Source organism: Apus apus, chromosome 1 (assembly GCF_020740795.1).
Source record: "Apus apus isolate bApuApu2 chromosome 1, bApuApu2.pri.cur, whole genome shotgun sequence".
Lineage (NCBI taxonomy): Eukaryota > Metazoa > Chordata > Aves > Apodiformes > Apodidae > Apus > Apus apus.
The window spans coordinates 81013791-81150864 of NC_067282.1; the positions used below are offsets into that span (position 1 = coordinate 81013791).

At 45.3% G+C, this 137074-nt stretch overlaps 4 protein-coding genes across 7 annotated transcripts; 2 read left to right on the forward strand and 2 right to left on the reverse strand.

Moving 5' to 3' along the window:
* Positions 1-2747: 2747 nt before the first annotated feature.
* Positions 2748-22780, reverse strand: MAEL (maelstrom spermatogenic transposon silencer). 2 transcript variants are annotated; one of them, XM_051641210.1, is made up of 13 exons: positions 22615-22780; positions 21736-21822; positions 19723-19825; positions 16428-16583; positions 15874-15915; positions 15012-15139; positions 14241-14295; positions 13503-13644; positions 12223-12285; positions 11018-11150; positions 10686-10764; positions 9792-9933; positions 2748-4271 (listed from the first exon to the last, which is right to left on the reverse strand). In XM_051641210.1, exons 1-12 carry the CDS (start codon positions 22744-22746, stop codon positions 9818-9820), a joined length of 1236 nt encoding a protein of 411 aa, XP_051497170.1. In that variant the 5' UTR covers positions 22747-22780; the 3' UTR covers positions 2748-4271; positions 9792-9817. The 2 variants fall into 2 exon arrangements, with proteins under 2 accessions (XP_051497170.1, XP_051497168.1); XM_051641208.1 differs by lacking the exon at positions 2748-4271 and having other exon boundaries at positions 8137-9933.
* Positions 22781-33708: 10928 nt separating this feature from the next.
* Positions 33709-73880, forward strand: ILDR2 (immunoglobulin like domain containing receptor 2). 3 transcript variants are annotated; one of them, XM_051621790.1, is made up of 10 exons: positions 33709-34297; positions 43451-43783; positions 44868-44987; positions 53966-54022; positions 58405-58551; positions 59295-59471; positions 64490-64606; positions 66418-66628; positions 67818-68508; positions 69322-73880. In XM_051621790.1, exons 1-10 carry the CDS (start codon positions 34252-34254, stop codon positions 69355-69357), a joined length of 1935 nt encoding a protein of 644 aa, XP_051477750.1. In that variant the 5' UTR covers positions 33709-34251; the 3' UTR covers positions 69358-73880. The 3 variants fall into 3 exon arrangements, with proteins under 3 accessions (XP_051477750.1, XP_051477740.1, XP_051477758.1); XM_051621780.1 differs by lacking the exon at positions 53966-54022 and having other exon boundaries at positions 34200-34297; XM_051621798.1 differs by lacking the exon at positions 53966-54022 and having other exon boundaries at positions 34200-34297; positions 64493-64606.
* Positions 73881-83063: 9183 nt separating this feature from the next.
* LOC127393170 (zinc finger protein 239-like) lies at positions 83064-88739 on the reverse strand. Its single transcript, XM_051638023.1, has 3 exons — positions 88695-88739; positions 85343-85429; positions 83064-84886 (listed from the first exon to the last, which is right to left on the reverse strand). Exons 2-3 carry the CDS (start codon positions 85389-85391, stop codon positions 83961-83963), a joined length of 975 nt encoding a protein of 324 aa, XP_051493983.1. The 5' UTR covers positions 85392-85429; positions 88695-88739; the 3' UTR covers positions 83064-83960.
* A 30775-nt stretch (positions 88740-119514) lies between these two features.
* LOC127393164 (uncharacterized) lies at positions 119515-130479 on the forward strand. Its single transcript, XM_051638011.1, has 6 exons — positions 119515-119600; positions 120437-120715; positions 122871-123119; positions 126307-126444; positions 127065-127181; positions 129158-130479. Exons 1-6 carry the CDS (start codon positions 119540-119542, stop codon positions 129316-129318), a joined length of 1005 nt encoding a protein of 334 aa, XP_051493971.1. The 5' UTR covers positions 119515-119539; the 3' UTR covers positions 129319-130479.
* Positions 130480-137074: the final 6595 nt, after the last annotated feature.

Sequence of the window (137074 nt, forward strand, 5' to 3'; positions counted from 1 at the left end):
CTCTCCCATGGGAGGGACCCCATGGGGAAGCAGGGAGGAAGGACTGTAAGGAATCCTTCTTCCTGAGGAGGAAGGAGCAGCAGGAACCACCAGCCTGTGAACTGACTCTAACCCCATCCCCTGTCCCCCTGTGCCGCTGGGGGGAAGGAGGGAGAGAAACCGGGAACAAAGGGATTTGGGCCAGGGAAGAAGGGAGGGGTGGGATAACATATGCAAGCCCTGCTCTGTGTGTTGTCTGTGTCCTGTGTGTGTTTGATTAGTGTGAAATTAAACTATTATTTTTTCCCAAGATGAGTCTGTTTTGCCCAGGACCTTAATTGGTGAAGAACCCTCCTTGTCCTTTGTCTCGACCCAGGAGCTTCTTGTTGGGCTTTGTCCTCCCCATCCCAGAGTGTGTGTGAGGGCAGGAGTTGAGTGAGTGGCCATGGGGCTGGTTCTTTGTTGTCGTGTTGGGCCCAAACCATGACATGACTCTACCTCAGCAACCTGCAACAGGCCATTTACTCTATAATGAAGCATGAAGGAAGTAAACAAGTCCGCTCCATCAGTCTAGCAACCCAGTGAAAAGTAGGCAGGACAGAAATCCTGCATGCTATTTGAAAAATTGGCTCACCCTGCACTGTGCAAAGCAATTATAAAGGCCACTTGGATTATTCAGCTTGGAGAAGAGGGGTCTGAGGGGTGACCTCATTGCAGTCTATGGCTTCCTCATGAGGGGAAGAGATGGGGCAGGTACTGATCTCTTCACTCCTGTGGCCAATGACAGGACTCAGGGAAGTGGCAGGAAGCTGAGTCAGGGGAGGTTTAGGTTGGATATCAGGAAAAGGTTTTTCACCAGAGAGCAGTCGAGCACCACAACAAGCTCCCCAGGGAAGTGGTCACAGCACCAAGCCTGCCTGAGTTCAAGAAGCATTTGGATGATGCTCTCAGGCACATCATGTGATTCTTGGGGTGCCCTACACAGGGACAGGAGCTGGACTCAATGATCCTGATGGGTCCCTTCCAACTCAGCATATTCTATGATTCTACATTAACAAGGACTGTACCATGTTTCCCTGTTGTGTTTAAAGGTCAGAAACATTTCCCCAGTATGCTGCTTCTTCGCTTCCCAGCTTCAATTGTTTCCACTCACAGTAACATTTTTATTTGCTAATAACATTCTGAAGACAACATACCATACAGCATACTGGGGAAAAATATGTTCATTATTTGTTCCTAATATCAGCCACTTAGCTTTTAAATGTTACTCCTATTTAGGCAACTTTCCATTAAAGGAACATTGAAGGTCTACTGCATGTTGCAATCAAATAGCTATTGTTTATGAGTGATAGAGTGATGAAACAAAAGTTACATGACCTGAGAGGAGAGACAGATCACCACAATGCAGGAGAAGCATGGAGGTAAAGACAAGTCAGAATTCTGAGTCCTCTGATACACCTCGCAAGGCAAGTATTCTTGTCAACCCCCTTTTCCTATTTCACCTTCCAATTTTTTAATATATTTTTTTTTCCCTTCTTACTTCGTGGCTTTCTTCTCAGGAGAGTTCTTCTGAGCCAGCCCTGGCCGTACTGTTGCAAAGGGTTCTTCTTTCCTAGGTGCAGTACGTTTCTGCATTTCATAGGGTTCCTCCCCTCCAGCCACAAGGCCCACTCATCCCGCCTGTTTAGGTCCCTCTGCATGGCCATCCTGCCCTCGAGTGTTATCAGCTGATCTCTCCAACTCAGTGTTTTCTGAACTCCCTCATCTCCTCCTGGTCACTGTTGAAGACACTAAACAGGATTTGGGGGAGATGCCTCCAGTACCCCACATACAGTATAACCCAGATTTTTACCCATCTGTTTGTCCACTATCTAGACTGTAACATCCCAACTTAGATACAGGCATACTGTGAGAGATCATATTGAAAACCTTGCTAAAGTCAAGGTAAATGACCATTACTGCTCTCTCTTTATTCACAAACCTGTCACAGAAAACACTCAACCTGGTCAGGTATGATTAGCCTTGGCCAATCCATTCCCTTTCTTCTCCTTCACATACCAAAACTGTGTTCCAAAAGGACTCCCTCCACAGTTTTTCCAAGGAGTCCAGTGAAGCAGAGCAGTCTGGCTTCCCAGATGGTTCTTTCAGCATGTGGATGCAATATTTGCCTTCCATTGCAGTGGACTTTCCATGCTTTCTGGGATCTTTCAAAGGTGAAGGACAGCCTTAAAAAAATACCTGATAGCTTTCTTGGCATCCTCAGATGCAGTCCCTAACCCTTTCTGGCCCTATGGACTTACATGGGTCAAGATCTCCAAACTGATCCCTGACTCGATCTTCATCCACTGCCAACGTTCTCCTCTCTGAACCCTTCCTGAGTATTGAGATCTGAGAGATCTTAATAAAGACTGAAATGAAAGAAATACTAAGCACTAGGACAAGGGTGCAGCCATGAGTTTCCTGTAATGGCAAGACAGTCTCCCTAGGTCTGCCTGCATTCATGGGCTGTTCTTGCGTTTGGAAGACGCTGCTCTTAATGAACTGCCAACCTTAATGAACTCCTTTATTCTTCGGAGCTGCCCCCTCGGGATTCCACCCCTACCCATTTCCCATGTAATCCCCAAGGTCTGCTCTTGCTGCCTTCCTCACTCATCTCAGTATTTTGAGAAGTACTTCTAGTATTAGACAGACACAAAAGCTGGCACTGCCACTGCTTATTACAAGACTCAGCAGAGAGCACCATTCAGAACTGATCAGACAGACAAGAGTTAATTATCTCATAATTTTTATTGCTAGAGTAACAGCACTATTTTTCTATTTATTCATATCATCTGTTCCAGGAAAGACACTGAGGCAGTCTTATATCTGAAGAAGTTCACAGTACAATGAGCAAACCAAGATTAATTCTGGATGCGTTGGAACTAGTACTAAATTTATTATAGCTCAACATAAGGGAATTTGGAACTTCTCTCTCCTGCCTTTCACCTATTCACTTGGGAGTAAGAGGAATTATTTTAAAATTGTAATTAGAGAAGCTTGTGGGAGCTTCTAAGACAGAAGCAAGGAGAAGTGAGGGAAGAGAGTGTTAGACTAATAAAAGTGTTTGCCGATTTCTTAATTTTACTGAATCATTGCAATAGAAAATAACTGACAGTGCATTCTAGACTGAAAGTGAGGGATGATAATCCTGCAGAAGTCATCAAGAGAGAAGAAACTAGATAATAAACTTGTTATTACCTTGCCCCACTACAGTACATTTATGCTTCCAAATGGAAAGATCTTAAAGTCTTTGCATTAAGATGCATTAAGATCTATCAACCAAAAACTAAAAACTCTATTTCACAGATACATCTGAGTCACTTAACTTTTGGGGAAAGTTTGAAATTCTTGCCAGGGGAAAGGATTAGCACTTTTAAACTCAACTAACAGGTCAAAAAGCACAGTCTCTCTGTATTAATTATGCAGGTTTAAAAAATGGTATCAGGAACAGAAAACTACAGCTATTTTGCAAGGAAATCCAGACAAGGCTTCCTTGAATATGGGTTTTCAGTTACCCCACACAAATTTTTATTCAGAAGAATCTGACCTTCTGCACAACACCATCTGACTGTTGTGGCTCACAACAGAGTCCTGAAATAGAAGCAAGTTTTCTACTAGAATGAGAGCCTCACCCTAGGTAGCTGACAAAGAACACACCCAGTGGAATGAGTATCAACTATGCTGTTTGATCAAGGATCACAGCACAGCTTCCTCTGGTTTGAAATGCATTTGAACAGCAAAATCTAACACCTAATATTTGACAGACACTCCACCCAGAAAATCCCCACCAAATTACTGCCTTCCTTCTACTTTGTAAGATTTTGATGACTGACAGATTGCTAGAGATGGAATAAAGAGATTAATTTTACTTTAGACACAACAAATGCTCTCACTTAAATAGTTATAACGCAAGCTAGAAGACTCAGGAGTGAAGAGATTCCTAGGCTTCTCTTCCCACATATCTCTTACAGTCCAGCTTGTTTTCTCTCACTTGGGACGTGAGAAGGGAAGATTTGCTCATTATGTGAGAGAGCAGTCGGAATGCACAGAGCTCCATCTGGTGATGGCCAATGAGCCAGTCAGGAGCTCACAGGTCAGGAATCGAGAGCAGACATTCTAGTGGGGGTCTGCTGTGGACAGCCTTATCAAGAAGTACACGAGGCCTTCTTCAAACAACTGGGAGAAATGTGACACTCCTGATCCAAGTGATTGAGAAGTCAAGGAGGGGATGGACTCCCTGCTGGACCTCATACCTAGAAACAAGAAATAACTGGTCAAGGATGTGAAGGCTGGGGGTCAAACTTAGCTTCAGTAGCCATGAGATAGCAGAATTCAGGATCCTAAGAGGAAGGAAAAAAGCAAAAAGGAAAATTATAACCTTGGACCTCAGGAGAGCAGTGTTTGGTTTGTTCAGAGATCTACTTGGAAGAATCTTGTGGTACAAGGTCTTGAAAAAAAGAAAGGTCCAGGTGAGCTTGTTCATTTTTCAAGTATCACCTCCTCCAAGATATACAGGAAACAGGCAAAGGTGGAACAAATAGCTCCTGACAAAACCCAGACAGTAGTAGGGAGAAGTGATCTGGGTGAAATACAGAGATGCTGTGTGAGCATGCAGGTATGGGGTTAGGAAAGATAAAGCCCATCCAAAGCTAAATCCGGTGAATCTCATGAAGGTCAACAAGAAGGACTTTGTGGATGCATCTGAATGGGAATGGGGACCTGGTCACAAAGGACAAGGAGAAGGCTGAAGAACTGAATGCCTTGATCACCTTTATCTTTACTGGTTAAGATCAGCCTTCCAAAACAAATTTTAAATTAAAGACATCAAGCCCAGGTATTACTCTGTCTACAGTATATGTGTACATATTTAAGAGAACATTTCTGCTAAATCAGAATACAAGGTACTAATAAGAATATTCTTAGCTGGAAATAGTGTCAATAGGAACTTCTTCCACATACTAAGGTTCTACAGTTTAATGAAAGGAGAAGGTGGAAAAGCCAGAAGTGCACAAGTCAAATTCATAGCTTCTACTACATAGAAGCAGTGACTTCTGCTTATTCTACATGAACATGCTTTATTTTTCAGTATCACTTACATACTCTCTGAATAGAATGTAACAGAAGAAAGTGACTACAGGTTAATATACCAGTGTTGTAGACTAGATTAGCAAAGTTGTCACCACAGTCCATCTTGGTTTTATGACCCACAGACAACTGGTCTCCTAGCCAAAACCTTTATAGTAGAGAGTAGTAATGCACAATTCATGTACTTGTATAACAAGAACAAAACCACCTATTAACTTTCCAATGCATATGCAAAGCTGCAAGGACTTTCACCCATTACTGTCACAGGTCTGAGTAAGCTACACTAGAATCATAAAATCACTAAGGATGGAAGGGACCTTAAAGATCATCAAGCTCCAACTCCCCTGCCATGAGCAGGGAACCCTACCACTAGACCAGGTTGCACAAAACCTCGTCCAACCTGGCCTTAAAAACCTCCAGGGATGGGGCATCAACAACCTCCCTGGGAAACCCATTCCAGCTCCTCACCACCCTTATAGTGAAGAATTTCTTCCTAATATCTAACCTAAATCTCCCCTCTCTCAGTTTAAAACCATTACACCTTGTCCTACCACTATCTTCTCTGGTGAAAAGCCCCTCCCCAGTGGAAGGTGCTGTAAGGTCTCCCCAGAGCCTTCTCTTCTCTAGGCTGAACAGCCTCAACTCTCTCAGCCTGTCTTCATAGCAGAGGTGCTCCAGCCCTTTGATCACTTTGGTGGCCCTTCTCTGGACCCTCTCCAACAGGTCTACATCTTTCTTGTGCTGAGGGCCCCAGAACTGTACACAGTACTCTAGGTGGGGTCTCATCAGAGCAGAATAATGGGAGACTAATGGGAGAACAGAAAGTCATGTCTGATAGAATCTGTTAAATGTTTCTTTTACGTAAAGAACTCATAAGGCAGTTAAATTTGCATGGTGCCTATACACCCATAGTATTAAGTTAGTTACTTTTTACCATGGGGAGAGTACATGATTAATAGAGTAAGGAGGATGACTCGGGTAACTATAGACCTGTTAGGCATACCTCCATCCCTGGAAAGGTGATGGAATGGCTTACTCTTGGTGTCATCTCACATTGAGGAGAGGAGGGTTATCAAGAGTAGGCATCATGGATTCACCATGGGGAAGTAATGCTTGACCAATCTGATAGCCTTTTACGATGGCAAAACTAGATGGACAGATGAGAGGAGAGCAGTTGACATGGTCTACCTCGACCTCAGAAAGGCTTTTGTCAGTTTCCTTGGAGCATCCTTGCAGCCAAGCTTGAGAAGTGTGGATTGGCTGACTGGGTAGTGAGATGGACTGGGAACTGGCTGAAAGATAGAGCCCAGAGAGCTGTGGTGAGTGGGGCCGAGTCCAGCTGGCCACCTGTGACTAGTGGTGTCCCCCAGGGATCAGTACTGGGTCCAGTCCTGTTCAATACGTTTATCAGTGAGCCAGAGGAAGGGACAGAGCATACTCTCAGCAGATTTGCTGATGATACAAAACTAGGTGGATTGGCCAACATAGAAGGCTGTGCTGCCATCCAGCATGACTTGGACAGGTTGGAGCGTTGAGCAGGGAGAAACAATGAAGTTCAACAAGGACAAGTGTGGAGTACTCCATCTGGGGAAAAACAACCCCATGCACCAGTACAGGTGAGGGGTTGAGCTGCTGGAAAGCAGCTCTGGGGAAAAAGACCTAGGAATCATGGTGGACAACAGACTGACCATCAGCCAGCAATGTGCCCTCACAGCCAAGAAGGCCAATGCCACCCTGGGGAGCATTAAGAAGAATGTGGCCAGCAGGTTGAGGAAGGTTATCTTCCCCCTCTGCTCTGCTTTGGTGAAGCCTCACCTAGAGTGTGCAGTTCTGGGCTCCCCAGTTCAAGAAGGACAAGGAGCTACTGGAGAGAGTCCAGCAAAGGGCCACTAAGATGATTAAGGAACTGGAGCATCCACCCTATGAGGAAAGGCTGAGGGAGCTGGGTCTGTTTAGCTTAGAGAAAAGGAGGGGCGAATCTCATCAATGCTTACAAATATCTAAAGGGCAGCTGTCAGGAGGATGGGGTCAGACTCTCCTCAGTGGTGTTCAGTGACAGAACAAGGGGCAATGGTCACAAACTGGTGCACAGGAGGTTTATCCTAAATGTAAGAAAATACTTCTTTACTCTGAGGGTAACAGAGCACTGGAACAGGCTGCCTAGGTTGTGCAGTCTCCATCCCTGTAGACACTGAAAACCCACCTGGATGTGTTCCTGTGTAACCTGCTCTAGGGGATCCTGCTCTAGCGGGTTGGACTAGATGATCTCCAGAGGTCCTTGCAGCCCCTGACATTGTGATTCTGTGAAAGCTCCTAAGCTGCCTCACTCAAACTCTACTCAAAAGCCATTCTGCCTTTACTATGCAAGTGGCAAGAATTTTGTTCTGACTTTGACTCAACAGGTTGTGCCTTACCAGTACTATTCCTGCTTTTCAGAGTGCACTAAGGTTGCAAGTCACCAACCTTCCCTCATCTTTACTCTTCCATTAAAGGAGAGAAGCATTACTGTATTGTGTTTTTTAAGCAGAAGTTATTTTTCGAGAAATCAGTTTCAAATGCTGAAACATCTAGGAAAGCAGAGCTCCAAAATGAAAGAATTTTCTATCATGCTCCAGTAGCTGTTAAGGGTCTCCCTCAATATACACAGAATATTAAATGGGCTACATCAAGTTAAGTGTCCTCATTATACTAGATCATAGTTTTCACTGCAAAAAACATCACAGTTTGTTGGCTATTATAGTAAGTCACTTACTGCCCTAGTTAACAGCCCACTGCCAAGAGCATGTAACTAGGTCTTCTACAGCTTATGTGCTAAGTCACAGGTGATAAGGTACAGACATGCCATGGAACCCTGACTCTGGGTTAACTAACCCTAACTCGTGGAAAAGCTCTGGTTTTCTCCACTTCTGCTCACATTTTTTATCTCAGTCTTGAAGATACATAATACCTTAAGCATAGTCACAAATGCTTTTAGGTTTGTGTACTTACACTGATGTCGAATACTTTATCAATAATTCTCTTCTTTAGAAGGACTGAACCATGAAACTTTTATTGCAACACCGACCTCTGAAAATAATTCAAATATTACAGTTCCGTATGTTTTGAAATGTCAAGGCAGCAATGGATGTCAGTTAAGAAATGTACAACTCAACTCTATTCCAATGCAGAGAAGCCTTTACCACTATAACTAGACACTCTTAACACTGTTACAACATCCCAGATGCTTCATTAGTCAATCTCAGAGATTTATTGTCCCTTATCTGGTGAAAAGTAGCAGGTAGAACAACAGCCTCACAGGAAGCAAATACAGACTAATAAAAAAATAATCCGTGATATCAGCAAACTGTTACATAAGAGGCATCAAAATGGTTCTGTCATCCTGCAATACTGGAAGAAGGGCCTCAAGGGGCCACAAAGCAACCATAACAGGTTTCCAGCTAAACCGGCAACTTGAATTTATTAATAAATGTGCTGACCTCTTATTTTGGTTGGGTTTTGGGTTTTGCTTAGTCAAGTTCATTTGTTTTGGCTTTTTAATTTTTTTCCTATTATCCAAAAGCATGGACTACCTATTTTTGAGTTTAAATTCCTACATGGAATGAAATCAGTATCTTCTCACACTTAGTTGCTATGGAAATAGTACTTCACAACTGTACCTCAGTTGGAACAAAATGCAGAAACAACTCAAAAAAAAAAATAAGCTCTTATTTCTGAGAATCAGTTGCTTAAAGACATGTGGACAAAGGATGGGCTCAGACAACAAGTAACTTTCTGGGACAAGTCCAAGACTTGTACCTCCATAAAACGGAAAAGCTAACTTCCTAGAGAAACACCAGAGTCTCCCAGTTTTTAAGTGCCCTCAAATGATTATGACTGGTATCTACCCAGTGTAACAAAATTTGTGAAATTATATCTGAATATTAATACATCAGTTAGAATTTTATATTCCTTTTAAAAAAACCAAATAACCCTATAACACCTGCACTTCAGTTTGAGGGACGTGCATTATTTAAACAGAAAACTGATGCAAAGGAAAAACTTGTATCTATGTTGTACTTGTTCCTGATGTATATAGTCTGTCTCTCTAAAAGAACATTAATAGATTGACAAATTTGCCATCATATTTCTTCCAAGACATTGAATGTCTGCTTTTCAGCCTCAAATGACCACTCAAATTCTTCATGGCTGGAAATGACAGATGAAGAGCACACCTTTGAGACTATTACACCTTAAATTCCCCTAGTGCAGCCCTTGATACCTCCAATGCTCCTCCCCATCATTTTTTTGAAAGGGACCGTTAAGCACTGAAATTCTCTTTTCCACACGCAGAAGAGGGGAAGAAGGTTATTAAAGAAGAAATAAATCCCTTGTTTAAAGTCACATTGGCCACTAAATAATTATTCTAATCCAATATTCTAATATTGACTAATTGATCTTGAATTTGCACTCCATCCATTAAGAAACAGAACTAGTATGGCATGTATTTTTAAAGAGAAGACGCAACTGTAAAATCTCTTCAAAGTAAGTCTCCTGTAGATAACAGATGAGATTTTTGTCTTCTTTAAATCCAGTTAATAGTTTTATCTTTCTAACAAGAACTTCCAACTGTCAAGGGTTGCACACAAGATGAAAAACAACTCAGAGAAACTGCTGGTTATCTTAGAGAAACAAGGAAAATCAGAATTTACAGCTGTCCTGGATGTAAACAAGATTTTCAGTTGCTGAAAGACTTGGACAGATCCGATGCACTTCTCAGCAATCGAATAATTCCTCTTCCTCGCATGATACTTGTTCCAGAAAGGGAAGTCTTCACACCACGTGGAGAATCACCTATTAAATTAAATACAGTTTGCAAATCAAGTCAGCATTAAAGCTTGTGGAAGTTAATAGAATTGTTCTTCATATACTGTGTATCTGAACCTATACAATAGCTCTGACACAAATAGCCCGAGACAGGTCTTTTGTGTCCTCTATAAACACCAAGACCGTAAGATCTCATGATTTATGATTGGAACAGTTTCAGAGTTTAATTCAGCATGTATTTTAGAACTATTAATCTTGCAAACTTGATTCTGTTTCTCTGAAGATTAGACGTGAACTTCTCAGATCAACTGAGCTCACATGCCTTCTATTAAAAAAAAATAGTTTCCAAAAAGACTTTAAATGAGCAGTCTTTATAAACTGAATTACAATAGAATACTTATACCAAGTACCAGCTGAAGTGTGCACAGATAATAACTTAAGTGCAAGGAGAGTATTTAAAGATAGCCCTGTCTCAAAGCACCTAAGAATATGAGAAGATATTTTATGTACCAGACAAGTAATGGGGTATAAATTAGAGAACAACATTTATAAGAAAAACTAACTTTTGAGAGACTTTTTTAGCCGTAGATTGTGTCCAGTAAGAAAAGGGCAGCTCTACATTCACATCTTCAGAAATTCACTGGAATCCACAAGAGGGAATAAGTGCAGCCCATGCAGAGTTGCTTAAGCTTTTTCTAAGCCCAGAAATTTGAAAAAGTAGCAATTGGATTAAGTTTAAGTACCTCATTCCTTTACAAATGCAGAAGTTTCAAACTCACAATTGGAAGGGACGAATTCTTGATCCTGACTTGGAGAAGCAAAACGTCTGACACATCCAGAATCCCCAGCCTCCACTTTCTGTATGAAGATATAAACATTCAAAATAATATGTGTCTTCTAAAATGCAGTACATAAAACTATCCATAAACCCTACGAATTATGGTCAAAAAAATCACAAGAAATTACCCAGCTAGTGACTATTTTTCTTCCATCAATCTGCCCAAAATGTGTCACAAAAGACAGCACCCAAAGAGAAAACAGCTAACCTGAAATTGGAATGTTTGAGCATTTAACTAGAAATAAAATAGGATACCAGTTTAAAGAATCTTACCTGAAAACGTCTAGCATCCAGTATCACCATCTTGGTATTTGTGCTTTCACCATAATCAGAGTCTTGAAGAGGCAGGTGAGCTGCTGTCAGTGAGACTCCATACACATTAGCTAAAGATTTACTGATGCAGTAACTTGACAAAAAGAAAACAAGAGAACTTCGGCTTAGAGGGATGTAATGCTTAAGTACAGAAGCAGGGCATTTTTAGTTCTTCAACTGACAAACAAAAGCAACCACGGACTGAGATGCACAGAGGGCAGAAGGACACCACTGCAGCAGCTAGTTACCCTACATCCTTCTAAGACCACCAGCCTATTCTACAGCTACACATGAAATTACAACTGCTTTCCCACACTATCAAGCCCTGCCACTTAGAAGTGTGAAAAGCAACTTTTTTTTGCAAGACATGGCAGTACATAATAAGAATCTTTTTAATTGAAGACTACTCATAATTATCTCTCTCAAAGTGCTACTACTACTGAGATATCAAATGGCACTTCCCTGCTTCCTAACGACTTACTTCCCCTTTCCCCACACCAAAACGATTACAGAACCTTAAGTATCTAACTTATATGTAAGGCAGTATAGAAGTTTCCAAAGTAGAGATAAAACTCCAGGGGAGGTTTAGATTGGATATTAGGAAAACTTTATTTACTGAAAGAGTGGTCAAGCATTGGAACAGGCTACCCAGGGAAGTGGGTAGCCCTGAAGGTGTTCAAAGTGTAGATGTGGCACTTCGGGACAGTGTTGTAGTGGACATGGTGGTGTCAGGTTGACAGTTGGACTTGATGATCTTAAAGGTTTTTTCCAAACTTAACGATGCTATATACTAGAACATACTGAGAATTTCTCACCAAATACACATACACTAAACCTTTGAAGAAAAATTGAGTTCTAATGCAAATTCTTCTTCTCTCAGCTCTCCAACAGTAAGTAGAAATAGTGAAAGGATGACCTCAGAGTGACTGAAGTTACTACCACAGAAATTACATCTAAATGCTAAGACTTACAGCCTACTGCTAAGCCATACAAACAATAATGAATGGTACAAACAGAACATAATCCTGGGGGTGGAGGGAATACATAAAAATCAAGATCTAGAACTACAATGCTCCAGGCAGTTAGAGAACCCAGAGCCAAAACCATCAGCCTATTAACAAAATGGGAAGTCATCATCCTGCAGAGAAATCCTCAGTAATACTCACGCTATTTTCTTACAGGATGCCAGGGCACAGCAGACTATGTCATTTTCTTCATGCCACTTGCACCTACATGAAATAAAGTTCAGGCATATTTTAGAAGTATCTATCTCATTAATCAACATGAATAGCTGGTCTGGTCAGAAGGAACAGGAACAAATATTAAAGATGGTATTTCTTTTTGTCTCAGTGACCATATAGTATCTTGGAAATTTCAGAGGACCAGAATTCAATAACTAAACTTGAAGTAGTTTATGCAGACTTAAAAGACACACTTAATAGGCAACCTGCTTCGTGCTGAGATGGGGGGAAGAAAAGAGAATCCTAAGAGACAAATGGAATTTAAAGGTAACAACTTGAAGTTTCCTATTCATGTAAAACACTTCCCCTCAGTATAAGCATCTCTACTTTCCTCTCCAAATGCTTTAAAAGTACATTTTTCCATTCTTGCTGTCTCTCACTAGTGTGAAGACACTAATGGAAATGGAAAACTGCGTGACTATAAAAAGATGAAGTGACACTGATTATCCCAATGGCTCTTAAAAAGCCCATATTGTAAGCAGATTTTCAAGCATAATATTAAAAAAAACCACTACTAAAATTTAAGATCAAATTACTGGTTCTTACCTAAAATAGTAGCAAAGTATATTTATAAGTTAACTGAGTCACCACTAAATTTTCCCCTGCAACACCATAAGCTACCTAGCACTTCTTTGTACAAACATGGAAGAATCTGAAAGCAGGAAAAGCTTTACCATTCAAGACACATAGGGAAAAAAAGGGAAAAAATAAAAATCCTACCAAGTAAACAGGATTTCAGATGTGCAGTAAAAAAACATTCATTCTGGAAGAAAAACTTTAGGCACTACCTTAAAGCTTATGCTTGAGAGCTTGATTTATACCACTTACAAACATACCTCGTCCCTCATCACAGTAGCAGCATGAGGCATTTGATACACAGCAACAACCAGATACCGTCCAAATTATACTTCTAAGAGTTTCCATCTTCTCACTCCTATGAACTCCAGTTAAATACCACAATATAATTTATTCCCATGTTTACCGCTCCTTTACATCAGGCCTCAGACTCAGCATTAAAAGCCATCTATCTTTACACTTCTTTTGGGAAAGTATTTTTCATTTCCAGTGGTATTCACGATGTGACAAGAAGCATTTCTGGTTAGGCAGCCTGCAGAACGTTCTAGTCCAGCACCACACAAGCTCTATGGAGGGCACCAAGACACATCAGGTGAATACACATTTCCACAAAGAAGAATCCAGTGTACCTGGTATTACTGGAGAAATCCCACAGGAAGACATCCATTTCTCTAGACACCCAAGTCTTGGATGGCTCCTTTTGGTATTTCTTCCGGTATAGTTCTATTACCAGGTCTTCTACAGCAAGAACCTCTGGATGGCTCTCAATGCCTATGGTTCAGAGAAAACCAAGGTCAGGAGAACAAATGTGTCAGTGAATATTCAGCTGCACTCCCTTCTCTGTCAGTCCCTGCTCACTGCCTAGCCTCCTACCAGAGCATCAAAGCTCTTGTAAACCTGAACAGGTAATTCCACCAGCGGTTTTAATAAAACCTGGCTTCCAAGAAAAGTGGGTCGTCCTATATTCTCATAATTTTCTCCACTTCAGTAATTATGTATCCTACTTGTAGGCTGTCTCTCCTCAGAAGCTGTTAGTTTTCCTGTGTGCTACCATATACTCACCTTCACAGTAGCCTCACTGCCTCTAGTGCTCCTTTAATTGGCTGAGCAAGAAACAGTGGATGTTATTCTATATATGTGCTCATTAGCCAGTCAGCTGATCATGCTGCTGTTTTACTGACACCAATGGGGAGGAAAAGAGGGAGAAGCATGCAAAGCAGTTCTAGCTATCAGTACCAGCTTTATTAAACCTTTGACACCCGATGATTTTCTGACAAATACAGCTGCCCAGGATTACATAACCCTTATTTCTTGGGGAAGGAGGGAAGTGGGGGGGGGGGAGAAGCCAAAAATGATCAGTTTCCCACCTGTTACACTAGCCATTCGATTGAGACACCAGCTAATTTGGAATCTGTCGTTAGACTAGAGGAAAGAAAAATTTTAGTCACACTGACAAAGTACAGTACATAATTCTGGTATCTGCAAGACTCCTGACTACATCTGAAAAAATCAACTCCAAAGCAAAATTCAGTGTTTGTGGGACTGAACATACATGTGCTTCTTCAGAGCCCTGTATTTATGGATGCAGCCCAAAATCTTAACCCTCCCACCTTGTTAATTAGGCCCAAATTGAGTCAAAACATAATACAGCTGTCATGAAGCTTGAATGCCTCTGAATCTTAACATTCTGTTTTGATCACTGGCAAATGAAATTTGAGCAAAAATTAAGATGTATGGTATTGTCATAGGAAAGTGTCATAAAAATGTAAAAACATCCATTAGAAAAGCAGGATTGTGTGACTATTATTCAGCACAGCCAATTTAAGTCAATCTTAAAAGCCTTTAACCTAAGTCAAAACAATATCAGAGACCAAGTGAAATGTTCATCAGTAGACTAGTGCCAGAAGTGCAGGCTGAAAATAAGAAGGCAGAAAATTAGGTCTCTGGTTTATAAAAAGGTTAGCTGCTTCTAGGGGCCATTTTTTCCTGCATGGAATTGGGAAACTTTGGAATTGAGTGTCTTTTCCCACTCATTTGCACACTGATTGGGTTTTAGAGTGAGGTATCTCCTTAGTCATCCAACAGAAGTGAAATTGGAGATTTTGATTTAGAGCATCTTCCTTTGACCTTGACCATACCCTGCAGTAGAAGCAAGGCCGACCACCACTGGCTGGCCGGATAAACTCAAGGAGTTCCCGTAAGACGACTGCATAACCAGTACGTGAAAGATTAAATCCAGAGATAGGGATCTTATGAGTGGCATCACCTAGTGAAGGGTGGGGAAAAAAAAACAACCACAAGTTATGAGAAGTCCTGTTTCCTTAAATGATACAGTCCCCCCCTCCTTTCTATCTTTTTATATACGTATACGTATACACACAAAACACCTCCTGTCCAGGCAGAGTCTGTAACTGATCTATCAAAATCCTGCTTCCCTCAGCAGAAGACTGGCAGGTCCAGGCTGTGAGCAAACACACACATGCAGATACACTTATCCCTTTTAAAAGAAGGCCATTATCTAAGTATTTGACATAGAAAAACACGGGCCAAGTTTATTCCCTCTGTACATAGGGGGAGGAAGTAACCTCACAGAAACTAACTGGAATCTATAAACACTGCACAGGAGTCGCAAGGGAAATGTGGCAGGCCCAGCCAGACACAACAAGGGTATAAATACTTTAACTTTGTGATATAAGTAAAGCTGCAAAACACTTAAGGTTTAAATGCAAACTAGTATCTTTGAGTTAACTAAAATGGGAAGACAGAATACAAGTAACTGCCACTGACAAGATGCATGAAGTGCTCTGCCGTTTGTGGGTACAAGAAACATATAAAAGGCAACTGCAACAAGCTGCTCTGTCACTTCTTTCTCATTGAAATGTGATGAGTTCCCAGAAGGAAGAACTGCAGACTTGAAAAAATGTTTGGATACAGATCAGATAAGCTGAATCTAAAATAATACACCTTTGTATACCATTCTTTTTCTCCCTTGATACTCACTAGCAGCCTGGCAGTGGTACCGAAAACCACGTGGTGGTACTTCTGCAGAAGAGACAGGAGAAAAAAGAACAATCGTCATTCAACATCCTCAGTGACAGATCCTTAATTCTCAACTATACACCACAGCTTCATGTACAAAAAGAACAGCTTCATTTTTCCCTTGTGGCCTCGTACAAGTTCCACAACTATTTTTTAAAAAGTTCTTTTCAATTATATGCATTTTAAAAAACAAAGTATGTTCTATAGCATGTATGTTTGTGTCCAATTAAGAAGAACATTAATTGGCATGAGGTATAAAGCACAAACATTTTAAGATCCTGCTGGATTTGTTCTACCCTCTTTGAAACTTCATGCAGTTCTGGCGCTTAAATTTCATCTCTTCAGAAACAATCAGCACTGCTCTGATAATTTAAGAAGTCCAAACACTTCTTACAGTCAAAGAAATAAACCTCTCAACACCAGAAATCAAACACGGGCAGCAGTGACACTAGAAAGCCTCTCTCTCCCCTCAAAGCAAGACAAACTACTTCTTGTCTCCCTTCCTTAGAACTCACCTGGATCTATGAAGTGATGGAAATGATCCATTATGCCATCCTGTAGGGAGTACTTGACACATCCAATCTCACAAGGAAGGAAGCGCTGTTCACAGTGGGATGGCATCTTGCCATGGCTGTAAATGTTCAGGAAGTAGAAGATGTTTGCAATCACAGCTAAATGAAAGAAAACACCAAAAAGCTTTTTAGAAGAGCCAGCAGAGGTTACAGCAAGCCATCCTGGCTTCACCTCATCCAGTGAAAGCTTTGGTGTGCTTGATCATGTAAGTGAGTAAAGTAGGGTAACACCCAAGTAAAACACACATCACACATCTCAGTATGAGATGACAAGGTAACACATACTTATGCAAGAGTTGGGCATACCAGTAGTCCTGGTACACCTTCCATAGATGCTGCTGTGTGTAGAGATCAGAGTGGGGAGGTGGAAAAAAAATTAAAAATCAAACCCACAAGAATGTTAGAATAGGTCTCTTCACCCTTTTGAAGTTAGAAAAAATATCAGTAACTGCAAAGCAGCCTCAGAAGCTCAAGTCAGTAACTCAACAAAAGATAAATGAGCTGGTAATAATCTTCTGAGGTAAGAGGAGATGAGAAGTCTGCTAATTAACAGGATTGCTTCTCCTTCGCTAAATGAGCTCCTGAAGAAGGCCAACAAGAACATCCAAGGCAAATGTTAAGAAATAAATTTTTTGTTTACTAATTTCAAAAGTATTCAATTATGAAAAGTATTTCACAATACACTTTAGTCCTTCTCTTCATGAATGTCACATAATGCTCTTGCTGAAGTTTAACATAGCTATTTAATCTTTACAGAATCACAGAATCTTAGGGGTTGGAAGGGACCTTGAAAGATCATCTAGTCCAACCCCCCTGCCAGAGCAGGGTCACCTAGAGCACATCACACAGGAACGTGTCCAGGTGGGTTTTGAATGTCTCCAGTGAAGGAGACTCCACAACCTCTCTGGGCAGCCTGTTCCAGTGCTCTGTCACTCTCAATGTGCAAAAGTTTTTCCTCATGTTTACGTGGAACCTCCAATGCTCCAGCTTGCACCTGTTACCCCTTGTCCTGTCACTGGACATCACTGAGAAGAGTCTGGCTGCATCCACCTAGTGGGCCCAAATGAACCCCATGAGGTTCAACAAGGCCAAGTGCAGGGTCCTGCACCTGGGCCAAGGTAACCCAAGATATGAATACAGGCTGGGGGAGGTCACACCCGAGAGCAGCCCTGTGGAAAAGGACCTGGTGGTACTAGTGGATCAAAAGCTGGACATGAGCCACCAATGTGCAGTTGCAGCCCAGAAGGCCAACTCCATCCTGGGCTGTAAAGTGTGGCCAGCAGATGGAGAGAGGTGATTCTGCCCCTCTACTCTGCCCTGGTGAGACCTCACCTAGAACACTGCGTCCAGCTCTGCTGCCCCCAGCACAAGAAATATGTGGACCCGTTGGAACCTGTCCAGAGAAGGGCCATAAAAATGATCTGAGGGCTGGAGCACCTCTCTTATGAGGACAGGATGAGGGAGCTGGGGTTGTTTAGTCTGAAGAAGGTTCCAGGAGGACCTCATAGTGGCCTTCCAGTACCTGAAGGGGGCCTACAGGAAAGCTGGGAAGGGGCTTTCTACAGGGGCTTGCAGTGAGAGGACGAGGGGTAATGGTTTTAAACTGAGAGAGATTTAGGTTAGAGATCAGGTGGTGAGACACTGGAACAGGCTGCCCAGAGATGTTGTGGGGGCTCCATCCCTGGAGGTGTTCAAGGGCAGGTTGGATGGGGCTCTGAGCAGCCTGTTCTAGTGGGAGGTGTCCCCACCCATGCAGGGGAGTTGGAATTCAATGATCTTTAAGGTCCTTTCCAACTCCAAACATTCTGTGATTCTGTAACACTTTCCCTTTGCATATTTAATAAAACACTGATGAGGTCACCCCTCAGTCTCCTCCAAGCTAAAGAGACCCAGCTCCCTCAGCCTTTCCTCATAAGGGAGATGTTCCACTCCCTTAATCATCTCTGTGGCTCTGCACTGGACTCTTGCAAGCAGTTCCCTGCCCTTCCGGAACTGAGAGGCAACCCTTAAGTTCTGCCCCTCATCAAAACATGCTACTTGTTCTACTAAATAATAGATATGTATAACTGCTTCTACACAGAAATGATGCCGTATGCCAGACTTCATGGCATTTAAAACCAGTTGTCCTAAGCTTGAATGCTGGTGCTCTCTGACATGGGTCTTGAACTCTACAAGATGCAGGGCTATATCTACCTTATGAAAAAATGGATGTAGATACAGGGAACCATATAGGACTTTTACTGAGAAGTATTCAGGAGCAGCATCACAAAACGCGTCTCAGTTACCCGTTATTGTTATCACTCTCATTCAGTTTAAAGATCAATCATGTCAGCCCAAGCCACCATGATCAAACTGATCAAATCTGCATCACAATGACAGGGGAGCGTGACCTCTGGCAGGGAGGACACTAACACATTTTATTACACATTTTATTACACATTTTATGGAGCTACTGTTTCCTGTCCCTCCATAACCATCACAACATGAAAATACTTCAAGAGACTAGTTAGGTAAAAGGCCTGAGGTGAAACCTAACCACACAGGACACACAGCTTGTACTAACTGGCTGCTTGACTTATCTTCTAAGTGTTCATTAATCATTTTTCAGAATAATGTAATATTCATGGGAAAAAGATTACGGATGTGTTCATTACACAATTCTAACAAAAACATCCTTTTGAAAAGGGAGTACAGATAAGAAAGGTTTAGTTTTCAATGGTTCTTCAATAAGGAAGCTAGCCAGGATGTTATAGAACCACTAACAAAATACATATTCCCTCTTTTATTCTCCCAGAGGTCAGGTCATAGTTTTATTTAACACCTCTACCATATAAATTTTAAACAGATATCTAACAACTCTTCACGCTTTAAAGTTGGTACAAATATTACTTTATGCTGAACTTGGATTAGGCCTTGTAAATAAAAAAACAGGAGTTGAAGAATTACTTTTTCCTTAAAAACCTTGAAATAAAGAAACTATTAGTGACCATACTCCCATCAAGCTAAAAAACAGAGGATACAATTATTTTGGGGAGGGGGACAGACAGGACATGACAGGGACATTTGCACTAACTTCCCTCTATACTACAAAAGACCTTTTTACAACAGTAGACCATTAGGTTAAAACAAATAAACAGTAGACACAGATGGCTACTAACAAAAGGTAAACAGACTTTGAGAATATCTACAAAGGGCAAGCTTTTATCTACCAGGATCAACTGCTTTAAGATTACTATACCCTGATCATTCTTCCAAGACATAGCAGAGGCATCTGGAGGAGAAGTAACACTGCCCATCTTTGTGGTCAGACAATCAGGAACTGGATGATCCAGATTACACACCTGGAAAAGATAGTGAGGAACTTTTCAAATTGGAATTTCAATATTTTTTTTCCATATAGTGTATGAAATAGTTTGGCACATGCTTTAGTTGCCAAGGCACGGAACTGATGAAAAGCTGATAAACCTTAAGGGAGTCATCAGATCGCTCTGGCACAGAGCAAGTAAGAAAGGCACGTGCACCCATCAAGCACTGCAAATCCACAAATGAACAGTAAGCTTTTAGGAGGACAGGAAGATAAACCTGGCAGTCTTACAGAATTCAGTCATTCAAGACCCAAATTGGGAATAACATCCACATGTAGGTACACTAAATCCAGACTACAATTTTAACCAAAGTTTGTTGGTTATCAGTTTGAATTATTTAAAATAAAATGAGGAACTGGTCCCATCCAAGTAAGCTCCGGTCACCTCCAAAAAATGTCCAAGACCTTTCACTACACAAAATAGCAGTGGTTGTGTACAGCAATGTGATTAATAAATTGAGAACACACATAATCTCATACATACACACCTCCCTATTTCCACCGACAGGCAATAAGGCTTATGTTCTTTATTTTGGTAAAGGAATTATTCCTTCCCCTGATTACAGTTTTCTAAAAAGCTGCCAGTTGTAGAAGGAAACCAAAAGCCTCCGTTTATTACTTAACTGTCATTTCATGTAGCTCTCCATTGTATATGAAAATGGAACTTCACTAATTACATACCCCAAGCCTGCTCAAATAACACAATAATCATGTTCTAAACAGCTATTTTCCATACAGGCAGGTCCCCAACACCAGAAAACACTGCCTAACATTGCCCTACTAGTCTAGATTTACTAAATTAACTCATTCAGATTTACGAGTTACTCCATACTACAATCATTCTTTCATTCTCTCTAGAGCCATGCGTTTTAAAGACCTAGAACGTAACCTCACAAGAAATTTGTAGTTCATGGTGTCTAGCAATATGGGATGAAGAAGTCAATGCAGCATTATCCATTTACTCAATTGGGCTCTTTGCTTTGACACAAGTTTTTACACTTGTCAACCAAGACTGGACAAAACAAGCTTACTAAGACCTCAAGTAATTAAAACTCTGAAGGAAACTATGCTACAGGGAAATGGTGGGAAAGAGACAGACAGAAGGAGGGGGGGGGTGAAAGGGACACACATACATTTTCAAGATAGTAAATAATAGAAGGGACCCATCAGCACTATTTCTGACTACAATCACGTTCAGCTTACTGTAACTGCTTACTTCTACATCATGGGATTTTGTCCTCCAGCACTGCATTACTATTCTCTCAATAATCAAATCAATCTAAAAATAACGGCAAGGTGTTATTATTCTTTTTGTGCATAGGGTACAACATTTTATTAACTTGGTCCACCACACAGCCACACTTAAGAATTACGTATCAGCTGCATCTAAGATGTCATTTCAAGGCATCAGGTGAGGAACACCTAAATTAAGAACTTCCACAAAGCAAAAGCAACATGAACCTATGACCAGAAGATGTACCAACTTCCAGCATTATAAATAAAAAGACACTGTAAGTCAGTCACTGCAAAATATTGCTAAACATAAAACTAAATTGTTAGAGAACTACTGCTACTTGGTAAGAACCCAAAGGAAAAAAAACTGTGCTGGTTTAAGTGGCAGAGAGTATTCTCACCTTCAACCTGAAGTCTAACAGTTTTCCTCTTACCCTTTATAACAGCATGGATTATCACAGCAGCCATAGCCTCCAGAGGCTGCAGGCCATGGAGAGTGGGTGATCTTCCATAGCATCAGAGCTGACCAAATCCCAACACTGCTTACTCCTCCACTTACTTAGCTACATTGAAGGGTTTTCTTTTCTCAGCATTTACCTCTTACTCCTCCACTTACTTAGCTACATTGAAGGGTGTTCTTTTCTCAGCATTTACCTCTTTCACAGTCTTCTGAGAGTGTTTCTTTTCTTTCCACTTACGAGCCATCTCCATATATATCATCTTCTCTTCCTCATTCAGTGACTTGAAGGCAACAGTTAAAAAAAAAAAGGCAATTTACTGCTCCCTTCTAGTAGTCCCACTAACAAACTCCACGCAAGACACTAATCGTGCGTTCCCAAAGGTCATTATCTTGGTGAGAACTGCCAGCTGCCAACACCAACTCCTGCACTTCCAGCACCTTTCTCCCTAACAAAGCCAGAAGGACTGAGAACACCTAGAGCACGTGCTTTTTGGGCACCTTCAGGCGAGGCCTAGAACCAGCACCTCCCCACCAGAGGCCAGAGGTCTTCGGAGAGCGCTCTGGCCAGGGCAGGACACCCCTGCCCGCTACCCCACACCCGCCAGACTACTACTCAAGATTCCCGCTTCAGCCACGCCGGCACCCAGCCCGGCGCAGCGGCCGCGGGGCACCCAGGCCCAGCCGGCGGGCGCGGCTCCCCCTCGGCCTGCGCTGCCCTGCCCTGCCCTGACCCTGCCCCTCCCTGCCCCTGCCCCTGCCCCTGCCCCTGCCCTGCCCTGCCCTGCCCTGCCCTGCCTGCCCCTGCCCTGCGCTGCCCCTGCCCCTGCCCCTGCCCCTGCCCCTGCCCCTGCTCTGCTCTGCTCTGCCCTGCCCCTGCCCCTGCCCTGCCCTGCCCGCGCTGCCCTGCCCTGCCTGCGCTGCCCTGCCCCGCTCTGCCCTGCCCCGTGCTGCCCTGCCCTGCCCCTGCCCTGCCCTGCCCTGCGCTGCCCCTGCCCCTGCCCCTGCCCTGCCCCTGCGCTGCCGCCCCCCGCGCAGCGGGGCCGGAGGGGAACAAGGGCGCCCGGTCCCCTCACCGCCCACTCCTGCGAGCAGTAGGGGATGGCGTCGGCCACGCAGCTGACGGGCAGCCCGCGGCGCCGCAGCTCGGGCAGCTGCTCCCGGGCGAAGAAGTAGTAGGCGCTGGCGGAGCCCCTGCGGTGCGGCATGGCGGCCCGCCCGGGCCTCGGCGCCCGGCGGCAAGGGCGGCTGGGCACCGGCGGGGCCCCGCCTCCGCGGGGCTGGCCCGCCGCCTCCTCGCCCTGCGGCGGCCTCGGGGCCCGGGGCCCGCCGGCTGCTGGGGCGGCCCCCCGGGCTCCCTCCCTGCCTCCCTCCCTGCCCGCCCTGGGCTGGGCCGCGCTGGGCCCCGCGGAGCCGCGGGGGTCTCTGCAGGCCGGGTCGGTGCGGGGCTCTTCGTTCGTTCGCTTGGTCGGTGTTGGGGTGTTTGTTTTTGGGGGGTGTGTGTGTGTTTTGGTTTTGTTTGGGGTTTGTTCAGTTGTTTGTTTCTTCGGGTGTTGTTGTTTTTTTCTTTTTGTTTGTTTTTTTAATGTGTGTGTGGTTTTTGTTTGTTATTTCGTTTTGTTTGGGTTTTTTTTAATGTTCTTTGGGTGCTGAAGGATGAGGAATGCCCCGTGGGAGCAACAGCTGCAGCGAGTTCTCGTAGACATTCAAAGTGCAGCCTCCCCACCCTCACAACATGGCAGAATCCTGATTTTCACAGAATCGCAGAATCTTAGGGGCTGGGAGGGACCTCGGGAGGTCACCCAGCCCCACCCCCCTGCCAGAGCAGGGTGACCCAGAGCACATCACACAGGAACGTGTCCAGGCGGGTTTTGAATGTCCAGAGAAGGAGACTCCACAACCTCTCTGGGCAGCCTGTCCCAGGGCTCTGTCACTCTCACAGTAAAGAAGTTTTTTCTGATGTTTACATGGAACCTCCTATGCTCCAGTTTGCAACCAATGCCCATTGTCCTATCACTGGACATCACTGAAAAAAAGCCTGGCTCTGTCCTCCTGACACTCACCCTTAACTTACTTGTAAACACTGATGATGTTGCCCCTCAGTCTCCTCCAAGCTAAAGAGACCCAGCTCCCTCAGCCTTTCCTCATCAGGGAGATGTTCCACTCCCTTCATCATCTTTGTGGCTTTTTCAAAACAAAAGAGTAATACTCTTTAATATCCTCTCACTCTGAATCATAGAATCACAGAATGGTTTGGGTTGGAAGGGACCTTAAAGATCATCTAGATCCAACCTCCCTGCATGGGCAGGGACACCTCCCATTAGACCAGGTTGCTCAGATGCCCATTCAGCCTGGCCTTGAGCACTTCCAGGGATGAGGCATCCACAACTTCTCTGGGCAACCTGTGCCAGTGTCTCACCACTCTCATGGTAAAGAGTTTCTTCCTAATGTCTAACCTAAATCTATCCTCTTTCAGCTTAAAACCGGTACCCCTCATTCTATCATGTTATATATTTTAAAAATACACTGTTCTAAATTTAGTAAAGTCCTTAGAGAGGGTCACTACATTCCTTTATGAAAATAGATATGTTCATATGTATAAACAAACAAAATAAACAGAAGAAGCAACCAACTGGAATTCCACATGCAAAATATATCTACTAGTACGTGGTACTACGTAAAATACTCATTATTACTGGTTGCAGCTACTTCACCTAGGCCAAAACAGGCATCCTGCTGCATCTCACTGGCAGGCTGGGCACTGGTGGGCCAGGTGTCTGCCCCATAGCCTTGGCTCCTGGCTTTCTTCTCCCTCTGGAGCAGGCTGGCTCCTGCTGCTCCAGGATAGCAAACTCACCAGGAGCTGAAACTCCATGAGACAAGATGATCACAGTGATACGCTTACTCTGATGCTTCCAGCAGTGCTCAAAGTTCTAGCAGGAGCTGGGGTCCTACATAAGAGTAAGGGGTGACAAATAATGGTGGCTAGGGTCCCAGGAGATGCAACAAGGAGTGGGGGAAGAGGTGAAGACCAATTTCAGTTAAGACACCTGGGTTTGGTTTTGAGATATGTGGTAGAAAAGTGGAGGAGCTGAGAGGGCATGCATGTGAATGGAAAGGCAAGTTTGCTTTTAATAAGCAACAATATAAGTTTGGAACTCACATTATACAATACTGAGGCTGCTGTCCAGCCTCTGGTTTTTGTGGGTTTAGGGTTTTTTGTTGTGGGGTGGTTGGTTTGTTCCCCCCCCCCTTTCATCTGTCTGATTGACATAATTGTCACTTCCTTCTCTGAAAGTTTGCTTAGTGAGTCACAGTTCAGATAAGATAAAGGCTGGAAATAATCTGACTTGCATCATCTTGATGCATGAGTTGCTTCCCCCCTTAAGCTTTCTATTGTTCTCTCTGAAAAACCAACCGATCTTCACTGGCCATAGTTAAAAAAAGGAAATTAGCAGGGCAATAACAACAGCTGGCTTTAAAACAAAGTTTAATCCTTTTGTAGAAGGGATTGCAAAATCTGGTTGCTTGAACAGAGAACCCCACATTTGACCTGAGACAGAGTCACTGAAGTGGCAAAGTTGGCATAGGCCCTGATTAAATTCTGGCCAGGTATGCGTGTCCCTGGTGTGTGGCATCTCCCACATTCCTCACTGTTCACCTTGTCTTTTGGGGGATTTCCTTCAGCATGCGGTTGCAATTCCTGCAGAGCCTGTGTAGTGCAGCAGCAGCAGACCTGGTATGCTGCTTCTCACACAGCCATCTCCCATGGAATTGCCCAGACAATCTCAGTAAAAATAAATGGTGTAGCCCTGACTTGGAAGATTCCTTCCAATCCTCTATCCCAGAGTCCTCTTGAATTTACTGTGAACCTAAACATGAGGATAAAAATGGGAACAGAACACCTCCAGGCATTTCCAAATCCCTGGAAAATTCTGCCTCTTCCCCTCAGTCTAGCTGCTTTTTTCACCTTCTGGTTAGGTAACATAAGTCTGTTTAGATCCAAAGGGGATAGCTGTTTAGGCTTAGATCTTTGGCTTAGATTATTATGTCTGTCACAGCTGGAACTGCTGCCAGGTAAGGTCAAATAAGATTACTCTTGCATCTCACTGATGGCAGGTTTCTCTGAGGGTTAAAAAATGCTGATGATGTTTAGTCTTCTGGAGGTTATTCTATCTTGCTCAAGTCCAGTTAAATGGTTTGTTTTATGTTTGTGAACCACTTACAGAATTTGCTGTTAAACATACAGAAGGAGCCAATCACATTGTTAAAAATGTATAAAATCATTATGTAAATTCAAGGACAACAGGTGAATATTTTTAAAGTCACTTTCACTGTTGTGGAAAATCATTTATATTCCAGTCTAGTTCCTGATAAATACTAAATCTCTGAGGAGAGACTGCAAGATATAACTTGTATCTTGTAAATACAAACTTCTGCACAGAGTGTAATTTTTCAGGCAGAAAGGCAAGTATTTACTGTTATATTACTGCATGAGTTGTTGCTAGGAGTACATCTGTGCACATTTGTTTTACTTGCCTTCACACCATTTTCTTTTCTCTGGAGCGCAGCTTTGGGATCCACCCTTCAGCAGCCTTTAGCAGCCCTTCCTTCTAAAGAAATTCAGATAATGTGTGCATCAACTGTTTGAAAAACACAAGGCTGCAGTAATAGCTCTCCTAAGGCTAGAGGTGTGGTTAGAAAATAAAATACATAAGCAGTAGAGACAAAAAGGATTTTCCTACATGGGGTGGGGAGCAGAGAAAAAACAGGGAACAGATCATCTTCAGAGCACCATGTCGTCAGTATTCTTCCCTAGGGCTCTGGGGATCGACCAGTGCCCCTGAACTCGTATTTTAACTCTACATTTATCTGCTGTTTAACTTAGCTGGCAAAGCAGTTTTCTGAACCATTTATACTGATTTTTAAATAACTTTTATAGCACTGGGGGTATTGCAGCAGATAAAAACAAGTGCTGTGCCATTATTTATATATCAGTTCTATGGTTGTTTTGGATTTTTTTTAGCACTTAATTAAATTAAATAACAAATAATGTGATATGCCAACACTTAACTCCTTGATTCCTGGCCCTGGAAACACAGCTCAAGAATAAGGGGCCTGTGCTTTCCCATCAATACATGGAGTTTGCCAGATACTTCAAAATAAGGTCTATGTAGCCTAGTACTATGTAGAGAGAGAAACTACCTGGAACTTTTCTGCCAGTTATCTATTTTCATTCATTCAGGATTCATGGCTACAATCTTTTCAAGGTATGTCTTACAGTTGTTTGTCAGAAAGAATGAGTAAAGTTATTCTAAAAAACGTGGCAGTGACTACATCTGCTGCTACCCACTTCCCTGCTGCTCTGGGGCTAGAGCGCTTTCCCACAAAGTGAAATATTTGGTGTTTATGTTAGAGGAACCAGGCCAGATCCATCATCCCGAGGGGTGAGACTGACACAACCCCACACTCCCAGGTCCAACTGAAGTGAGGTCACGCATGTGTTCCCAGTCTAACACACCACCTCCTTGTGTAGTTTTGCCCTTAGAGATGCACTATCTGCTCCCCCCTCTCCCATTTGCAGGGCTCATCACCTTCTCACCAGCCATTCCAGCTTGATCATTACTAACACTGACACACTCACTTGCACAATCTCCCCCCGCACCACTGATGTAAGGGCTTCTGACCCCTGGTCCGCTCTAGCGGATGGCACTTCTTGTCACTCACTCAGGTATCTCCACACTACAACCTGCAGTCCCATTTCAGTTTCTGGCACTTAAGTCGATTCATTGCTATATTTCCAGTCACTGTAACCCAGGCACACACGCTCTTCAACTCATGACTTGACTAGAGGCTGGTACCCAAATACAGAATCCTCCAGTCAGAAAGAGTTATAAAGGAATTTATTAAGAAGGTAGGAATAGGTGGTGCTGAGCAGGTGCAGAGCGTTGCAGACAAGCACATCGAGCATACCACCTAGCAAACTCTTCACACATGACTGGCCCTTCCACCCCTTTATCCTTCTATACACACTTGTTTCTTCCCAGATCACATGGATCTCTCCCTTTCTTTGCCTTTGATTCCTCCAAAATGCAAATCCAAATGTTTTTCCCTTGCATCCCCCCTTGACATGTCCTATATCTGTAGGCAGCAATCCCCCTCAGTCCTCAAGTTGCTGTGGTGTCAGCTCATCTTGATGGCCTTCAAGCCTGTGCTCTAAAGCTGAGGCTTTCCTGAGAGAGGCCTGAGCAGGTTTTCCCTTCTTCTGAGTCCCTAGTTTGGGTTCCCATCTGCCATTGTGTCTCTCTGCTCCTCTTGACCTGTGGAGATGGGCCTTTGATAGGCTGATGGGTCTTGTGATGGGTGTGGGAGGAGCCAGGGCAGGGTATTATTTGGGCTATCTCCATACCATTTGTCTCTCTACACTCCTTTGTGGGTGTGTATACAACCTTTTATCACATAATCTAACAGTTTATTACTTTCTCAGCCTGGACATGGAGGTTTTAAACCTACACTCTCCCTGTAGAGTGATAAAGTGAGAACTTAATCTTTTCCATCCAGTCATTACTGTTGTTTCATGTGTAATGCATGAACATTTTAGGGATCAGAACCTGCAAGCTTCCCCTTCCCTAGGTGAATTATTACTGAGCAAGGTACAACTGTTGGCTTTCTGTTGGTCTCACTCCTTTTGACTTGATGAAACTTGGCTTTCCTTCTGAGCAGTGGCACAGCTGCAAAAGGCATACAGGGTGCCTTACATCTAAGCTGGATCATTAAGAACATGACTTTGAACACCTACAAGTCAGAAGGCCTTTTCACAAAAGGTAAGCCATATCCCCCTGCCTCATTCCCTTGCCCATCTTTACAGGGCTTTGCTGAATGTTAGACCTATTGTGAATGTCCTGGATCAGGCTACATAGGTGACACCAGCATCTTTCTTCCAGGTTTCCAGGGGAACTCAGGTGAGATCTGCTACGCTTCTGTCTGCTCTTCAGATCTAGTAGCATTTGAGCTGGGCGTTGCAGTGCAGCAGGTCATGGGGCTGTGGGATGCACAGGACTTGCTGGGCAAGTGCTGTAAGCCTGCTGACCAGCATCTCCCAGAACCACCAAACCTGTCACAAGGTATGTGGCAACCAGCTGCTCGTGTGTGGTACAACTGCATCCCCTCTATGCCATAAATTTAAAATATTTGTAATGCCATGGCTCAAGTGAAACCACCACATTGTTCCACTCTCCTGGACTACCACCAGCAAATCCTTAATATATGACAATATCAAGTGGAAAACAGGGACTTGGCTGTGACAACCGAGACATATGTAAGCCTTACCTCAGGTGCTGGTTAGACACCTATGTGCTCAGGACTAACTGGGCACGCAGAGAAGGAAAATTGTAAGCATATAGTCAACAGTACATTTGTGATTTCAGTCTCAAGTTGAAGCTGAAAGAGGGGATTTTAGACTGCAATTCTAAACGTTAGGTACCAAAACATTTCCAAAGTCTTGTTTTGGATCTGGCCCTAAGTAGGATGACTGTAGGTAATTACAGACTTAGCAGACTGACAGGGATCCCAGGCAAAAGAATAAAATCACTGATACAGGAGTTGTTCCAATAACGAATCAAAGAAATGGAATTCATGCAAATCAGCATGGTTTTGCAGAAAATAGATACTGTCACATTGGTTTGAAATTGCATCAGAAAGATATTAAGTGTGGTTACTATAGGTAATGCATTCAGACACCTGAGGCATGTGTCTTGACCACAGAACACTAAAGCAAGGAAACGCAGTGATAACAAGACCATCCAGTCCCTACTTAAAGCATTCTCTTAGAATGTCTCAACATGTAATTTTAAATGAGGAATTGTCATTGCACATTTTCAGCAAGGTCTTTCTTAGGTAATTTCTTGGCTGCATACTACTAGATATTTGTTTGGAAGGAAACTTACAGTCAATCAACACAGTTACTTGCAAATGATACCAAGGTTGGGGGAATAGTTAATAATACAGGGGATAGAGTGGAATATCCACCAAAGAGGAGCTGCCTGTATGATGCTATGTCAAAAGGACTAACAGCATGATCCATGGAAGGATAAACAAACAAATATTAAGCAGGAATGATGATGTATTACTTCTGCTGTCCAGAAGATTCCTTCTCCAAATCTCATATTAGCTCAAGAATATAGTAAAATAACAACCTGTTGAACTTCCAGAGAGAATGTTAAGGGTGTTCAATCATAGTCTGTCATTACTTCTGTTCCGAAATGCCTTAAGAAGGCCGTTCCATCTAGCTTGGCAGTATTAGAGGGTGAAGTTAGATGAAATTAGGGGCAGGGTGAGGTCCCTTCCAACCCAAACTATTGTGATTCTTTTTCTAACATACATGCCACAGTTCCAATAGGATGTAGTGTGGCAATGTGGTGTGGCCTTTTTTATTAGGGAAGCTAGATTAGACAATCATGGAAGTCCAATTTGTGAACTCCAGCTCCCTGAAGGTATTTGTGCTGCCACAGTTTTTCTACAGCCAAAACCACAGAGGGTTTAACAACTTGTTATCTCCTTAGTTATCCGTAGATAGGCAAGCAGTCTTTGCCTTATTCCTAGTCTGCCTGCAAAGAGTGACACACAAAAGATTGTGAGCTGTGACGAATCACTTATGGTTGTGTACTTATATAATAGCTTCACTAAATGTTATTGCTGATCTGCACTTAATGTTTTACATAAATGAAAACATCAAGTTCCTTCCGAAAGTGTAGCAAAGGTACATTATGATTTTCAATGTCTAAAAAAGAATCAGGAGCAGCATGGGAAATTTATACAGAGGAATGCAGACTATGGAAAGATGCTGTTCTTTGGGGTTTTTTTCTGATGCCAAATGTATATTGCAGAACTCAATGTTCATTGGAACAAAAAAGTAAAATTTTTCCATTAAATATTCTAAATGTTTGTTGGTACAAGTGTCATGGTTAAGAAAAAAAGCAGTTTATATATCCATATCACTCAATCCTGATGTTAATGGGAAGTAAAAGCTCTGTATTATGGTGCTATCAATCAAATGTAGCCAGACAGCTCAGAAAAAACTACATATATTTCAGCAATATCTTGCTGTGAAACTATCAGCAATTAATAAGAGATTCCAGTGTAACAAAGCAAACAAGGAAAAGTTATAGTTAGCAGCTATTCTGAAGACACTCACTAAACACTATGAGTTGATGATGTGTCACCTAATAGCTTCTGTAATGTCCTGATCTCAGTACTAAATCAGGAGAGCAGTGTCTAATGGCTGAATCTAGTATGACATGCCAAAAGCGGTTGAAATCACTGTTTCTATGGAAATTTCTACAAGGGGAATCCAGGAGGCTGAATGGATGTGCAAAAGTACACGAGGGGAAGTATTCTCATGCAGCATAGTGGGTTTTCAGGGATGTTGCTGATACAGGTCAGTGTGAGGTGGTGGTGTAAATAATTTGAGATGCTGGTAACTTATTAAAAAGCTGATTCTGCTTATCAACAGAGGAGGTGATCACAAAAGACTGATACTGGAAGATGAGAGAGGGAAGAATGAAGTAGCTGAAAAGAGGAGAAAGAACCTGCAGCTGCTACAGCATGAGTAAAAAGTGAGTTTGTTTCCCTATTGTTCAACTCAATTTGTTTGTGATTCCATGGCTTAGACAACTGCTCCAGAGTTGTAGTATCAATTATATCAAATAGTGTTGCAGCATGGTATTCTTCTGTTCAGTCTGAGGCTAAATTATGCAGGACAGACATGGGAAATTTGATCATCTGGTATCAAGGTTGTCAAGTGACGCTGGGAGATGAAGGTTGAAGTCTACCACTATGTTGTTTTTTCAGGGGACAGAGAATCCCTGCTGGGCTGTGGCTTGAAGTGATCTGGCAATTTGTAGAGGAATTTACCCACTGTTTGAAGGTGAAATCAGGCTAACTGGGTCATGCAGCTTTCTGTCTCCAAGACCTGACTAAACCGAAAGACAACATCCTGACATTAACCATTAAGCCAGCTCAGATGTTGCAATACTCAGATCAAAGTTCTTCAGGTATCTGTAAATCTATTCAGGGCTCAGGCATCCATCATACGTGCATATACAAATGACAGCTCACATTAAGTCAAAAAGAACCCTATCATGAAATTTGAGTGTATGAAAATTTCTAAGCTGCTATAAATCCACCGTTACATGCAAAACAATGGTGCTTCCTTGAATTGAAAATCTTTCCTTCCTTTGTTGTGAGTCAAAAGCTTAGCAAAACTGAAGTACACCAAATTTATTTACAAAAGCTGGAGTAGATTAAAAAAAGTAAAAAGCTAGGAGTAGCTAACAATAGTGACACATAAGGGATTGTGCTGCTCCCAGTGTTAAACATATGAGCTAATGTCAACATCAACATTATCTCGGGAAACTCTGGATCAGACTGCTGGCCGTTTAAGTTACAGAATGGCAAGGCACCAGGATTTCACTTGAAATGTTGAAGGTTATCAGGCAAAATGTTAAACGGAGGGAGAAAAAAATAATAGCTTTCTGTTCACCTTTTAGGAGTCTTAATTCAGGCCATCCAAACTTTCATGGATTATATCCTATAGATATGTAACAATGGTGAGGCAGGCCCTCAGCTGATGGTGAAGCATTATAGCTCCACCTGAGTTTTCTGGAACTACATGTATTTCTTGAGGCTGAAGTTGTGGCCCTAATGAGAGTTTCCTTTTTGCCTTCTTCCTGCAATTATGTACAGAAGCAGTGGGGTGTCAGACCACAGTGTGCTGAAGGTGAACAGCACTGTGCACTGTTGCAAAGTACATGATTGAGCATAACAGGGTCTTAGTACTTAATAGTGGCCTTTAGCTAGTACTGTTAAACAGTTGAGGTCAGAGGAACATCAGGATGCTGATTGGGGTGGGTGTGTATATATATTTTTTTTTAAGTAAAGTTGAATAAAGATCAACTTTTGTGTGAAAAGTATTTTTTAGTAACATTGAATAGCTTTGAATAAAACACTTAAAAACCAGACTAGCTGCCTAGGGATTGTCTCCTTGCTTAAGTCCAATTTAACTATATTAACAGAGGGACTACAACTGTTTAAAAACAACCAAAATGTTTCCACATACCTTTTATCATAGCAAACATGCTGTTTTGCTTTTTCACTCAGAAATTATTGATCTATTTATTCATGCCTTTGAAAAAAGCTTATCCTGCCTGTAGAGAAGTGCACTCTGAAAGGCAAAATTTTGAGGAATCTACAGGCAATTGGAAAATACCTACTAGAATGCAAATTGCTGGCACAGTTTTGCCACAGGCATCCCTGTGCACCCTGCCTTTAGCGGCGGGACACACCTAGTGCTGCTCCCTTCTGGGGCCCAAAATCCAAACAGCTTATGTTCTTTGGCAGATTCCAGATGTGAAGAAGTTGAAGACTACTCCCCTGTCCCCTGGGTCTCGCTGATGTCTGCAGAGTGCAAACTCTGGTTACCAACACCAGCCAAGTCCCTGAAAGAAGAACTGCAGAAGAGGAACAACACGCAGAGGGAAGCTGTGCTGGATGCCGCGAATGGCAAGTGCCATGCTGGAAGGTGCTTTGGTGCTAAGCCACCACAGAAAGCATGCTGCTGCTTAGCCAGCTCTAGGATTGTGAATCATTCCACTGACTTACTCTGCTTTCTTAGAAAGCTGAGAAGTTTTAAGTACAGGATGTATGTATACATGGGAGTCCATCCGCTGTGGCCAGGATCACTCAAATTCAGAGCAACATCCATCTTTTAAAAAGTGATCTTCTTGCGCTGTATTTCTAGTTGGCATCCTCCCAGAAAACTTCCATCCCCTTCCAATATCATGTTGGCATGCAAACTGAGTACCCCACAACCCAGCTGCCCATCATTAACAGCCAGAACACCTCCTTATCTAAAATTATATCCCCCCTCCTCATCTAGAACTACAGTAACTAGTCGCAGTGCCCATGCTGGAAGTGGAAACCCCTGGGACATTCAGAATTGGAACAGTCTACACTCAGTTCCCAAGGTAATGTCAACATCATGTCGGTTAATTCGGGGAAGATCGGCGGTCGGAGGGGACTTTCTGAAGTAGCTTATCGGAGAAGACGCACGCCGGGACGGGGCCGCGGCTGAGGCGGCGGGGGCAGCGCGTCCCTTGGGGCTTGGCGGCTGAAGAAGTTGCAGAGAAACGTGCCGGGATGCCCGTAGGCTGAGGAGAGCTGCGGGCTCTCCCCAGCGGCACCTGGCAACAGCGACCCGCCTTTGCCGGAGGGAAGGACGAAGGGAGGGAAGCACTTTCGGGAAGCCGCCTATCCCCACGCCGACCTCCCTCCGCTTGCCTCCCCGGCGGCGGAGCCCCCCGCCCTGCCCGGGCAGCCGCGGGGACGGCCTTGCGGGGCGGCCCCCCCCCCCGAGCCGCCGCGGGAGCCGGCAGCCGGCGGCGGGGGCGCCGCGGAGCGGAGCGGAGCCACCCGGCACGGCCGCTCGCCGCCAGCCCGCCCGGCGCTGCGGGGAGGCGGCTGGCGGAGCGGGCTGCGGGCGCGCCGGGCGGGGCCGCCGCGGGGCCTCTCCTCCCGCCGCCCCCCGGCCTCTCCCACCGCCGCCCCCCGGCCTCTCCTCCCGCCGCCCCGCGGCATGGTCGCCCCCGCCCCGCGGTGCCCCTGCCCCGCCCCGCTGCTGCCGCCCGCCCGCCCGCGCCGCCGGGGCCCGCGGGAAGATGGATGGGCACGTCCTGGGATGGATCGTCCTCCTGTGGCTCGCAGGTAGGGCGGCAGGGCCGGGGGCACGGGCGTCCCGGCGGCCCCGACGTGTCTGTGCCGTGTCCGGCAGGTTCTGTCTCTTTTCTTCGGGGCGGAAAGGGGAGGTTTGGGGAAATGCCCCGGCGGGCTGCGGGAGGGCAGCTGCGGAGGCAGCGAGGCTGGGCTGGGGGGGTCTCTTCAGGGATGTCCCGCGGTGCAGTTTGCGGAGACTTGGCGGAGAGGGCTGGTCCCGCCGGGGCCGGGGGGCGGCAGCCGGTGCCTCCCGCCTGCCCAGCCCGGCTGGGGGGCCGTGAGGGCACGTCCGAGGCTTCCCCGGCGCTTCTGGCGGGGGGTGCGGGGGGTGCTTGGGCCGCTGCTCCCCGCGGCACCGGCGGGAAGGGGAAGGTGGGAGCCGGCCCCGGGAGGCAGCAGGAGCGCGGGAGGGGCCGGCGTGTCCTTGCCGCGGTGCAGGGGGGATGGCGACAACCCTCGGCTCCCTCCCTCCCTGCCCGCCCACGCCAGGCCGGGAACAATTGCAGGAACTTCTCCTTCCCCGGTGTCCGGGCCGCGCCGCACACGCCGTCTAGCAGAGGTGTGCGAGGAGGGGGCTTCCCTGCATCTGCCCCGTCTTCCAGGGGGGCAGGATCTCCGGCCTTCCTGGTGGCGATGTAGCTGTGTCCGGGCCTTTGTGAGCGCAGGACAGGATCGCCTCCTCCAGCCACCTCCTGCCCCGGCCGGCTCCCAGGGAGGGCAAGCAAGCCCCCCCTGAGCGAGGGGAGCCGGGGAGGGGAGTAGAGGGGCTTCTTCCGTAGAGAGAGGGCGGGGGGAACAAGCTGAAAAGTGACGGGATCTGAGCGCTGGACAGCAAGGAAAGGAGGGGTAGGGATTACAGCGGAGCGAGAGCGGAAGGGCAGACGGGAATCGGGGGGAAAGAGGGAGTCCTGTCAGGTCAGCGGCAGGTTCTGCCTCCGCTGGGCCCTGGAAGCAGCAAACCAGGCACGGGCAGCAGCAAGAGGGTTTAAGAGCACGCTGACTTAGCTAGGCAGACTGGTTACAGGCTGAAAGAAGAAAAAGACGCACGTGGATTGAGTGGCATATATTTCCCATTAGCGCCAATGTATCCCACAAAAAAGACCTCAGGCTCTTCCCTCTTCCTATTCAGATTTAGGATTCACAAGCAATAAATTCGGCTTTTAGTCATAACACCTCTCGCCCACCACCCACCCACCCCTTTCCTTGCTTTTTCACTCTGAGTCATCTTCAACACTGGTGCCTGCCTACTGCTCCCTTTCAGGGTTTCACTGCCTTGTCTGGGGCTTCTGCAGCTTCCAGCTCATCCTCTCTCCTTGCCTCCCTCTTTGCCTCCCTCCCTGCCGTTTGGCTGCTTCCAAACGTGTCCTTGCTTCACTGAGCTGGTCGGGAGTGCCAGTGCCCCCACAACTACCACTCCTTTCCTGCTAGCCACAGTAGTTTGCTGATAGATAGCATCCAGGGACTGGCAAAAGAGGTCAGGGTGTAGATAAACATGACATTACATTCCTCCCTCTTTTTAAAGAGCTTCATTATCTGGACCTGTTTGGCTGTATCAGGGCTTTTCCATCAAGCTAAAAGGCTGGGCTGTTGACACCTTTCTCACTCCATTAAAGGTAGCTCATGATTTTGGCAGCGACCGCTGTTTGGAGCATGCAGGGTCTACGCAGAGCGAGAGGTGCTGCTGCAGTAGGAAGACCTTCCAGTCTCCTCTAGTCCTGGGCTTTTCAGACAGGACTGCCTGGCGCTGGTGCTGTGGACTGCCAGCAGGGAAAGGCTTCCAGCAGGCAACAGGTTAGCCATAGCCGAGTGCTGAGAGATGGAGGCAGCCGGTGTCGGCGTGCTCCCCTCCAGCCTCCCGCCGCCCCGGGGACAGAGCAGGCATTGCTGTCCTTTTTCATGGCTGAGGGAGAGCAGATAAGTGAAGGAGAGTGTGTGAGGTGAGCGTGTATGTGTGTGCACAGAAAAGGGGGAGAGGCTTGCAAACACGAATTCAGGTTCTTCCTCCGTGTAAAGGAATGCAAGGTCTGCATAAAGGTAAGGAGCCCTAACCCAGCCGGAGTGGTGCACTCCGCTCTGCACTTCTAGAGAAGTGGGGGTTGGGAGGTTACAGGGCCAGGGCAAGAGAGGGAGTGTAAGATGGGGAGGAAGCAGGGAGACAAAAGGGAGCAAGAAAGAGAGAGGCTCTCACCCCCTTTTCTCCCCTCCTCCCTCCTCAAAGTGGGCTGAGAAATTTCTAATCAGTACTTGCAGTTCCTTTCCGCCAGCAGTAATTCCTCTCTGTCCTTTGTTTGTCTTTAATTTTTGGCTCCTGCATTTATCTTTTGTTTGGTTTTGTTCGTCGTGACTTCTCTGCAATTTCAAAAATCCTGCATGAGATATAGTGGCTTTGGTTTGGCTTCTCCCTGCCCTGCTCTCCTGCGTGCCTAAAGCTGCTATTTTAATAACAACAGCAAAAAGATGAAGAGCAGGTCATCCTTTATTTCTTCCTTTGAAGTGTCATGGGATAGGCTATGTGTGGAACTGTGTTCTCATTCTACAAAAAGAAGGTACAATTTGTCAGGTATCTTTAAGGCCCTGTGTAAAGCAGGTTCTTGTAAACTACCAAGTGCAGCTTGATTCTGGAATGAACCCATTTATCAGTATGTTTATCAGTAGTATTTTTAATATTGTAATTCCTAATGCATTTAAAACTAGAGAGGAGTGTTGCACTGGAGACTGAACTCCAGTGTTAACTACAAAACAATCAGAGCAAATTTTTTTCTGCCTTAAGACTTAGACTAAGCTTGGAAAGATAAGAAGCTTAGAAGACTGTCTACATTAAAATGTGATTTTCTCTCCCTGGGAAGTAATTTTTCACTAGTAATTTAGCATTTGGTACCTGTTTACTCACCCTGTGCAGACGAGCCACTGCAATGTAATGGTATAGTGCAAAGGCAGGTAGATTTACTACCTTTGCTTTTCCAGCCACAGTTTAGGAGAGGAGGCAGAGGGGGCATGCACAGTTGTGCTTTGCTGTTTTCTGGCCAACTGGCAGTCTTCTTGGGAAGGCAGGGAAATGGATGGACTGTTTTATCTGCCTTGATTTAAAGTATTAATCTGTCTTCCCTTGACTGGCTGCACACAGCAGAAGCATAGTGTTGCTGGCAAGAAATACCACATTTTTCTTTTTCTTCCTGTGAGATCACCTTGAGTGGGACTGACACTGGTGGGAAATCCAATGCCATCCCAAGTACAGGTCTTATGGCTTTGTGTTTTAAGGCTTGGAGAGACTCTTCCCATTTCTTTTCCTTTGTTCTCAGGCTTCTGGTGATGACCAGTTGCTGAGTGGTAGCTCTGGGGATGGTTTCTGGGATGCTGAACTGAGACTGTACACCAGGATCCTTTTTGACAATTGTAACAGCTTTCAGACAGTAATAATACAGGATGGATTTGATCTGGTGGCCAATGCTGAGATAATTCACCTGTAAACATCCAGAATTAACTTTTTGTGAATTTGTGGAAGGGGCAGGTTGTAGGAGAGTATAGTGAGAGCAGGGAAGCTGGGGAAGAGATCAGTACTTAGGGAAGCCTGTGAAATGTCCTTAGCTCTTGTGAAAGCCTTTATGCAGTCCCTGCATAAAGCTGTTTCAGTTCAGTCAGTATACTTCCCTAGAGAAGTCAGGAGCATGGGATATGTGGTGGACAGTATCACAGAGAATGGGGAAGGCCAAGGGATAGTCCGATGTCTGCTGCAGTCAGTTTGCAGAGTGTGTGCTGTGTCCTGCGTGGAGTGTTCTCATCTTGAGGGTCTGTGCTGGGAGTTCTGGCTGTGCAAGGCCATGCTTATCTCTGCTTTGCTTTTGCCCCTTTTCAGGTTAAATAGGGAGCCAAAATTCTCAGTTTTGCTATAGAACTGTAAAAAGCAGTACCATGCTTTCACCTCAGCTGCAGCTAACCTATTTAGGCATTGGTTTCTGGCTGACTGAAAAAGTTGACAATTAGTGGCCATGGAGCTAGGAGTACAAGTCTGATAGGAACCAGAGCAAGACATCCAATTAATTTCCAGTAAGCCACTCAGCACAATCTGGTGGTGGTGGCTTCTGCTGATTAGTTGAATGGATCGATTTAGTCCAGCATGAATAGGCAAGAATCAGTACAACACAATCTCAGTGATCCCACCGGCTCTCCATTCACCTGTTCACACATCTGTTTCTCATCTCTGACTTTTCAGTCTCAAAGCCCAGGTCTTGCACTTCCTGGTTCAGGCTCCATCCACATTTGAAGGTGTGGATGATATGCCTGTATTCAGCAGTAGGGAAGAGGAACACTTTTAATCAATGCATAGTAGCAAAGGCACAAAAAAAATTAAAATATTTGGCATCCTTTTGCCCAACAGTTTATTTTGTTTGGGGAAGTTAAATAAACTACCCTAGGGGCACTGTCTCTTACTGATGAAAATGTGCTTTTCTGCCAAAACACTTAGGTCTAGGAGTAGTTTTCCTGAGGTGCCTGGTTCGGGGCTAAGGAGTTCTAATTTCCTGTGTGCACAAGTGCCACTCCTATCAATAAAAGTGCATAAAATCGGGGGATGTAACTTTTGTAATTTCATAGCATCAGCTGTACTGCCTCAGGCAAGCTGTAGTGTGATCCAAATAATTGCAAAGAAAGGGATGAGATGCGTGTACAGATAGGGAGACCCATGCTGGCCTGAAGAACAATGTGTGTGCCTTCTCTTGGGCTCAATCTTACATGCTAGAAGCATGCAGCCTGAGACCTGTTACACTGGACTACAGTATTTGGCTTTGCTGCTATTTACAGGGATTAGTGCTTCTGACCAACCTTATTGTAATTAGATGATCTTTAAGGACCCTTCCAACCTATAGCATGCTTTGATTCTCTGATTCTATTAATCAAGGATAATTTAAGGCTGTGTGAAGCTGAATCTTGTTGGGATTCATCTTGCCTTAGGGAGGCATAGGTTCTTCTGGAGGGCAACTGAAAAGTGAGAGCCTAAGTTACCACCTTTCAATTGCCTTCTCTCTTTTACTCATGGAAGATGCTTCTGAAGATCAGGCTCACAAGGCTCAAATGTGCCCTAACAAATATCCCCCTCTATGATCACTTCCTGGAATTGTCTTTAATCGTCACTAAAATGTCTTGGTGATAGCTTGTGTGTAATATTGTGTGGTTTGAATGCATAATCTGACGGTAGTTCAGGAACAGAATCAGAGAACGGAGACAAATACAAATTGCCAATGAGAAAGAGACAAACCCCATACAATTACATTCCTAAACTATGGTTATTTTTAAGCTCTTTCTCTGGAAGTGTATATATACACATGAACAGACACACAAAACCCAGATTCTTTTTATTTGCTGAGAGTAAGGATACCTGTGTTTTTAAGATGCACTTCATTAATATTGGAAGATCTTTTTTATGGGAATCTAGGAGAACAATGTGGAGGGCAAATAAAATTGTCATGAAGTCATGAGACCCCCATGAGTGAGATTTTTCTTGTGAAAGTTCAAACATTGTGAAATTCACAGTGAACAGGTTGCAGTTCACACAGCGAACTGGAGTGTAGCAGTTACATTTCCATGATGACTTTGAATTAAGGGCTAATCTTCCTCTGTCTGCATTTGTCAAAACATAGCAGAGCACAGTTCAGTTCTTTTTAGTCCTACTTCTAATAAACTAGACAAAGAGCTATGACAGTGGCTTGTCATCCTTTTTCACATCTCTCACTCTATTTTTTTTTTTTTTTGCTTTGCTATATACACAGCCCAGAGTTCTGTCCTGTGATACAGCTGAGGCTTTTCTTACCTTGGGTCACCTCTTGAAGATTTTTGAGTTCAGTAGTTGCTTCTTGATGAGGAAGTCCTAAACAGGCTTCATGTGCATAGACAAAACTGGTAGGTGTAAAGCCACCATCTTGTCTTCAGGAGTCAAACATCCTGTTGGCCTTTTTGATGGATGCTGTTACAGCAGTGACGTATTATGTGACTCAATTCTGATTTTTTTTTGTTTTTTTTCCTCCACAGGAAATAACAGGTGTATAATTTCTCAGTTCAGCCGTATTTAATTATATATAATTTGACTTGAATAGATCTAGAGTTTCCACTGCTCTGGTCTCTCAATTTGAGGCACCATGTTGCTTTTAAATGCTATTTTTGGAAATAATCTTAAGAGAATAGTTTAAAAGTTAATAAAGAGATTGGAACAGGATATAGAAGATGCCAGGTAATTTACTGCACATCTCCCAAATGCTTTTGGGTAGAGAAAAAAAATTCCTGTGTTTTTCCAAGAGCTGCTTTTCTTTTCTTCTCTTGATACAGACATTCATATGGGGGTGGGGTGCAGAAAGTTAGTCAGATGAGAATTTGCTAAAGCTCAGCTAATCATTTATTAAAGCAGTCCCTGGCTTGCCAAACTCATTAATCTCATTAACGGGGAAGGAAGGCTATGGTGCATGGTTAGCTGAGAGCACTGTGTTTACTAAGCAGCATACTCGGTTCACAAGGGAAAGATTTAAATATTCACTGTGTCACTGTTTTATCCCTGAAGCTGAAGTAACGTGATGAGTCACTTGACCAGCCCATGTCACATGCTGGCTTTGGTCCCAGACTGCATGGGATCAGCCACAGAGTTGCCAGATACAGGTCTAAGCTGGACCCATTAGTTTTTCAAGGTGTTTGTCGTGTCTGTTGCATTAAGATGCAACCTGGGAAGAATAAAACATTACCACTTGGTTCACCTAAAGAAGCAAGTGGTGACGTTCTCTTAGTGCCACCTGGCCCCTCTTGTCCCTAGGAGCAGGAGGCCTGGCAGAAATATCCCAGCAGCTGCTTCTTGAGTTATCTCTCTGCTTATGCCTCAGGAAAGTGGAGGAGCTGCTCATGCATCTGCCTCTCCTGTGGGAGCATCTAGTTGGGACCTCAGCTGTGTTTTTTGGTACTCTGGAGAACACCCACACTTCTGTGTTTGGATTTGGGTGCAGGCATTTCTGGCAAAACTAGTGGCATCTCCTGTGCAATTTCAACATGGCACAAGTACGATATGCATTGTGTCATGCAATAATTATATGCATAATACAGTGTTCCTGTGCAAATGCCATAGAACCCTTGTGTGCTCTGAGCCTTTACTGAGTAGTCCCCAGGGTCAAATCCTGCCTAGATCTTACTAGTAGTAAGTCTTTGTTAGTATCAGTGACTATCTTTGCCTCTCTGAAATATGCTTTCCCCTAGGTTCTCTCAATAGTGTGTTTTTATCCCTGATGTGTTTTAAAGTTTGGACATTGATAACTTGTTGAAATTAATATCCGGTGTTGGTCCAGCCTCTCCACTTCCCGTTGGTTCTTGCTCATGATCATGAGACCTTTGCTTGCTTTTACTTTTCAGGTCTGCAGGCATCTCCAACTTGACCTGGTCCCTTCATGCCTGCTGTTGTCATACTATTGATGCATTTATTGCTCTGTCTGCTTTAAGCTCCAATACTTTAGTCTATGCCTTTTTTTCTCCATCCTAAAGATATCTCCTGCTATTTCACTTTCTATTGCCAGCTTCCATCTCCTTTTCATCTCTAGTTTCTGGAGTGGGTGCTTTATTTTTGCTGACTCAGTTTCTTCTCATGTCTACATAATTTACTGATCTCCTGCAACCTGGCTGCAGCCCTTTGAAATTATTTTGACCTAGGCTGAGAAACCTTTTTCAACTTCTTCCAGCTGAACGTAAGCTTCCTGCTTCCGTCATTGTTGTCCTGCTTATCCTTTTGCTTCCTGTACTTACCCTGATAATTTATCTTTACTCTGTCTGTCCTTTCTTGCCATTTGCCCTTCTCTCCTACTGCTTCCTGACATCAGGAAACCTTTCTTTCTCCTCAGTCTTCCATTCCTTCTTAAGCTTCCTTTAAATCCATCAGTGCCTTCTGATGTTGTGAAAAGATCCCCTTGAATATTTCCTTGTGTCTTGTGCTCTTTTTTGCTGTGCACTGCCTTGGGGTGTATGGTAACTGATTGTAGGGAGCTGCCATCATCAACATTTCCCCTACTGAAACCAGTTCCCTTTTCTCCAACAAACTGCCACTGTCAGGTGCTGCTGCCTCTCACCTGCAGAACTGTCCGTGGTTACAAACATCCTCTTTCTTAGATGCCCCCCTCTCTTTGCTCCTGGGCTGTGCCTCCACAGGCTGGGACATCCCTGCTTGGGAAAGTGTCAGCGTGTGTTACCGGTGTTGAGTAAGTGCTCTCAGTCATTGCTGCCTGCAGCGCAAGGAGGGAAGCAATGAAGGGCATGCGTGGGAGGTTTTGGCCATTCCCCGGTGGGTAGATGGAGTACCTCCCTCTCCTCAGGGCTCTCTGCTGGCATTGCTCACCGAGTCTTCCTAAGCTGCACAAAGATGTGGCAGCAGTCCCATGCATCTTCTCTGAGGCCTTAATACATCAGCTCCAGGCTGCAGCTCTCCCGTCAGCTGGTAGATAAATATGACGTGTTGAGATCCATCTCCTCCCTGGGAATGTGAAAAACTCGAGTGTTTGGACCATTTTTCTCCACACCTCCCACGTGGACCAATTTCTCTCAGTGCTACATGCCAGCCCTGGCAGGAGCTGCTTGATTTGGATCCACTCCTTCATGCATCTCTAGAGTTTGGCAGAGGAAGCAGCACTAACTGGGCAGCAGTGCACAGCAGGCTGGGCCAGGCACTGTGTGCTGCCCAGCCCTCAAAGAGGAGGTGCGATGCCATGAAAATTGGGTATGGGGTAGCTTAGTCTGCATTGGGATTGTTATAGACTCAAGATCTGGCCCCTTGGCTGACCTGCTGTAGAAGTGGAATATGCCTATCCCTAAAATATCTCTTCTTTATCTGTGAACCTGCCACGAAAGCTGTGAATCATCACAGCACTGTGTTAGGACAGGGCATAAGGGTGGTACATTTGAACCTTCAACCCCATCACGCTATATTTGTGGCTGTAGGCCATGAAAAAAACAAGTTCATTTCTGCTGCCAGCATCCATGCTTACATACATGGAGAAGTATTGTTCCCTGGTACCTGAAATACATGGACATTTGAGTTGTATGTACTTGGAGTGAATAATACTACTATAAAATGCAGTAACTCCCTCTTCAACCAACGCCAAGGCATATAATACTCATGTTTTTGTCTTTCAGCTGAGGTGGAAGGGTTGCAGGTCACTGTGCCTGAGAAGAAGAAGGTGGCCATGTTGTTTCAGCCTGCTCTGCTTCGCTGCCATTTCTCTACTTCTTCCACCCAACCAGCTGTGGTACAGTGGAGGTTTAAGTCTTACTGCCAAGACCGAGTGGGAGAAGCTTTGGGTATGGCAACTTCTGGTCTACAAACAATGAGCAAGAGGAACCTGGACTGGGATCCCTACCTGGACTGTGTGGACAGCAGGAGGACAGTCCGTGTCGTGGCGTCCAAACAAGGATCTGCCGTCACTATAGGGGACTTCTATAAGGAAAGAGATGTCAGCATTGTCCACGGTAACTCTCCTACCCCAGTGATGCTTGGTGGGGGTTGGAATGGACTCTTAGCAATTTGGGAACCTTGGGACTGGCAGCAATTAACTCCCTTAGAAAAGGCTCCTGGAAGGGAGCTGTTGTATGTCAGACATTTAGGATTCAAGCAGCCAACCTCAGACCCAAAGGTCATTTACTTTGGTGCTTCCCTTCATCTGACTCTATGCAGATCTCCAACCCTGACAGAGTATTTTTTTCCCTTTGATGCAGTGGAAGATTTTTATTCCTGGCTTCTGCATATTGCTCTGTATATAGATTTTCCTTAACAAAGGGGTGCCAGCAAGAGAGGCGTGAATCCAGTCTCTGTGTGCTAGGTTTTTCTTTCTTGAAAGCTCCACAGATTTTTTTTTTCCCAGTTCCAGAATAATCCTACACCTCATGTTGACTCAACTCTGGACTTCACCATCTTGCCCCCTCATGAGCCTAAACCCACACAGCCTTGGGCAGTGTGAAAGGAAGAGATTTCCATGGGTGAAGTCAGGTTGGGTGGAGATGGAGGGTGGCAGGGTCCTTAAACGTTTATTCTGGAAAGCTGTGTGGGAGACCTTGTCCCTCAAAAGTGCAAGGCTTCTGCTTGGCTTGGGAGACCACCTAGCCAGAAGTGGAGGCTCATTGGTGTGGAGACCGTGCAATCAGCCTCAGTAAGGTAAAGAGTTTTATTTTGTCTCAGTGTAACCTTTTCAGCAGATGGCTGAAGTGCTCTAGAGGAGAGACTGTCTAGACCCTTCTTGCACAGCTCCAATACTGCTGAGAGCCCAAGTGTTAGGTGAATAGGAAGGACAGAGAGAGACAATAGTTACCCCTTCTGCTCCCAGTATTTGCAGAGTGAGCTACCTCTGCACCATTACCTGTCTTCCCACTTAAAGCCACAGAGTCCTGAGCCTGTTGTTTTTTCCTGAATCCTGTAATATTCTGGACAAGGTTAACCTCTGTTCTTATTAAGGAAAGGCAATGGATTTAGGACAAAGAGCCTGTGACCCAGGGCTTTCATCACTTCACACCTAGAGGTGTTGGAGGGAAAGCCTGACTTCTCTTTTTTGCCTTCCAGATGCAGACCTTCAGATTGGGAAGTTGATGTGGGGTGACAGTGGGCTCTATTACTGCCTTATTATCACACCAGATGATGTGGAGGGCAAGAATGAAGAATCAGTGGAGCTGCTTGTGCTTGGTAAGCCCTCTTGCCTGATTGCTTTTTCAGCAAATAGTTGATCTATCTTTCCTTCTGCTCTCTTGCTCTCTCTACAGATCTGTGCACCATATTAGTGTGGATGTAAGATCTATGTAAAACAGTCCCTGCAGTACCTTCACCATTGCCTTCACCTTGTGCAGGCATTCACACCTAGGCAAAGTGGGTGGCAAATGCTACCAAACCAGAATAGTAATGTTTACACCCACACTGCTCACACATTACACAGGTGTAAATGACTACAGAAAGTGCAGGGCTGTGGAAATTCAGAACCCTTGTTTTTAAGGCATAAAACGATAAACTTGAAGCAAAGTGAACACTTGAGACAGTGTTTAAAAATAAACAGCCAGAAGATATGAAATCATATGCTTTTTGCTTTTAACATCCCCTTCGTCCCACTCTTTTGACCTGTGAGGATGTCAAGAAGCATTGTGGTTTTGTGCTTGAGTGTGTCAATTTGGGAGATTTTTCTATCTGCCTAGTTATACTTGACCAGTTAGAGGTGCAGTTTCACAATCACCCGAATCAAATCTCAGCTTTAGCTGCCACTGAAAGGACCTGTATGCTCCTCTGTATGCACGCTTGGGTCTGTTTCTTTTGAACTCCCTTGAGCAGTCTGGTGAGCAGGATCAGTTTCTTTCCTATTTGCAGGGTTAGCTTTCACTGATGCCATCCACAATCCAGCTCACTGTGAAGGTCAAAAAGCATCCATCCCAGCTAAGGGAGAAAAGCAGAGTGGAGTGTGCCTTTCAAGGGTGTTTGTTGACACTGCCTTGAGACAGCTGTAGTACTTCACCCCTAGGCTAGTCCCAGGACAGTAAGATGAGTTTTTTCCAACTTACCTTAAGACCTACTGACACCAATGTTTGTCTGATCACCGTACTTGTGTGGTTCTTGGGTGTATAGGTTCTGTGCATGCTTTGAAGGACATTTTAAAAAGCTTGGGTCTATAGCGTGTTGGTGATATGTAGAGGCATACAGTAGAACATGTCTGTCATTTGCCCTTGCTCTCATGGCTAAGGTTGGAGTTCAACTGCCTTTTATTTTTGGAGCTGTAGCTGTTGTCACAAAGCAAACCAGATTGATTGGCTTGGGTGAGTGACTTTAACAGTGCCATCACCTCTCCTCACTCTTCCAATGTCATTCAAGCAGTGGACAACTGGAGAATGGGTGCCCCCAGAAAACAGTGTTATACCCCTGTCTAAATCCACAGTGTGACTTTGGATTATATGCTAGTTAATAACAGGCCCAAGACTGACCTGGGTTAGTTCAAGTGAGGTTATCTCTGCCAGGTGGCCATTGTAGCTGTTCCATAGCCTCTCCAGAGGAACTGACCGTGGCTGTGTGGTGATGGGCTGTGGAATTTTGTCCTGTCTTCACCTTCCTGTCCAGGATTTGGTGTCTTCTCTTATCTGTGTCTACAACTGTAGTCAGACACCAGTGATGAAATAGTGCCATGGTAACAGGAAGAATCTGTGTTTCAGTGTGTACAGAAGACTATATGGGGGGAAACAAAGACATTACCACCTCTAAGGTTAGCTTGATGTCCCCAGCCCATGTTTGCTGTAATTACGTTGGGAGGAAATGCGTAGCTTAGGCTGTGTTACCTTGACTGCATCTGCTTTTCTGTTCACTGTGGGTCTGACCTTGCACTCTCTGCAGTGCTCTGCTAAGTTTGGCAGCAGCATGAAAGCATACTTGTCGTGGGCATACTTTGTTCTGCCTCATGCTGTTTAGCGCAGCTTGTGTTTGTTTCTTTTCCTGAGTAGTGTGTACGAAGGCAATATTCCAGCTTTTGGAGCGATTCCAGATTACCTACCCATTTTCCTTCCTTTCCCTCCCCACCTTACTATTTTCCTTCTGTCTTTGCTGGTATTTTTTCTTCCCTTTCCTTTACCTCTCACCATTGGTGCCTAAAGAAGGAAGCAACCAGTGGTGAAAATACAATTTGTTAATATTCTGGCATCTTCCGGGACATTTTTTATTCCATCCCACTGCTCTGCTAGATATTAGTGACTTGCAGGGAGACAGTGAGTACAAGTGTAGTTTGGAGCAATTCCACAGTCCTAGGGGACACGTGGTGAAAGGGTTTTGTTCGCTGTTTTGCTGTTTGCAGCTCTTTGGGTGGAACCCAGATTCCCTGTTATAGAGCAGCTGGAGCAGTGAATGGATAGTGGGTAGTGTCTGTGAGAGGCACTACGATTCTCGCAGCACATTGCTGTTTGCTCCCTGCTGACAGTCATCTTTAAAATATAGTTTGCATTGCTTATTTTGGGCCTGCAGCATGATTTAGGCATAGTTTGGAATTTTGAATAGAGCAGAGGTTCTACCCATTCATATTATCAGTGGGACAGAAAAACCCAGAATGGGAAAGGAAAGAGGAAAATATCCTTTATTGTTCTTTTATATTAATGCCAAATGAAAGGTGTGTTTATAGAGAAAGTTACTGCTGGACAGGGCAGTTTAATGTGACATAGAAACCTTGAAAGGTCTGAGAGGCAAAAATGCTAGATACCTAATAGCACTAATAAATTAATGGAAATCTGATTTGCTACAAGTAGAGAATCTTGCATTTATACTGTGAATCACACCATTAAAAAATTACAGCATTCCTTTTTTCTTAGGGAAGCAATCACAGGCTTCCAGTGAAGTCTAAGTAGGCAGTCAGCCTGGGTCATGATGGGACTGCATGTTGAGTTTTGACACATTAAGAGGCTGGAGAACTATAAGTAGCATCAGAGAATCCCATGTGCTGTCTTCAGGTGTATTTCAGAAAAGCATGTAAGCGTTTATATCCATTTGTGTTCAACAAAGCTGAAAGGATTTATAAAGCATACCTGATGTTAAGCACGTGCTTTTATGCTTTGCTGAGAAGACCATTCAGAAGTTTTGCTTAGTCAGGGGCTTTAACCCTCTTTAGTGGAATTAGTCCAGGCAAGGGAGTAACCTCTGTGCCTTAGGAACACAGAAGGAGATTGGCTCGCAGTGAACCTCCTGCAGAGTAAGGGAAGAATTTAAATTAAAAGGTGCTGGATTTAGTTGGCATTTGGAATCTCTCAAGGGGGTCTAGCATGCTGGAAACTGTATGAACTCTGCTTCTGCTGCAGCAGGGCTATACTAGTGCAGAATTTAGCAGTTCTGCAACAGGAGTCAAGCGATGCTCTCTGCATGCCCGCATTTTACTAGAAATGCAGAACCTTTTGCTGACATCAAAGCTGGGCTAGTGAATCCATTTGCAACTTTATGCATTTTTACTTTTTAGAACTAATGTGATTGAATCAAAAGGGCTGAATCGTAAAAGGAAGAAAGTTTCTGTTTCTATCTTAGTAGTTAGCAGCTGAGTGTCCTGCTTCTTGAAACACAGTGCTATTTATCAAATTGTTATTGGTAGCACTGCTTTTTAGATGAGAATGTCAATGAGCTTCAGTAAAGTAATTCATTGCAGCCTTTGTTTGAAGGGAACTGCAAGTGTGCCTGACCTTGAAGTCCACTGCAGTGGACGCAGGGTGCCTGGAGTAACCTTTCAATCTGGAGTTCAGGGCAGTGTCAGCAGATACCCCATCCTAGCTTCATATGACCCAGCTCGTATCAGGAAGCATTCTAGCTTAATTGCAGGGGATTGCATATAACCCAGTAAGCCTTTCTGAGAGCTAGAATTTACTAATGAGGTGCAGCGCCCTGAGAAAGCAGCGGTACTGCTCTCTTTGAAGCTACACCTATACAGCAATGGCTGTAGGTGTAACTAGGCACAGCTGGCTACCCTGAAATGCGTAGGTCTGTGCAAGCTCACCAGTGTTTGCATGACAAGGTGAAGCATAGTCTAGACATGCTTCACAAAACAGTGGCTTCATTCCTGAGGATGTGTCAAGTTCCTGGAAGAGGCAGGAAAGTGATGTTAATCCCAGTTGTTGGTTTGATACCTGGGTGAGTGATCCATGTGCTTTGCTGGACAGCTATTGCCTGTTTTCTTTTCCATCCAGTTTGGCAGCTAACATAAATGATATATTAGTGACATATTATTCTATAATTAATCTTTCAGAAGCTTCAGCCTCTGCCGCTGTTATGCTTTAAATAATGACAATTAGCACTTGCGTATTTTTAATTTCCAAAATCAGCTAGCACTTAACATTTGGTAAACTGACATTTTTGGTAGTTTGTCTTACCAGCCAATATTGATATAGGCTAAAACCAAAATTTATGAAATCTAACACCCATAGGAAGGAAAGAATGTAGATACACATACACACAGCATATTGCACAGTAATTAATGTACTAATAGAGACATGCATTGGCTGTCAGAGAAGATAAATCTCCACTGGGATGTGTGTGTAAGGCATGCAATAAGACAGTTCTTACTCAGCAAAGTGACTCAATAGCTGTTATAAATATAGCCAGGTTTGGAGTCTCTTATGTGCCAGGAGAGACTGTATTATAAAAGTTGATGGGGTTCTGGAGATGAGCAAAGTCTTGGCAGAGTTTTCCCTCACATGATGGTGGTTTTGGGATTTCGCTCTGTTTTGCTGAAGAGCTGCCAGTAGCATCTGATCCATTACCTGATCACAGAGGTTAGCAGAGATGTCAGTGCTGCTGGCCATGTGTTGGGGATGAGAGGGCCAGATGTCACCTGAGGAGGTGTCTGTAAGCAACTTCACAGCGAGGGACCCAACCTTGAGCTGCACCTGTGTGACCTAAGGTGGGTAGTGCCAGCAGGCAAAGGAAGTGATAGGCTTGGAAGTCCTCCCTTTAAAAATCCAGAAAAGGTGTTGATGTCAGGAAGGCCACTGGAGCACTCCCACCGCCAAAGTGCTTGTCCAGGCCCCATTAGGTGGTGCTGCCCTGCTGCTGACCACTATGCTGCCACCCGTGTCATCTGGGTCCAATCCCCCTTGGATTCCCTCTGCCTGCTACTCTTAGTTAATTATTTCATGCCATTTAGAAGTGCTACTTGTTGCTAAGGTTTTTTACTCCCCTTTTCCTCCTTATTTGCCAGCAACAGCCACACGCTGCTCACAAAGGAGACTGGCATGATTAAAAGACCTCCGTTACTAAGGTCGCCATGGCAACAGCCTCCTTGGAGGTCTTTGTTGCCTGCTAAAACTTTGATCTCCAAGAAAGGCTGCTGCCGTTTCTCCCTCCAATTGAAGAGAAGGACGGGAAGAAAGGATAAAGTTTACTCCAAGCAGAGGGAGCACGGAAAAACTCACTGCAGAGCCCAATAAATCTCACAGCAGCTTTCTTGGAAGAGTATCTGATTTACAAGGGCCACACTTCCTCTCCCGTCCTTTGCAGCCTCCTCTGAGGGCAGTATCCTGTGCCAGGAGCCTCTTGCTGTGGCACAGCTTGGCAACTTTTTCTGCCACTGAGGAAGAAATAGTTCCTTCTGTAGCTGCTGATCTCGTGGTCCTACTGCTGCAAGTAGGGCTGCAGATGCAGCCTCCAGCAGGGAAACCAATTCAAGTTATTACCATATTTACCCAATATTTGTCACACTTATGCAGTTGCCAGTATTTACCATATTCCTGTATTTACCCAATTGCCACGATCCTGACTGCACCTGCACATACTTTATTCATGTCGTCATTTCTTTTCAGGAGCACTACTTACCCTAAATTATTCTTGTCTTTTCTCTGCAGACTCTCTCCTAATTCTCTTCTTGACTTCAGGTTCTCCCTGGTTTGGTACTATTTGGTCTTCTGCTCTGTCACCTGCCCCCCTCCTGCCTATTAACTCCTGTCCGTGGCTCACCTGTTCTGTATCTCCACACCTTCTGGATCTGCTCTGTGCACCCCCTCAGCTTTTCCTTCTCGCATTCCTCCTCCCTGACTTCTCCCACTGGGCTCTGCCGGTGCAGGCTGGGAGCTTGCAGGCTTTTTGCACTTTGGGGCCGGCTGGTGTGCAGGGTGCCTGGCGGGAGGCTGCCGTGGGCAGGCGAAGCCCCCCAGGAGCACAGTGAGAACAGAGACAGGAGCGTGGACCAGATCTCTGCTGGAAGAAGGACGAGCTCCTAGGTCCAAAAGAACTGCCTGGGGCAGCCCTGGTAAACCGGGCCGTGTCTGTGCCCTGTTTCCCCAGGGGGTGTCTGCTGGGGCTGGGTGGTGAGAGCTCGCACAGAGGACACGCAGCCTTTGCAGGGGGGCAGGGGAGCTTAATGCCCGCAGAAGGAGCAGCCTGGCCACGGAGAGCCAGGAGACTGGTAGCCACCATCGCCATGGCTTCGTGCTGGCGTTGCAAAGGAAAGCCTCGCTCCCTGAAACTCTGCCCTCGCTCCCTGAAACTCTGCCCTCTCTTCGGGCACTGCCTGGGCTCGGTCTTCCCTCCAGCATCTACCGCCGGGCTTTGGGGTGCGCCCCTTCCCCCAGCCAGGCTTGCAGGGGCAGGCGAGGCGAGACGGAGCGGGGCTCCGTGACAGACACCCCCGTCCCCGCCCAGGGCTGCCCTGTCCCCGCGGGCTCTGGCTGTTGGGCGGGCTGGGTGCTTGTGCTCCGCTTGTCGCTGGCGGGAGGAGGAGGAGGAGGAGGGCAGTGGCGGGAGCCTCCCGTCGCCATGGCAACGGCGGGCGGCCGCGGCCGGGGGGGGGCGGGGATGTCGGCGGGTTCATTCGGGCCGGGAACGGGGGGCGGGGAGGGCCGGGGTGCGCTGAAAGCTGCTGGGGGCACGGCAGGGTAGAGGCGGGTTGTGTGCCCGGCTGGCTGTCGGCCGGGCTGGTGGAGGAGGCGGGAGGTGCGGCCCGAGGGGTTGGCGGCTGCCCCCAGCCCTCCGGGGCTTTGTTCGTCGCCCGGCAGGGCTGGGTGAGGCTGCCCAGGCAGGGAAGTGCGTGAGTCCTTAGAGGGAGCACAGAGAAACGACTTCGGCTGTCTTTGTCACGAGTTCTCAAGCACTTTGTGTTTGAGGGCTGCTTCTTACCCCTGGAACGTGTGGTTCTGCTGGGGCTCAGAAGGCACCATAAGGCCCAGCACCAGCAGAAATCAAGGCTCTTCGGGTGGGTTCAGAGTAAAGCAGGCACCTATTTGGACTTGTGAGATGGAGCTTCTGCACTTCACAGGTGTTACTCCCTTACCTCTGGTACCAGAAATCCCGATAGCAAGGTAACTATGTACCTCTGCCTGTCAGTCCCTTGCTGTCAGGCTAGGGCTGCACATGAGCTTGTGCACAGGTCATGAACAACACGTGGGAGGCAAGCTGCATATCCCTGTCTGCTTGCATGCTCTGCTTGCACGAGGCTCGTGTTGTGTGCATTGTTCAGATACACAGATGCCTGTGCAAGAATTGCATATATTTTTGTGTGTGCTGGGAAAAGAAGGGATATATTTAATACGCACGTGGAATGTAATGTAAATCTAGCATACTGTGACACAAGGCGTGTATATTTGTTGCCTGTGTTTGGAGCCTGCTCATGGCACCCAACACATAAGCCACACATCTGCTGTGTATCTGCCTCTATCTTGTGAGCAGAAAGCATACATGCATACTTTGCCATAACAAGCTAGCTACGAACAGTTTGGACACTTGATCATTCCAGAAAACGGACTGCAAGAATGTTATTAAACTCTTTGTATACATAGATTAAAATGTTGCAGTAGACTGATGGCAAGAGTCCACCTTAAAAGTAGTACATTATCTGAAGAATCAGCATTGTATCTTTAGGTAAGGCTTCAGGAGCACCTCATCATGATGGTTACTGTGAGTACTAAATAGCTTTAATGAGTTGCAACAGGTTGCAAACCAATGCCTTATTTCAGTGTGCTTATTACAGCTCCAGCCTGCATCCTTGTGGGTTTTTGATCTCTAGGGAACCTCTGCTGAAACACTGAGAAAAAATGGAGAGTGGGATTTTGATTATAACACGCTTCAAGGACAAACTAAAGGCCAAGGAACTTGGAATGCATTTCATCATTGTGTCTGAGTGCTGCTTAGTGCAGGACCTGAAGGACATGTGGGGAGGTTAAAGACAGCTTTCTTCTACTTCTGCACTTAGCTGCGCTGTTATATTATATCCACCATGTATGTCTCCCTTCAGAGAGCAGCTCTCCTACCTTATGCGTGTCTTTAAAAAAACTAGCATAATCCTGGTGCAGTATAAAAGAGTGCACAGCATGGCTGCACATAGGGCTGTTCTACTGATGCACAGGTGTGTGTAAATTATAGCTGAACACCATTCAGGATGTTTGCTGTGTGTTAGAAATATCCCAGACATTCAGTGCCGGAACAAAGAGGCACCAGGCTGCCTTTGGGCTTAGATTTGTATTCAGTTACAAATTAGAAGTTGACTTCTTTTTTTTTTTTTCCCTTTTCCTTTTGCAAAGTGATTTCACAAATTTCTACATTAATCTTTCCCTGGCTTGCTTTGCTAAAGAGTTGGCCTGATATCAGGGAATCTCACCAAGTTGCTTGTGCATCTCGAAAGGTTAGGACATACTCACTTCAAAACTCCTTTGCTGGAGCTGTCTCTGCAGTTGCAAAGCCCGACATGGAGACCACCACCCACCAGGGCTGGGCAAGTGTGGCTGACTTGTGAAGAGCCTTGGGTTAAAGATTGTTACACATGCATCCAAATGACATGAGAACATTTTAAAGGAATCTAAGTCATTCTGTTTAAGGGTCCTTGTGCATTTCCAGGACCTTTTTGCATGTATAGAGCATAAACTCCAGAAATTGTTATCATGTGACCATGCTAAGGGTGTCTCCCTCTTGTCATTTTGTGCCTAGATTGGAGAAGCTCTCTTGCAGGTTGTTTCCCCACAACTCTGCTGATAGAGATAAAATGCAAGGACACAAGTGGCAGAAGTGCAGAGGCAGACATCAGGCTTCGAGCAGGATGACATCTGTGGTTGATAGGAATTCACTTAAGAGAGTGCAAGCGGGCTGATGAGGAAGGGGACTGGAGGCTAAGGCAGGGGCTGGGGAGTGTGTTTTCCTTGCAGTAACCTCTCTCCTTGTTCTCCTCCTTCTGTCTTTTCTAGGCAGGACAGGGCTGCTTGCTGATCTCTTGCCCAGTTTTGCTGTGGAGATTATGCCAGGTATTCAGTCATTTCACCCTCCAATCACCCAGTCCTCTGTCATTTTGTGTCATCCTTCCACAGCATCCTTATGTGGTGTTCACTCTTACGTGTGTTTTATCTGGGGATAAAAAGGGAAAAGCCTTCACTTGCTGGGAAAGTGTGATGGGTTGAGACCTGAGAGAGCTGATGCTGGGAACTGGGGGAGGAATGGCCATGCTGGGAGCCAACATATGGAGATGGTTGATGCCATGCCAGGATCAGTGTGAGAGCAGAAATGCCATGGCATTTCAGGGTAGGTTTTATATCAAGGTCTCTGCTCTCCTTCTGCTAGCACAAAAGTAATACTGCTTCAGCCTGTGCGACCTCAGCAGCCTCCTCTGCCTGTATGGCTTTGCACATCAGCTGCTCATGAGCAGCAGTAATTTCCACTCCCCAGAACTTACCCTGCGGGTACTCTTACAGCCATCACCACAGATGGTAGCTCCGGAGGTGCTAGAAATAGAGCAACCCATCAGTGGCACAGCCCCTCTTGTGCTGCATGGCCAGGGCATTACTGAGGTAACACCAGGTGGTTGGACCAGACAAGAAAGCTCACTGCCCATGATAAGTCCCTCGCTAGCCAAAATAATGGGAGCTCCAGTTCTGGCACTCCTTGCAGAACAAACAGAGACTGTGCAACAGATTGTCCTTGAAAAGGAAAAGCTGTGGGAACATTTAGCCCTTGAGTCATCTGATCATCCCCTGACAGTGCCCTAGGAGTGTTTCTTTCACACGTTTGTGCAAAAATGCAACTCAACATAAATGTGTGAAGCTGTTTTCAAGTCTGCCCCAGAGATGCAAACGGAGAAAAGGCAGACACTCCCCCGCCTCTTGTGTAACCCAAAGCTCCTTGGAAGTTCAGCATGGTAGGAGAGGGATTGGTCTTTTCAACACAAACAGAAGTTGATTTACTGTTGCCTAACGTTTTTTTCTCGCTATTCACAATTTGATTGAAAGGGTATCAGATTCTTCTGTTGGCCAGGTGGCTTTCTGGTACTCTCATTGCATGGATATAAACAACAAGACCGTGTAAAAGGCAGTGGCAAACCACATTTCAGCTGTTGGTGTTGCCTGTTACCTGAGTAAACAAAAGCAGATGCTCTTGGAAGCACAGAATTGTAGTTTGCAGACGGCGAGGATGCAGGATTTCAGCTTGGTAGTCATTTGCATCTCAATTGTATGGAGCTGCTCTAACAGAAGATGACAGTTGTACTGGAGGAAGGATAAGGGAATTGCAGGTAGAAGTGGATGACACCCAGTTTTTTGCATAAAGGAGAAGCCACCAGGCTCTTTTGCTGTTTTCTTAACCTCATCAGAGAAGCAAATGGTCTAACTTCCTATGCAATAAAATCCTTCATGATTCTTAAGTCTCCGTGACTGGGACATAGATTTCAAACATCCATTCCTGGTGCTGAGTTGAGTATCTTGCAACGTGCAATGTACATACTAACCTGACCTCTTTTTATACTCCTAGAACATTTTCGGAAAGACCACAGATACACTAAGAAGGGACTTGCTGTTTGTTTTTAAACTCTACCAGGCTTTTATTCTTTATGGAGTGTTTGTGAACTGTTTGCTAACAGCTCTGGAGATCTGAAACCTGAGCTTTATTGCATAGCTGTGGCTGGCCACTTCTGTCAGGCCATACTATTTCATCTCCTTCTCTGTATCAATGATGGTTGTGGAGAACAAGACAAGAACATGACAAAACAAAAAGCTGTGGAGCTGTTGCCCTGCTCAGATTAGCATAGATTAGGAAGTAAAGGACTGGAAAGGATAGACTGGCTTGCTATCTTGCTTGCTATCCCGAGCACCATGTAATTTCATCCTTACCATAAGCCTAGCAAGTTTAAGAGTTGTCTGGGTTTGGTCTTTCTCCCATTGGATCACTTTCTTTGATGTTTTCTAGCTTCCATCTACATTACTCATAGCCTATTTATCCCCATTTATGTAAGACCTTTATAATACCTGCTTTTCCTCCTAGTGTTCATCCTCCTGGCCTATTTAGAGGCAGCAGCTACATCTGCTCTCACCCTTCTTTTCAGTAGACTAACACAGTGAGCTTCAGTTCTCCTGCTGCAGGGCAGGCTATGGAGTCCCTGCCCTGCATCTGCTTCAACCTGAAATAATAGTTTCTGGTTCAGAGATGACCAGAGCTGTATAATATACATCAGTAACTTCAGATGAAGTTACATAGGGGCCTTGTATGATGGCATCAGTATTTCCTTAACACTACTGGAAATTCCCACTCTGCTGCACATGGGATTACATTTGCCCTTTTTGTGGCTGTGTTGCATAAGTGGTTACAGTTGTCCTATGATGGAGCAGTATACTGCATATTTTCTCTTGTTTTTCAGTTGTTTTCAACTAATGAAGTCCCATTTAGAAGAAAAATTGTTCTTAATCCATGTGTCCTTGGAAGTGTGTTCTTGAAAGTATTGCTCCATACCTTGACATTCAGTGTATTGCTGCATTTCATGTTCCTTATTATAGATCCAAGGACAGCTGGCCCTTTCTACAACATATTCCAGTCTTCATCTTTAGTGACAATGCTTCCTTACCTCTTACCCTCAAGATACATTAACACACTCTTTATTTTCTGTGTAAAGGTCATTCATGAAAATATTAAATAAGATGGTTCCTAGAACCTGTGACTGTATCAATAATCTCCTCTAAGCTCTTAGTTTTCTATTCAGGAATGCTTCCCTCCAGCCATTTCCTTATTTCTTGGCTGAATTTTTCTCAGCATATAGTAACTTCACAGGAAAAAATACTACACAAAGACTAAAATTATCTGCAAATTTAAATGAAATTCATCTGTTTCAGCCAAAAGAGAAACGAAATATTCAAAAAATATAAAACATTTCACTTGACACTTCTGAAATGAAGTGTTTTGATTTGTAAATGCCAGATCTTTTCACTGAGGTTTTTTTAAAGGAAATTACAAGTTCTGGATTAAAAATGGCGATAAAAAAAGAGAATTGGTTGTAGAAGAGTTAAGGAAAACTCCATCAAAGCAAAGAATTTTACTTTTGTTCAAACAGAATGCTGTGGATGAATAAAAAATGTCACTTATTTCTGCATTTTATTAAGAACTAGGAAAAAACCTTCCGTTTTGATTGTTCCAAGCAGAACATTTTTCCTTGACTTTTCAGCTTAGCTACACAGGTGACTGGTGCACTGTTTCTCCAGTGTGATTCTTGTACTCACATTGCAATCCTTGTATCAATATTTCTTTAATCTTAAACAATAATGTAGTGAATGCTGGACTTCTGGTCTGCTTTTTTTTTTTTTTTCCTGCAAAGCAGCCCCACCACTTCTTCCTTTGCTTTCTTACCATCTTGCTAAGGTGGTTGAATAGCCACCTTGGTACACCTGGAGTCTTTCCCCACAGATTTTCCCTCACCAGCTGTCTGACTTCTAGATAGGTTGATGCATATCTCTGGCATAAAACCAACTCCAGATCTCCTATACATTCAAAGTCTTGAAATGTCTTCATCTGGATGTCTTCACTGGCCATTCCCTTAATCCAGGGAACTGCTGTGTGGCCAAGTTTGAGAAAACTTTTCTCACTCCCCTTACCATTCAAACCCCATCCTGGTTGTTGTGGACCATCTTTTCTGTGCTTTCACTTGCAGGGTGTTTTTCAGACACTCCTTTTTGGGGCCTGGCAAACATACCGTGAGGCTTCAGCAGGGGAAAAAATAAAAATAATTAAAAAAAAAGAAGTGGTTGTTACATTTCCTGGCTGGCTGCAGCTCCTGAATAGGATGTTCGTTTGGCACATTCAAAAGAATAATTGCATGTGTGGGCCTAGTTGTGAAGGGACAGGCCTGGCTCATTTACTGGGCTATTTATAGCATGCTTTTCACCATCATTTGTCCCATTAAAACTAGAATGTGGGTAGGGAGCAAACACAAAAGCAGGGCATGAACATGGCCAGGAAGAATGTGTCTCTGATGAGATCCAAATGCTAATGAAGTATGTCCTGTGACATTTGTGTGGGTCTGCCGTGAGGTGAGGGGCTTCTGTGCTGGGGAACCAGGGCTCCTGCCTCTGTGCTGCTCACCTCTCAGCCAGCCCGAGCCATCACAGGAAGGGATTGTATTTCTGTAGCTCCATTTTTCACCATCATGTGCCATTTCTTCTTTTACCCAGCGGGAGATGTAGTCCTAGACCAGCAGGAAGTCCACCTCGACCTAGCGGGGACAGAATCCTCGACCAGCAGGAAGTCAGGAAGTTCGCTTCTGTTATTTGCCTGTCTGTTTTGCCCCTGTGCTCTCCCCTGGGATGATGTTGCTGATGTTCCCTTCCACAGTGATGTGCAGTCCTGTATCTGTCTTTCTCCCCTTCTTTTCCAGAGTGGGTCTTCGTGGGCCTGGTGATCCTGGGGGCGTTTTTGTTCTTTCTCCTGGTGGGGATCTGCTGGTGCCAGTGCTGCCCACACAGCTGCTGCTGTTACGTCCGCTGCCCCTGCTGTCCTGAGTCCTGCTGCTGTCCTCGGGCATGTGAGTGACCCTGTCCAAGCCTGGTGCAAATCCTGCATGATTTCTGCTCCCTGGCAGAACAGGAGAATCTGCTAATATTGCTTCTTTTGCCCTGAGTACTTTTCTTGACTAAAGAACTAGCTCTTGGGGAGTGAAGCATCTGACCTATTGCTCAATGGTTGAGCGCTCAAAGTTAATTACAAATGTAATTCCCTGAGCCCTCCCTGCCTTGGCAGCTGTGCCTGCTTCTCCAGTGTCGTGCTCCCCTTCCAAAGTTGTTGTCTTGCCAGTGAATTTTGCAGGTCAGAGCTAAGAGCATCCTGGGAGATTTCTTCCTGGCAGTGCAAAGCAGTTGCCCTCTACAACAGTGCAAAATCCTTGCAACTGAGCAAGGTTCCTGGTCAGACTTGGGCAGATCTGTCAAGTTTCATGAGCCTCATCCCTGCTTCTTGAGTCATCAGTTGTTTTTAAAGCTGAACTGTCACTCAATCACGGCAGCGGTAATGCTGGCTGTAACACACTGAATGTCTTTCAGTTGCTGGGCATCTTGCAGTGCTCACCTGACCTGCCCTGTGCATTTTTGAACTCCTCTTAGTGCCTTTTGAGGCTCAGAGAAATTCAGATTAGTCCTTGTCATTTCAACTGTCCAGTTGTCTCTTGCTGTGTTGTCACCAGTATTGGTGATGTGCAGGCTTTGGCCACATACCGTGTGGGTGTTGGGGGGGGCTGGTGTGATGCTGACTGCTGTTCTTTTTCTTTTGCAGTGTATGTAGCAGGCAAGGCAGCAAAAGCTGGGTACCCTCCTGCAGTCGCTTCCATGCCAGGTCCATACTACATCCCCAGTGTTCCTGTAGCTGGTGTCCCATCTCCTGCTGTGCTGATGGATAAATCGCACCCCCCTCCTTTAGCCCCAAGTGACTCCAGCGGAGGAAGCCAAAATGGTAATTTGCGGTGCCAGGCACAACATTCAGTCCCCTTACTGGGAGCAGGATGGGAAAGGGAGGAATGATTGTCACTGGTAGAGTGGTGTGAACAGAAGAAACACAGAAAAACTGCATTATAATCCCAGCTCGACAATGATATTTCATCCCTTAGGGACCCATGATCCAACTTTTCTAATGCAATCAGCACAGTCTCAGTTTGTGGGTGCCTAATTAGGTCAGGAGGGAAAGGAGTCCAAATTAACGCCTTGAGGAGGACACGAAGATCATTTCAGGGAAGCAGAGGCAATGGCCATGTCCCCTTAGAGCTGATGCCTTGCCAGCTCCTCTCTCTTGGTAAGCTGTTCTTCCTACTCTGTAGGACACTGCTTGCCCTCTGGCAGTAGTTTTTGCTGCAGTGTGCTTTACTGTTACTGTGGAATTTTGGGCACAGGGACATACTCCCTCAGTATTTCTGTCCAAGAGCATTTGGGACTAGACCCCCTCCTCTACCCTGCAGAAGTTAGAAGGGTCACTTTTTGTGTTCAGCCTTTGCCTTTGTGAAATGTGAGTGATGAAGGGCTTCTAGCTAGAAAGGAGTTGTGCATCAGTTGTCAGATGTATCTAGGTGAGGGTCACTTCTGCTGCAAAGGAAGCTGCCATCAAGGAAGAAGAAGGTACCCATTCAGCCACATGCTAGCATTTCAGGATCAAGAGTGGCTGTCTAAATTCAAACATGCTGCAGCAGAAATTATTTCTACCAATGTAGAGTCATGACACTGACACAGTATATTTGCCATTGATCCAGCCACATGTCTCATTTTGAAGCATCACACTAGTTGTCAACTGTTAAATGTGCTCATGACAATGTGTTGATAAGACACTTCAAAAGACAAGATCATGTAGCATAATCAAATAGCTTTAGGAGCAACCCTACACATCCTTCCACTGCCCTGATCAGTGTATTAACCTTTCTGGAAGGACAGAAACTTTTCTTTCAACAATCATACTTTTTTTTTTCCCCCCAGATGAAATCATAACAGAGTTTTGGAATGGAGCATTTTGAAATAGGAAATGAATCAATCACTGATCCAAAGCCGAATGTATCCAATTCAAAAACCTTTGTCAGAAAGTGATGAATGACAGCTCAGTGCTTAATATTTTTTCTTCTGTGAAAAATGTCACTGCGTGGAAAGCATGGTGTTGGCCATGGGATCTCCAGGGATTTTTTAAGAGTCAGATCACAGCCCCAGTGTCATTTCTGCTGTACGTTAGTAGCAGAGCAGAAATGCAGAATGAAAAATGGGTTGTATTTGGTAACCAAATGGAGCAGCTCTTACCAATCCCATGTGCATTACACAGAAAGATTAATTTATTATATAATCCAAATTATCTGGCTGGACTTAATCCCTCAACTCAGGACTTGACAGGAAATGTACATATTGCAATTAAAACCATTATTACAGAGTTTTAATTGTTGTGGCAAGACAACAGAGGTTCTTAAAGCTTTTTTATTTTTAATTAATATTTTTTGCTGTAATATGGACAAACCCGTAGTCTGGATCATGCACCTGTTGTTCAAGGTGTTCCTTGAACTGTGGAGCTGAGGAAGGGTGATACCATGCACCCTGTTCCTTTTATGTTAAGGTCCTTCCTCCACAGTGCCAGAATATCCCCTAATTACAAGCTGTAGAAGAGAAAACCTTCTCTTGCTGTTTCAAACTACTTATTTGCTCCTGGCTGGACAGCAAGCTAATCAAAACAGGTAATGGTTGAGTTTATAATAAAGGCCTTTTCTCAGAAGGAGCACTAATTATGGTCTCTTTGTCCTGTGTGCAGCCAACTGTAGGTTGGATCTGACGCTCGGTATCTTTGAGACTTTGCTCTTTCTGTCAAATTTATTTTAAAAAATGGGATCAGAAGTGCTGAGGGACAGAAACTGGAGGATTCTGTCATCCTGGCTGCCAGGCTAAAAATGACAGCCTTTGCCCTAGATAGTTTCTGTGCTTATAAATGATACCTGTGAGCAAATTCAGGCATGAAGATACTTGGAAAATTTGTCTAGCGTTACAAAAAAAACATGTGACAAAGCTCCAGTGAGGACTAGAAACTCCATCCTAACCTTAGAGCTGAGCAGGGAAAAAAATAAACTTTCAGCTCTCTTATTTAGAAGAGTGTTCTTGACACATAAATTAAGACGTATGCTGTCTATTTTAAATGCAGTGGTTACCTGGAGACTCTTGCATAGATTCCTTAAACCATGTACACAGGGAAGCTTTTGATCTGAGAGTTGGCCTCCAGATCTTTAATATGCAAAGTGTATAAGGATGAGAAACTATTTCCTTCCTAACCACGCTTGTCTGAAAAAAATAGTAGTGCTGTCCTTTCTGGGAAGGGAAACAGCTTACATTTTTGCTTGACTTGATTCCACCCACAGAAGAATAAAAAATGTGTCCACAGTTAAACACGAATTAAATATTAGAAATTTATGAACTGTTAGGGAGAAGAAAATATGGTCTAACAGGGAAGGATGTTCTATTCCCTTTGGTTTCAGTGAATGGTTGTGGACAAATGGTTAATGTCTCTGCATCTGTATTCCCTGATAATTAAGATAGGCTTAAAAATATTCAGACCTTATTGAAGAGTTCTGCCAATTTACAGATGATGTAGAGTGTGAGGAGAAAGCAATAACATATTTGGTTCTCACACAAAGCAATAATAAAGAGATTTAATAAGTTGAACATGCAATATCATTGCGAGAAGTATTTAATAAATAGATGTAGAGACAAAATATGTTTTATCTATAATGGAAAATACTTTTTGTGAGCTCTTCATGGTCGTATTTGCAGATTTAATTCTGAAGTTAATTTCTAGATGCTTACAGGATTAACTAAGAAATTTATTTTCCTTTTGATACATAGCTACAATAGTAAATTGAGCATGATGCTGCCATGAAGCCCAACTAATTCTCCATCAGTTCTAGGAGCTGTAGATGTTGCCCAAATAGATATTTGGCAGAGTCTCAGCATGAGTAGTGGTTCTGGGGAGACAGAGTCTGGACACTGCCTATTGAGGTTTCCCAAAGCTTACTAGCAGGTCAGAGTAATTTCCAGCTGATGGTTGTTTGCTGGCCTCTGTATAAAAAGAGGTGGCAGCTTAGCTGAGCTCCTAGTCTAGATGGAGTATTGAGAGGCCACTTCCCTAGCAAGGACAGGAGCAGGCAGAGGTCAGCCACAGGGATGAGGTGGAGAACTCGCCTTGCTGTTGTTTGCACAGTGGAGCAGGAGTCATCACTTCTGAGGCTGGTCAGTCCAGCCCCTCTTCATAGCAGCAGCCTCACTTCAAGAGAGATGCTGGTCTTCCACTTTGGAAGGCAGAGTTCCTTGTGTTCTGCAAATCACTGTATGCCTTTGCAGTCATTAAGCACACATTTGTGGTGATGATAAAACGCAGCACAACTCCAAACTGCAGTCAGCTAAGCTGTTTGGAAACATGTTGAAAGCACGACCCTGATAGGCCCATGCCATGTTTTAACATCTAATAGCTTTCCTAAGGACAGATACACAGGTAATGTTTCAGGATGTAGTTACCTTAAAACCCACAGTAAATCACTTTTCTCCTGAAGAAATTTGCAAGATTATTGCAGGAATCATTTTACCCTATGGCACAGCCATTTCTGAAGCAGACCATGGTTCTTTTGCCGTGCGCAGACACATGCGCAGCAGTTTAGGACAGAAGGTGCCTAAGAATACCTCTGCCAAGTCCTTGTTCAGCCCACACAGTGCATACTATGCAACGTAGTACCAAACCCATATGTTAGTAGCTCGATGTATCGTGGTGTGGGATAAACCAGAAAGAGCAGGTTGGCTCAGAACCACCATCCAAGTAGTTAAATTGTGCTACAAGAGGAGTGCTCATGCAACACTGCAGTATTCACACAAGGGTACATATTGACCCTCTGCAAGGCAGGCAGGTTCCATTTTGTAGTGCTAAGTGAATTGTCCTCACAGCAGTGTACTTTTGTACTTAGTGCTGTGTTTCTGTCAATCCTGAAACAGCCCCAGGTTGAGTCCTTTCTTAAATCTGCTATGAAGGCCTTATATTCTTCAGTCTTGATAGGTGGAGTTCTCTGCTTACTGACTGTAGAACTGCCTTGAGATCGGCTGTAAATACGGTTAGCAGGGGAAGTGTGCATGGAGTCATCCTGCCAGAGTTAGAGCTGCTGTGGTTCCAGGTGTGTAGGGGCTTCTTTTTTGCGTGCAGAAACGTGGAAGTCCAAAAAAGCTGTCCAGATTTCCCCTGCACATGAAGTCAAGCACTTAAAGTATGTGTGAGACCTACCTTCTCTGTAAAATACAGCATGTAGAGAATGCCAGAACAGGCAGTTTCACAGTTACCCAGTGACCCGATTGGCCCCATCACTGGCTTCAGTGTGAATCTCAAAGCAGTGTGATGTGCTTTGTAGGAATTTCTGTGTTTCCTTCTGGAGCTTCTCCTGCCACATGCTCTTCAACCTGTGTGAGCAGAATTCATAGGGATGGGAGGGTGCAGTGGTCCCGCAGAGTGACAGCTCCCAAATGCTCAGCCACCTGCTTCCACTGCAGACTGAGAGCTTATGGCCCCAGCTGCATAGATGAAGCCTCATCTTCTGAGACTGCTTCTCCCATACCATGACGAATCCTCTCTGTAGTGCTGAGGAAGGGGAAATGAGTGCTACTTTTCTCTCTGCCATCCTCTGTAGGAGGTGGAATCACTCTGTCATAATGACACCACTTGATGCATTTGGTTGTACAGATTGGGCATTTCCAAACCATTTTTGCTGCTACTGCAAACTTTATAAATTATGCTGCTGCTCACAATTTCATATCCCACGTTATAGACAGATTTCTTCTGAAACAAGAACTGACTCACTCTGTTTTGGAAGACACAGCCTACCTGCTTGCAGACGTGAGCTCAACTATAGAAGCAATATTGTTGGAAGGTCTCCTTGGACTTAAATGTGCTTTCCTCTAATGCTTTTATTATTTTTTTCTCGCTAGCAGTGCGCAAAGGGTACAGGATCCAGACTGACAAGGAAAGGGACTCCATGAAGGTGCTGTACTATGTCGAGAAAGAACTGGCTCAGTTTGACCCAGCTAGGAGGATGCGAGAACGATGTGAGGAACAAGCATGGTTTGATTTTTTTTTTCCCCCCACTAACCTGAAAAAACCTCTTAAAGTTCATAATTAAAAGTGCACTGGCTTTGCCTTAGAGCCAGCCCTTAGGATATAATGTCCAGGATATGGTACTTGGGGCAGATAAAGTCTAGATTTTAGACATCTACAGTTATGTTCTGATTTTAAAGATCTGCTAGTTACCTAATCATCCTTAATTAGAGCAAACAAGGTGTGGGAGACTCAAATGCTGATGAAAATTATCCACTCAGATAATTAAAGCTTTTGGATCATCAGCATTTGAAAAGCCAAGTCTGTACTCATGCCTTCTACAGCCCGTGGTGTGGTAATAGCTGGGATATCATCCTCACAACTTCTAAATGTCTTACATTGTGGTGCCTGTAAATTTACAGCATGGCAAAATAGGAGAGGGATGTCTTTATTGAAAGTGTGTTTTGTGGTCTGCAATGACCACAGTGTGGTTTGAAGGCTGCAGAAAGGTAGTTTGGAGTGGCTGTTGCCCTGCAATAACAGCAGGGACTACAAGAAAGATGCAAGAAACCAGAGGATTGTCAGGTTAGTGACACTAGTCAACATAAGATCAGAGGTAGTATGTGCATCAGTACTGACAGCTTGGCAGTCAGACAGCTGCAGGTGAAGGGGAGGATGGTGGTGAGTAGGGACAGGATTCAAACTCAGAATTGAGTTTCTACGTCCAGTAGCCTCCTGCAAGCTTTATTTCCCTAAATAAAGGCTGAGGCTGCACTTAATGGCGGTCAAAAGACAAACTCAAGTGGGGATCTCTCCATGTTAGGAGGCAGAGGTGCAGTGGTGGGACTGAGTGTGTGCATGAGGAAGGTTTGCAATGTTGCACTGTGTCCTCTAGCTGTTCAGTGTGGGGGACAGCAGCAGGCTGCAGCCTCAGCTCCTCTGGGCAGCATTTGACTCGCACAGAGCTAACGCACATCGGGAACTGGTAGGGGCTTATTTGAAACAGACGTGTGAGCTCCTGCAAATCAATGAAGGTAAGGGCTTTAGGGAATGACAGCACATCAAAGCTCTGTAAAGATTAGGCATAACTAACAAATTGTATGTACTTCTAAAACAGTCATTGCTGAGCACACTGTCTTCTCCACCCACAAGATTTACTATAAAAAGACCTCTCCAGATTGGTATGTCAGCCCTCCAGATGTCAATGTGCTTGACAGGGTAGAGACTGACAGTGATTCAGACAGTCTCATACTTTTGTTCTTAATCTTTTTTTTTTTTTTTTTTTTTTTTTTTTTTTTTTTTTTTTTTTGAGGGAGTTGTTTTTGTTTTTGCTGGGCAAGTCAGGCCAAATCCAGAGCCAGCCTGTCTCACACCAGGAAAGGGGGAGGTGGTACAACTTCTGTGATAGTGTTCCACAAAGTGAAGTGCCCACTCTGAAAGGACTGAGAGCTCATACGTATGAGTGGGGCTGAGGGGAAATTTCTGCATGAAGGCTGAACCCATTTATCTAAATACAGGCATCCGATGCGACCAACCATTTGCCATGCACTTAGAATATCCTACCTGTCTGCCAGCTGCCAGTTCACAAGACCTATAGGTCTGTGTGCAAACTGTGCCCTAGGAGTCTTGGACAGGACCAGGTGAAGGTTTGGAGAAGCACTTTGGATTCCATTTTGGTTTTATTTCTAATGGAGGGCATCTTAGCTTCTTTCTGAAAAAGCTGGAGCTGGGCTCACCACACCTTCCTATCCTCTCCTCCCCTCTCTCACATGCTGTCTGTCAGGTGATGCCTGTCTCATTTATTTTCTGCAACCTCCTGCAGATAACAACACCATCTCTGAACTCAGCTCTTTGCATGAGGAGGACTTGAACTTCCGGCAGCCCTACCGCCAGGTGCGAAGGAAACCTCTGCCTCCAGCAGGGGACCTGGATGGAGATGCTGAATACTGGGCAGGAGTGAGGGGTGGGGGCAGCACATCCAGATCACAGGCTGTCTCCGATTACCGCGACGAGCGGGACAGCTTCCGGCACAGGTGAGGATTGCTGTCTTGGGATGCAGCTGTATCTGGCAAAGCAGCAAAGGATGGAGAAGGGACAGATGGACTGGTAGCTCTTCTCCATTTCCTGCTGCTCTGGTTCTGCTTAGCAGAACAGAGAGGTTAAGAGAGAAACATGAAAACTGGAGGTGACATTAGATGAGGTCAGAAGCAATCTGATTCCCACAAGTCTGCTGAAGATGCCCCAAGCTGGGCAAAGCTAGCCCTACAAGCCCCATTCCAGGTAGGATGTAGAAATGAGATCAGTAGGAAACCAAGCCACCCTTCTCAACATGCTCTCTTGAGATTTGTACCTGATCTCTCCAGCACTTCTCAGTGCTAGCGCACTTACTAGGGAGTGACACCCTGGCGCCTTGGTGCAGCAAGAGCTGTACTCTAGGCCTAAAGGACTGGCACTCCGGTGCCTAGAAGACAGGCAGCACATCCTTCCCTCACATACCAGCAGACCAGTGTCCTGAAAGCAATGGCAGGGATTTCCTTCCCTCAGTAGTGGTCTATCATGCCAGTTCACTCCCTTTAAACCTGCTTCAGAATTGCCCTCTTGTGAGTTCTGTAGCCATGTTCTTGTGACTTCCCAGCAGGACACACACCTAAAAGCTCTATGGCCAAGGAGAAGCAAGTCCAGCTCTGCAGAGTGGAGGATGAGGGAGTTGCACCCTAGGGTTAATTTTGGGTAATATTAGACATGTAGAGTTCAAGCTATCTGCAGTAAGCTGCCTTTACAGACAGCAGAGAGAAGCAGGGATATCTAGGATGTACTACATCTCTTCCCATAGAAGATGATGAAAAAAAATCAGATGATTCATGCCCCAGGATTGCCGATTTCATAGAATCATAGAATGGTTTGTGTTGGAAGGGACCTTCAAGATCATCTAGTTCAGACCCCCCTTCATGGGCTGGGACACCTTCCACTAGACCACCCATCCAACCTAGCCTTGAACACTTTCAGGGAGGGAGCATCCCCAGCTTTGGTGGGCAGCCTGTTCCAGTGTTTCACCACCCTCGCAGTGAAGAATTTCTTCCTAATGTCCAAAGTTTATTCCTATTTATTAATTTAGAATTTATTCCTAATGTGCTAGTGTTTCCCTCCATTGTCTGCCAAGGCAGCTGAGGGGCTGAGCACAGCTGAATCCTGCCCTCTAACACTACCTCTTCCCTCCTCCAGCCAGCAGAGATCCAAGTCGGAGATGTTGTCCCGTAAGAGTTTCTCAGTGGGAGTGCCGGCCGTCTCGATGGATGAGCTGGCAGCCTTTGCAGAGTCCTACAGCCAGCGGACCCGGCGGGCAGACAGCCAGGAAACTCGGCGTTTCGAGCGCTCGGAGTCGCACTGTGGCCGTGGTGGAGGGCTGCACCACCAGGACAGCTCCCTGGAGGAGTACTACACCAAGCGTAGCAGAGGGAACCGGGAGCCGCTGACGGACTCGGATCGGGGCTGGTCATACAGCCCACCCCGGAGATGTGCCCATGAGGAGAAGCACCTGCCCAGGCTGGTGAGCCGGACGCCCGGAGGGAGCCAGAAATACGATCACTCCTACCTCAGCAGCGTCTTGGATAGGAAATCCCGGAGCTATGATGAGAGCGATGACCACAATGAAACCCCCTCAAAGCTGAGCTCGCAGGCCAGCCAGAGAGGAGGGGGATCATACTATGCCTGGTCACCACCCTCTACCTACAAAGCCGAGAAGTCGCAGCAGCAGCCGCAGCAGCCGCCACCACCATCTCAGCAGGAGGATGGGGAGGACACCCTGCCCCCCTACAGCGAGAGGGAGCTGAGCCGAGGCCCTTCGTACAGGGCCAGGGAGCAGGGCTACCTCAATGCCTCTGACAAGAAGAGGAAAAAAGACCCCAGGAAAACAGTGAGGCCATGCCTGGTGTTCCTGTTCCAAACAGGCTGAGTGGGGAGAAACAGAGTTTAGGGGCAAGGGGGCTCTCCAGGGCGATAGAGCCTGGAGTCCCAGCATGGGGAACCCCAGGATAAGGGGAGTTGCTGTGGGAAGAGAGCAGTCTGTGTGGGTGTGGGAGGCCAGAAAGGGAAATGGTTCCTAGGAGGACTCCATGGTGGAGGGGAGAGACAGAGACTGGGAAGGTGAGGGGTGTTTTTGGCATCTGTGGCCTGGTAAGCCAACAAAGTGGGAGTTTATCTAGGATTTAGGAGGATTGTGGTAGGGAAGGGAACTTATCCAGGGCTTACAGAAATGACAGGGCATTGCTTTGGCCCTTTAAGGAAGTGTTGAGAGGTTCTGTTCTGGACTGGGAGAGGGCAGTAGCGAGGCACGGTGTAAGTGAGCTCAGGTCTTTCTGAAAGGGGTGAGATGACAGACTCCGGTGGGTGCCTGTCCATGGGCATGTGTAGGGGCCACGCATGCCAAAGGCATTCCTCACACAGGATAGCAGCCAGCACGAAACATCCTGCCACAGTCTAGTGAGGACTGAGGAGTGTATGGTTGTTCGGAAGTGGAGCTTTCTGAAGTGTCTTCATGTGGAAGACCGTGTTGCTAAAGCAGCGTGGCTGCTTGGCCTGAGCTTAAGCGGCATGTGTGAGAAAGGAAAGTGGTGTGAGCAGACAAGGCTGTTGCTGTTTGTTTGTGCCTCTTGTCAAAGCTGCATCTGTTTCTGTGTCCCTTCCGTGGGTGCTTTCCTGATGATGTTTCTCCTCTCTTCCCTCTCAGAACGATTTCCCAACGAGGATGTCCCTTGTAGTTTGAAGTTGTTGTGGACATGTTATGTTGATGAGCTGATGACTGCAGTGAAGAAGATACAGAGCAACAAGCAAGACAGGCCTCTGTGGACCTTTGCAGCCACCAGCCATGGACTCTTTGTTTCAATTGTTTCATCGGGGGAGCAGACGCTTTTGTAAGAGACAGACTCCCATGAACAGCACTCAATCCCAGAGGCTCTGGGAGTCTGCCAGCAAAATGAGGCCAGGGCTCTCTTTGGCACCCTGCTTCCCAGTGCCCTCCATTCTGTGCTGGAAGGCAGCCATGTCCCTACTGTCCCTGCAGCCCTGAACTACAAGCGAGGCTGCATTTGTGCCCCTTGCCCTGCCTGATGTGCAGGGAGAGGCCTGTGTGCATACCTCTTGCTCTCTGCCTCCTCAGTTCTCCGTTTGGATTAAATATTGTCTTCATACTTAATACTGAGAGCCTTTTCTGTATCATCCCCATGTTGGGAGGGAGGCCTTGTTCTTATATCTGCAGACTGCCTCCAGCTGCTCAGGGCCTAGATCGTGAAGGAAAGTCCATGCCCTTTCAGACACTACAGAAAAGGCCTGATGAGATGTTACTTTTGCAGGGGCTGAACAGAGAGAGAGGGAGGGACAATTGTGGGCTGGCTTGTTCAATATATTTTGTTCTGTTCATTATGTGATGAGAGTTGCAGGTGAGATTAATGTATTGTTTTGAAAGTGGATCAAAGTAGCTTTTATTGTGATGAGAGCATGATGTGTTTTTTCCCCCATCCCCAGTTGCGGTTTGTTTTGCTGCAGCTGCATTTTCTTGCAGCTGAGCTGTGACCCTGTAGGGCTTCAAGCTAGAATATCTACTCCACCACATCATAAGCGGTGCTCTAGCCTTGCTGGTGCCCTGCATCCAGCACCACCAGACATCTCTGCCTAGTGAGTGGCCTTTTTGTTATAAAGAAGGAAAAAGGAGGAAGTCTCAGTGACAGCACAGCTGCACATCTTCATTCTGTGATACTGGCATTTCTCCTTTCTGGTCATTGTTCCCAGACATTGAAGAGACCAGTAACAGCAATGGAAAAAGAATTAACATTGTGGATGAACACAAGCTTTGAAAGTCACCTTTTTCACTTCCAACCATTCATTCACTTCAGTTGTGACACGGTTTTAGTGGATGTTGTCTCAGGAACAGCTGAATTTAGAAATGAGTGCTTCAGACCATCTGGAAGCCTGACATACTGGTTTTCATAGGGTATAATGCAGTAATTTCTTTCATTTTTAGCTGTTAAAATCATAACGGGAAGGCAAATCATAGGAACATTTTAAGCTCCAGCACCTTGATCCCTGTTTCACCAAGAAGCAACTTGGTGCCCTACTTACGGGCATTGTCAGCCTCTGAAATGCCACCTGTTGTTACTCTGGAAATGTGCCTAAGGTGCTCACTCTGGCAATACTTCTGAACACGAGATTTATTAACATCACTGCAGTTCTCCATAAAAATGATAGGTTCATTTCAGTATTACTTCTTTGCCAGATTAGTTCATCAGGCATAGTGAGGAGAGGAAGAATAATCTCCATAGATCTGATGACAGAACAGTTTTCATGCTAGAAGGTGAAATGATGAAAGGGTGGCTTTCTTCTCCCATGGCTCCTCTAGTGATGATGGTAGTTTTGGAAATCCCAGTCCTGGGTCTGCCTGGCCAGAGAATGGTTAATCTGCAGGGGCATACAATCATGGAATCACAGAATGGTTTGTGTAGGAAGGAATCTTTATAGTCCACCCACTCTCATAGTAAAGAGTTTCTTCCTTATATCTAATCTAAATCTACTATCTACTAAATCTCCAGAGCCTTCTCTTCTCCAGGCTGAACAACCCCAACTCTCTCAGCCTGTCTTCATAGGAGAGGTGCTCCAGCCCTTTGATCATCTTGGTGGCCCTCCTCTGGACTCACTCCAACAGCTCCATGTCCTTCTGTGTTGAGGGCTCCAGTACTGGACACAGTGCTCCAGTACTCCAGGTGGGATCTCACCAGAGCAAAGTAGAGGGACAGAATTACCTCCCTTGCCCTGCTGGCTACACTGCTTGTGATGCAGCCCAGGATAGGGTTGGTATTCTGGGCTGCAAGTGCACATTGCTGGCTCATGTCCAATTTTTATCTATCACTATCCACAAGTCATCTGCAGGACAGCTCTCAGTTCGTTAATCCCCCAAACTATACTCATGTAGGGGATTGCCCCAACCCAGGTGTAGAACCTTGTACTTGGCCTTGCTGACCCTCGTGATGTTCACATGGGCCCACTGCTCAAGGCTGTCAGGGTCCCTCTGGGTGGCCTCCCTTTCCTCTAGTGAGTCAACTGCACCACTCAGCTTGGTGTCATCTGCAAACGTGCTGAGGGTGCACTCAGTCCCACTGTCTGTCATTCATGAAGATACTGAACAGAACCAATGTCAATACAGACCCCTAGGGAGATCACTTTTCCTCATCTCCATTTGGACACAGATGTTGACTGCAACTCTTTAGGTGCAGCCATCCAGCCAGTTCCTTATCCACCAAATAGTCCATCCATCAAACCCATCTCTTTCCAATTTAGTGACAAGGATGTTGTGTGGGACTGTGTCAAATGCCTTACAGAAGTCAAGTTAGGTGACGTGATTTACTCTTCTCCTTACTGACCAATGCAGTCACTCCATAGAAGGTGTCCAGATTGGCACAATTTGCCTGAAGTTAAGCCCTGCTGGCTGTCTCTAGTCACCTCCTTGCCATCTGTATGCCTTGACACAGCTTCCAGGAGGATCTCTTCCATGATCTTACTGGGCATGGATGTGAGGCTGACTAGTCAGTAGTTCCCAGGGTCCTCAATGTTACCCTTTTTAAAAATGGGTGTTATGTTTCCCTTCTTGCAGTCACTGGAGGCCTGACCGCCTGACCACCATGACCTCTCAAAACAGGGAGGGTGGCTCAGCAACTACATCTGCCAGTGACATGCCAACTACATCTACTTGAATTATGGCTGGAGAGACTAGATTTTAATTGTTTGTTTGTTTTTCATCTTTAATGTATGTTTCCAGGAAATTCACAGTACAGTTAACAAGAGGTAGACAGGTGGTTGCCTACCAAGGTCTCCATGGCATAGAGAAGTCTGCAGAGCTACACAACATGCTATTTTAAATTAAACAATTCAACCCTGAGATACGATGATACTAGCAGTGAGAAATGTTGTTTGTTAGCCTCAAAACCTTGGGAACCACTATGCCACAGATTTCAAGGGAGTTTAGGCTGCTGTCTTTTCCATTAGACATCCAGCAGACCCAGGAAATGTTTTACATACAGCAATTTGAAATTGCATCTGCAACAATGACTATGTCAGAAAGGGGCCAGAACAGTGATTTGACAGTCACTGAATACCTCTAGCTTTTAAATCATACTGAAAGGCAGAGTGTCACAGTCTCCTTCTCATTTGAGTTAAATCTGCCCCTTCTCTCAGTCACCGTGGTTTATTTGATCAAACCCTCAGGAATGACTTTTGTGTATTAAAAATGCAAGCCTTCCCCTCGTTTATTTGAATCAATTTTGTTTGCTTGATGCTGGTACTTCACGGCATTTGTACACTATGTGTAAGAAGCTGCCATTTATGTATCTAGCTTATAAGTAAGTAATTGCAAGCTAATTCTCTTAAGAAAACTATTTTAATTGTAGAAACAACTGTTTGTAAGAACTGTCTAACATTTCTTTGGAATCCAAGTACCTGGAAAAATATAGATTTTATGACTAGTGATTCTAAGAGTTTTACCAGATGATAAAAATTTCAGTTAAAAAAAAAAAAAGAGCCGGTCTTAATTCTCTGAAGTCAGATCTGGGCAGCACCCATCAGTTGGCTCTGCCTTTGCTCTAAAATTTTAGATTTTATATCTCCTTATGCAAATCTGAAGGAATTTTCCATTATTGATAGTGTCTGTCCTCAGGCCATCTTTGTTTTTCCCAGTAGAAATGTGTCTGCAGCAGCACTCAATAGGCCAAATAAAAAAGTGAGGGTTGACATTGAGTAGGGCTTCCACCTCTCTAGCTACACAACTCTAATGGCCTGTGACTCTCAGAGAGGAGCAGAGGACCAGAGGCTGATGGAGAGGCTGAGAGAAGCCTCTTGTTTCAGAAAAGAAGTAATGGTTTGTGTCTGTATCCTCTTTCAGAACACCTGTGAAATGTTGGCACTGGAAAAGAATAATCCTGGTCATAGACTCTCAAATTCTAAATATTGCAGTGGTTTTTATTGCTGGCATAAAATTAAAATCCCTTTCATATAGGATATGGATATCTGGGTCATGTCAAGGATGTGGATGGTTTTTTGGCCTTAAAATGAAGCATCACAACAGTGATTTGCTAAGATGACAACCAAGATGATGAGTGAATCCTGTATTAAAAAAAAAAAAGCCCTTAGAGCAACAGCATGATCAAGCATCAGTAGTAAATGTGGTTGTGCTGTCAAAAATGTGATCTGGGCTACTGAAAAATTGTTGACATGGAATGAGAAAATAAATACCAATGATAATGAGTTCTCAACAATCCTGTTACTCCTTTACAGTACACAAAAAATTCCAGGAGGTGGCTTCAGTGTGAATATCCTTGGACCACTGTTTCCACTGAAATGGAAAATTAGCAAAATTAGCAATTTGAATACTTAGAAATTTTCAGAAACTCCAACATGTATCACCTGAGACAGGCAGGCAGATTTACTCAGGTCTTTGTGCTGGCATATAATATGTGCAGGGCATATATATTTTTATATATATATATATATATATATATATAATGGCATATAACTTGTGCAGGGGACTGGGACTGGAACTGTAAGCATCACAGCCTTTGTTGCTATTTTTAGATCAGAGATGGCTTTCAGTGCCTGCTCACCTTCCCTGCAGCCAGCATTGGCAGCTGTGTGCCAAGTGTCCCCAAGGGGTCCCAGATCCTGCTCCGATGTCTGGGTCCTGGGAGCTCACTGAATTGTGGTTTTCATTCTGGCTTGTGGTTCTGGATCCCTGCTGCCTGTGGATCAGCAGCTGCTCTGCTTTCCTGACCTTTTCCAGCACGCCCCCTCTGGGTGGGCAATACCAGTTCACTTGTAACGTACGACAAATGGTTTTGCAATCATCAGACACTTTTACATGTCAATCCTCTCCTGAGAGTTACCTAAAATTGGCCAGAGAAATTTGTGGGAGAGAGCAGCAAAGAACATTTTGGGGCTTTTGAGACAGAGCTGGCCTTTTGCAGGGAGGAGAGAACGGGCATCCTCAGAGTGTGTTTTTCAGGGAACTTCAGGAGGGATAGCACACATGGATGCCACCACTGGCATGTAGCAAGCCTCTTCAGAGTGGTCTGACCAGGCGCAGAAGAGCTTTGCTTGGCCAAGCTGCCAGCCTACTCCAGGTTCCAGGCTGTCTTCAGGGAAGTAACTGCTAATGCTTGAAATATTCAGAGGACTATGTTTCTTTGGACCCAAGTTCTGTCCCCAGGATTCTGCTCTGAAGAGATGCAGGACAGCCCTTGGCCTGTAAAAATGCAGATCCCTGAAAAGAAGCAATCACAAAACGTTGCAAAATCAAACATAACCACAGACTGTTGCAGGTACACAAACACAACAACAGAGTGTATATCATGCATGGGCTATTCTGAAAATGAATTTTAATGTAATAGAGATTGTTTTGCTGAGAAACCGCTTGCATCTATCTTCATTTTTCTCCAGGGAGTTTTCACATAGGCTTCTGGGTGAGGATCTGTTCTGTGTCGCTGTGTTACAGGGCTTAGGACATGTGGAAACAGAGGCTAAAAGGGCTTTAACTCATTCCTTGGCTGGGCCCAGGAGCGAAGTGACCTTTGGCATAAGCCACGTGCTGCAGATCTGACCCTAAAATCTCTGTGGTACAGCATCTCCACTGGGCAGTACCAGCCATATGTGCTTTCTAAAACACCTGTACCATTGAGACCATCCTCATCTTCACCTGGGGCTCCTAAATCCCCCTTCCCATTGCCTGGAAGATCAGAAAAGAGATCCATTACAGGATGTAACGGGATGGCTATCATTTTGATATGATCGTAAAAATGCCAGTTAGATTACCAACATTAGAAACCGAAAATTCTCAAGAATAAAGTTAGCTAATAGTAAGGAAATGAATCTGCCACGATTCCCATATGAATTCCCTTGCAACCTTTATAATTGCTTCTTGACATTCAGCCCTGCCTGCACAGGGGCCTTTGCCAGGAGAGACCTTCACCTCCTCTGGCTTTCTGCCTGTTGTTTTTGTCACGCTTATAATCCCGCTCTGACTCCTCTGCTTTCCTTGGCTAGTTCCAGTTAATGTTCAGCTTGGTGCCCAGGGGTTCTGATCAATTTAGATGTAGAGTGAGTGGCATTTTGGAAAAAGACACTTTTACCCCCTATAAAAGCAAAAGTTACAAAATACACAACAGAAAACCCCAAGCCCTCAAGATATTCTCTGAAGCCTAAGCAGAGATGTTACTGGAAAACATTTTAAAAATTAAAGCTGCACATAATTTCAAAACGAGTTACTGTTTTCAACCCCAGGGCAGCTGCAGAGTTGGAGCTCTGATGTGCAAACAACAGAAACAAATGCATTCAGTTTTCATTGTCTTTGTTGGGAGCAGTAGCAGAGAGAAGCAGCATTTCATGAGTCAGAGCAAATGGAATTCCAAGATGCTATTAGTTACATTTGAGTTTTAAAGTATGAATTAGAAGTTGACAGGCTCATTTTAAAAGCAAAATTCAGTTCAGTAAAAATGGCGAGGTTTTAATCTCTAATGCCTGGTGGTGGCTCTTTATCACACCTGCCTGCTTTATGTAGAAAAAGACATTTTTTTTCTGCAAAGCCTCCACTAGTGCTCTGTGAATAACGTGCTCTCTGTGCCCCAGGCACCAAAATGAACTTAGAGGTGGACGAGCCTCTTGTGCATCCCTGTCCCAGGCAGGCAGCCCGCAGAGCAGCAGCACTGTCACCAGGATGCATCCCAACAGACTCACCTTGAATTCTGTTTGTGCAAGCTGCACAGTCCAGAGACTGGGCTGGGAGCTAGGAGCCCGCTGGTGCTGACTTTCCACAGACCCTGTTGAGATCCCCAGCCCGGGGATATAGTCCTTTCACTGTTGATCAATTAACTGGGTTTTCTGGTTGTTTTAGTCTTTTTCTTTTTTCATAGAATCATAGAATCCTAGGGGTTGGAAGGGACCTTGAAAGATCACCCAGCCCCACCCCCCTGCCAGAGCAGGGTCACCTAGAGCACATCACACAAGAACGCATCCAGGTGGGTTTTGAATGTCTCCAGTGAAGGAGACTCCACAACCTCCCTGGGCAGCCTGTTCCAGTGCTCTGTCACTCTCAAAGTAAAAAATTTTTTTCGGATATTCACCTTGAACCTCCTGTGCTCCAATTTACACCCATTACCCCTTGTCCTATCACTGGTCATCACTGAGAAGAGCCTAACTCCATCTCCCTGACACTCACCCCTTACATATTTGTAAACATTGATGAGGTCACCCCTCAGCCTCCTCTTCTCCAAGCTAAAGAGATCCAGCTCCCTCAGCCTTTCCTCATCAGGGAGATGTTCCACTCCCTTAATCATCATTCCCCTGCTGCTGTTGCTTGCCTACAGCAGCTATATCCCTCTCCCCACCCCTCCAGCCCCCCATTATGCAGTGAGTGACTGGCTTTCTTTGCTTGGCTTAGATTGTCCTTCTCTCCTGTAAGAAACTTATTTTCAAAGCGGAGGGGGGGAGAAGGGTGTAATAATACGTTGTATAATGAAAATACAGCACTGTTACAGCTTTTTGGGACACACCCTCATCCTCAATTGCCAAGCATTGTACCTTTGCCATGCCTGCAGCGTCGAGGTTGTTGCTGTTGAGTTGTCACCATGGAGAATAAAAGCAGGAAAAGCTACCGCAAATCTGCCTTTTTATTATCCTGTAGGCAAACAATTTCCCCACTTTTTTGCTACGAAATGAGCAGTTTGCACAAGTGGCTTTCGACCCTTTATTTTTGATTAATGGACAGTAAACCCAACATTTTCCAGTGGAGCAGCAGACGAGGAGCAGCAGACCCCTTCGTGAATTGCATCCCTAGCGCACAGGGTAACAAACGCGAACACATTCCGCCCAGCCTCCTTTCATACAAGAAATGCCTGCAAGTACTCCATAGAGCCACACTGTTTCACAGAAAGGAACAACTCTCCCGTGGCTTTGCAGCCCTAAAAACTTTTCCCCTGCAGATTTTATGGGAAAGTTGTTTTTTTCTCTTTTTTTTTCTTTTTTCCCCCTGCAGACACGTTTGACGCCTCTGTCCTTAATGCCTGCGATGCTCTGGGCAGGTACTCCAGGCAGGTGTCGGTCCGCCCAGGTAACCCTGCACAGCACCCGCCGCGCGCCCCGCGCCGCACGAGGAGCGCGAGGCGGCGGGTTCCGCCCCCGCTCGGCCCGCGGGAGCCCCGCGCGCCGGCTGCGGGGGCCGCGCGCTCACCCGGGCCCGCCAGGGGCGCCCCCTGCCGGCCGCGCGGGGAGCGGGCGCGGAGCCACGGGGGCGCGGAACCTGCGGGGCTGGGAGGGACCGCGGGAGGTCACCCAGCCCCACCCCCCTGCCAGAGCGGGATCACCCAGAGTACATCACACAGGAACGTGTCCAGGCGGGTTTTGAATGTCTCCAGTGCAGGAGACTCCGCATCCTCTCTGGGCAGCCTGTCCCAGGGCTCTGTCACTCCCACAGGAAAGAAGTTTTTTCTGATGTTTACATGGAACCTCCTATGCTCCAGTTTGCATCCATTGCCCCTTGTTCTGTCACTGGACATCACTGAAAAAAGTCTGGCTCTGTCCTCCTGACACTCGCCCTTAACATATTTGTAAACATTGATGAGGTCACCCCTCAGTCTCCTTTTCTCCAAGCTCAAGAGACCCAGCTCCCTCAGCCTTTCCTCATCAGGGAGATGTTCCACTCCCTTAATCATCTTAGTAGCTCTGCGCTGGACTCTTTGCAGCAGTTCCCTGTCCTTCTTGAACTGAGGGGCCCAGAACTGGACGCAATACTCCAGATGCGGCCTCACCAAGGCAGAATAGAGGGGGAGGAGAACCTCTCTTGACCTACTAACCACACCCTTTCTAATACACCCCAGGATGCCATTGGCCTTCTTGGCCACAAGGGCACACTGCTGGCTCATGGTACGAGTCGGTCTGCTGAAAGGCCAACCCACGGGAGTGTGCAGGGCTCGTGATCTCTCAGCTTAAGACTTGCCTCTGAACATGGACAATGATTTATTTTATTTATTTTTAAAAATTATTATTCTTTTTACTACGTATGAAGGCACTCATTGTTTATCTGGGCCTCTTTATTCCTCCTTCCCTCAACATCCCCAGCCCCAAGGAAGAAATCTCCAACCCCTCAAAGAGAAGGAAAGGTGCCCGTACCTTGAAGACCAGTGGGGGTGAGGAAGACAGGACAACAGAAACACTGAGAGGTCACTCAGCTGTGTGGGAAGTTGCAAGTGTTTGTGCTAGGAAGGCAGAAGGCAGAGGTGCCCCTACAGCTTCTGGAGTAACTCTTGCTTACCCCTCATATGTGTAAGGCTCTTCTGTGTCCAGACCAAGCCGGTCCAGAGCTCTTGGTTCTAAGTACATGTTTGTGGTCATTTCTGAATTAGAGAAATGAACCTGAAAAACCTGCCTAAAGTGGCACAAACCACTTATTACAGGAGGTGTAGAGGTTTCAGTTAGTCATCACTGTGGAATAGAAATCTCTTCTGGTTATACCTCAAGTTTGTTTCCACCACTGCCTCTAGAGCAGGTGCTGGTGATTTTCATGTCCCAGTTATCGCACCTTTGAGCAACAGATTAGTCAGCACACTTGTCTCTGAATAGGTACTCCAGGGTAGGGAGAGAGTGAGCTCCAACCGGATGCATTTTACACTCAAGAGCTTGCAAAATGATTAATTGATTTAGTCTCTTAAAGTTCCATGCTTCCTAGCAAAGCCAGAATGTATGTTTCTGTGGGCCTTAGTTTTGCTCATGTTGGAACTGCAAGTTTTGGCCAGAATGTTAACATCCAGTAAAGTGAACAGGTAAAACTAGCATAAAAAGCTAAAAAGCTTTATTTCTTACAGATATTCCGCCACGGCCTACCTAAGGACCACTGTATCTACTTGTCATCCCTAAATCTATGTGCAATTGTAGAAAAGACACTTGTAGTCTATGCAAATGGACCTCCAATTGAAGCATGTGGGAATAAGTATGGGCTAAAGCAAGTCAGCCAAACAAGAACTGCCCAGAGGCCACTGGCCCTGTGGAATTGTGCCCTGCTGGGGACAGGGCTTTGCCCAACGTGGCTTGCTGCTGTTGGCTATAAGCTCCCCTTAGGGAGCAGCCTTGCTGCTGCCAGCAGCCCCCTGTCAGCATCCTTTACAAGGGGAATTGGAACCCCTCTCTCATATTCAGATCAGAAAGATTCTGCAAGAAGGGTGAGGTTACTAAACTTTTAACTACCTTAACCATATAAACTCTTCCTCGATTTATCTTTCAAGGTTTTGGTAATTTTAGATTTTGAATGGTAGACCTGCACAGTTAAAAGTTTGATGAATACCTGCCTAAAATGCAGGCCCTACAGATCTTTATGCGTGTGTCTGGCTACTATTAAGAAGTGCCTGCAGAAAGGATGTGTGGGCCTGATACCTGGAATGTTTTTCTTTAGAACTCAGAGCTCCAGCACCTTGAGCTGAAACTATCAGCACAGTCAAGTGCTCAAGATTTCTGAGGAAGTAAAACCACTCAAACGAGCAAACACACAGCCCGCATGCATCCCAGTGCAACTGATCTGCAGAGACTGCACTGAGCACCCCTGGCAGCCAGAAACACCTGATGCAATTCAGAACCTGCATCTTTGCTGAGACAAGCTGCTAAGACCACGAGGAGAGCACCTGGTCCATGCACAAACAGGCCTTTACCTGACAATCAGAGTGACAGACTTTGTGTGGACAGCAGACTTGGAGCCTTAGGTATATTTTAAGTAGTACCAGGGGAATGAAATGTGGTTTGTTTATTGTGTTTGTTGTGGGGGTTTTTGTTTGTTGTTTTGTTTTTTTGTTTTAAAATAGAAACATACATTTTTACATAGTAACTTTTGTCTTCACTTCTGAGGAGAGAGATCTGAGGCTTCCTTTTGTTCAAGCCAGTATGGTGTCTAAGTGGAAAATTTCCCTTCCCAGTTTCAGTAAGATGCAAGTTAGGATGATTCTTGTGAATAGCTGTAAAAGGAAAGTTTCTGCAGCAGAGCTCTGTAATCAAGAGGTCTCCATGGACAGCCTGTCATCCTGAAGAGAGACACTTCTTAATGAAGCAAAGATGCCACCTTGTAGCTGAAACAATTCCTCAGTGCCCCAGCTTCCCTCATCACATTAATAATTCTGGAGTTACAGAGCTCCCAACAAGAGGTTTTAGAGGATTTCAAAGAAATTCTAAGTCTAAAGTTCAACACTTGAGCATGTGTAGCACACAGAGGACACATTTCAAAACGTGTTTGAAGAGCATTAAGAGTTTTGTACTACTGAAAAGATCTTTGAAAGGAAGAGTGTGGGTAGCAGCCCAAATATTGCTGGGGAGGCTTGAGATTCACACACTTCTGTGAAAAGCTGAACTTCACTTGCAGGCAAATCGATCAAGAAGCCCTTGCACTTAAGCTTCGCTGACTTCCTGTTTAGAGCACCTCAGTTACACTGATTTAATTATTAAATTTGTTCTGATTAATGGGAAAAACAGAATCCATGGTCAAAATACTGGACAAACTGTTTAAACTAATGAGTGAGGACACTGGTGTTTGTGAACCAGCTGGCAGTGAAAGCCTGGAGGAACAAAAGGAAAACAGCTGCCTGCAGATAAGCAATAAACTCAAGCACAGGAGCAAAATGAAGGGGAACATGCTGGTGTACTTCACCACATCAAGTGGCAATACAGGCAACTGAGAAATGCTACACAACTATTGATCATCTTACCTAGCTGATTAGTATCCTTAGGTTTTATCTACAGAAGTGCGTAATAGAGCGTCTAGGAGTGGATCTGGGTGCTCAGTCCTCGGTCATCTCCTCTCCATAATGTATTAGTGTACTCCTATGCTAGATTCTGGAGTAAAATTGTTTGCAGTAGTCCACATCCAGCGACTCTTAGTTGCTTCTGAAGGACCATCAGTTGAACAAGGCTGTCCTCTAGGGCACCCTGAAGCAGCTACAAGTCTAAAAGACCAGGACACAGGCCCACCAAAGCCAACATGTAGCCTGGGCCATGTCTAGCTGGATGGCAAACTGGCATTTTCACCTGGGCTTCTGTGCCCCTGGCACTTTTTCCTGTGTAGATTAAGCTGTTCTCTTCGTTGCATTGCTTTGCTTCTTCCACAACTGAACACGACAGGCTGATACTCCAATACTGAGAAAAAAGACAGGTTTTCAGCCAGTTTATGGGGTAGAACTACCATTCAGAAGAAATATATATTTTTGTAACAGTATGTGTGGCAAGTGCACCACAGAAATTAATTGTAGTTCCCATCATACTGTGGCAATGGTGGTATTTGTCTTCTGATGGAGCTGGGGGAATGCAGAAACAATAAAGGCAATGTGTCAGGCTTTTCCAGGTCTAGTGTTCCCTAGAAACATAAAAGAAAAAGAAAAAAGTAACAAACAACTAAAATTATGAGTTTCCTGGGGACTAACAGCAATATTGGCCATGTTATTTATTTCCTTTTTGGCTTGTCTGTTGTCCTCTGACCCCAAAGCTCTCAGTGGTATGTACCCTGCTGCTTGTGAGGCCATGGTCTAGACTGGACTAAGGCATTTTAAAATGAACTGTCCAATGTCTGTCATTTAAAAAACATGGATCATCTTATGGTTCTGACTTAGGGCACAGCCATGTGAACAGTTAATCAGTGCAGCTGTATTAATTCAGGCTCTAGGGGGAATGTGGGAGTAGAGTGAGACCAAATTACTTAAACCAGATCTACTGCCAATGGAGCATGAAGCTGTGCTCTCTGCTTTAGCAACTGGATGGCTAAGGCAGGTATGGATGTATCCACATTACTCAGCCAGTAATTCCAGTCACACTGCTACTGTTCACAGCTTGCTTCTTTCCTCAGGATCCCATGCTCTTCAAGCTGAGTGTTCTCTTTGCCCTTAGTGGTATTTCCCATTTCGGAGATCATCTCTGTGTGAAAGCTCATTGTTAGCATTAGGCCTACATGCAGTGGTGAAAATCAAAATTCTACAGCACAACAGATTTGATCGCTTCATTTTCTTGCCTGAAGCACACTGTGATTTCTGCCCTTGTTTGGCCCCGTGGGTGGAACAAGCATTTCAGCGTACACTGTCATGTTCATTACAGGGAGTTCTTCCACGCTAGAAATATTAACATCTTTGTTATTACTGCCAGTTCTCTCCTCCCCCGTACCAAGCAGTTGCCTGAGCAAAACCTCCTTTTAAGGATAGACTCCCAGTAGTAGTGTTCTCCTCCTCAAAGTGAAGATCTCTTTAGAGGTCAGTTCCTTCTGCTTTCTAAGAATCCTGCCTCCCCCATATCCCTTAGAAAGTAATTAAAGATGTCAGAACCACTCGCAAAAATATCACAGAAATTCTAGAAACCAATGTTCTAATTACCTCTTTGTAATCATTAACAACTCAAAATCGTAGCATTTAAGTTAAAAGTTTTATGCAAGAAAAAATGTTTAACATTTAATACAAAATCAAAGTTTGACATAGCTCATTTTTCACACATCGTCTTCTTTCTGTTCATCAAATGACAATTAGAAGATCACAATTAAAAAAGTAATCTGTAACACTTTTAAAAGTCTTATAAAAACATTCATAAAGTGCCACCCACGAAAGCACCTAAGCAAGGATCTGAGAAAAATACCTATTAGGATGCTAATTTACTTAATTGCTGCTGAGGACTAAGCTGTCAAACAGCAGTGTAAATTGTGGAAATGTCAATTTAACAACCATACAACCCAGCAAAAATTCTGTTCCATAGACTTGGCCCTGACAGACCATCAGCTGGGCCCACGACACATACTTAGGGGCACCCAGCACAGTGCTGTGGGGTTTTGAAATAAATAGATGCTAACACTGCCTAAACCCAAGAGCACTGGCAAGTGCGAGATGTGGATTCTCAGGGCAGCAATCATTCCGGGCCGTGGCCTTACTGCGAGGGCAAAGCCCAGGCAGCTTGTACAGAAAACAGGTACAGACAAAAATTACTCCCCATTAGAAATAAAAGGCACGGATCCTTGGAACATTTCTACGTTCACTCTGGCCTCAAACGTACCATACTGTAAGCACCTTTCTTTACCCCGACCCCAGAAGAGGGGCTCAGAACAACCACTGCACTGCAGTGAACATGCACTATTTCATTCAGCAGTGGCCTCCCTCTTTGCTCGAGTCTCTGGGCAGGGCTCACAAACAGATCTACCCAGAAGGAAAGAGCACAAGCGCTGAGGGCTCCCTCCCCCAGAATTCAGCCCCCTTGTGTGAGGTGTCCAGAAGCAGCTGTGTCTTGCCAACACCAGGTAGCTGCCCATGGTCCACATGGCCTTCTCCTTTCCAGTGTCTACGCTGTATGGTGCTTCTGGTGGCGCACCAGCTGGGGCTGGAACCGGAAGCTTTCCCCACACTGGGTGCAGTGGTACGGCTGCTCCCCGGTGTGGATGCGGGTATGCTTGATCAGGTTGGAGTTCCCGCTGAAACCCCGCCCGCACTGGCTGCATTTGTAAGGCTTCTCACCAGTGTGGGTACGAGCATGGTTAATGAGGTCAGAGCTCTGCCCGAAACGTTTGCCACACTGCCCACAAGCGTAAGGTCGGATGCCATCATGGGCGCGCTGGTGCTGAAGGAGGTGGGAATGCTGGCTGAAGCTTTTCCCGCAGGCTGGGCACTTGTAGGGCCGCTCACCGGTGTGCATACGCTGGTGCTTGATGCAGGTGGAGCTGTCGCTGAAGATCTTCCCACACTCGCTGCACACATAGGGTTTGAGCCCAGTATGGATGCGCTGGTGCTTGAGGAGGTTGGAGCTCTGGCTGAAGCTCTTCCCACACTCAGCACAGGTGTAAGGTTTCTGGCCCGTGTGGACCCGCCGGTGCTGGATGAGGTGGGAGCTCTGGCTGAAGCCCTTGCCACACTCCCCGCAGAGGAACGGGCGCTCCCCAGTGTGCATTCGCTGGTGCTGGATGAGGTGGATGCTCCGACTGAAGCCCTTGCCGCACTCAGAGCAGATGGTGGGTCGCTCTACCCCAGGGACTCGCCGGGAGGCTGCTGCCACCCTTCTGGCCTGTCTTTTCACCAGGGCCACATCAGAGCAAGGCAGCTTCAGCTTCACCTCCTCTTCCTCCTCACGGTCACCTTGCTGCACCTCTGGGAAATCACACAGACTTCCATGGCTGTCCCCCAGCTGCTCCTCTCCTCCTCTGGACCCTGCTGCCAACATGTCCTGCTGATCTGTGCTTGCAAGGTGGTATGGAAGGGGACCTAGCTCACCACCTGGAAAAAAAGTACAACTCCAACTGTGATTCTTGCTGGGAAGTGGCACAGCAGAGAATGGGCAAGCTGTTCTCCTAGGGAGCCTGGTCTGCACCGTGCAGGAGAAGCACTAAAGGGAAGACTGAAGTAAATGGAAACCTAGCTGTGAGAGAGGCGATGTGGTGGCATCATGCGATCCAGAGCAGATGTGCCACGAACAGCAGAGCCAAATGCAATGCTACAGGTGTCTCCTTGCCCCCAAGAGATCTTCACATTTTGTCATCTTAATGTTCTTTCTTCTCATACATACTCTTTTATCAGCAGGCTGACAAAGGCAGGCTGTCTGCCTGCCCTTAGGGGGAAAGATTAGGTCTTCATATGAGCTGCATGGAATAAAGTGGCTTAAATAACACTGAGGCAGCTCAAAAAGCATTTTGTTTGCCTCGCGTTTATAAACTTATCTAATTTATTGCTCACCCATGTGTGTCTCCTCCAAGGCCTCATGATCTTGTTCTTCTTGGTCCATCTGGGCAGTTACGTCAGCTTCAGCGATCAGGAAGCCTTCTTACAACAGCAAACAAAAGTAATCTTAGTTGAATATTCAGCAACAGCTTGACAGATGTCTTAAAATCTACTGCCCCTGCTGAATATGGGGAACAAACAAAATAGTTGCATAAAAGAATCAACTAAGCAAAGTTTTACAGACATCCTGAGCACTACTGAGGTATCTGGTGTCAGATACTTTCTCTTTCCTTAAAGGACATTGAAGGTTGCCCCTCTTCTGATAGGTGATACACATTGGGACATACACCAGATGTGCTGGACTTGGAACTGGTTGACAGCAATCATAGGCACTTGTGTCAGCAAACAACAAAACCCAGCCATATTTACATTTCTTTAATAATGACAGCCATGAGATTAACTACTCTCCTAAGATTATTTTAAATGGAAAATGATGTTTCAGTTATCAGAATTCAAATCAACCTGATTTTCTTACTTGCTGCCTCATCTCTTCTTTCTCCTCCAAGACTCTCAGGCTGAGGCAGCAAAACCCAACAAAACACGCAATTTGATGTCTTTTCTACTTCAGATGGATTCAGTTAGTTCCCTGCCTGGCATCCCTGCTGAGCTCCAACAACCACCATGAACCACCACGAATACAACTGTTGGGCAGGATGCTCTTACAAATGTCACCAGCACCCAAATAACAATAATTTTTCCTTCAGTATTTACTGTTTTAAAGGCCAAACTGAGCCAAACACTAAGCAACAGCAGTTAGCATGAAGAGGACAACATTAGTGGTAATAAAAAATCCCACTTCATTTTTTCAAAGTAAGAATTAAGATGGCAGAGAAAGGATACCACGTGGATAAATCTAGGACCAGAGACTGACATGCATTACAGCTGAAGATGAGATCACTTACAGGGATATTTTAAAAGTATTTAAGACATGACTTTTTTCCCCCTCTTTTAACCTTAATTTCAGGCTCTGGTGCAAACGAACATTGTAAGCTGATGAGTTCCTGGACCACTTCATCCATCACCAAGAGCTATTTAACAGCAGGTAATGGGCAGTAAGGGACTAGACAGTATCAGAATTAAGAAGATAACCCAGATGAAAGGAACAGCTTTGGACCTTGGTTTCCAGTGATTCTAAAAGCACCAGTCTTGAAGTCTTTGACTGTATGTGGCAAAGCTGGACAGAAAGAAAGAGGAAGACTGCAAAAGAGCAAGCAAAAGAGAAAGATTGCAATCTTGAACAGTGAACTATGAAGAAAAAAAACAAACCCAAAAAAGAAGCCTTAGCAAAAATAGCCAACAAACAAACCAAACCAAAAGCTGCCTTAGAAGTTAATAATCTGAGTCCCTACTTTAAAGTTGCTGAAAGCTGGAGTGGACCATCCCTGCAGATGGATCCTTCCCAGCAGTTCCAAGCTGATACAAAAAGGGAGGTTGCTTTCTACGCCTCTCGGAACTTTGCCCACGACGAAGAATTCCTGCTGCAACAGCTTGGCGGTACAAGCTTTACCAAGCTATTTCCATGCTGTAACTTGTACCAGGTGGCTCACCCCTCCTCTAGAATAGGACGAATCAAAACTCTATCCACACACACAGACCATTTCCCCAGGCAGCTAACCACAAACAGCAGGGGTTCTCTCGGAAAGCTGTCAACACAGGAACTTTGGAGGAGTAAACCTCGCAGAGGTGGTAATCAGCATCTGACAAATGTGCAGGGAAACATCTAAGCAAGCAGACAAGGCATAATGAAGAGCTCTCTTCTGACCCTGCAAAAACTTCCTAGCTCAGGTTGCCACTCACATGTTGCTGCTATGCTCAGCTTTGCGATGGCAGCTCATCAGAAAGCAGACAGCACTTAGACAATTAACAGACTAGTCTGGAGTAAGGGAAGAATTTCTTCCTTTTCCACAATCACAGTCATGTCTCTGTGAAAGGAGGGAACAAACCTCATGAACTGGGCAAATGTTCCTTCAGGGATTTCAACTGTAATCGGCAGAAGCATATCCTTGGGTTATTGCTTGAATGTGGAAACAGGAAGAACATGTGCATATTTGGATGTGTGGGGTTACTGTATGCAACATCCACTGCATCCGCAAGACATGAGGAATATTTAACTTGGATCTCCAGCAGGAGCTTTGCAGAGACACCATACTGTTCCTGGGGCCTCGACTTTAGCATTGTGACAGTATATGGAAATTCTGTAGCTGGGTCCTACAATTTATGTTCTTTACCTTAAATGTTTGCAAATAGCTACTTATTTTCTCTTCCAGCCACTCAGCTCTGTATTCCTCCTGTGGCAGCACCAAGCTGTGGAGGTTATGGGACTCATCCTAGTGCAGAGGGCCATACTTTCAGCTTCTTGTGTTCCTTGGTACCCTGCAGCCTGTTCCTGCAGTGCTGTCAGTGGCTAAGCACACATGGGGACATGGTCATGCTAGACACAACAGCACAAACCTGCAATTCAGAAGAAGACATTAAAATTCTCCTCTGCCCAACTGTTATGTGGGATATAATGCTTGCAGTAAAATCAAAAGGTAACAGCTTTTTATCACAAAAAGCAGTTGACTAGAAAGCCGCACACACCTCGCTTGGGTGTGATGAGAGCCCGCTTTCCCTGCAGGCCAGCTTTGTTCATAAATGACAGCACCTGTCAGTGGCTGCTGTCCTGCCCAGCTCTGTGCCCACCCAGTGATGCTGGGGGTGCTGGGAGGCAGGCACGGCAGGCAGGGCGGGAGGGTCACTGCGGGGTGCACTGCCAGAGCAGCCAAGAGCAGGGGGTGTGCAGAGGAGGGCGAGTCCTGTGTAGTTTTTGGGAACAAGGATTTCGCACAGAGCAGGGGTGCAAAGCTGCCTGTCTCCAACAGCGACCGGAGGCGCTGGGTGGAAACTGGGGAGGCCAGGTATTCGCTCTGCGGCAGGTGAAACGGGACGGGAGGGGGGAAACTGCGTTACAGGTGCGGGATTCAAGCAGACAAGGATGCCAACAACCCCGGATTGGGGTCTCTGAGAAGGGCAAGTTGCTCTTCCCCCTTCTCCGACCTGCATTTCCTCATCTCCGCCGGACAGCTCCTTCCTGGGCAGGGCCGACGCACAAAGGCTACCACGGCTTGGTACAGCCCGGCTCCCAGTGCGGTTGCTCACAGACCCGCACGGGCAGCCCGGCCCTGCCCCTCGCTGCCGCCTTGTCCCCCAGCCGAGAGGTGCGGGAGGCCCGGCCGTGCCGTGTCCCGCCGTGCCGTGTCCCGCCGTGCCGTGCCGTGCCGTGCCGTGCCGTGTCCCGCCGTGCCGTGCCGTGCCGTGCCGTGCCTACCTGCAGGGCTCCCGCCCGGCGCCCGCCCCGCTCCGCTCGGCTCCGGCAGCCGCTTCCTGCTCCGCGGGCAAAGGGCGCTTCCTGGGCGGAGCGGGAGGCGCCGGGCTGGGAGCCGGGATCGCGGGCAGTGCTGCGGGGATCCCTGCGCGGCTCTGGCGCCTTGCAGCGCTCCGTGCCCGGCGGCTGGGCGCCCCGCTCCTTGAGAGCTGCTCGGCGGGGGGAGGGAGGGGTTCTCGGCGCTGATGGCTGCTCCGGAGCCTCACGCCCGGGACCCCTCAGCCGGAGGGTGCCCAGGGCGGGTCCTTGCGCACCCCAGGGTGCGGGTACAGAGCCACGCTAAGGGTCCACCCAAACGCCTGCGAGTGAGGAGAGATGCTTCTTCTGTGAGACCCTCCCCAGCTTGTCTGTGGCCTGACTACTTCGCCTGATGGTTGTGCCTGCAACTTTGCTTTCACCTGGTTGCAGCAGTGCTGCTCTGATCTGCTTAGCTCAGGAGTGTAACCTAGGTTGTCATTTACATCAGCTTTACAGGGTTTTTTTTAATGTTTTCTTGCAAATGTCAGAACGTGGTGTTCTAGTAAATATCTTCCTTGAGTTTTCTGTATCTGCAAACAATAAATACCTACGGGCTTACCGGTTTTAATCAAGCTGAAAATGTAATCTTAGTGGTCTAGAGGAGGAACTCCATGTATATAGGGGAAAATGCCTCTAAAATGTGTATGGCTTGCAGTACAGCACTGCAGTTTGCTCCTCATGTTCTACAGTGGGGTGCTTCAGACTGCTCAAAGTATCATGCAGTTTCGCTTAATTGGCGCTTCTGTCTGTGAGAAGAAAAAAGGCTTGGTTAAGTGTCGTGGGTGAAACACTAGAAAACGGCACATGTCACAGATCATGCCCTGCAGTAGTGTTTTGAGTCTGTCGTTGTCTACTAGTGTATTTTTAATAGCCAGATACATTTCAACGTTGTACTTGGTGATTTTTGAGTCAGTACTCTCATTCTGTTGTTTGTGTCAGTGAACCTGGAGATCGGTTTCGTTGGGGATGTAAAATCTGTGTCAGGGCATTGATTAAGTATTTAGAAAGCATGTTCAAAAAAGCATACTGAGCAGCAGAAGTTACGAAGGAGGAGGTGGCAGGTATGCATTGATTTTTCTACCAGTTTTTTGGGAAGTAGCAAGATAGTGCTGGTGGACGGACATCAGGCAGGTAACAGCAGCATTGGGAAACCAACCAGCACGGGTCAGGTGAAATGTCATGTACAATTGTAGGAGAATTGGCAGGAGAACCATAAATTAAGTACTTTATATTTGAAAGCTTGTTTTTCGTCAGAGAGAACCTGCAGCTCGTTGTTTGTACAGCTTTTACTCTGCTTGTTAATTTTTTTATTTTTCTTTTTTCAAGTAGATAAATGTCCCACCGTGCTGAGAAAGCCAGATTTTGCCTGGGAAAGAAAATGTTTGTGTTACTGAAGGGGGCAGTCTTTCCCCATTTCTTCCCTCAGGCAGTCGGGTGCTGAATTACTTCATTTTAAGTGGTGGTTGATCCAGGAATTAAGCTATGTAAACGTGGTTGTTTGTTTAAATATGTATTTTGTTGGCCTCATCGGGGTAATTGTGTTATGTGAAGTAAAAGATAGCAGCCTCGGGTCCCATTGCAGCTTCATTTCGGTTGGAACTGATAGGCTGACAAGTTCTAGTACCTCAAAATGCATGCACACGCCATTTCTGCCCAAAGGTAATGGTATATGCAAATTATTTGGGCTTCAGTGGTCTGTGGGTGTTGAGAAGAAACGATTACCAAAGGAGACTTTTCAAACTGTTCAGGTAATTATGAGAATACCTGAGGCTAGTATTCCATGGAGGTTTTGCACAGCAAGCCTATCAAAGGGAGGCTGGAGTCGCTCAGCTGGGTTTTTTTGTGAGCATTGGCTGATTACAATGACTGCCTGAGGGTCAAACAAGCAAGATAAAGCTTATAAGAAAAAGCTCAAATAGAGCTGCATGTAAATATGTGCATAGACGTGTATGTCTGCGTGTGTGCACACGTCTTCATCATAGCATGAGAATTATGAAGGGCACAGTGATGTTAACAAGACCAGTGTGACTAACGGGGCAAGTCAGTATCCTTCCACTTCGAACACAGAATAAAGCTACAGCTGAAATGCTGACTACCACTGTTCAGCAAGTCTTGCTGCTCTCCTGGGCTGTGTAAAGACTCAGCCACTTACTGACTACCTAACAAACATGCTGCCATTTTTTTCATGTAACAAGGAACACGATCAGTTTCGTGTGGCAGGCAGAAAGGAGGAAGACCTGTGTCATCACTGGTAAATCTGCAGGAGGTCAAGTGGATGTCTTTGGGGACCTGCATTGCTCGTGGAGCTCGTTTAGCTGATGCAGACGTAGACCACCATGCAAGGATTGATACTGGGGTGGATGCATCTGAGGCAGTGCACTGTCCATCTTCGTTAGAGGAAAAGATGCTAATTATTGTTGTAGCTGCTGTCCTTCAGAGATCTTCTGGAGCTGAATGATGTTTGCTCCCAAAGGCACTGATAGACATCCAGCTCCTTATCTGATTTCATTACATCGCCCTTTTCATTTATACCTCTGTTGCTGCAGGTCTGCACATGGTCTAGACTTCTATTTGCTGGCCTTTTGTGCTGATTTCTAGCTATTAATTTGAATGCTTTGGTGTTGAAAGAAGTTTATTTTAAGTTTTTCAGTGGTGGTTTGGTTTTTTTTATCAGACTGCTGTGGTTTTTACAGTCTCTGTATTTGCTGAAACAAGGCAGTAAAGATGACCCACAAAACTGTATTTTGTAGTCAAACACACATCCAGTGAAGGTTATGGAGGCTGTCTGGTAAAGTTTGCACCTGAGAACCATTTCACGTGTTGATTGTGTATCAGCATATGTTTTTAAGCCAGGCTGAGGTCTTTCAGATGGCAGTCTTTGAGATGTCTCTCTCATTTCTATGTAAGTGCAAACCACAGTAAGTGGTTATTTTGGATACTCGGTGTGAGTCTGCTGATATTAATTTCGTTTTAAGGCTCGGGGATGCATGCGTTTCTATGACCCTGTACTTGCTGAGTTTGGGTCCAGGGTGCTGCTTGATGAGCAGAAAGAAGAAGCAATCTTCTCTCGTCCCCAGAAGCTTTGTCCATTTTGCTGCTTATTGTGGGTATCAGCTCTGCCCTAGGTGCAGTTTTCCTTGTTCCTTGTTGAAGTAGAGGCAGTGATCTGGGGAAAACTGTGAGACACCAAAGACAGGTTCAATCAATAATATGCTGCTCAAGTTGCAGCCTTGGTGTGATGCATGTACAGCAAAGGGGAAACCTCACCCTAATTTATGAGCTGTCTGGCAGGCTGGAAAATTAGATTCTGTGAGCACCAGAAATAAATGTACTTTCCGAGGTGACCACTGAGCTGGTAGAGATGTGTTGGAACCACACAATTCTCTAGAGACTTGCAGGAGTTTGGCCCCTTCACATATGCTCCTTTGGCATATCAAGAATTGATTTGTGCTTTCTCCTATGGCTTCATTTGGTTAGTCACCTACACACACAGGGAAGACTGGAAGCTGAGTGGGATGCATGGCACTGCTTTGGGTTGCTGTATGATGTTGCACTATTCTACTAACATTTTGTTTCCTCGGGGAAAGTTCTGATACTGCAGATAACTATAAGATAGTTCTTTGCTGCGGGCATCTTCATGCTTTTGATGACAAAGGCAAGTTCCTTACCAAACAGAAATACGAGCTTTTGCAGTGCTGGAGCATTTTTGCAGGGGGCCAGAGGAGCAGTTGTATAGACATGTAAGTCCGTGTCCTGCAGCAAATCCCCCTTTTCTGACCTGCAGCTATGCCTTTTCCCTGGATTTCTTTTTGCTGTGAAAAGTCATCTGATAGTGCTAAGTGCCCCTCTCATGCTTGTGGTGTGGAAAAAAGGGAGGCTTACTCACAAGTTCATATTGCTCTGATAGTGGTTGAAACCACAGGAATTTTAATTTTTTTTTTTTTTTAACAAAATAGCTATTCTATTTATTCTATTTAAAAACTTCCTGTTCAGGTTTGATAAGGAAATAATTAGCATGCAAGAAGACTTTAAATATTTCTCCTCACCTTCTGCAAGCCACATCATTCACTAGGGATTAAGGTAGCAGGATTTAAAGGTTTCCTGGTGAACAAGCCCATAAAGAAATGTATTAATAATAGCAAAGGAAAGGTCATTTCTAAAATGTTACCTATTTTCACCTTCCAGACTGCACTGTGTGCATTTATTATTCTTGAAGGTAAGAAAATGTATTTAATTCTTAATAATTCCCTAGTAGCAGCATGCTTTTATGCTAAATTGGGATGGAAAATGTGGTTTGGTGTGGATGTGTTCTTAGAGATTTATGCTGCTGGGTTTATTAGCTGCAGGATCAGAACAACATTTGAGTGTTATGTTGAAATAAAATTATGTTCCCAATGTGCTTTAGCTGCACTTGCTGTTATAGGTAGCTTCTGCTTGAAATTAATTCCACTGGGAAATAAAAGACCTCAGCTAATGGAAATGTATCAGTATATTTGGAATATTAAAAAGCCAAGCAATTTAAAATAGAATATTAATTAATTAAGCTACAGCATCCCCTTAAAGATTTAATGTTTGAAGAAGTACTGTAATAAACTCTGGCAAAATAATATTAATAAAACAAATATAATTTGACAGAGATGGCTTATTAGATATTATTCATTGAATATGAGTTTTGTCTTTGTATTTACAAAGAATAAAAATGGTTGATTCATTAGCTGTTGGGAATACTTTTTAACATGTATCAGGTTAGGCCGTTTGTGGCTTTATTTCAACAAAAATCTCTTACATGAATTTAAAGAAACTTCTTACTTAAGCTTTCTGAAACTGCTAAGGAGAGAGATCAGTACAAAACCATCGGCACATAAGCTATGGCAGTTGGACAAGCCAGGGCTTAGTGGTTAGTTTGAGAGCATATGTTTTAATAGCTGGATCTGGAACTGAATCCATATTTTCACTCTTAAATCCCAGCTCTCAGGTGATGTTCTCAAACCCAGATGTCAGTCTGACGGTGGTAGTTGTGTTGAGCTGTTTGCTCACAACTTTTTGCTGCGTGTGCTGTGTTCTCAGCTCACGGCGATGTGACAACAACATATGGGAGAGTGTGCGACTCTGTTATTTTTGACCTTGACTATCCCCAGTGGGAGCAGCCTTTTCTGATCAGCTGGCACAAGGGAAGTACATCCTGACAGCCCTGGACACACAGCAATACCGGGCACGGCCAGCGCATTCGTGTCTTTCCTAACAGGACGCTGGGGCTCCGTGCGGTTGGGAAGGAGGACGCAGGATGGATGGTACATGGCCACGCTGTGCAACAGCTCTCAGCGTTGTCTCTACCAAAGACAATTTCAGCTACATGTGCATGGTGGGTGTAAATTCTCCCTTTAAAGTCCTTAATCTTTCTGTGTTGGGCTGCCTGGATCAGACACATGTTTGTGCTATGATGTATAGATTATGTATTCACAGTTGGCAGGTTCTGCCTTTGTTTCTGAGTTCATGTGATAATCTGGATGAGAACACTTACATGTTATGTTTTTGATTAAATGTTTGTTACACTTGCAATTAGCATCTACGTTTGTGCTACAAGTCTAAAGATACTGCAGTTAGACATAAACCAAATCATTTCAGCTCTTAAATGTGCTGAGCTCTTACTGAGCCTCCTTGTATAGTAATTGGATGCTAATTTTAGACTCTGTTTCAATTCATGTTTTTTCTGTCTCTTTATTCAGTGCTCGAATTTACCAGCAGGAAAATGGCATCTTTATTTTGAAATAATGTGCTAATATAGCTAGTCAGGTCAACCCAGTGCAGCATAGCTTCCTGAAAGCTGCCTTGGCCTTCACGAAGGCTCTCTCTTCCCAATAACCCCTTGTCATCTCTGTTGCCTTTCAGTCTAATTCCTGTGTTTCCCAGACAGAAGTAGAAGATGAGTGTCCTCCTACACTACTCTTTTGATATTGTCAGTACCCAGCTAACCACTCTAGTTGCCTTGCCCACCCAGTAGCCCTGTATGTTGAAGGCAATTTAATCTCTTTTGTGTCAGTGACTTGAACTTGCCATCTCTGACTCAAGCCAGAGCAATAAAAGAACGTGGAGTAGAAAATGGATTCCGATGACACTGTTGTTTGAGATGACCTGGGTTTTGTGCCTTTTAGTTAATGCCCTTCCTCTGTTTTCTGGAGGAATGAACCAGAGAAATATTTTCCTTCTTGCCCGTTGGAGGTGTTTTAGGCTATTTGAGATGTGTTGTATCTTAATTTGAAATAGCTAGGCAACCAAACTATGTTATAGCAGGTGGTTTCAATGTAGGCAGAATCTTTGCTTCTCAGGGTGAAACCAACTTTGCCCAGAAGCTGTTAGCTTTTTAGAAGCAAGCAATTATCATTTGCATGGAAGTTATTTTCATTCAGAGGTTAAGGTCACGGTAATTTTGTAACTCAGGCATGCCAAATTCAGCTTACGACAAAAGGCATAGGGTTTGTTTTCATTTCTGACATAGCAGCTATTGCAAGTGTCAGAATCCAGTTTTGTAGGGAAACTGTTAAAAGTTACTGTTTGGTTTTTGGACAGTGTCAAATACATGGATTTTAGATGTGTCCCTGGGCATTAATATATATGACAGATGCTGATTCATAAAACATTCTCACTATGTCTTGTGACCTCTCAGTAGGACTCTCCCTTCCTAAATAAAATCCAAGTAAAATGCTTCCTCGGCATAACAAGGAAATGGACCTTCTTATGATTCACAGGGAACTGTTCAGGGACTTAATTCACTATCTGCCTTCTTAAAAACAAGCTCTGGCAGCGTGCAGGTTCCCGGCAGGTAACTTATAAGTCCACATAGAAATGCTTCCAAGTAGTAAGACTTGAAAGAGCAAATATATATACCATGTCCTGTACATCCCTTAAGTAAAGATACACATGCTCTCTTTCAACAGGGCATCTTGTCAGAGGGCTTGTAGGTGACTGTGTTACTTTTGATCTGAACTGCCTGCATTCAGCTGGGCATATCCGTGTCACATGGGAGAACGACAACCAGCGAGTGGCCAAGATAAGACAGGCAGCAAATGCCCCTACCATCTACCAGCAAAGAGCCCATGTGTTCCCCAACGGCAGCTTGAGCCGTTGCCCCACGCGGTGGGGGGATGAGGGAGAGTGTGTGGCTGAAGTATTTGATCAGAACAGCATGCATTTGCATCAGGCAATGTTTAACCTGGAACTGAAGAGTAAGCCTGAGCATGCCATGCGTGCGTGTGTGGTGATGTAATTTTAGTAGGTGGCTTTGCGGCGTTTGCATGTGTCACCGTTTGACTCAGGTCCGACAACAGCGCAAAGGAGTGGACTTTATCTTTGTAGAAGCAGTTGTTTTTGTAGCAGCACTTGTAGAAGCAGTTGTTTTTGTAGCAGTGCTTGTAGAGGCAGTTGTTTTTGTAGCAGTACGAGGGGTGGTTTCGGCAGCAGTGGTGTTGGCAGCAGCAGTGGCAGCAGCATTGCTTGTGGGGGAGTGGCAGTGAGTGGAGCAGCACCTCGCCCTACGTATCCACAAAACATTATAAACATTCAGCAGAAGCATCCCTACTGCAACAATGCTATTCAGATCAAGAGCTGGGAGATTCAGCTTGAAAGAAAATGGAGAGGTAAAATTGAACCAGCTACTGCTATTACCAACGTGGACTGTTCCATTCACGTTAGGAGTTGTACCACTAGGACTTGTACTGTAACTGTACACATACAGTGCCCCCATAAAGATCAGTATCATAATCCCTAGGATCACTAGGCCGGTAATCATACGGTTGATTATGGCTACGGTTCTGTCAATGAACCATAAAACAATCACAAGAGCAGCCACACAGAGCAGAATGCTCTCAGCTGCACACCACATGTGCAGTTGAAGGTTTGGAAAAAGATCCAGTAGATTCATGGCAGAAAGTGTCTGTTCAGTTTTCAATCCATCAGGAAATTCAGCAGAATTATTGCCCATTGCTATCTGAGGGATTCCTCCCATCAGAGATGGAATTTTTAAGACTCCCAATTAATGAAAATGTGTAATCTGGGCTTAAAATCAAGCCCCACGTTGGGCGCCAATAAATTGTCACCGTTTGACTCAGGTCCGATAACAAAGCTCTTTATCTCCTCCCACCCAGGTAGGGAAGGAGAGAGAGAAAAAGAGAGAGACTTGGCTGGATTGAAAAACAAAACTACACAGCTTTAATTAAACACTAATTATATAAGAAAATGTATACAATTATATACAAATATGTTCAGGTATGTGCAAGAGCCTCTTGCCTCCCCCCACCCCCAGCAACTCCCACCACACTCCCCTGAGCTGGAACAGTCCCAAGAAATCCCGGAGCTGCTGCTGGAGAAAGTGGAGAGTGATGAGGGTCAGGAGAGCTCGAGCCTGGGGGCCAAAGATGATGGATGGACGGAGTCCTCCCCAGACACCGGCCATGGATGGAAGAGAAGGGAAGAAGAAGCAGGAAGGAAGTTGTCTTCTGTGATCTCTGACCTTCCTCTGAGCTTACGTAGCTATATGGAATGAAATATCTCTGGCCAGTTTTGCTGTCTGTCTAACTCAGCCTCCTACGGGGGGGGTCACAGATCTCCCCGTAGTGTCTGAGCTGGGAGAGTGAAGGTGTGACCTTGAGGACCCAGCAGTTAGAAAAACATTCCAATGTCTTATCAGCTCTAGCTAGAACAGAATGTTGCTGGTTAAAAGAAAGCTCACTGAAGGAAAAAAAAAAAATCAGTAAAAGGAAAATTGGCTTCATCTGGGCTCAAACCAGGACAGCATGTTTTGATTTGTCTTTGAGATCTTATTGCAAATGCTGCATTTTGTAGAGGAATGAAATATTCAGAGAAACTTGCCCAGATTTCTTCCATTCCATTCTCTGTGTGTAGCTGTGTTGTGGGACGTAAGTCTAGAAGTGCAATTTGACTGGGGATGGTAAAGCAAGGAGATGCTCTCATTTGTATGGCAAATCCTGAAAGCAACACTTAGATGGTGTAAGCTACTCTGGCAGGTTTCCTTGCCCAGGGCCTGTGTTCAGGTTTCTGGCTTCAGTGAACCAAGCGTGGTCCAGTTACCCCTGGACCAGGCCATGGTTATGGTTTATGTGTCAGCTTAGAGAAAAATAGAAGTAGAGGAAAACCCAGTAAACCTCGAAATTGGGAGACTGTCCTACCAGGGTAGGGTAGGCAAATCACTCCTGTGATTTGACTAAAGCTTTAATTCAACTCAAATTGCCTGTTTAACAAGAATCCAGGCTTCAATCCAGCCTTGTCACTCATGTGTCTTGTAATGGTGTCAGAATCATAGAACGGTCTGGGTTGGAAGAGACCTTGAAGATCACCTAATTCCAACCCCTCTGCATGGGCAGGGACACCTCCCATTAGACCAGCTTGCTCAGAGCCCCATCCATCCTGGCCTTGAACACTTCCAGGGATGGGGCAGCCACAACTTCCCTCGGCAACCTGTGCCAGTGTCTCACCACCCTTACACTGAATAATTTCTTCCTCATGTCTAACCTAAATCTCCCCTCTTCCATTTAAAAGTTATTACCCCTTGTCCTATCCCTACAATCCCTTGTAAAAAGTCCCTCTCCAGCTTTCCTGTAGACCCCCTTCATGTACCAAAAGGCTGCTATAAGGTCTCCCTGGAGCCTTCTCTTCTCCAGGCTGAACAGCCCCAACTCTCTCAACCTGTCTTCATAGGAATTTGCATAGGTTGGAGAGGGTCTTTCATGCAGGTTAACATCTGGAATGACTTTGTGGGGCAATTGTGTGCCTGAGGGTGATTCTTGTATTACTAAATGAGTCTTTCAGAAATTAATTTTGGGAAGTCCTTCCGCATTTCAAGCCTTCTCTGGAATGCAGTGATCTGCAAGACTTGTCCCCTTACGTGTGATGTAAAACCAAACCCTGAACACAGAGGCACGAGCAGCTCCATGTCCAGTTTTTGGAAGGAATGCTCTAGCTCCAAATCTGTGTGTGTCCTTCCTCAAGTTGCCTTTTCTCTTTTTAGCACACAATGTCCTTCATTTTCCATCTTTATCTCTTGTTGGGAGGAGGTGGGGAGTGGGGGTGGTTTGAGGATGCACATGGGCTACAATTTCAAGCTGCCATTGAGCAATTTACTTGCAGGTACAGGGTTAGCTCCTGTGATACCTGTTAGCTGCTGTGATACCTTTACCTATGCAGACCCAGATGTTGGTGTGAGTTAAATGGTGCCCACCTACCTCACTCATGCTCTGTGCTCCAGCTGCAGCAGTCTGGGAGTAGTATTTTACCCCTACCTGAGGTGTGTATGTGAGCTGCAGTAAGAACAGAGAGCTTAATGGAGATACAGAGTGTGAAAGGGGCTGCCCACAATTTACACAAGCGTTGTGCAGGCAGCAATGAATGTACTACGGCTGAGTAGAGTCCCATTAACCTATGGCTTACCCACCCTGTGGCCCACCTTGTTATAGTGAGGAAAATGTGTAAGCACATGCAGTGGAACAAATGTTAAAATGGAAAAAAAAAAGAAATAAATAAAAAGAAAGAAAGAAGCTATCTTATTACATGTTAAAATATTAAAGCACTTGGAGTGAATCCCTCTGTATTGGTTTTGGGTTGATATTTTAAATAACTATAGCAAAGGAAGAACACTTCCAATTTGCAAAATATACAAGGTCATTCTCTGTGAAATGTAAAATATCCCAATAATAAGCAGATATGTTTTTTTCCTCCTCAGGAGTGGAAACATTTGCAGAAATCACAGAACTTATTGATGGATCCATGTTCTTGAATCTAACAGAGACAATGCTGAAACACTTTTTCCAGGTAGTCTGGAACAAGAAAATGGAGAAATTGCTTGGACAAATGGTTCTTGGTTTTGGTACCATGAGGGATACAGTAACAGGTCTGATATTGTGTCTAATTACAGTCTCAGACTAGACAGGATTCAGGAACGTGACTATGGCAGATATCCTATAGGAGTGAATGACAGAGATGGGAGAACTGTAGATGAAGGCATCCTTAATGTAAAAGTTGGTGAGTATCACTTAAAAATGGTGGCTGTCAGTTAAGCAAAGGTTGTTGCTTTTTAAAAAAAATCCAGATTCAATACACAAACCCGGATGGATTCTCTAAGGGACTGCCCTAAATGCTGGGTATGAATTCTTCCACCTCTCCCTGCAAGTGTTTAAAGTTTATTTGTCTGCTTTTCACTTGACTTGGCTTAAGTTTGCATCACAGTACCAAGCATTCGACATACAAATTCCATCCTTACACATGAGAGAGACAATCCTGAGCAATGTGAAGAAAGGGTTGAACACAGTCCTTGTTCATGTGAGTATCCACCACTGCATGGCTTCCTGTCAGAAGTCAAGGGTGTGATTGGCCTGAGCGTGGTTTAGTGAGGCCTGAATGTCTTACTTAAACTGAATATTGTAATCAAGGGGATCTTTTTCTGGCATAGAAACATCTGAAATGTGGAAGATCCAAATTAGTCAAAGTAATCAGAGCTGCTGACAACATCAATACCAGGGTAATCACATGTGCATTGGACTAGGGCTTTCTAGATAATGAGTTTTCTCCAGTCTCAGATTCTTCCTACCCTAGCCTAGTGGGCTGTGTTCTCTTCAGCTTTGTACAGAGACTTAGGGTTCCTGTTAGCTACTGACTGCCTGGGGATGGCTGGTGCATTCACTGCTTCTTCCGGTTGCCCTGCACATGGAGAGGCATCACGCTTTCTGGGAAGAGGGGGCTGTTCAGACTGTGCAGGGCCAAAAACGCCTGTCCTGTATTAACTGCAGTCATCCTTCCACCTGCCTGTCCTTCTGTCCTCCCCCATGCTTTCTTCCCCTTTGAGAGCCTTGTACAGTTCCCCCTCTTGGTAGGAGGAGTTTCCACGCTAGCTTAGGGCCAGGCTATCTCACAGTGTTTGGCACATGTAGCTCATCAGCTTGGAGACCCTGTCCCAGGCTCCACATCGAGGTGTGATCTGCAGGGAGCAAATCGTGCTGTTACCTCTGAGGTCAGTGTGTGAGGAGTCCAATGGACAGAAGCGATTCCTGCGTTTGAGTGCTGAGCATTGCAATGCTGGAAGAATCACGTGTGGACTGGGTGGTTCAGAGAACAGATGTATCTTCTTGGGCTCCTTTCCTTCTTTGTTTTGTCGTTATAGGAAGTGATGGAGGTAGTGGGTAAAGTGAAGTGAAACTCAGATGTCCTACTTGAGAGGCATGGCAGAGACTTAGGTTTCAATTTACACTTTTTTTTCCTGAATTCTCAGTAAATATCCAAATCTAATACTTTTAGGAACTTGGCTTCAGCTGTGAAACGTAGACATTTCTGTTCACTTTCTGCTTTAAACAAGATATTTCCTCATGAAGGATGTTACTCAGCCCAGATCCTTAGAATTACTTATGGAGCATCCTGTAGCTAGTCCCTACCTTCTATGTGAGTCCCTGGAGTTGTTACTTTCTTGCCAGTACTAGATTAATCAACCAGTGCCTGAGAAAAACTTGAACTACTACTGTAATACTTTGCAGAGAGAGTTGTAATGATTTTCAGGTGAAAATGCTGTAACTGTAGGCACTGGTCACAAACTGTCTCTGCTGGGGTGTTGCACAAAGCCATTTTGCCTGTCTGAACTGTGAACTTTGAGCTAAGGTTTTTCTTTTTTATACTATGAAAACCTCCATTCCTCTCCCAGAACTAGTTTAAGCAGAGTGTCTAAAGGAAAGCAGTCAGAAGTCAGCCCAAGAACTGGTATCTGAACTCCTTCCATGTTGTCTACAATCTGAGTTTGTTTTCAATTAAATGTGTTTTTTTCCTCCTTTCATAAAATTATGAAAATCCTAGTGTGCAGGGACTAAATAATACAAACTCCACTGAGCAAAGAAGATTTACCAGGAAGCAACAAAGAGGCAAACCCAGTAACAGCTGACAAGGTGATATTTTTTTCTGTCTCCAAATTTCAAGGTAATCAGAAGTAAAAGCAAGTAAACAAAACCTGAACTATAGTAAAATATCAAGTGGCCAGGCAGGGCCACTGTCCTCAGGGCAGTGTATTTGGCTAGAGCTCCTCCATGCCATGGTCAGGGACTGCACTGCCAGTGGAGCTAAAGCCCTTTTCTACCTCTTGGCATACAGAGCTGCACTCTGCTCTACCCAAAATCCTTGGGTGGCTTTGCCCAGCATTTCTGGCAAATGCCAGTATATGCAGGAGTGAACGGTTGGCCAGAAGCCCTGCTCCTACCAACTGAGCACAGAGAAGGAGTAGGCACAGGGCCATGTTGCCCTGAAGTGCTTGGGTGTCCAGGGAGGGGAGTCCCCTGATGCAAGGGACTGCCCAGGCTGTGCTTGTGGGTGCTGCCAGGTCCTTTGCACTTAGACCCACATCTCTCCCTGGGGACCCCATGGGAAAAGCCTGAACTCGGGAGCTACAAGCAGAGCAGCCGTGCCCCTTTGCCAAAGTGGGTGGTGGTGGCTGAGGGAAGTCCTGTGGTTGTGGGGTCTGTGGGCAGGCTGAACCCAACGTGCTGCACCTGAGCCCTGCTGTAACCACACGTGTCTGCTCCTGCTTTGTGCGAGCAAGAGGCAGGAGGGAGCAGCTGATATAAACAGAGGAGCTGCTGCAAGCACTCACACCTATTGGTGCTCTTCTGCAGGCAAGTGCTCACCCAGGGGTCTGTCATCTCCCCAGTTTCCATGTACCTGCTGAAGGCCTGGCCATGGGTGGGCCAGCCCTCTGTGCAGCTGGTGGGGGAGCAGGCACCGTGAGATATGGCTCAGGGTGCCTCAGTGTCTGTGAGCAGCTGGTCAGTGGCCTCTAGCTCACCAGCTGCTTTGGTTAGGGGCTGAGCTGGCCTCTCTTCCTCCATGTTTCCCTCCCTCCGGGAGGATGGAAAGTAGAGGGGATCCTTCTACCCATATTCTCTGACTGTTTTGCACGTACTCTCTGGCCAGCCTTTGCCAACTTCTGGCCGTGTGTCTGTATCATGATCTTGTCTAGTCAGTGGTGTTAATTGGGTTTCTACTCAACAGATTATTTTCTTTCCAGATTGAGAGAGGCCCAAGGTGTGAGGGCTCAGAGGTATGCAAGGTGTAAAGCCTCCTGCTTCAGTTAATTAAATGTGTGTTGCCCCAAATGTTGAGAATGACTGCAGTCCTCTGGGATTTGAAGACTTGAAGGATGACTGTGTTTGTGTAATTCAGATCATGTGCCTTCAGGATCCACAGAGTCCTTAAAATGCAGTGAAAGAGATATGTCCTCTCAGTATGCTTTGATCAATAAGAGCAATAGGAGACATCCAGAAGACAAGTCCAGAGAGTCAGTATGCAGTTCTTTCTGTTAGATTTGTCAGGAAAGATGTCCACAGTATTGGATTTGAAGTTTGGACTCTTCCCTTCTCTGTCATCTGCCTTTGAGCTAACCTTGCAATTCTGCTGTTCCTCATATTATAACTCTGTTTGCTTTGATGAATTGGCTGGAAGCCTGAAGAGAGATCTCTCTGTAGATTGGTTTGTTTTCCAGAGCTGATGCCCTTCTCTTCCCTCTGCTGAAGGTCTTCCAGATGAATCCATGAGGAACCCTTTGGAAAGCAGACATGGTCATTAACCCTGAGACCAGTTTAGCCCCTGCCTCCCTTGGATTCCACGAAGAGGTGTCACTATGAAGAGAGAAGGACCCCACGGAGTTCTGGAGGACAGCTCAGGGCTCTGACCTCAGTTCCCATCTCCTCTTGCGTGGTCCATGCACCTGACTGAACAGGGGAACAGGGCCAACACCTTAACAGCTCAGTGGGTAAAAAAATAAAACCTTGGTAGATTTAAGTATGATTTTACTCTTCCTGTTGTTTGCCTAGAGGAATGTGCTGCTTAGGTGGAAGTCAGTACAAACTCTATTAAGAGACAGGAACCACGCTGAAGAACATCCAGCAGCTTTTACTTAGGAACTGTTGTTTTAGAAGGAAAAAGAAAGAAAATGAAACATTACTAGCAAATGGATATACCCATATATGTAATTGCCATTAATGCACAGCCTTAGCAATTAGATGTATTTTCCGCAACACGTGTGTTCAATTTTGTCTGAAGAAGTGTGTAGTAATTTCAATATAGCTTTATCTTAGATATAAAGTGCTTCTTGAATGTTTTCCTAGAGAATGTTGAATAAAAATGTTTTCTGTTATTACTAAAAAGGTGTTTCTGAATGACATTATGAACTGGTATTGTTTATATAATCTGTTTTGCTGTTTTTATCTTAATCCATGTTTTTTTTGTGGATAAATAGATGGCTTTATATTCTAACTCAGTTGCAGGCAAATCAATCCTTTTCTCATCTTGTTCTCAAAGACTCAGTCTTGGTTTGCTGTGGATTCTACAGCGTGTCCACATCCTTCTTAGTTTTTGATTCTCAAAACTGACCATAATATTATTGTTGAATTTGAAGTAATTGGGGTAATTAACTGCAAAATTCAAGTTTACCTTCCAGTCAATGGTGTGAGAACTCTTAAAATTCCTATTGAGTATTTATAGGAAGAAAATTAAAAGACTGGTTCTGCTGTTGATCTGCAAGAATTCAGTGAGTATAGATTTAGACTGTTGTTGAAACATCATGATCTGATTTTAATGACATCTCTGGAGAAACCCCATCTTGTAGTGTGGTGAAAAATTAAGAGTTAGTGTGTACAAAGAGTCAAACTGAGTGAGAAATCTTTGATGGATTTGAGAATGGCTGCTGAAAGCTGCAAAATTGAAGATGTCTTGGGAAAGGAGTTTCCAAAATGGGTTGTGAGCTTAAAGTGTCTTCCTGCTTACAAGGAATAAGCTAACAAATACTACAAATTCCTAAACTACTTCTTCAAATTAGTCTCAATTTGCGAAGTGTTTAACTGTGGGGACTTCACGTGTCTGCTGCACTGACTGGGTGACTTTACCTGAAAAGAAAAGCTTACAAGTGTCTCTCATTCAGTTAAGATGGTATGACAGGTGTAAGTATACCACACCTCTGAAGGAAAGAATAAGTGACTGTAGCTTTTAATGATAAAAATTCTTCAACTTTCCATGTGTATGACTACTTTTTAAAATACTAGTCTTACATGCTATCTTGGTTTGAGCCGGGAGAGAACCATTTTTCTTTTTTGTCATTATACTTTTCAGTGAAGTCTCTTCTAAGTAATTGTGCTTTGTGAAATTACCAGCATGTTTTTCAGTCAGTGGCTGCTTATGGAACTGATAACATTCAATGTTTATGGTTATCGCTAGAGAATGGTATGTAGAACCAAGGTCACTGCTTCATTCTGCTAAACTTCTTATGTGCCAGAAATGAAAGGAAAAAGGGCCACACCTGTGACCCTCTTGTGGGGAGAAGTGGACCAGACAGGTGACCCAAAATTGACCAAACGAGGTATTCCATATGTCACACTCAGTATAAATCTGAGGGATCAGAAGGATTAAGCTCTCTTCGTCCATGGCCAGAATCCTGGGAGGACTCCATCAGTTTGTCTGCCTTTCATCCTGATCCACGTGTTCCTGCATCTAGTTCCTGTCTGCTGCTGAGTCTAGGAGTCAAGTCTCGAGTTTTCCAGGGCAGCCTTAGTGGTAAGGTGAGCATCACTGGGGGGGAGCATGATACTGGTTTTGTATATATTTGTACATAATAATTTTTTCATTAAAGCTGTGTAGTTTAGTTTCTAATCTGTAAGTCACTCTCCCTTAATCTCCTTTACCTAATGTGGGAAGGTAGAGGGGTTAATAGAGAGCATCTGGCATTTGTTTAATTGCCAGCCCAGCACTAAACCTTGACGCATGCTTATTAGTAAGATCTTCTGTGGTCTGGATTTGCAATGGACTTCTCAGCACTATTAAGCCAAGAGCAATTAACAATTCAGCAAGACACCTGCAGCCTTCCTTTTGCAAACCTTCCAGGGTTTCAGGCCTGTCCTTCCCCTCACACCCAAACACCAGCTTTGCATCTGGAGCTGCAGGCAAGGTTATGCAGTGTGTGGGATGGCAAACCCATGCCTGGTTGGGCAGGAGGTTACTCTTGAAGGCTGCCAGAGCTGCCCAGTGAAGCCTCGTGCTGCACCACCAGCTGGGGCGAAGTGCTGCCGGAGCTCTCTGGCCCCAGGCTGGCTGTGGGGAGCCACTGTGGGCCTGTGTGTGCCAGCAGCCAGCTGCCGTGGCTGTTTAATTCCTCTGGGAAGTAGCTTCTCTGCCTGGGTTTTATTTGTATTTGATCTCGCCCCACAGCTTTTCCCTGGCAGTTCCAGCAGCCTGCCCTCACCTGCCGATGCCCCTGTCATGGCTACTCTGTGCAGATGGTTCCAGAAGCTTCTGGGGCTGGCTGGTGGTTGTTAGCTGCCTTGTGGCTGGCGGGTTCTGGAATGAGGGTGCCTAGGGGCAGTGTGGCAACTTGGCCACAGCCCTTCCCTGCTAGCCCGGCCAGCTGGAGCCCTGATCTGCATTCCCAGGCCAGCCACAGCCCTGTGCTGCTTGCCCTGGCAGGCCAGGTGCTTCGGGAAATGGATCTGGCTGCTTGGGGAGCAGATGGCATAAAGGGGCCTATCAAAGCTCTTCCTCCCTCTGTGCCAGGCTCCTGAAGCAGCATGACACTATGGCCACCTGCTTCAGGGCACAGACCTCAGGGAGCTACAGAACCTGTTCTCTGTCCTTTTTATCAGCACCCATTGAATTGTCCTTTTAGTTGTTGTTGCGCTATTAGTGCTGACAAGTCAGCTGGTGGTCTACATCTTTGCCTGGGTGGCCAAGGCAAGTGGTTTATGGCTCTGGCTTTCTGGCCAGGGCTAGTGGTACAGGGCTCTGGCCGGCCAGTTGGACTCAAAAATAATAATAAAAAAATAATAATAAAAAAATCTGTGTAGGGCTCTGGTTGACTGGTCAGGCTCAATAAAAAGTGGTGCAGTTGTCTGCCTGACTGGGCTAAAAAACCCAAGTGGTCTCTGGCTGGCCATCTGGGGCAAGTGGTAGGGCTCTATTGCCAGGAACCAGCACATTTCTGAATGTGGTTCAGGTCTTGTTCAGGGTTAAACAAATATTTAAGAATACCAGCCAGAAATCTGCCCCGAGGCTGGGTAATAGTCAGTGGCATTGTGTGTGGGATAGTATTGGCAAGTATCTAGGACAGAGGGCACCTCCAGTGTTTTGAAACTTTACCCCACAACAAGTGCAGAATCCAGAGAAAGGAAAAAGGATGCTGTTAGCCTGGCAATTGCTGAGACACAAGTCAGTGGAATGTGCTGGGGCCTTGCCTGTGCCTACTGAGCAGCCCTGTTCAACACTGTTCTCTGTTCTCAAGGAGAAAAGAGGGTCTCTGGATCTGACAAGTAAGCAACAGATACTGTGGCTATTCCAAGTCCCATGACAGGCACTGTCAAATTACAGTCTCAAGTGACCTGGTAAAAGAATGATTTCAAATGGGTCCCTAAGCAACAACAAGCCTTTGAACAAGTTAAACAGGAAATAGTTCGTGCAGCAGCCCTTGGGACAGTCTAGACAGGACAAGATGTAAAAAATGTGCGCTATCTGTCAGCTGGGGAGAATGGTCTTACCTGGAGCCTCTGGCAGAAAGCACCCAGGGAGTCTGGAGGCTGACCCTAGGGTTTTGGAGTCAGGAGTACAGAGGATCTGAGGCCCACTATACTGCAAGTGAAAAAGAGGTCCTGGCCTCTTCTGAAGGACTTTGGGTTGCCTTGGAAGTGATTGGTACTGAAGCATGGCTCCTCCTGGCACCCCAACTGCTGATGCAGGTCTGGATGTTGCAAGGGAAGGTCTCCTCCACGCATCATGGCAGCTGACGCTTCACGGAGGAAGCAGGTTGCACTGATCACACATGAGCTTGAATAGGAAACCCCATTTGTCCCGGAATGTTGAAAGTGATCATGGCTTGGCCAGAAGGCAAAGACTTCAGAGTGTCAACAGAGGAGGAGGTGGTATGTGCTGAAGAGGCCACACTATAGAATAAATTACCAGAAAATGAAGAGCAATATGCCTGGTTTACTGATGGGTCTTGCTGTATTGTGGAAAACCACTGGAGGTGGAAGTTGGCTGTATGGAGTACCCTAGGACAAGCTGCAGAAACTGCTGAAGTAGAAGGTGAATTGGGCCAGTTTGCAGAAGTAAAAGCTATCCAGCTAGATTTGGACATTGCTGATGGAGAAAAGTGGCCAGAGCTCTGACTCTACACTGACTCATGGATGATGCCAAATGCCCTGTGGGAATGGTTGCAACAAGTGAAGCAAAGCAGCAGGAAGTACAGAGGCAAACTCATCTGGTCTGTCACATTGTGGCAAGATATTGCTGCCTGGCTACAGAATCTGGTTGTGAAAGCACCTCACATAGATGCCCATGGATCTAAAAGTCGGCCAGCTGAAGAACATAAAAATATTCATTAGATGGATCAGGCTGCTGAGATTGAAGTGGGTCAAGTGGATCTGGACTGGCAAAATAAGGGTGAATTTTTTATAGCTTGGTGGACCCATGACACCTCAGGCCATTAAGGAAGAGATGCAACATATGGATGGGCTTGTGATCAAGGGGTAGACATGGCTATAGACACTATTCCACAGGTTATCCATGAATGTGAAAAATGTACTTCAAGCCAAGTGGTTAAAGCCTCTCAAAACTGGAAGGGTATGTATTGGATGGATGGGCCACTCGGTGGATAAGGAATTGGCTGGATGGTCCCACTCAGAGAATAGTGATCAATGGCTCAATGTCCAGATGGAAACCAGTGATGAGTGACATTCCTCAGGGGTCAGTACTGGGACCGGTGCTGTTTAACATCTTTGTCAGCGACGTGGACAGTGGCATCAAGTGCACCCTCAGCATGTTTGTTGATGACACCAAACTGTGTGGAGTGGTTGACATGCTGGAGGGAAGGGAGGCCATCCAGAGGGACCTTGACAGGCTTGAGTGGTGGGCCCATGCCAACCTCATGAAGATCAACAAGGCCAAGTGCAAGGTCCTGCACCTGGTTTGGGGCAACCCCAAGCACAAATAAAGGTTGGGCAGAGAATGGTTTGAGAACAGCCTTGAGGAGAAGGACCTGGGGTTATTGGTCGATGCTAAGTTCAACGTGAGTCATAAATGTGTGCTTGCAGCTTATAAAGCCAGTGATATGCTGGGCTGCATCCAAAAAAGTGTGGCCAGCAGGTCGAGGAAGGTGATTCTGCCTTTCTACTCTGCTCTTGGGAGAGCCCACCTGGAGTATTGTGTCCAGTTCTGGAGCCCCCAACACAGGAAGAACACAGAGATCTTGAAGCAAGTCCAGAGGAGGACCATGAAGATGGTCCAAAGGCTGGAGCACCTCTCCTTTGAAGACAGGCTGAGAGATTTGGGGTTGTTCAGCCTGGAGAAGAGGAGATCTTATAGCAGCTTTCCAGTACCTGAAGGGGAACAAGAAAGTTGGGGAGGGTCTTTTTACAAGGCTGTATAGTGACAGGACGAGGGGTAATGTTTTTAAGCTGGAAGAAGATAGATTTAGGTTAAACATCAGGAAGAAATTCTTTACTGAGGGTGGTGAGAGACTGGAAGAGGTTGCCCAGGGAGGTTGTGGCTGTCCCCTCCTGGATGGGGCTTTGAGCAACCTGGTCTAGTGGGAGGTGTCCCTGCTCATGCCCATGTCCCCCCCGGGGGGTTAGAACTAGATGATCTTCAAGGTCTCTTCCAACCCAAACCAATCTATGATTCTATGATTCTATGAATATGGGGAAACCTGGCAGACTGACTATACCACACTCCTACAAACCTGCCAGGGCAAGGACCATGTGCTGAAAAAGGGTGGAAGCAACTGCCGGGTGCCTTGGAAACCTACCCCATGCTGCATACCACCACCTGGAACACTATCTTCAGCCTCAAAAAGCAAGTCTTGGGGTGACATGGCACCCCAGAAAGAATTGAATCAGACATCAGGTCTCCATTCTGAAATAACCTCATTAACACCTGGGACAAAGAGCATTGACTTTGGCTTCTCTACAGGAAACTGGGAGGAGACACAGCCAGGACAGCTGACCCAAACTGTCCAAAAGGATATGCCATACCATAAGATGTCTAATGCTCAGTATATAAACTGTAGGGAGTTGGCTGGAAGGGCTGTTCACTGCTTGAGGAGTGGCTCATCATTGGTCAGCAGGTGGTGGGCATTGTGCATCACTTGTCTTCCTTGGGTTTTATTTATATTTCTTTTTTGTTATCATCCTTTTAATACAATTATTGTTGTTTTTTTTATTGTTCTATTTCAGTTATTAAATTGTTCTTAACCCACGAGTTTCATTTTTATCTTCCTCCACATCCCACCATGGGAGGAGGAGGGAGCTGGTGGCTGTGTGGTGCTTAGTTATCAGCTGATATTAAATTATGACAGCTGAGGTGATAGGCTTCTGGTTGCTGGCTGGGGCAAGGGGTTGCATGTTGTCTGGCCAGCTGGGGCAAAGTGTGGGCTTCAGGTCTAGGATAACTGTCTGCTGCCAACTCCCCACCAGATGCTTCTACACTGCCAACTCTCCACCGGGCCAACTGTATGTGGATCAGCAGATGGTCCATTATTCTGTGCTGGTCCTCTCTGCTGCCCAGCACCACGCTGCTTCTCCTGGCTGTGCAGCACCAGGACAGTCCTACCCTTTGTGTAGTGGAAATCTGGAATAATTGGAGTAAAATTCCTGGTTAAACATAGATTGTTAAGAAAAATGTCTGTTGCATTGCTTCAAGATACCTGGCTGGCTATGACTGTTTTTGGGACTGGAGACCAATAGTGGCTGCCAGCAGGCAGTTTTAACTTTGACCTAAAGTTTTTAAAGCTAACATTGGAAGACCATTTCCCAGTTCAAATTGATTATTGGCATGTTTGGGATTATTTGCAACATATTATACGTAGTGGCAATTATACAAGCCAGTCTTAGAAACATAAAAGTAAGAACAAAATCAAGGTGCCTCCTTAGTCACTGGTATTCATGCAAGCTCAGGCAGCTTGTGTCTCTGTCTCCTTTGCCTCCCATCAACTGTATGACTCCTTCTGTTGCCCTTTCTGCACCTCCTGCTTTCCCTCCAATAGCTGTGCAACTCTGCTGAAGGAGGCAATTATTTGTCTTCCAGCAGCAGCAGGGACAGCCGCGACCGTAACAAGAGTACATGTGCCATTTGGTTAGGCAGACTGGTATGGCAGCAACACAGGCCTTGACTCCAGGAAGACCTGGAGAAGGTTCAGCGAATGTTTAGGGGAATTTTTAGAGCATATATGACCCTGCTTGGTTTGATGTTTGTTGGTTACTGGGAACTGTATTTACCCCTGAAGAGCGAGTGTTGATTTTGCAGAAAAAGAGAGGATGGGCTGCTGCTCTGAATGGTAGTACTGCATGGCTGGACACAGAACTATACAGGAATTATCAGACCAAGGCAGGATTAGATACATTAAATTATGTCCAAAAAGGTTAGACGAATGGTTAATGGGACGTAAGGGCAAAGAATGCTGACAAGGCATTAACTAGGCAGGGGAAACAGTTCCAAATGTTTTGGGGGAAATTATGGTGTTGCGTATTCTGTACCAACCTCAGTCATCAAGGAAGTGAAAAGAATGAGTCAAAGCCTTAAAGAGGTATGAAAGGTTTGAGCAGAGACTGAAGTGGCCAGATACTATACCTGTTGCTGTAATGCACATAAGGTGAAGGCTGAATAAATTGAGGTTGACCTCGCAGAAGTGTTTTTTTGGCAGGGATATTCAAATTCTAAACACGTACATGGCTGTGAAAACTAGTCATTCCAGTCTGCTGCCTTTTTTCATGGCTCTGGGAAGACCCCTAGCTCCAAACCTCTCATGAGTGCACCCAGATTTCAGTCTCCAAGGAGATAAAAGGAAAATGTTTATGAAGAAAGGTCCTAGAGGAAAGAACCAGAGGTGAGTATCAGGTTGGTCTGTATACCTCTCAGTGTTCAGGGCTTGCAGGTTGTTGTCAGCATTGTTAGAAACTGACTTTATGAGGTATGTGCCTCCACTTCAATAACTGTCCCCACTTGCAAGTGATCAGAAGTGGTGCTGCAGAGGACTGAAAATGTAATGTAGAAATCCCTTAATACTCTTAACATTTCAGGATGTAAAACTCAGTCTCATGCTGGCCTTCCTCAGTGTCAGAAGATTCAGGTCTGTCAGTATTTTGCTTTTATCCCCATGGAGCTGAATTGCTTTGTTGCAGTGTCATCTGGACCTGCACAGGGACTGCTTGGCCCTATGCTGTTCTACCCTCCCTGCGATGGAGATCTGATCCAGTCCTTCCTGCCATGAATGGAGCCATCATTCTGAAGGCTGCATCTGCTTCATCTGAGTGTGGGACGAACATATATCAGCCTCCTGGCATTGTGAAATATACAGAATAAATGCTTGTGCTTTCTGAAAATCTTACTCATTTTAGATTTTCAAGGTATGCGGGAATTTAATCTAGTCTGAAAAGGCCATATTTATTTGTTGTCTTGGCCTCAGCCAGGGCTACCTCATTTAAGAGTGTTGTAAGCAAGGACTTATCACCTGCCTTTTAAGTTCTAGTTGGCATCCTGAAGCCATGTTTCCAGCTTTGAGCCTACGAACCACTGCTTTTCAGCCTCTTGCAATTGGTGGACTCCTACATTTCTTTTTCAGTGGATCTGTCTCCCTGTACAATGAATTTCAGTTTGCTGACAGGATGACTATTTTTCTACATACCTTAGTCTGTGTTCACTCAGCACTTCTAGTAAGCAATACAAAGTTAGATGAACTGTATTATTATTATTATTATTATTATTATTATTATTATTATTATTATTATTATTATTATTATTATTATTATTATTATTTTAACCAAAGACTATATCTGTGCTTTTAAAAAGAAGCTTCCTAAAGCTCTTGAATGCTCTAATTTCATAAGTTCATCTTCCAGGTTGGGATTTTGCCAAGTCAATTTTCCTTAGCCGAAATGAGGCAAGGCAAAGCCATAAGAAACAGGAAAGTTGAACCAGTTGGTCTGTTACTTGAGGAGTGAATAGGTGGCTGCAGAAAAGTCCTCATTAGCAGGAGCTGAGAATCTCTGCTGAGGACAATTTTGGCTGTTCCCCCAGAAGCAGGCTAGGCCAAGAACCATGTGCTGAGGGCATTGGTGGCAGAGCTACATGATAGCAGCCTCTGAGTAAGGCCCAGGTGAAAGTGATTGGAGGCTGATTCTTCTAAAATTATATTAGAGATGAAAGAAGAAAACCCATGTTGACCTGAACCAGCCAGTGGCATCTTGGATCCTAATGATTTCTCCTACTGTTGTCCGCTCACAGAAAAAGATTTTCTTCTGATTCTAGCAAGACTGGCCAGAGTGTATACACTACAGGCACTGTGACTGTTGTCCTTGAGGTGTCCTTCAGTTACGTTCTGTTCATGTAGTAGCATGATTGAACCCATATGTCTGAATAGCTCTGTAATAATAATTTTGTTTATTGGTTGGGTTTTCAAAGCAAATGCAAAGATTTTCATGCTGCAGGCAGTGGCGCTAAATATAAATCCTGTAGTTTCCAGCAGTTATTCCATATATGGACTCCTTATTCTGTCATTATAGGCCAGACTAGGAGTACTATGTCAGAGAATGGTGTGCATGACCTGGAAAACTGGGAAACATATGTTCTTGTTCATCTCACCTGGCAGTGAGGTGAGAGTTGAATGCCAAGGTGAGATGGCAGGTGATAGATGCTGCTGGGACCTACAGCAGTCCATGCCTTCACCAGGTACAGCCTGAGCCTGTGTCCTGAGCAGGGTGTGTGGGAATGGTGAGAGTATGTCACAGAAATGTTGAGACAGGATGATATCTACTGTCAGACCACGTATCTGGAGCTCAGCACTCGCTGTGCTACGGCACCCTGAGAAGCAGTGCTGGTACAGTGCCTCTTCCATGTGTCTGCTTTTCAGTGGACCTGCCTGAGTGCCCTCTGCTGCCCCTGTAGCTGCTCAGCAGTAGTGGAGTTGGAGGTGAATGCATGACATTCACCCTGAGCTGTCTGTATCTCTGATCAGTCTCTTTCGGCAGTTGTGGGGTCTGTGAGAAGCACACGGATGTTCACTTGTCAGAAATGGGAGATGAAGAAGATCTGTCTCCAGCTTGTTATTTCCGTATTCTGAAGGCACGGGGCTGCTCTGCTGTGCATTACAGGGCAGCAAAGAGCATGCTTGCCCAGAGCATGAGACAGGTGTGGATTGTGTGCATGAAATCAAAGTGCTACAGTCAGTGTTTCTACTTGGGTTACTTTGAGCAGAGGACCTCTGCCAACTAGATCCTCTATTTGCTTCTGGATACTATGTAGGGTATTATCTTCTCTGTTCCTTCAGGATCCTCTCTGCCATACACTGTCACTCAGTTGATATGTTTTAGAGAGAGCAGCAGCATCTGGTTCTCTGGGCCCCAGATAGCATCAGTATCCCATAGTAAAAGTGAAAGCTGTGGCAGGAAGTGTGAAGCAAGGGTTAGTGGAGCGTGTCCCACAGAGAATCTTGGCAGACCTACTGCTGGGAGGCTCCTCTTTGTGGCTCAGAGAGAGTATCCATACAGGTTTTCCTTTTTAGCCTTGTTGCTAAGCCCCCCAACACAACAAAGTCCTCATCCATGTTTGCAGGATCTTGGATGTTCCTTTCATTCCTTAGCAAGAGAAAGCTGAAAATATCCATGGATGCTTGAAGAAGAGAGTGTTCCCATGGGGCCCTGGCACCAGAGGTCTCACAGTCCCTCTGAGAGCATCCTGGGAGCTCTAGAAATCCTGGCCCTGAATCTTGCATGGTTGGACTGTTCCTTTCCTGGAGGTATTGAAAGCTGGAGAAACCATGTGTGCCTTGTCTGTAATTAGGCCCAGAGCCTTTCTTTAGCAGTTCCTGATCTCAGCATGTTTCTGCAATGTGCTTTTCCTAATTTGTGGGTTACTTTTAAGTGCCGCTGTCACAGATCACATCTTTACTTGAGGCTCTGACAGCAGCTGTGTTTGGAGACAGGCTAATGGCTGAAGCAAACTTTTAATTGGACTCAAACCTGTCTCTTTTATGGTCTTTTTGTGCTGGAAGCTGGAGAAGCAGCGTGGCAATGTGTCTCCTTCACTCTCTTTTTCCCTTCACAGGGGCTTCTGGTTAATTTCATGTTGTGCAGCTGGCTGGTGGCTGTGGGGTGCCACACAGGGCTGGGAGTTTTCTCAGGGCGAGGACCAGCCCTGTCAAAATTGGCGGGACTGAGCTGAAAGGGGGATCACCTGTAGGTTGTCTCTGAGGGAGAAATAGGAAGAATGAGAACGAAAGTAGTTTCCTTCTCTCCTCCTGATTTGCCTTATTCAGGATCCAGGTGAGAGCTGGTCAGGAAAAATCCCCCAGGTACAGTTTTCTGTGGAAACTGGCTAATGAGTGATTTCAGGAAGTGAGGAGAGACATCAATCAGCTGTGTCTGGCCTGTCAGCTTTTCTAAGGCTTGACACAAGAGACCTCTCTGCTCTGGTCCATGTGGTGGGAAAGAGCCTCTCACCTGTAAGAAATGCTGGGAGACAGCATGTGCACCCCTTGATGGTGAAACCAGTGCTGTTTAACATCTTTGTTGGAGATACGGACAGTGGGATTGAGTGTATCCACGGCAAGTTTGCTGCTGATACCAAGCTGTGTGGTGTGGTTGACACCCTCGAGGGAAGGGACACCATCCAGAGGAACCTTGACAGGCTGGAGAGGTGGGCCAATGCCATCCTCATATGCAACCTGGTCTAGTGGTAGGGTTCCCTGCTTGTGGCAGGGGGGTTGTAATTGATGATCTTTAAGATCCCTTTCAACCTTAATGATTCTATGATTCTATGTGAGTGGCACTTCTGCTTGGGTGTGGGTCAGCTCTGAGAATGGGCTGCCCTTGGTGAAATTATGTCTATCCACAGCTGCCACACAGCATCTTGGTTTCTCTGCCCCCCTCCAGGACCATGCAAACCATCTGCAGCTGGCTGGATGTTGTGGATCAAACTGATGGGCTGTCTGTGGTGTGCTGAGTCCTGAGCAGGAGTGCTGCTGTGCTGTATCACAGATGTATGGAGTATGGGTGCTGAGGCAGAGTGGAGCAGGTCCCAGTGCAGAGTGTAGGGTATTTGGTAGGCCTGTGCTTTGGAGCTGCTGGGGAAGTCCCATGCATATCCTTGTTCCTGGTTGTCGTAGCTTGGAATCTGGGAGTCTGCAGGTTTATTTCCGTTTTACAGATCTGTGTGGGGCTGTAGAGTCCCTGACACACGAGGGCCTCCATTTATGACCAGAGGTTCTGGTCACTCTTCTGCTATGCCAGTACAGCCTGTTTTGTCCAGAATTTACTTCTCTGAACATGATCTGCAAGAGTACCCTGATTATGTGTGTCCAATTTCTAAATAAGTTGTACATTACCTGCAATTTCACAGCTTTGCTGTTAGAGAAACAAAGTCCATGAGAGTCTCTTTATCACCATGTAAGCAAACACCTTTCCGTGTTTATCTTTGCTATTTTTTGCTTACTGTTGCTGTTCCTTTTATCAAGGAAGAATACAGATTTCAAGCATAGCTCTCTGGCTCCTTTCATTTAACAAAGAATTATTTGTCTTATGAATACGAATCTTCATCAGTCTCTGGATCTTCCTCAGTTTTGGGGTCCTGCTGCCCCCACACAGAAGCATCCCTCAGGCTTGTCCCCATTCTTACTTTGTGGCTGCACGGTTAAGTTCTCCTAAGAAAGACTTAAAGTGTGTTTAACAAAATAAGCCTCGTGTCAGTAGCTGGAGGTGTGGGTTGGACAGGTAAGCTAACGTGGCTGCCAGCCTGTCCCCCCTCCCTGTGCTGCCCTGGCAGCCTGTGGTGTAGCCATGGCCATACTACTCCACTGCAGGCAGATGGATGGATGGATGGATGGATGGATGGATGGATGGATGGACGGATGGACGGATGGACGGACGGACAAACAGATGAGCTGACTGCTCACAGCCAGCAGCGTTTTCTGGCCTGGGGTTAGTGCTGGGGCATGGAGCCCTCAGCAGCCTGCAGAGCCAGCTTTGTGCATCACTGGAGCCACAGGGTTATTTTTTGTTTCCACATGTTGAGTTTCTGGCACTTACCTCTGCTGTCTCCCTCTGTGTGAAGCTGGGCCTGTGCATTTCCCCAGCTAATGCTGACAGTAAAAACAGGCATGCTGCTAATGCTTACCAGCCTATTTAAAGGAAGATGTCCACAATTAGTATGTACAAATTTTCTTCATAATACTTCACAGCTTATTTCCTGCTTTCCTTACTAAATCAGGTTTTTCCATCTCCTGTGCTCCATCAATGCCTCATATCAAATAAGGAATGAATCTCCACTCTCCTTTCATGGTGCTGTCATTGACTGAAAGGACAAAAAGGCCCTGTGGGTTTGCAGCTCACCAAGTAAAATAGATTTTGGTTCACCTTCCAACTACAAGTTCTTGTATTTTATTTTTTTTTCTGTCTTTCTGTCTTTCCCTTTTTCTACTTGTGATTTCTCTTAAGCCTCAGGAGGTGGTTTTTGTCTGCAATAATCATACAAAACTTTGTATAAAAAGGGGAAGTGAATTCTGTGGGTAGCCAAAAATGTTGTGAGCATTCATTAGACAATGTCAGAAATTAGTGTCTAATCTCATATAAACAATTGGTTATATATTAAATTTGAGAGGATTATTCTTTAAGAGGAGGCTGCTGATTGAAGACAAAACAGACTGTGCTGTCATCTTTATCCTGGCTCTGATTTGCTTCTTCTTTTCTTTTTTTTTTTTCTTTTTTCTTACTAGTGAGGATGTGAGGGACAGAAGGAGACTAATGGCTCTTCATATACTCTGTGATGTATGGGGCTCTCGCAGTCAGAAATATTGAACTCATAAATGTACTCATTTGCCCTGGAGTCACTAAGAGAGAGAGACTAAATGCAGGACACTGCAATGTCACAGTCATGCAGAGTCACTTCTGTAACAGCAGAGCTACAGTAGGAAGGTTGTATTTTCCTTTGATTTTCCTGTAAATCTGTAAATGAGCTCTGTGAGGCTGCAGTCGTTGGCTGAAGAAGGTGAACTTTTGCTGGATTTGCCTGTATGGAGACCTCTTTTGCATTCTGTTGTTTTTCTGAGATTCTGAACATTTTGGGGTGCTACTTTGAAGCAACCCTACACATGCTGTCTGTTCTGTCTCGGGTCTCTACAACAGCACTGCAACCTTAAGCTCTACCAGCTTGCCCTTCAAGCATGAAGGTGCAATGAAGTCAAATGTGCACATCCAAGGCAGATGGTTAGCCCCAGTCTTGCAGTGGTATTTGAGAGACATTTTCTTTATGTCATTTCAGCAGCATGGAAGGAAACGAAAGTGTTTCTTACAGTAAAGACTTTTTTCTGTCCTCTTTCCTCTGCACTGCTGTGAGTGTCTGAAGACTCACTTCACTGGTTTTCTCAGAGAAGGCTATTTCTGTCACATCTTAGATCAATTTAGGCCTGTCCTGTGCATGTATGATAAAAACAGGATGGTGCTACAGTAGCCTTGAACGAACTTGTCAATTTTGGATGCTGGGAGCAGGAGGTGAGATGTAATTGTCATTTCTAAGAAGTCAGAGGGGCCAAACCATTGGCTGAAATGTGGCATTATCAAGCAGAGCCAGATGGTTTGAAAAATAGTGCAGACCACAACATAAGGGGTTTAACTGTTTCTCAGAAAGGCATGTACAAGTGTAATTCCACCATGTGGAGCTTCCTTAACAGGCTGTGTCAGTTCTGTGTTCAGAGAAGCAGCATGAAGGCATAAGATTCCCAGCTGCATCCTGAATTGCTCTCACAGTTATTCCCCCAACACATCTGCTAAATGCATCTAAAAACATCCAGATGTTGACTTTAATGCTATGGTGGTTCACTTCCTCCAACGAGCGAGACTGTTTCTGCTGCATTGCTTGTGTAATCCCCCTTGGCACTCAGTGCAAAATGCCAGCTTTAAGCCATCTCAATGAGTGAGAACAAAGTATCTGGCACAGTGTGGCCCTAAAGACCACCAACTCACAGTGGCTCTTCCTGACTGGCTTTTCATTATTGGACCTGCACTCCAAGCAGAGCCAAGGTGGCTTTTGGGCTCTGTTCAGTCTAGTTGAGCAATGCAACTTAACTTCCCACAACCTTTATTCTTTGCCTCGGGCAGCTGTATAGAGCCCTTTCCTGCATGGCAGGTACCATTCAGTCAATAGAAGAGCCCAGCAAAGTTCAGGCTGGCAGCACAGTCTTTGTGTACAAAGAGGGAGCCTTCTCCCACACCTCCTGCTTCTGAGACTCTCTGTGAGTGGTCAATGTTGGTATTCCAGAAAATCAGCTGGTCTGCATGTGCACTACTTTACCTGACTGGACTGATTTATCTTTCCTGGGTGAGGATGCTGTACTTCGATAAACTGGAAAAGGATTATAGAAGTCGGTGTTTCTTCTTTACCCGGTCTTGGCATTAGCATTTTCCTGTATGGGGTGAGCTGACCAGGAGAGGTTTTTTTTGTCTCTTCTCACCTCACAGCCGGCTTCAAGGTGCGGAGCACATTGTGGCTCATGTTGGTTCAGCCCGAGTTCAGTCACCCAAAACTTTGCAGGTCTATTTTGAAACATTATTCAATCTGTCCACTATGGAGATTCTTTTCTTTTTTTTTTTTTTTCTCTTTTTTTTTTTTTTTTTCCACTCTTGCTTCTGACATCATTTCCTGAACGCTATATTCACTGAGCTCTGTAGCCAGATCGTCTTCTCAGCATATGATGCAAGGAGCTCTTTAAAATGGATTTCAGCTCTCCTTTTACTCTGCAGTGCTTGCTGGTGATAATAACTGTTACTCATGGTAAGTGGGATTTTTCTTTCTGAAGTTGGCACAGATTTGCCTAGATGAGCAGATACCTTAATTTTGCTCCAAGACCTTGTAAGGTTTGGGGAGATATCAAACAGTGTAACTGCTAATGCATGAAAGAGGCAGTCAGACCAAAGTAAGACAGATTGTTTTATTAGTAAATGAATGATAACTAACAATATAGTACTTTCTCAGTGTATTACAACTGTAAAAGCATTTCAGTGGAGAATATAAGGTCCTTGTATGGAGAACGCTGGCTGGACGGGCTGGAGAGCAATGTGGTCCTACTCTTAATGCTCTGTGTGACCTTGGGTTTGTCCCCAAGCTGCCATTGCCCTGCCATTTACCCATCGCAGATTTGTGTACGGCAGTTTAAAAATGTGCAGGGAGACTGTGAGACTTGTTCAAGTTTTAAACTTCAACCTTATTCTGTGGGCAAAATCAGCTGTTCAGACAGCTGTTGGTTTTGCTACCCTCTGTAGAAGATCTATGGCATTGATTCCCTGAGGACCTTTTTTGCACAGTTTCTCATCTCTGAGGGGGGGTAGTAGATGATGAAGTCAAATCTGGGGAGACAAAAGTCTGGCTGCTCAGCCTTTTGTCTTGCTGTGCACATGGTGTGCACACCACTGCCATGTTATTAGCAGGGAAGCTGGCCTTTATAGAAGGCTTCCTCTGATTTTCAATTACTGGTGACCCCAGCCTGTCCCTAGAGGTGGGTCTCTCCCTCTTACATCTCACCTGAGCATTTGCCTTTTCTGGGAGGCAGCTGAGAAGGGATGGGTGGATGCAGCAAAATCACTGTCCATGCTCTGTGCCTCTCCTTTCAGGCTCTGTCACCTGGACTGGTGTGCTCAGCGGCAGCTCAGCAGTCTTTTCGGTGGGGATTCAAAGTCTGCAGAACCTCTCCAGAATGAGCAAGAGGGACACCAGATGCCTGACAGTTGTCTTAAATGATACTTTGTTGGCTGAATGTGGCACATCTGCCAGGAGATGCCTGAATTTGCAGAATGGCTCCCTAGTGCTGAGGAGCGTGGAGAAAGAGGATGAAGGAAAATATGAGTTTGTTTTTCACAACACCACCAGATTTTTTACACTGGAAGTATTTGGTAAGTGGCCTTCTAAGCAACAAATAGCTTTTGAATTTGTGAGCCTGACTGGAAGCATTTTTCTTTAATTTCTTCCTCGGAGACTGCTTGAGCTTGCAGGTCCTATAGGTGCCTCTGGAACAGTTTTGTAAGCACCTTAGGGAGAAGTAATGTGAGTGTAAACTAAGGGATGATTTTTGTATCCGTGTTGTGAGTCTCTCCTGTCTGTTGAGCCTTCCTTGGAGTAGCCAGCTGAGCTTTGTGCTATATTTACCTGATGTAAGAGACAGCAGCACAAAGTGTTTGTTGAACTACAGTATGTAGACATGTAGTTGGATATGTCAGTGTATTTCCAGAGTAATCTTCCTGATAAGTCTCCCAAAGGTCTCACTGACCAACAGCATTTTGCTACTTGTGGACATGTGTCTACAACCATGTTAACCCTACCTGATTTAGCTCAGGACACTAAAGTGGACTTCTGTGCAGGTCTGGGTTGAAGCTTACTCAGTTTTTCCCCTCCTTCATGCAGCTGAGGAAAGGTACTAAAGGAATCCAGGTGTGACTTTCTGATTCTTAGCTGCCCGTGAGCAGCTTGGAGGTCAGCATCTTCTGGGTCTGTTCAGAGAAGAGCAATAGATACCTTACTGTGTCAGTCTCCCTGCTGTCCTTATGCCTTTAAAACTGTGGCTTCCCTTTGTGTGCCTGCTCATCCATCTGTGGGGTGAGAAGACAGAAACAAACTTGCTTCCATACAGGATCCTGCTTATTATTTGGGTTAATATGGAGAAGGCTTAAATGGGTTTGCCCCACTCCTCCCAGTTAAACTGGTCAGAGGTTGTTTGGTGCCGTCAGACCCAAGTTGGCTGAGGCACTGGGGAGTGAGGATGTGAACATCCATGTGGTGTTCAGTGCTCAAGAAAGCCAGTGACCATTCCTCTGGTTCTCATCACCATTCCTTTTGCAGACCTTTCACTTACACAAGCTTCTAAGAGAAACTGAAGCCTGTGAAACTGTAATTAAAATGTCTGAGCAAACTGGTCTCTCAGTGAAGACAAATGAATCCTTATGCCATTTGGGGGCAAACAGGCAGAACTGCCATGAAGAGTAGGTCAAAGATGTGACTCCTTGGCACGAAGATCAAGGGCTTACACTGGAAGTAGGCAAAGACTGCAGAAATATCCTGGGCTTAAACTCCATTTCAGAGGACTTGGTTTGGGAACTTTTGTTTCTGTCTCATGTTCTGTTGCCACACATGATTTAGAGAAACAATGTCACAGCAAAGATATTCCTGGAGGCAGTGAATTTTAGCTGAAGATGATATTCTAGTAGAAGACAGTGATTTCTGAGATTATTAACATGGATGTTTGCATAGATGTTCTCAACATGACTCTTACTATCACAAAACCAAAACCATACCACTTTTCTAACCTGTATTTGCAAAGTGGCAAATGTGGGAAATAGGTTGACTCCTTGTGGTAGGCTGAAAGAGAGAAATTCAGGAAAATGTAACATGATCAATGATTCATTCTTTTGTTTTAAATTGTCCTAGTCTGGGTCAGCCTACCTAACTTCAGGTGTTTGATGTTGGTACCTATGGTGGGCATGATTTATAATAGTTTCTCTCTAAAATTGAAGAGGGGACAGAGTGGCAGCAAAAGCACAAACCTCTGCTGGAGAAGAGGGCTGAGTCTCCTCTGAAGCTACAGTTATCTGCTGATTACAGGGGAAGCCTCTGGCCAACAGATGCAACCCCTCAGACCAGGGGTTTTCATTTTTTTCTTTTTCAATTTCAACAAGGAAAATGAAAAGGTGCCAGATTGTTGTGGCACCTCCGAAATAGGGACCAAGTGTCACTACTAGGCTTGGATGGGCACTGCCAAGCATCTGAGGGCTGGGGGAAGGCACTGAAGAGTCTGGATATGTACCTGTGCTCTCTGGCTACCAGCAAATGCAGTGGTAGTGAGACTTGAGCGACCTGATCTAGCAGGAGGTGTCCCTGCCCATGCAGGGGGGTTGGAACTAGATGATCTTTAAGGTCCCTTCCAACCCAAACCATTCTATGATTCTATGACTGCTGCTAAGGGAAGCTCTTGTCCAGCTCATGTTCACTGCTGACTCCACTTCTCACCTCTCTCTTTCCTCTCTGTTCCCGTTGCCTTGTACTGTGTGTGACCAGAGCCAGCCATCAGTATCCAGTGCTTCCCTAATGGGACTGGAGAGTTGTCCTGCAACGTGACCAGCAATGAGAGCACCAGCTTTCGGTGGCTGCTGAACGGCACCGCGCTGAGTGTCCCTGAGGCTTGTGTTAAGGATGGCGGGAAGAAGGTTCACCTGGACAAAACTGTGCCTGGGGAATTTGTGTGTGAGGTTTACCATGGGAACACCGTCACAAGGACCAGGCCCGTTGTGCTGTCTTGCAATTATGGTGAGTAGTGGCAACTCCAGAGAATCTCCCTTTTGGCCCCTTGCAGCCAAAAGCAAAGGAGCTGTTGCTGTCTGCATAATACTGAACTCTTCTGTCCTCTGCCAGCTGCCTTCCAGACTTAACATTTCCTCTCTTTACAAAGTGTCCCTTTGACTTCCTTCTCCCTCCTGTGTGTCTTGGACTGACACAGCCTACAACCCCAGAAAGGACTGACATTTGTTTAGGGGGTCCTTCTGCCCAACTCTGCAGCAAGGATGGATTTCTTTCTGTCTGTTTTCTTATTTCCCACTGATGGAGACCTTGCACCCTTCTGTGCACCGATTCTCTGTGCTGGGTTATAAGCATGAGCTCCTTCCTACTCTGCCATCAGCCCCACACCATCAGAGGTGGGTTAAAGAGATAAGTAATTTACTTAAGAAATGCAGGGGTTTGTCTTCCATGTCCCTGCTCGGATGTGTAGTTCTGTGAGAAGGCTGTGACTTTATCCATTTGCAGGCTGTCTGGGAATGCTGAGTACTCTGCTTGAATGAGCCCATTGTTTAATGAGGGAAAATCTGCATCCTAGGACCAATCAAAACTGCCAGAACTTCATGGTGCAAAACACTGGTCTGTGTTTTAAACTCACATTTATTAAAAAAATCCCAATGACATTACAAAAAAAAAAAAATAAAAAAAAAATAAATTAGGTAAACTTGCATGTGGTTTCACTTGCATCTTCAGTAGTGAAGATTTTCCTCTTCTCTGGCAGCAAAGATGGTAATCAAAACTACATCAGGGTGGCATAATTTCACCATAAGATTTTTTACTAATTTAGCTGTAATTGATTGAATTACCTTTGCTACAAGATGTATTGTACCATGCAATATCACCTAGCATTTTAGAAATTGTCTGAGACACTCCAACTCCACAGCAGATAATGTATTTTCTTTTACATGCAGTTCGTGTGAAAGCAAAATTACTGACATGAACCTTTTATCATGTGTGCTTGGCATTCAACAAAAACACTGTGGATTGTTAATGCCTGATGGTGTTGGCACCACTGGCCAACCTGTAGATGTTTGGCATTTCTGATTGTGGAGCAGTGGTCTTAATTTTGCCCAGTTAAACTGGTCAGAGGTTGTTTGGTGCAGTCAGACTCAAGTTGGCTGAGGCACTGGGGAGTGAGGATGTGGAACATCCATGTGCTGTTCAGTCAAGTCCTGTGATAAATCAGGCGAGTGCTGACAGTTGCCATTGTTTATTCTGGGTGGCTGCCCCGTCCCCTGGGTGCAATATCGGTTCCCCATTTTCTCTTGAAAAGCCCACAGGGGAATCTAGTGATACATCTGTCGGGATGGATACGTGCATGAACACGCATTTGGAAGGGTCTGAGAGTAAGAAAGTAGCAGCAATTCTAATTTTTGGTCAGTAAATGCAACCACTTTTGTAAAAAGTGAATTAAAATAGTTCCGAATACTACCAAAAGGAACTGAAGAGAGAAATGAATTCAATTCATAGTTTTTGTGGATTATTATTTGCTCCAGTTAAAGGGCTGATAATATTTTTTTCCACTACAGGTATAACATCTATGTAAAAGTACCTATTGGGCAACCTGTTGGCTGATTTTATTTTGAATAATTGTTAACATAAACAGTTTGATAGAAATATTGTAAACTCCCCAGGCACCAGAGGGCTCTGATTATGCAGGATATAAAGCAGAGGATTCAGAAGTTAACAAGCCAAGATATTTAAAAGGCTTTTCTAGATTCAATCCTTGCTTTATTATTTGTTTCTTACCAATTTTTAACACAAACTTTTATAATAAAAAAACCTTTTTAACAAATTCCAAAGTTTTAGGAAAAAAATATTCAGGAAAAAGTATTTCCAACATTTGTTTGTGCTTTTCACAATATTCCCTAAACTTTTACCAAAACAGAAATAAAATTATTCAGGAAATGATTTCTCATTTGCTGAAAGTTTGATTTTGAGTATGGATTTTTTGAACTTGGTATCTGTTCCAAAAGAGACTGGGACAAGGACTCTGAAAATACTTGGGGTATGTGTGATTTCATGCACGGGAGCACCTGTCTACAGTTGTTTATACTGTTCTGGTGAGTATGTGGACTATGACAGTGTCTAGTATGTCCTGGAACATTTGCAACACTGTCCAGCATCTGGGGATACACACCAATTTGTGTATTTGGGGGTCTGAAAAACAAACTCCAAATGAGCCTCTTGGTTTCCCCAGGGTGGTGCTGTGCAGGTGTGTGCAAAGCAGAAAAGAAGCTAGTGATTCAACAAGGGATGGCACAGGTCTACCTAAGGAGCTTAGAGGAATTTGTATTATAGCCATAGCTGAGCTCTATGGTTTTAGGTTTTTTCTTATGGGAAGAAGAGTTTTCATCCTGGCTCTATTCCAGGCTGGGAAAAAATTGCTTTAGTGGAGTGAGTGTGGACGTGTCTCCTTTTTGCAAGTCTGTGGTGCCCCCTACCAGCTTCCCTGCTCAGCAAGAAGTCAGACCCATCAAAGCAAACCTAAGCAAGGGACTCTGAACTGGGTAATGATTACCACCGACTTGTGTGTGGCCTTCTGCTCAGCCATCTGTAGCTGTTACCTCCTGCTAAGCATTTTGCATGATCTCGGTTGGAAAGAGGAATAAAGAGAAATCCTTCCCCAAGCAGCAGTGACACTGGTGTCCCTGACCCTGGCTGCTGGAGTCTCTGGTGCCTGAGAAAGTGAAGGCTCTGATCAGACTTCATTGAGGCTGGTGTAGTTGTTATATGGCTGCTCCAAGTGAGCTCTCTAGGATTAGACTCTGCAGCTTTTTTTTTTTTTTTTTTTTTTTCCAACAGGAGATGCTAACTTAGGTCTCCCTCTACTTCTTAGTTGCTGGGTTTTCATAAAATTATCACCTTCCCTGCTAAATTTGATTAAATTTATTAATTATCTTAGATGTTACTGGTCAGAGTAGGAAGAAACAAGTGCACACAGCATAGCCATGCAAGCCTTTCTTCTCAGCAAAAAATTCCATACCATAATTAAACAATGTGCCATAAAAACTGCCATGTGTCACAGTTCATAATATCAGGTCCCCTGATCCAAACCAAAGCAATAATAATGTCCACATGCTGTAGTCTGTCTGCAGGGTTTCTCCTGTTTGGAGAAAGAAGCTTTTCCCACCCTGGTAACAGCACCCTGTCCTTGCAGGAGACCTACTGCAGTATCCGTGGTTCATTTACATTCTGGCAGGGTGCACAGGGAGTGCCCTTATCCTGCTGGTGGTTGTGTCCTCAATCATATGTTGCTGTATGAAGAGGAAACACAAGTTCATCCCAGTGCCTTCAGGTGAGTGGAGAACACTGTTGCTCTCTGGGACTAGTCTTACAGAGGAATGTTTGTGCAGACTGGGGTTGAAGTAGCTTCAGCATAAATTGGCCTCAGATTGGTTGCTGCTTGTCTTCCAGCCCTTCTCTTGACCTAGTGGAGCAGAAAGCTGTTTGCTGACAGGCAACTGCTGCAACCAGCCAAGGGTTGAGTTAAATCCCTTGCTTTTCCATTTTTTTAAAATGTTTTTTTCCCTCTTGTTTGCCACCATGTGCTCCTGGCCAGAAAGAATCACAGCAAAGCCTTCTCTGTGCGCAAGAAAATTCAGCCTCATTTCAGGTCTGATCCTGAAAGGACCTGAAGTCTTCTGATGAAAGTCCTTTGTCAGCAGCAGTCCCTGAGTACAATCTGCCCACGCCCAGTGAGGCCATCTCAAGCTGTGATCCTGCCAGCATGGCCAAGCTGGTCTCTGACAGGTTGGCAGTGGCCCTTTGTACTCTGCATCTGTCTGCTCTGGGAACAGAGCCAGTGCCACATGAGGACAAGACACATGCACGTGTTGGTGGTCTGGCCTTGTTATAAGTGTACTGAGGAATGGAGAGGGACCTCTTTCCTTCAAACCTCTGATTTTGGTTTTACAGAGGAGAAGGATGATGGACTAACAATGTCGGTGATCTCCAGTGAAGGTGTGAAGAGCCCCCCCAATGGAGACCATGTCGAGGCTCAAGCTGCCCAAATTGACTGCCCTCCGAAGCCTGGTGGGTCCAGTGCCTTGATTTAATTCAGGCACATAGCCTGTTTAGGAGGGTGAGGGACAAAATGGATGTATGTGACTGATGGGGCAGGAGACCAATGTAGAGAGAGAGAAGCACAGGACTTGCAAGTGCAGGCAGGGTGCTGCATCTTGTCCGGACAGCAGAAGTTGCAGTAGGTGATCGATCAGTACCTTATTCGTGTGCTGCTCCTGCACAGGATCAGCTCTTGCCCTCATCCAGCTGTGAGATGCAGCAGCAGCCGCCTCACTAGCATCCTGCAGAGGGTGCTGCCTGCAGACTGCAAACTGTCTGTACCAGTATCTCCGGTGCTAAAATACACGTCTCAAAACCAGCAAACCCTCCCCGCCCCTCCATCTCCTCTTCCCCCCCCGCCCCAGCATAGCAGCTTTCCTGCAGTTTTATCACACATACATCCCTCTCTTCAGCAACATTTTATAAGAATCGGCATTGTTTTTGTAAGCAGTCAGCTTCAGGATGGGATGCACCATACACAGCTAAACCCCATCTGAGGTTTGCGCATTTCCTTAAATTGGGGCTAAAGCGGGAATACAGTCACATTTTAAATCCTCCAGAGAAATCAAGAAGAAAACCCCACAGCTTTACCATTGTATGGTCAAGAGAGTGCAGGGATAAAAACCTTCCAGAAATTTCCTGTTCTGTCAGTGCTCAATACTAATACTCCGCTTGCATTATAGAGTCATAGAATATGCTGAATTGGAAGGGGCCCATCAGGATCATCGAGTCCAGCTCCCGTCCCTGTGTAGGGCGCCCCAAGAATCACACCATGTGCCTGAGAGCATTATATTTATATTCAGCATTAGGTTTCCCTCAATTTTGTTTCATGAACACATACAATGGCAACACCTTCCCTAGTAAAGCACCATCATCACCTGAGGTAGGTCTAGCAGAGACATTATGACCTAGAGCAACAGGACATAGGCCATAGCCTGGTTTCAGCACTACCGTCCCCACTTCTGATGTCCTTCACTGTACCCATGGCCAGCCTCTCAGCAGCTCAGGGATGCTTTATGTCTAACCTTGGATGCTGTTTTGCTCTGCTTTCAAAATATTAAATGTTACTCATGAACATAGCGCAAGAAAGAAAGAAGAAAGATATGTCATAGAATCATAGAATGATTTCGGTTAGGAGGGACCTAGAAGACCATCTAGTTCCAACCCCCTAGCATGGGAAGAAACACCTCCCACTAGACCAGGTTGCTCAAAGCCCCATCCAACCCAGCCTTGAACACCTCCAGGTAGGGGACATCCACAACTACCCTGGGCAACATGTGCCAGTGCCTCACCACCCTCACACTAAAGAATTTCTTCCTAATGTCTGACCTAAATCTTCCCTCTTTCAGTTTAAAGCCATTATCCCTCATCTTATCACTACACACCCTTGTAAACAGTCCCTCCCCAGCTTTCCTGTGGGCCCTTCAGGTACTGGAAGGCTGCTATAAGGTCTCCTCAGAGCTTCCTCTTCTCCAGACTGAACAGCCCCAAGGCATTCAGGTCATTGTTTAATATTAATATACTTAAAGTGTAGAATTTATCTTAAATAAAAAATTTATATTGTCAGTTTGACTAATGAAGTATACTATATTTAATTTTTCTACACATAAGTAAAAATAAGAGGTGCATGTGGAAAGTGTTTTGGTGAGAACATATTAAATGTGTGCTGTTAGCCAGCTGTAATTACTAGATGTAACTTAATAGATTTGGCCTTGGTATTTTGGTATATATTTAGCAGACAGATTCAAAACCAGTGTGTCTCAGATCACAAAGGACAGCTCAATAAATTAGTAGGTACAAAGAAAATTGAAATTTGGCTTGCAGACACCTGGGGAGTGGAAACTGAGCAGGTTAGGCAGCCTGCAGCATCAGGGACTGGGAGGAGGATTTCCATGAGGGTGAGCATAGTGCAGGCACTTATAAATAATTTCTCCCTTATTTTCCAGATGCTGCCCGGACAGGTCAAGGTGTTGAGCCTCAGCCGCTGGTGGAAGAAAACATACCAGTGGAGATAGAGCCTGAGGAACTGCCAGACCCAGAGGTCATAGTTGATGTGGAGAGCCAGGAAAATGCCTCAGACTGTTTCCCAGATCCAACTGATGACTGATCTGGCATGCTTGCTCTTCCGCCCTGCCTTGAACCCTGTGACATCCGTCCTTTGAATCCCATGGTCTTGTTGTGTGTAAGAATTGGTTCAGAACATTTTAGCAGGGTAAAGACATGAGATGTCAGGCCTGCTAGCCTAATTAAAAAACAAAACAAAACAACAAAAAAACCCCCAGAAACAAAACAAAACATGATAAGGGAAACTACATGTATGACTTTGTGGCCACACTGCTGTAGGCTGACAGGTTCACTAACAAACAAAACTGGGCAGCTCTTTGATGCCTTGCCTGTTAACAGACCTGCAGCTAAACTGTGGAGCCCTAGAGGACAGCCTGAAATGAGATGAGCAGTTCCTTCTCCCTGCCCACCCCATGCCATGTCTTCAACCAGCCAGTGGTTCCTGCAAGGGGCAGGTGTGACGGGCAGATTAAAGTGGCCTGCCAGCCCCAGACAGAAAAAAGGACTTGCCAGAAATTTCCTCAGAAAGCCTCTTCTCAGGAGATTTCAAGGCATTTTTTCACAGGCTCTTTGAACAAAAGCTCAGTGGAGGTTTCAGCTAGGTATCGGTTCTGGCGGGTGTTTATCTGAATCATTCCTCTGAGCTCCAGATCCTTTGTGATTCAGCCCTCACTGCTTGCTGCATGGGGCCAGGAGTGGTGGTAGGGGCTGCTGCATGCAGACCCCTGGAGGTGACACTGGCTTGCTCACCGTTTGATGCCCCGTAATGGCAGAGGACTAATGGTTACCTTTTGCCAGAACCTAACTGCTCGAATCGCCAGTGAGTTAAAACAGCTCTGTCACTAGCTTGCTTGCTTGCTTGCTTGCAGCAGAAGGGTGCCTGGGGCTTGGGTGTGTGATTTTGGCAGAAACATTTACTATAATGGTGAGATTGTTCATCAGTGCAAGCTTTAGTGCCTTTCATGTAATGGTTTAGCTACTGCAAGCTGATTAAGATGGCCATCTGCCTGTGCATGTAGGCTTTTTTGGTGCTGTGTTATTTTCACAGACAGGAGCAATTTATAGAACCTCTTAGGTAAGCTTTGCTGCTACGCATGTCCTGTTCTCCTCCGGGGAGGTGTGCGACTGGAGCAGCTGGGGTAGACCTGCAGGGAAGGAGGACAAGTGAGGAGAGGACAAGGGCTTGGTCCCAAACAGCAGGTAGCTGGGCTGTCAGGACACAAGGAATGCTGTGGGCTGCACTGCCAGAGTGAAGTATTTAATGTGTAAAGTGCAGTTTGGTAGTTGGAAGTGAGGCGTGTTTGTGTTAAACTAGCCCAACGGGCTAGCAAAGGCAGAGATGGTACAGACTGGGGCCACGAGGGATAGGGAGGTGTGTAGTGCATTCCTCTCTTCCCTTGTCCCTGTTTACACTGTGCTGACATTGTGCCATGAAACCGTCAGAAACAGATTTAATATATCCCCTATAAATGCCACCCAATGAGGTTTGCAAGTGCCCCAGCACAATCAAAACCAAGCTGAATGCTTGTCTCCCAGGCAGGGGAGCTGGCTGGCTGGCTGCATGCTTACCTGAAAGTCCTTCATGGCTGTGTACATAGCCAAGCTCTGCGTCAGTGACACCTAGCCATAGGTGGTTGTTCTTGTTGTTTCCTTGTCCTGTGACTCTGTTTAGAAGATTTTTTGATCTTGTGTGCTGTGTTGGTGGTGATTCAGCTTGTCTCTGCTTTTTAAGGCTGCTGTAGGACTCAGATTTTTTCACAGTGAGAGGGAAATAAGAATTCTTCTCATGGTGCTGTGCTATCTCCTTTCAGTACAAACATTCCTCAAAGGTGGTGAGTTGAATGACAAAAATGTGGTGCTGAGTACTTGGAGTGGCAGCTGCCTTAGGCAGCACAGTGGCAGCAACACTGGGTGAAGAGGGGCTAGTGTCACAGAAATGGGGGACATAGTCAGCTTTGCTTCTTCTCTGCACTTTCTGGCAGGAGCAGGCAGGGGACAGTAGACTCCACTATATGTTTCAAAGGCTGAATGGTGCTCTGACCTGCACTGGAGAAGATGACTGTGTTTGGGGTGCTGGGGGTGGCACAGCTGGGCCAGCCTTGTCTTGCTGGGCTGGTGCATCCCTGCTGCAGCTTACCCTAGAGCAGCCTTGCTGCTGCTGTCTGCCCTAGGAGGGCTGGGGGTGGCCTGGCAGCTGTTAGCACTGCGACTGGTGCAACGCCAGGCTGGGAAGGATGTTTGCCACTGAGATGGGAATCTGAGACTCAAGACATCTTTATGAAGCAGAAAGGACACAGCTGGTTTTCTGTCCTTCCCTGCTGAAGATGTCATTCAGCAGTGGGGCAAAGGTTTCTGTTCGTGTGAGTTTGGGAGAGAGGTCATGCAGCCTGTGCTCTTCCTTAAACTATGTGTTCATGCCCAGCAGTTGTTCTTTTTGGGTGTTGTTTTCTTTGTCATTGTTGTTTGGTTTGTGGTTTTTTTTTCCCTAATAAAAAGATCTGTTTTCTAACTTGTTTTGAAAATGTGTAAGTTATGTTATTTAACAACTTTATGCTTTTCACTGAATGTGCACACTGGTTTCCAAATTTTCACCCAGCCAAATAAAGGAAAGCTGATAATGAGATACTGCTAACTGGAGCCGACTTGAGTAGCCTAGGGAACAGAGATCACAAGGACACTCGTTTGTTAGGCAGTCCAGAAGAGGCTGTAGGACAGTGGAACATAACTAGTACCCATCCGAGTGTGTGTGTTAAAGTGCCTGTGCATCCATGTGCACCAGCTGCTCACCAAACCATGCTCTGGTGCCTTGTTCAAACTGAGGTGCAGGGAAGGGACACAGGGTTTTGCTTTACCCATCTTTATCGATCTATATTTTTTTTGTGACACCTAAGTCACCTTAGCTGTGAGAGAGGATGCTTGACTGCATAGCTCCTTTTGCAAGGAGGAGGTGAATCTCTCATGCTCACCCTTAGACAAGCTGGCCTAGACAGTGGGTAAAACCCCCAAGGGTTTGTGATCCCATAAAATCCCTTGTGTTTGCCACTTCAGGATTACCCATCCAGTGGTGTGACTGAACATGGGGTATCCTGTCCTGTGGCCTGTGAACACAACACCTCAAGGAGCCAACCACCTGAATCTGCAATTGTTTTCCAGCTTGACTATGGCATTGCATCACCCAGGCAGTAGTGAGGATACTTTCAGGCTTGGGGCTGCCTGGCAGAGTAATGGGTAGGGATGTACATGGTGCTATCAGGAACTGGACCAGAAATAGAGATGTCTGCGCTCTTTGGGGCTTCTGGTGGCCTTGTATCCTTCCCTCTCTGGGTTGCTGAGGGAGCCCTTGGTGCCGGGGTGCCTCTGGTCTCCTGTGGGGGGCTGGTGCTTTACAGGGGAGGGCAGCTGCATGGAGAGCTGCCAGTCATGCTGCCCTCTCCAGCCACTGGTTGGCCTTGGGAAGGCTGGCCAAAGGGCAGGGACCATCCCTCTGCTCATCAACTGCTGGCAGGTTAAGGGAAGCTCTGCTCTATGGTATATGCAGATGTTTTGGGATGTGGTTTCTTCCTAGCTGAGACAAACCACCAATGGTTTATAGTACTGTACAGAATGGACATTTAGATTTGTAACCTTGCTGATATTTCATAGTGGGAAGAGAAAAATTTCCCTCTGCTTGTGGCATATGCTAAGCAACAAACGTGTGTAATGTATAATGTAGCCTTTTCATCATGTAGTTCATGCAGTTTATGAATATAAAAGGAGAACAGAGAATAATCTTATTTAAGACATAGGTGAAAGCAAAAGAAGAAGAGAAATGCGTTGTATAATAGCGAGCAGAGAAAGGGGAATGATCTCTTTAGGTTTTTTTTAGCTTTCAGCATGAGCTCATCTCCACAAAATTCTCCAGTCAGTAAAGCTCTCTATCCCAGTAATGAAACAGTTTGTGCTTTGCTTTGCAACCCCTACCCTGGGCTGCCATGCCTGATGTCCCAGTGGCTGTGTGCATAGTCTGGGGATCTCCCTCAGAGCCCAGCATGGGGGTGGAGGCCACCAGGGAAAGAGCCAGCCCTTTGTGGGGAGCTGGAGAACTAGCCCTCCCCACCACTGTCAGTTCTGCAGAAACAATAGAGTAGAAGAAGTTGGTGAGTCTGTTTGCTGATAGACAAAACTGATAAGGGGCCAGTTTACAACAGCAAACCAAACGTTCATTATAAATACTGAAGAGGTGTGGGAGCAGTGGTTGGGTTAACTTCTGATTAAAATCTTGGTGTAGTTGAAGAAAACCTCTAGATTTTGGGCATGTGAGTAGTAAGTTCGTGTCATTCCTTAAGAATTACTGCAATTCCTTTCAAAATAAGACAACAAGAAGAGTTGATAAGTGTGACTCAGCTGTGTGATACAGTGTCACTGATAGATATCTTTGAAGCAATTTCCTTAATTGTTTAATTAAGGCTTGAATTGGCATTTGGATATTGCTTGTGTCAGGCTGCCCAATGCCTGGGTGCAATCACACCCTGCCTGTAGGATGCTAGCAGTGGTGAGGTCCTTCCTGAGAATATGCAATGCTCCTCTCTTGTCCTCTAGTGTAAACCAGGCTGAGAAACAGCATAATCACCCAGTGGGGACCCTGTGACTTTTGATAACCAGTGACTGGCTCTGCATAGGTTTTGTTCACAATGAGCCCTGCGTTTCCTTTCTGCAAGATGATGTGACTCACCTCACAGAGGATGTGGCTGGAGACAGCAGGGGAGTCTTGAGATCCTACAAGGCCCTTAGATGAAGCCCTTCCAGGTATTTGTACTTTTCCAGCAAGCAAATGGTGGCAGGTGCTGTGTTAATTCTATCAGGATTAATTTTACTTAGATACTATCAGTTAAGAGACATCTCTAGGCTGTGCAGGACCACTGAGGAAGTGTGGCATCTTTCTGGCTGATCTCCCTCAGATGCCACTTGTGTAGTTCTGGGCTGGCTCTTGGCCAGCTCTAGGACTTAGAGACTCCTATCTCCAGTCCTCTTGATCACCAACAAGCAATGTGGCTGAATCACATGGCCATACACTGTTGTTAGGGACTAAAGAAACTGTTCCATGCCTGTACCAAAACAGACTGTCTGAAGGGCAAAGGATATTTAATAAGGAAGATGAGAGCAGTCTGGGGATGAGGGGAGAGGGGGAAGAGGGGGAAGATATACCCCCCTAACCTCTTCAAATGTGACTAAATCCCTCAGGAGCTGGATAGCAATTACATTCAAGCAGCACGTGAAGAGCCCAGAGCAGTTCTGCTGACAGCACATTTGGAATCTTCATGGGTGTATTTCCCCTCTCAGCCAGGAGGTGGGATTTCAGCCCCAAACAGCTCCTAACTTCTGGGGTTCCCTCTTGTCCTCCCATCAGCCATGCAGACATGAGAGGCCTGACTCCATCAAATAATTCATTATGCTTGCAGGTTTCAGTACCTGATGATACCCCTTACTGCTCAATACACCCACAGATGTGTTCTTGGCAGTTTGGTTCTTGTCCCAGGAGCTAAGATTGCCATCTTCTTCAGTCTGCACCTCCCATTGCCTTCACATTTTGCTCAGAGAAGGGGCCTTCCACCAGGACCATGCCTCTACTTCCCTGGGGGAGCTGAGTTTGTACCTGCTGGGCTGTGACCAGGGATGGCTGATATCCTAGCTGGAATTGGTCTGCAGGCTGTGAGTGGAGTGGTTGGGGGCGTTCCCCTTTGCTCTTCATGTGGTCCCTGAGGGTGGGTGTTGTGAGGACGGGGTGACTCTGTCCCTCCTGGGAAGTGGCAATACTTGGCCTATGCACACTTGTTTAATAGGCACATTTGGGGGCAGGGGCTGTTCCTGGCACATGGGGAGATATCTGTAATCTGCTCATCGTGCCAAACACTAATGGTAAGGAAAGGTTCCCATTGGGAGAGACAACAAATACTGGTGGCTAATGTCAGCTTATTTTTAGCTGATTTATTTTTCTGGCTAGCACATTCCATGTCATACTTAGCCAATATCCATGATAAAATACTGGATGGGGCTAAAGCATAAAATGGGTATTTGATAGTTAATACTGGAAATAAGAGAAAAAGCAAAACTTGGAATCTTAATTCTAAGCAGAATTTTTAAAACTCACCTTGACTGATGACAACTACTGATAGTTTTAGTATTGCCTAACACTATAGAAACTAGATGTATTACAGACCAAGAATTACTTAGAGAAAATTTTCAGTTAATCTTTTGGAATTGCCAATACAGTATGTTAAAGAGAATTATTACCTGCTCCTATATCATATGCAAATGGAATAAAGAAATACAGTTTAGTGGCTATCCTTTTGTCAGCACTGTGGTCTCAACTTTGGTTTATACAGGTTCCTCTTTGGGGGTGAAACATATTTTCCCAAAAACCAAGGCATGAAGCAGTTTTAAACAGGTTTTTTGATACTGAAAGTCATGTAATAAGATATCTTCAAAGAAACAAAAAAATGAAAGGAAAAGATGATATGGTGGTGTTTTTGTCTACGTGAAAAGAATTGCAATAGTCACCTTGAAGGTGTGAAATGAGGCAAAGAGCATTAGGAGTGTATGTTGCAGTCCTGTGGAAGCTTTCCATCACAGAGCAATAAGCCTCAGTGATTTCTCCTCTGAAACAAGAGACAAACCTATAGTCAGGGGATTTGGGGACATGTGTGAATGGGGAGTCAGCTGCCTAGCAATTAGTCACAATTCACCTGCAGCTGACTACAGAAGCTGGGGTGGGTGGAGGCTTTTCTGAGGTGGCACATGGAGGCTGGAGCAGGACCTACCTGCTGTGTGGGACAGCCTATGTTGCTGGTGTCTCTGTTGCCACAGGACAAACTGTGGCAGGACTGCGGGAGAAGCAGGAGGATACAGAGAGCAAACTGACTGCTGTGGAGGATCCAAGAGGAAGAAAGGGCGTGGGGTTAATGAGTGATGGTAACAGCAGTCATAGGCACTGTTTCTTCCCTCAAATGGGTGGGGAGGCTGCAGGAGTCTCAGCAAGACCTGTCCTCAATTATCCTGCAAAGTCTTTAGGCAATATAAAACATTATCCTACAGGAAGTACTAGTTACTGCTGCTTCCTCCTCACACCTGCTCTCCCTGACATTTGGTACGAAGCGCGTTCCCCCAGCGGATACATTTCTCTCCTGGAGATCACAGCTGCCCCCAGCCCCTCAGGCCATGCTTAGCCTGGGACACCAGGGACTCCTAACTCCTCTGCCTTTCTCGTGAGCCGTTTGCAGGGCATGTGCTGTGCTAATTTTGGTAATACAAAGAAGAGGGTTAAACATAAACCTTCCCACAGCAGCAAACAGGAAATATATTTTCTCTTTTTTTTTTTTCTATTTTTTCTTCAGGTGATTTAGTTTCTGATAAGGAGTTTTGTTTCCTTAACTTTTGTTGAGAATTTAAAGCTTTGTTATTTGGCAAATACAAATGCCTGTTTCTAGCTTTGTCTGGAGAACCAGCTGTAGATGGAGAGGCCCTTCTTTGCTGGAGAGATGATCCGTAGGAGTCAACACTGCCATGAATCTGATATAATAAAACTTAAAAAGCCCCGATGGTTAAACAGCCCCATTGACAGAGGAAAGTAGATGCCTGTGTTTGTTCTGAATTACTGATGCTGCAGACCTTAAAGGAACTTCCAAGATAACACAAATAACAACTGCAACTGCAGTTCTGGCCCAGTGCACCTTACCTGTGTGGGCAAAAGGCACGCACAGTAACTTTTCATTTGGACCACACTGTAAACTTGCAGCTCTGCAAAGTGGCCATTAAGGTTCATC

What these genes read in the sequence shown, in the direction of transcription:
- LOC127393170 (XM_051638023.1), bottom strand. Translation starts at nt 85,391, where the DNA reads ATGGACCAAGAAGAACAAGATCATGAGGCCTTGGAGGAGACACACATG. An exon ending in CTTGGAGGAGACACACATGG is followed by an intron (nt 84,887 to 85,342) that starts GTGAGCAATAAA and finishes CTTTTTTTCCAG; the next exon opens with GTGGTGAGCTAGGTCCCCTT.
- ILDR2 (XM_051621790.1), top strand. Translation starts at nt 34,252, where the DNA reads ATGGATGGGCACGTCCTGGGATGGATCGTCCTCCTGTGGCTCGCAG. An exon ending in TGCTGTGGAGATTATGCCAG is followed by an intron (nt 54,023 to 58,404) that starts GTATTCAGTCAT and finishes CTTCTTTTCCAG; the next exon opens with AGTGGGTCTTCGTGGGCCTG. An exon ending in CAGCGGAGGAAGCCAAAATG is followed by an intron (nt 59,472 to 64,489) that starts GTAATTTGCGGT and finishes TTTTCTCGCTAG; the next exon opens with CAGTGCGCAAAGGGTACAGG.
- LOC127393164 (XM_051638011.1), top strand. Translation starts at nt 119,540, where the DNA reads ATGGATTTCAGCTCTCCTTTTACTCTGCAGTGCTTGCTGGTGATAATA. An exon ending in GATAATAACTGTTACTCATG is followed by an intron (nt 119,601 to 120,436) that starts GTAAGTGGGATT and finishes CTCTCCTTTCAG; the next exon opens with GCTCTGTCACCTGGACTGGT. An exon ending in TGTGCTGTCTTGCAATTATG is followed by an intron (nt 123,120 to 126,306) that starts GTGAGTAGTGGC and finishes CTGTCCTTGCAG; the next exon opens with GAGACCTACTGCAGTATCCG.
- MAEL (XM_051641210.1), bottom strand. Translation starts at nt 22,746, where the DNA reads ATGCCGCACCGCAGGGGCTCCGCCAGCGCCTACTACTTCTTCGCCCGG. An exon ending in TCGAATGGCTAGTGTAACAG is followed by an intron (nt 13,645 to 14,240) that starts GTGGGAAACTGA and finishes TCTGAACCATAG; the next exon opens with GCATTGAGAGCCATCCAGAG. An exon ending in GATTTCTCCAGTAATACCAG is followed by an intron (nt 12,286 to 13,502) that starts GTACACTGGATT and finishes TATTTCATGTAG; the next exon opens with GTGCAAGTGGCATGAAGAAA.